The 144,179-nt window shown below is 44.0% G+C and overlaps 2 protein-coding genes and 1 long non-coding RNA gene across 4 annotated transcripts in view; all 3 read right to left on the bottom strand.

Annotated features, from left to right (window-relative positions):
• The window catches only part of Ppp4r2 (protein phosphatase 4 regulatory subunit 2), a 48,490-nt gene extending 4,758 nt beyond the window's left edge, over positions 1-43,732 (bottom strand). Inside the window, exons 1-7 of one of the 2 annotated variants that reach the window (XM_028872709.2) lie at positions 43,438-43,732; positions 42,462-42,543; positions 15,092-15,262; positions 4,437-4,530; positions 1,993-2,030; positions 616-690; positions 200-343 (exon numbers count right to left, since the gene is read on the bottom strand). In XM_028872709.2, the coding sequence (XP_028728542.1) occupies positions 200-343; positions 616-690; positions 1,993-2,030; positions 4,437-4,530; positions 15,092-15,262; positions 42,462-42,543; positions 43,438-43,471 (638 nt within the window). In that variant the 5' untranslated portion in view covers positions 43,472-43,732. Of the gene's footprint in view, positions 1-199; positions 344-615; positions 691-1,992; positions 2,031-4,436; positions 4,531-15,091; positions 15,263-42,461; positions 42,544-42,933; positions 42,952-43,437 lie in introns of those variants that run through there. The other variant, XM_037203947.1, reaches the window with a different exon arrangement.
• Positions 43,733-65,676: 21,944 nt separating this feature from the next.
• LOC119087645 lies at positions 65,677-70,179 on the bottom strand. The gene is made up of 2 exons (XR_005091144.1): positions 69,020-70,179; positions 65,677-66,196 (listed from the first exon to the last, which is right to left on the bottom strand). It is a non-coding gene; the product is annotated as an uncharacterized LOC119087645 (long non-coding RNA).
• A 1,585-nt stretch (positions 70,180-71,764) lies between these two features.
• Gxylt2 (glucoside xylosyltransferase 2) lies at positions 71,765-143,542 on the bottom strand. The gene is made up of 8 exons (XM_037204317.1): positions 143,458-143,542; positions 142,526-142,657; positions 127,910-128,124; positions 118,211-118,342; positions 87,378-87,629; positions 84,716-84,839; positions 78,239-78,411; positions 71,765-72,157 (listed from the first exon to the last, which is right to left on the bottom strand). The coding sequence occupies exons 1-8, from the start codon at positions 143,540-143,542 to the stop codon at positions 71,975-71,977; spliced, it is 1,296 nt and encodes a 431-aa protein (XP_037060212.1). The 3' UTR covers positions 71,765-71,974.
• Positions 143,543-144,179: the final 637 nt, after the last annotated feature.

Here is a 144,179-nt window from a genome sequence, read left to right as displayed (position 1 = left end):
TAACCAGTACAAAAGCAATTTTCTTCCTCAATTAGTTTTCATCTTTTACTGGTTGAATCTACCAAACCCAGAGATGGAACCCATAAATACAGAAAGGTCCATGTACCTTGTGAATAGAAAATAGTGCTAAAAGCCATTAACAGATGTTAAATTTCTATGCGCTTCTTTCTGTCTCTCTTTAAATATAAAACACACAAACCTGTGGACTTTTTCTTCACTTGGCTGTAGGTCTGACTCTTTGCTATCTGTGCTCTCAGGCAAACCATTTGTTGTCAAGGAGGCTGACAAAGAAAGCTTTGGTCGATTAAGTGGCCTGGGTGTTCCAGGCCCATTTATATTAGACCTATAATGAGATAAACCAATATCATTTTCTACTTTTAGGAAAAATTATATATTTATCACCCCTTTAAAGTACATATCACAAGTATTTGCACTAATTCTGGCTTTCAGATCCATGCCCTAATTAGCAAATGTAGCCCGGTATAACCTACAACATAGATCTTGTATCTTCCCCATAAAATGTCCCATTAAAAAAAAGTTAGCTTGCTAACTCAAACACCCTAGATGGTTAAAAAAAAACAAAAACAAAAACCCACATACACACAATATTCTTACCTGTCAGTATAGTTTGGTGAGTTTCCAGGAAACATAACACCATTCATTCGGTTTAAACTATTAGAACTGTTCTTCCTGTAATAAAAGAAAACACTTCAGCTGGGCATGGTAGCACATGACTTTAATCCCAACACTAGGAGGCAGAGGTAAGTAAAGCTCTGAGCTCAAGGTCAGCATGGACTACATAACAAGTTCCAGGTCAGCTAGGGCCACAGAGTAAGATCCTGTCTCAAAATAAAAAAATAAAATAATGCAATAAAGGAAGACACAAAGGAAGGGAGGGGTTACGAATGGCTCACTTCTTTAATTTTGATAATAACTGGGTGTAAGACTGGAGAAACAGTTCAACAGGCAAGAGTACAAGCTGCTTGCTCTTTCAGATGACTTGTGTTCTGTTCCCAGAATCCTCACAGTGACTCATAATCACCTATAACTCCAATTCCAGAAGAACTGATGCCTGCTTCTGAACTACATGGCATGCACAAGGTATACATACATTCAGGCAAAAACACTCAACACATAGGAAGCAAAATAAACACGTTAAAAAGAAGAATCTGGGTCTTTAAAAAAAAAAAACTAAACAAAAAGCTGGGGCTATCAAATTCAAACACAGATAATGGGAAATTAACATGCACACACAAGTATGGGGGCGGGTAAACAAACTATTAGTCAATGACACTTGCTTTTGAATCTCCTGGAATGTTCTCCAGGTAACTTCATCTTCATCAGAAAAGCAAAACATTTAATTCAAAAGGAAATCAATTTTGCATACTTTTATTTTTTGTTTTTCTACCAAGAAGCATCAAGGGATTATCTCAGTATCTGACTTAGCAAGACAAAGTCATGAACTCTAAAAACAAAATTGTCTAAGAAATAAATGGCAATTAAGATTAAGCCAATGGATCTTAGGCCTCTTGTCCCCAACCTTCACACACTCCTGGGCACTCAAGTCTCTCTGTGAGTGTGCGTGCAATTTCCAGGACATCCACCCACAACAAAGAATTATGCAGGTGGCCTAATTGCTAATGGCGCCATGGCTGAACACATGCCTGGAACCAAGTCCTTAATTTGGCATAGGAATCCTGACAACTAACAATACCTGTCCATCATGGAGAATACCATGAAGTATCTTATTCCAAACCTAACAGCCACCTCTAGAAAATCATCTAGGTGGCCAGAAGTGTAGTAAATGATCAGTCTCTTTAGTACAAATCTCTCTACTGGAAACACTTGAGCAGTATTTTGGCAACATTCCACCTCAGGGACCAGGTGGTAGATTTCACATGTACTGAAGTATATTTAGTTACATATAAAATAAATGCACACTACACATTTTAATGCACATTTTAAAATAATTAGAAAAATCTCTATACTTACTCTGAAGAAGGACACACACAGCTAACAACCATCACATTCTGAAATAACAAAAGTAGTGACTCAATGAGTGAAAGCAAAGCACAGTAACAGTTGAACAACTTGTCTGAAACTCTCAAATTAAGCCTCCATCTAGTCTAACTAAAAGCAACTGGTTACAAACAAAAACAACAACAAAAACCAGGAAACTATGAGCAGCAAGAAGGACTTCAAGGGGCTGGAGAGATGGCTCAGAGGTTAAGAGCATCGGCTGCTCTTCCAGAGGCCCTGAGTTCAATTCCCAGCAACCACATGGTGGCTCACAACCATCTAGGATGAGATCTGGTGCCCTCTTCTGGCATGAAGGCATACATGCTGGGACACTGCATACATAATAAATAAATAAATACATTAAAAAAAATTTCTAAAAAAAAATGACTTCAAGAGGTCTCACTGCACACTCACGGCTTGCTTTACCATTTACCTTGCATGCCCTGTGTCTCTTGAGTTCAAGGCGGCAGAACCCTCCACCACACAGGTCTCAGGATCAGGCCTGGGAGACAGGTACTCTGATGGGCTGAGCCACCTCACAGGGCCTGATCCCTACTTCCACTCCCACCCCTTTTAAAGCCTTAGCTGGCCTGGAATTCACTATGTAGACCAGGCTGGCCAAGAACTCAAGAGATGGACTTGTCTCTGACTCCCAGATGCTGGATTAAAGGCTTGTACTACCACACAAGGCTGAAGTATTTTCTTTTCTTATAATTTCAATCAGATAAATGGCATTATGACTCCTGGAAACTCACCAAGCTATACTATGAGCATGTTGGGTCATTTTTTAATTTCTTCTTACTAGGTTTTTTTTTAAAGCATACTTTGGAACTCAGACAATGTGCAGTGTATGTAAAAGTACAGGCCATTTTATTTTCCATCTTCCTGTGCATGCACAAGCACATGCATGCACTTACACATGGAGGCCCCAACGGTCTTCCACCTCATTCAACGAGACAGGATCTCTCAATTAAACCTAGAGCTCGATAGTCAGCTTGCTCTGTGGATCCCTGTCAAAGCTGGGATTCATTACAAGCAGGCCAGCACATCCACCAGCACTTATGTTGGATCTAGGGACCCAAACTCTGGTCCTCACACTGGTGTGGCGCCCCCCACAAATGTGATGCCTTTGGGAGCCAAATCCCCAGTCTCTCTTCTAAAACTATCTTGAAATTTAAGTATTTAGTACAAGAGTGATGAATTTCCTTATCTATAAAGCAATACTCAAACGCCCTCCTTTGGAAATTATCCCAGCAGAGTATTTTAAGGTCCCCTCACATCCCTATCACCTAGATGATGTTTAAATCCTTGGCTCACACACTGTAAAACACGGCAGCATGGAGGTGGCAAAGGTACCACTGATATCCTATCTGTTCATCAAAAGCATCCCAGACACAATTACTAAAGGTCCCCAAGTTGAAGTACCGATGAACCCTGCAGCATATTCTGCTCTTCAGAATCTCATTCAATAGGCAACAGAAAGGATTAACAAAATGTATGAGTCTGATAACCCAAGAACTACCGGAAATCCCAAAGTTAATGGGCTGAGATTCCCGTTCCCAGAGTAAAAGAAATGATTTTTTTGAAACAAAAAATTCTAATGTCAACTATGTTTTAGGATCAACTACCAGATGAGAATTAGTCATCTGTCCAAATTCAGTTGATCCAATTACTCCATCCAGTGATTTAATGTTTTGATCATTCAAACACTTTGACATCTTTGTGTTATTTCCATCATCATCATCATCATCATCATCATCATCATCATCGTAGCAGTACCCTGCCACTCATAATGTGAACTAGATCTTTCTACTCAATATATCACTAAAATGCTTTTACACACAAGTTTCTAAGGTTGTGTGCCTCTGAATTCCAGAATTCAAAATTCCACAATGACATTTATAACATACTGCTAACACTTACGTCTTTCTGGTGGGCTTTTTTGTTTGTTTGTTTGTTTGTTTGTTTGTTTTAATGCTTAACAAAGCAAACGTTTATAAAATATAAAACAAAACAAGCCAGGTAGTGGTGATACACACCTTTAATTCCAACACTTGGGAGGCAGGGGCACATCTCTAGGTTTGAAGCCAGCCTGGACTACAGAGTTGAGTTCCAGGTCAGCCAGGGCTACATACAGAGAAACCCTGTCTCAAAAAAGAAACCTCCCCCCACCAAAAAAAAAAAAAACCCAATAAATTAAATAAAACTGAATAAGCAGCTTTCCTCAAACTTAAAATAATGGTTGCCTCGGACCTCTTGGGCCTTCTTTCTGCCTCTGCTTATGAATTTCTCTCAGAAACATAGAATGCAATTTAGAAAGCAAAATAACTCAGTAGACAGTCTACGAAACAACTCATGCCATTGTCTTTTCTGGAACCTACTAGGTTTCACTTTACTTTGTGTGATAGAATACATACCTTTTCTACTCCTCGGAGAAACTTGTCTGTTCCTGTATAATTTCTTCTTGGATCTGTTAGCAATTCACATAGTCGCTGAATAGTAAAAGGGATACTGCAAAGGAATAATTGTATAGTTTGAGTCCTCAGTGTAAGAAACTAGGAGCGGTGCTCCACAATGAGCTTTATGGAGTCCTGTGCTGTGTCAAGCCAAAAAAGGAATGTAGGAGCCACTGAGCAATATAAAAGAACACTGAGAACCATGTCAAAACCCATGCTGGAGAAAATGTAGTGCAGTGTTCTACATGCTGACTGCTCAATTTCAACTTTACCAGAGAGGTAACAAATAATAACTGTCAGTTTATTTACAAACAGAATGTTTTCTCAAGCATTCTTTTGCACCCAAACATTTTACTGAACATCATAAACGACTTTGTTACTGGATAGAGAATAATCACAGCAAATAAAAAAGACAATAATCATTTTACAAAGAGTTTTGAGAAAACCAGAAAGATGGCTCAGCAGTTTAGAGTACTGGTTCCTCTCCAGAGGACTCAGGTTTGATTCCTAGGACCCACATAACATAGCAGCTCACAATTTCTGTAACTCTAATCGCAGGGGAATCTGACATCATCCCAGGAACCAGGCACACAGGGGGTACATAAAGACATAAATGTAAGCAAAACAATCATTCTTATAAAGTAAATAAATTTTAAAAAAGGATTTGACTCAAAAAATTATTAGCAACCATCAGAATTACAGCTAAGTGTCATGTTGTAAGTACTAGATGTGACAAACACTGAGAAAATGTACATCTTTGGATTTCAGTGTTTTCCATTAACATCTACTTGTGTGGTTTATGAAGAGAACTGCAAAGCCTCAGATTCACATACAATATTCATTCACAAGGTCTTCATTTTCACACAATAGTCTACCCTACAGCAATGCAGCTAGTGTGTACCATTTTTGCTGTACCACACACATTTGACAGAAATCACATGTTTCTCGCTGGATAAACTAAACTTATAGATCACTCCCCCCCCCTTTTTTTAAAGAGGCAAGGTCTTACTTCTGTAGACCAGGCTGACCTAGAACTCAGGTATCTGCCTGCTTCTGCCTGTCTAGTTCCAGAATTAAAGGCATGTGATACCACACTTGGTAAATCTCACATTCTTAGCACAAACACTATTTTTGCATTCTTATGCCAGTGTAAGATTTAGGAAATGTTCATAATAAAACAAATGTTTTCTGATTTAAATCCAAAGCTCTAAAAGTGACGAGTATTCTGCCAAAGAATGTAAAATAAAAAGGTGCAGCATTTACCTGACATATCCAGAAACAAAACCCACAAAACAATCAAAGTACAGCAAAGACACAACCTAAATAAAAAGCTAAGCAGACATCCTATTAGAAAACACCAAAATAATACTAATAGACATGTAGATCAATGGGGCAAAACACCCAAATGTGTTCATACAATTACAGTCATCCCCTAGTTGACAAAGATGCCCAAAAATACACAATAAAGAGAAAGACAGCATCTTCAATAAATGATCCCGGGAAACTGGATGCCCACGTATGAAAGAATGAAATTAGACCCATTATCTATTACCCTGCTCATAATTAGTTCCAAATGGACAATGACCTCAATGTGAAGCCTGAAATGCCAAAAGCACTAGAAGAAAACATAAGTAGTGTCTACAAGATATAGGTGTAGCTAAGGACTTTCACTCAGAATTCAGGCCAAGAATTGATAAATGGGACCAAACTAAAAAGCCTCTATACAGCAAATGAAACAATACAGTGAAGAGGAAGCCCAGATAGTGGGAGAGAATTTTTTTTTGTCAGCTATACATCTGATGGAGAATTAATATCCAGAACTATGAAAAGAAAACCCAACACAATAAAAACTTAAAGAATCAAGAAAACAACCCAATTTAAAATTGGGCCACTATCTGAATAGAGTTCACAAAAGAAATAAAAATATTTGTTAAATGTGTTCAATATCCTTAGCAAGAAGGGAAATGCAAATTCAAACAACTTTGAGTTTTCATCTCACCCCAGTCAGAATGGCTATGGTCAAGAAAACAACTAACAAATGCTGGCATAGGTGTGGGGAATGGGGAACCCTTACTCACTCAATGTTGGTGGGACTGCTAACTGGCGCAGCCTCTATGGAAATCAATGTGGAGAAATCTCAAAAAGCTAAAAGTAGATCTTTGTATGACTCAGCAACACCACTCTCCTTGGCTATGTCCAGAGGACTCAACATCAACATCCTACTCCACCAGTACTACATGTTGAAGCTCTGCTAACAACAGTGAGGAAATGGAAACCAACTGATGTCCCTCCACTGATTAATGGAATAACAAAAATGTGCTAAGTATACACAATGGCTGGGCATGGTGGTGCACGCCTTTAATCCCAGCGCTCGGGAGGCAGAGTCAGGCGGATCTTTATGAGTTCAAGGCCAGCCTGGTCTACATACAAAGTGAGTTCCGGAACAGCCAGAGCTGTTACACAGAGAAACCCTGTCTTGAAAAACCTTAAAAACAAACAAACAAAAACACCAACCACTACACACAATGGAATGCTCTTGGGCTGTAAAGAAAAAAGTGAAATCATGACCTTTGAAGATAAATAGAACTAGAAAATACAACAATACTGAATGAGTTAATGTAATTCAGACAGAGAAAGGCAAATTTCACATGTTATCTCTTATTTATGGACATGAGTGTATAAACTGGAATAACCATAGAAACCCAGAGAGCAGAAGGGGACCACAGAGTGTGGTGAAAAGGAGCTCTAAAGGGGCACAGGAGGACACAGGTGCTGTGAAGGAGGAAATGGAAAGAGTGGAAGTGGGTGGGACAACATGACTAACGGGAGAGGAGAGGAAAGGCTATACAGAAGGAGTTAACACTAAGAATGCTCGAAAGAGACAAAATCATTGTTTACTTACAATTACATGTAATCATATAAATATATGTGTATACATACACACAGTTTAAATGCAGTAACAGAGTGATAATGTTCTCCAAGCACAAAAAACCCTCATTTGAGTTGTTCAGGCATCAATATAAGATATTGCCCTTGGAAGGTAAGACACTTTATTGCTGGAGCTATCACACAAACTCCAGACACAAGACTTGGAAGAATAGGATAGAACTGACCTGGAAGCCGCCTTCTTCCTGAGGACTAGCAGTATCCAAAAGTGCTATGCAAACTGCCAAGGGAGGGCAGCAGTCAGTGGTCCTACCTAGCTGTAAATCCTGCAAACCACAATAACTGGCCCAGCAAGTAATCTCCAATGGCTGAATAATGGTACTTTTACCTTGGGACTAACCAACAGCTGTGTAACTGGACTGAAGGCTGGCTAAATAGGAAGGAATTCATGCTTGTTACTATAAACCTAGTCAATTACTCATAGCTGATCCAAAGTTATGGACCCTTGATGAGAACCTTCTATTGCCATGTTCCTAAACCAGCATAATTTCTAAATGCACTCTAAGTATTTATCTTTATATTCACAAGTAAATGTAGCTCACCCCTCATCAAAGAAGTTTCTTTTTTACAGCAGATGGAAACCATTACAGAAACCCACAAATATTCAAATCACAAAAATCCACAACTGACACATCTTCAGTACAACCCTTATACCTAAGGCTCAAGAACATTGCAAAGAGGGGGTGGAAAGATTTCATGAGCCAGAGAACCAAGATGCCTGCTGCTGAACAGTGTCTTCTAGACACAACAGGGAAGCTGTACCATTAAGTCCTAACAATACTGCTGTTCAAACAAGACCTGCATAATGACAACATCATTTATATGCCTACATGGGTGGGGAAATCACACAAGATCCTTCTCCCAGATGAAGAGCTATGGGTGAACAGGACATAGAGAGAAGGCCCCAGGGTTAAGAGCACTTATTGTTCTTGCAGAGGACCTGGGTTCTGGCCTTAAGGTAACTACTGTATGCATATGGTAAGCACACATACATAACACTATTTTATGTTACAGCAATAAATGGATGCAGAAAGAGAAAAATCAATCTCCAGGGATAAGCCCCCTGATAAATTAGCCCTAAACACAAATACAGAGAAACACTCAACTCAGTATGCTGTATATACTTATAAACACACGTAATTTAAAAGGTCATAAATTTGAGAGTGGGGCCACAGAATGAGGGGTGGAAATTATATACTTGCAGTACTTTTTATATATTCTTACAAAAAAAAAAAAAAAAAAAGATCCAAAGAGTCATTTACTTTTATGTGTAGCATGCAGTTTTAGAATGTCTTTCTTTTTCACTCAGTCTGACAAACTATTTAATGGAACCTAACTTAAATATCTATCATCAAAAACTGAAGAAAAGCTAGATGTGGTGGGTCACAACTTTAAAATCAGCTCTTGGGAGAAAGGCAGATGGATCTGTGAGTTCCAGAGCAGCCAGAGAAACGCAGTGAGACAACAGTAAGACGCTAGTGCATCCTTGCAAGGTACCAGAACCTTGACTGAGGGTAATGAGAGAATGAAGTTAACACAGACACATCAACACAGAAAGCTAGGGTGGGATGTCTAGGCTAAAGAAGCTATAGCGCCCAGAAAGCTTAGTATGTTTATTATTTACAGCTAACCTCAGGAGGAAGTCTCTGTAGGAGAGCCCATCTTCAGGACATAAACATCCAAGGGAGAAAGCTAAAGTGCACATTTTCTGCAGTCAACATTCCCCAGAGGAAGGCTCTGCCACTCCCATGGGTCATTATGTCAAACACACTCACAATTTTACTTGCTCCCTACATGATGCTGTCTCAAATAAAAGCTGAATAGGCTCCTACTGAATTATCTCACACAATTCAGAAACGGAAGTCTAATAACATTATCTTTACTTGAAGCACTATGTTATTTCTATACCAAGGCTTAGCAGTAAATGAACAATGAGCCTCTTTCAATATTGGCAAAAAGCCAAGGTTGTGAGTACATTAATGTTTGTCTCAGTCCACATCCCTAAATCAACCAACAGTATGTCAAAGCCTTTAACCAAGTTAATCATCTGAGTGCCCATAGTAATCTAAATTGTGATTTTATCATACCAACCCCTATCATCACAAGCCAAGGTGAGGGAATAATGTAAGGAGGAGTAAGTACCAGATTATACCAATTCTCAATTAATTATACTCTGAAAAGGAGAGAGAAGAAAATAAGCACATTTTAATGAATAGACTCAATGGGCTGCACTTGCTGCTCTTACAGAGGACCTGGGTTTGGTCCAGCACCCACATGATGGTTCACAACCACCACCTGGAACTCCAATTCCAAGGGATCAGACCCTCTTCAAATCTCCACAGACACCAGGTGAATATACATACATACATACATACATGCCGACTGGAGACTATGTGTAGTATAATGTAATCTTTAAAATATTAGTATTTATCCAGTTAACAAATGCTTACCCCAATAATTAACAAAAATGCAGACATTTTCTCAACCAATAAAGGAACAGAAAACCCAGGAACAATAAAGTTCACTGAGTAAAGAACAAAGTAACAAAAAGAAGAACCCATTCTTTCCGTCACATGAGAACAATCAGAGTTAACGACAAAGCAAACAGCAAACCTGTTTTAAATCTGTATGTAATCCAAAGGACAAAAACCAAATAAATGCTCTTTTACAAAAGTGCAAACTGGTGCCTCAAATGTTAACAGAAGAGATGCACATGTGCAGGACGGACACATATCACCCCCAGTGATAGTCTACAACACTCATAGATCAGTCAGTGCCTTGCTCAGCCATTATCAGAGGCTCTTCCTCCTGCAGCAGGGGACAACAAATCAGAGACCCACAGCCAGACTATATGCAGAGAGTGGGAGACTTTGGAACACTCAGCCCTAAATGGGATGTCTCTATTAAATTTCTCTCCTCAGGGCTCAGGGAACTCTGCAGAAGAAGAAACAGAAAGAGTATATGAGCCAGAGGGGATTAAGGTCTCTAAACACAGCCAGAGTGGTGCACATATGAACTTGGAGACTGTGGCAGCATGCACAGGGCCTGCACAGGCCTGCACAAGATACGGTCCCAGAGCTAAGAGAAGTGGACACACACCCTGATCACTAACCAAAAGCTACTTTTCTCCAGGAGAGTCTCAATGGAGAAACGAAGGGTAGGACCTTATGCCCAGCAGAAGGCATCTTTGGAAGTTGTCTCATATGTTGGATTGAGGGTTGTTGTTTTTTAATCTTATAGGTCCTTTGCATATATATTATGGTTCCTGGTTTTGTGTTTTCATGGGATTCCTGTGTGTCAACTTATGTGTGTCTGCATCTGTGTGTTTGTGCTTTTTCTTCTGTTTGTTTTGTCCTATTCCGATTTGTTTCTGTTTTATCTTATTTTACTATTATTCCTTAGATGTCTGTTTTCTTAGGACAGACCAAAGAGAGAAAGTGTAGATCAGGATGAGAAGCCATAATCAGAATATACTGTATTTAAAAAATTTATTTTCAATAAAAGAAAAAAATTAAAATAACGAAGTGAGTAAACGAAATTCAAAGAGCAAAAAATTACATACTCAAAATTTACTAAAATAATTTAAAAAATATTATAATCTGTGTCAAGATACTATGAAGCATTTAATTTATAGCTTTCAAAAACTAAAAGCATAAGCTGGGCGGTGGTGGCGCACGCCTTTAATCCCAGCACCCAGGAGGGAGAGACAGGTAGGATCTCTGTGAGTTTGAAGCCAGCCTGGTCTACAGAGTTCCAGGACAGCCAAGGCAGAGAAACCCTGTCTCGGGGAAGAAGAAAAAAAAAATGTATATATGTGTGTATACACACACACACAGGGGCTCATCTGAGACCCAAGGCAATCTCTTACTTGTAACCCTTGTAAAATCAAAAAGCAAATTACAAACAGAACAGGGCTGGATCGATGGCTCAGCAATTAAGAGCACTAGCTGCTGCTCTTGCAGAGGACCTGAATATGGTTTCCAGCATGAACATGGCAGCGCATGAACATCTGTATCTCCGTTCCTAGGGAATCTGATGAGGCCTTACCCTGGATTCCAAGGCCACCATGCATGCATGTGCTGCACAGACACACATGCGGACAAAATACCCATCCATACACACACACACACACACACACACACACACACACACACACAAAAAGCTTAAGAAAAACAAAAAGCCATTAATTAAAGGACTACTGACACATGAAAAATGCCATTTTATTTCACAAAAGTACAAACTGAAACCTCAAATGTAGAAAGAAGAGATGTACACAAAACTCCTAAAAACATGCACAGGCATATACACACCTACAGTAACTAGTTATTACACAGAGGCATAAATGAACATTTTGTGATAGGGCTAGGATGTAGCTGATTGGTAAAGTGCTGGTATAGAACTTGCAAAGGGTTCAATTTGAACCTCCAGCAACTCTAACTCTCTCTCTCTCTCTCTCTCTCTCTCTCTCTCTCTCTCTCTCTCTCTCTCTCACACACACACACACACACACACACACACACACACACACAGAGTGAGTGAGTGAGTGAGTGAGAGAGAGAGAGAGAGAGAGAGAGAGAGAGAGAGAGAGAGAGAAGCAACCTGTTAAAATGTGATATGCTCTTGCCTAGAGCTGCAACAAATCAACTAAAGATGGTCTGTACAATACGTACTACAAACAAGGATGGCTCACAGCACCACTCCCCAACTTCATTTACCAAAGCGGGGAAAAGGCAAAGAAAAAGCCTGCTCACAATCATAGAGGAAGGAATATTATGAGCTGTTTACATATGAGAAAACAGAACCACAAAAGACAGCATTTTTTCTTTCCTTTTTGGATTTTTAAAAAAGATTGTGTGTGTATGCACACTTGAGGTCACATGTTGGTGGAAGCCAGAAAGCTTTCAATCCTCTGGAGCTATTGTTACAGGTGGTTGTTAAAGAGCCTGACATGGGTGCTGGGAACCCAACTGTGACCGTCTGCCATGTCTTCAGCCCCTATTCTTTGGGTTTTGAGACTGATCTCATGATGTAGCACAGGCTGGTCTGCATGCTGTCTTAAATCAATCATCCTGCCTCAGACTAGAGTGCAAGGATGAAGTGTGTGATGAGCCACCACAACAGACTATAAATGTACTTACTAATTACTGAAATATCAAAGTTTTTCTAAAGTGAAAATACAACTAGCATGTAACACGACTCCAATACATCTATGGTGTTTGGGGATCTTTTAAAAAGAATAAAGATGTATCACTTTTAACAAAGACAACCTATTAAAAACGAAAGAAGTAAGCCGGGCGGCGGTGGTGGCGCACGCCTTTAATCCCAGCACTCAGGAGGCAGAGCCAGGCGGATCTCTGTGAGTTCGAGGCCAGCTGGGACTACCAAGTGAGTCCCAGGAAAGGCGCAAAGCTACACAGAGAAACCCTGTCTCGAAAAACCAAAAACAAACAAACAAACAAACAAACAAACGAAAGAAGTATACTAACTAGAAAGAAGACCCTCAGCTGATGGAACAGGGCTGGGGCGTTAGCTCAGTGGATCAAGTGTTTGCTCTGCCCCAGCACAAGCACCTGAATCTGAGTACCAGCACCCTTGTAAAAGCACACATCTGTATTTCAAATGCTGGGAGGTAGAAACAAGTGGATCCCTGGGGCTTTATCACTGGCTAGCCAGTCTAGCCAATTACCAGGCTCCAGGACCAGGGAGCAATGGAAGAAGACGGTATGACAGAATGAACCTGTGGTGGCCTCAGGAGCTGCACAGATGAGTACACACACAGGCATACACCACACACAAAATACTATTTAAAATTTTTAAAAAATCCAATGGAAAGCAAAAACGTATGATAAAAAAAAATTATCAAAACCTTTATTCAGAACTTTAAAACAAAGACTTTCTTGTTTCAACATATCTATATAATTACAGACCAAATATGCAGATATAAAATGAAAATTCATAATGTATCACTAGTTAAACTTAAATTCTGACTAATTAGAGTAAATAATCCAAACAGCCATTCTGAAAACTGGAATTAAAAACACTTTAAGAGCAATTATGTTTAAGTGTGCTTAGGCATTTAATGACTGTTCAAATCATCTAAAGTAGATGAATACATGTTTTAACAGGTTAAGAAATTATAAATATTTTAACTTTATCCAATAACCTACTTATCTGTTATCTACTCTAATAGAATTAAGAATATTTGCTCTTACTAATTTATAAATTAGCTCAATATTCAAAATGCAGTGGTATAATTCATTTTAACCCCATATATCTGTAATGTCTCTGTGTGTGCATGTGTACACGTACGTGTACTATATACAAATATTCTACAAAGGAAGTCTGTTTATGCTGTATACATCCAGCTCAAGAATAAATTTTATGCAACATATAACACACATAACACATAGCTTTTTCCCCATATGTGCTTTTAAAGAGCCCCAGATAAACTCATAATAAACAATGGTTAAATAACTAACGAGACAACAGGGTATCTCCAGGAAAAGTTTTAGTAATAGACCTAATGCCAAAGCATAAGCTTTTGATAGTGCAGGCAAATTCCTAAAATTAAAAAAATGGGAATAAGCAGCTGAGAATGGGGCTGGAGAGATGGCTCAGGTTAAGAGCAGCGTCTGTTCTTCCAGAGGGCTCACAACCACCTATGAGATCTGGTGCCCTCTTCTGGCATGCATGTATGCAGGCAGAACACTGTATACATAATAAATAAATAAATCTTAAAAAAAAAAAAAGCAGAGATTGGCAGTGCACACATTTAACATCAAAGGAACAAAGAGGCAGTGGATCTCTGTGAATTCAAGGCCAGCCAGTAAGACCCCGTCTCAAACCCCAGCTCCCCAAAAGAATCAGGTTATTTGTGGTCTAAAAACATACAATTAAAACCTCTTCACGTAACACCTCCCAATAAACAGGAATCTTATTAACAGAAACCCAATTCACTGTATTTCACACTGTTGCCACATGCTTCAAATTACTAGTGCCAAAGGCAATACTCAAAGAGTCAACTCCACAAATGCATCATTCCTTCAGTAAACATAAAGTTCTAAATTAGAACTTAATGACTAATAGGAAGCACAGCAACACTTTTAAAGTAATCACATTCACTTAGTGTTCCTGGTTTTCAATATTTTACAAAAGATTAAAAATGCTTATAGTTATTGACAGGAAGGGAGACTCACACTCTAAAATAAACCTCTTAAGTATAAATAAGTCTTCATCAAATATCAAAATAATACCAAATAAAGAAAAGAAACATTCAAATATTTCTTGATAAATGAATGTTGCTGCTATCTTGATAAATGCATGCATAAAAGTATGACTATCCCCGAAACTCATAAAATCGGTTCAAGTTTTTTTTCAATGAAAACTGTAAACATTTAAAATATTTATGAACCAAAATTTGGCAAACACAGCTAGGTGGTGGTGGTGCACATCTTTAATCCCAGCACTCAGGAGGCAGAGGCAGGTTGACCTCTGTGAGTTCAAGGCCAGCCTGGTCTACAAATAAAGACAACCAGAGCTCTTACACAGAGAAACCCCATGGAGGGTGCACCAAGCACTAGAGATACAATAGTCAATTATCAACCAGATATAGTAAAACTTAAAGAAATAACATCTAAAATTAAATCTTTAAAATATTATTATGTGCATACCCATTAAATCCAGTGACAATTTTCAGTATTCTTTCCTTCATTTCATCAAAGGGAATATATTCAACATTAGGATTGGGAGGACCTCTTGGTTCAGGAGCTGAAGTTCTGAAATCATCCATCACTTTCTCCAGTTTGAAAATAAAATAACCTTTAAATTGGGACCACTGAATCCTATAAAGAAAAAAGTCAGAAAACATTAACAATTACTCTTTCAATTACTTAACACAAATACAGACACTAAAGATGCTCATCATTTCCACAATAATGCTTATGTGGACTAGGAAAGTCTCTTACCATTAAAAGTACAGAATAAGTTATGTTTGGTGGCATATACCTTTAATTCCAGCACTCAGGAGACTGAGTGTTTTAGTTAGGGTTTATATTGCTGAGAAGAGACACAATGACCATGCCAACTCTTATAAAGAAAAACATTTAAGTGTAGTGGTTCACGTACAGTTCAGAGATTCAGTCTATTATCATCATGGAAGGAAACAAGGCAGCATGCAGGCAGAAGGAGACACTGTCTGAGACACTGTGTGTGGCTTGAGTATATATAAGGTCTCAAAGCCTGCCTCCAGTGACACACTTCCTCCAAGGCCATACCTCCTAAAGATGCCACTCCCTACGAGCTTATGGGGGGGAAATTACAAACTACCAAACTGAGGCAGAAGGATCTCTGTGAGTTTAAGGCCAGTCCTGTCTACAAAGTAAGTTCCAGGACGATCAGGAACCACACAGTGAGATCTTGTCCCCAAAAAAACAAACAACAAATAAATAAGTTCTTTTCCTCCCTCCCTTTTCAGTCACAGTTATTTGAGGTATTCAGGGTACTGGTCCCAGCCTATCTGACATAGCAAAAAAAGTACACATGCCTGGGCTAGAAGATGGCACAATGTTTAAGGCACACAGAGTTCAAGCATGAAGGCAAAACCTTGGATTCCCAGAATCAAGTACCAGGTGGGTATGGTAGCCTATGTATAATTCTAGCACTTAGAAGGTAAAGATGAGAATCCATGAAGATGACTGGCCAGATAGCCAAACTGTATCAGCAAGCCCTGGGTTCAACAAAAAACTTGACTCCAGTCAACAAATAAAGTGGAGAAAGAAATCATCAATTCCAACATCATCCTTTTACTACAAAAATGAAGAAACACATACACACAGGCATACAAACATGCACATATGCATAAGGAAAAATATACAAGTACCCCATTTATATTTTACCTCTATTCATTGCTGGGTAGTAATTTCCTCCAAGATAAAACGCTGACATTGACCAGCTCACTGCAACCCATCTTCCCCAAACTTATATAAGGAGTAAGAACTGCTGACATTTTTTTTTAAGTGGGTATTTTGTCTAAATGCTTTCTTGTGCACCCTCTGGGTGCCTGGTGCCCAAGGAGGCTACAAGAGTGTGTCAGATCTTCTGAAACTGCAGTTGCAGGCAGTTGTGAGTTGCCATATGAGTGCTGGGAATCAAAACCCAGGCCCTCTGAAAGAACAAGTGCTCTTAACCACTGAGCCATCTGACTCCCTCCCACCCCCACACACTCTTAAGCAAGCTAAATAGCCTAGAAGATGCTCAGACCAGCTACACTGCACTGCCTGGAAGATACATTCTCTGACCTGCTTAGCTGCTTACAAGTGGCTCAGTGTGTTCTGTATTTCCAGCTATTGTAACCTGCCAGGCATTCTGCGGTTGGCTTTTGATGGTAAAACTGCCTCAGTCACTTCTGCTCTTGTAGTTAACACTTCATCTATGCTTCAACTAACAGCAGTATTTGAACAGGAACGACTCCATACATAGGCTCATATATGTGAATGCTTGGTCATTAGGAATGGCACTACTTGACGGATTAGGAGGTGTGGCCTTGGTGTTGGAGGAAGTGTGTCACTGGGGGTGGGCTTCGGGGTTTCAAACTTTCAAGCCAGGCCCAGTGTCTCTCTCTTCCTGCTGCCTGTGGATCATGATACAGAACTCTCAGCTCCTTCTCCAGCACCCTGTCTGCCTGCATGCTGCCCCACTTCTTGCCATGCTGATAACTATCTAAACCTTTAAACCTGCAGTTTTCAACCTGTGGGTCACAACCCCTTGGGGGTGTCAAATGACACTTTCATAGGGGTAGCCTAAGACCATCAGAGAAATTAATTACATTACAATTCATAACAGGAGCAAAATTACAGTTATAAAATAGCCAAAATAATCTTATGGTTGGGGTCACTACAACATGAGGAGCACAGCATTAGGAAGGTTGTGGAACACTGCCTAAAATGTAAGCAAGCCCCAATAAAATTCTTTCCTTTTAAGAGTTGCTGTGGTCATGGTGTCTCTTCACAGCAACAGAACATTGACTGAAACCAGTAAATATAAACTGAGCCAGTGGTTCACCAAGTGACTTTGGTGATATCCTTACTTTAGTCTGACAATGGTTCCTGATCAAGGGTGAGTAGAGGTTTGTTCGTGTCTCCCCGGGAATAATACCAGACCTCTTAATCCTTTCTTCACATTTTACCATTAATATAAGAAAAAGTGTGAAGGTGATACCTGAACAAACAGTCTCAATTCTAGGAGATACAAAAGTTAGTTAGGGATGTCACCTATTTTTTTGTGCACAGTACTCTCATGTACGTTCACTAAACACAATTACAGAAAACAGAGTATTAATTTGCTATATATGACTGTCTAGCAGTCCTATAAACTAGGAGAGTAGTTTCCAATTGTGATTCAAGAGATCAGGCTTGAATCAGGAATCAGGCAACTTCACTGTGCTATTTATTGGCTCTATCTTCACTGTGCCAACAACCCTGAAAGCAATGCTAGATGGAAATGATGACCTAGCAGCAATCCAGCAGCAGCACCAAATCATACTAACAGTATTATCAGAAATTCAGTTTTGCTTTGTTCTGTGTTTCAAATCTGGGGCTGGAGATGTAACTCAGTTGGTAAAATGCTCACCTAGCATAGATGGTGTGCCCTGGGCTTGATCCCTAGCACGGTATAAATTGGGCATGCATAAATTTGCCATGGTGATATAAGACTGTATTCTCAGCAGTTGGGAGATCCAGACAGGAGGTCAGAAATTCAAGGTCAGCATGGGCTAACATGAGGTAAGCCCCTCCACCTTTTTCATTTTAACAATCCACAACATCAAGGTCAAGAGCAGTTAAAAGGTCTTGAGGAAGAGCAAGTAGTGTCACAGACTGTGGATCTGAGCTACTCAAGAGGCTAGCTACGGCTGAAGGACCTCTTGAACCCAGTTCCAGATCCACCTGTCTCAACATAAATTTTCTCAAGGAACAGAAAGATCCACCATCAACAAAATTAGTTTCAAAAGACTTTGTATTAAATAGAAAATTCATGATGGAGATTTTTGTGCTAATACACAAAACCTACAGGAGGATCAATGTAGGTTTAGAACTGTTGACAGGAGGGCTCTAGGACAAAGTAGGAATAAGCTGGACCTTAAAAGGATAAAGCCAATAGTACAAGAAAAAAAAAGTTAACAAAGGGAATTTCCCATACTCAGCAATGCTGGCATTGAGAACCACAAAATCCTGTCTTGTGGCAAGCTACCCTATGTGCTCTAAGTTTTCTGCAGCATGGCCAACCACTATCCATGTGTGCCAGGAAAAATGGCCACTCCTCAGAAGTAACAATCAACAAAAGTACCCCCCAGACATTGCTAAATGAACTGCCACCAGTTAAGAATCACTACAACCCTAATCCTTTCTGCTGAGAACTACAATAAAAAAAAAAAAAAAAAAAAAAGAGCCAGGCGGTGGTGGCGCACGCCTTTAATTCCAGCACTCGGGAGGCAGAGCCAGGAGGATCTTTGTGAGTTCCAGGCCAGCTTGGGCTACCAAGTGAGTTGCAGGAAAGGTGCAAAGCTACACAGAGAAACCCTGTCTTGAAAAGAGAGAGAGAGAGAGAGAGAGAGAGAGAGGGAGGGAGGGAGGGAGGGAGGGAGGGAGAGAGAGAGAGAGAGAGAGAGAGAGAGAGAGAGAGAGAGAGAGAGAGAGAGAGAGAGAGAGAAACTAGGAAACCCAGAACCTCAAACAGAAATCTCACAATGAGACATAAGGTTTACTTAAGAATACTCTAGCATTGTAACCTCTGGAATGGTAAACACTCAGGTTAGTCTTCTTGTTGGCTGTGCCCCTGACAACACCATAGGCTGTGTCACTATGAAATTGTAACCCCAAATAAATCCCTTCTCCTTTCAGCTGCTCCTGTCAGGATATTATCACAGTAACAACGAGGTCACCAAGACAAGCAGCACATGAAAAGCTATCTGTAGGTTGAACATAATAAATATTAAGGAACTCGAGAATGACTTGGTATCAGCAGGGCTCCTATATCCATACCCTGAAGACACCAAGGGAGGACTATCAGTTTGCAAATTCAAAGAACTCACAAGGGTAACTGAAAGTAGCACCTAAGAATTGACAAGACAGATCTGTATCAAAGCATGATAGAGAAAGTGCATAATCTTGGAACCAAAGAGAAAACCCTACAATATTTCATTGATGAAACACAGAGGACCTCAAGTCAGTGTCAGAAGAGCAATAGGAAGACACCTCAAAATCTGAAGAGATGAGGATTTTTCAACTATATGCCGAAACTATCCATCAAGTAGGACAGGCAACACATCTTCAAACAATAAAAGCAAAATTAACCAGTTTGCTGTCCAGCCTTACCTCACTCCATGAAATCAAATAAAACCAAGAAAGGATGGCATAGTGTCTAGAAAATGAAGATCACAAATAAATCAAAATTATAAAGAGGGAGATCTTTCATTCTAAGAATTGTCAACTTGGTTGTAAGATGTGAAGATTCCTATCTTTATAACATGGTAAAATTTAAAACCTACAGGTAATCAATTTGGAATAAACAAGAATGGTTCTTTCAGCTTTTATAGGGCAAAAGACATGGTCAGTAGACAAAAAGACAGTCTACAGAATGGGAAAAGATCTTCACCAAGCCCACATCTGACAGAGGACTGATCTCCAAAATATATAAAGAACTCAAGAAACTAGACATCAAAATACTGAACAACCCAATTTAAAAATGGGCTAAAGAGCTAAACAGAGAATCCTCAAAAGAAGAATCACAAATGGCTGAAAGACATTTAAGGAAATGTTCAACATCCTTAATCATCAGAGAAATGCAAATCAAAACGACTCTGAGATAACACCTTACACCTGTCAGAATGGCTATGATCAAAAACACTAATGACAGTCTATGTTGGAGAGGATGTGAAGCAAAGGGAACACTCCTCCACTGTTGGTGGGAGTGCAAACTTGTACAACCACTGTGGAAATCAGTATGGAGGTTTCTCAGAAAATTGGGAATTGATCTACCTCAAGACCCAGCCACACCACTCTTGGGCATATACCCAAGGAATGCTCAATCATACCACAAAGATACATGCTCAACTATGTTCACAGCAGCATTATCCGTAATAGCCAGAACTTGGAAACAACCTAGATGCCTGTCAACTGAAGAATGGATTAAGAAAATGTGGTACATATATATAATGGAGTACTACTCAGCAGTGAAAAACAATGACATGAAATTTGCAGAAAAATGGATGGAACTAGAAAATATCATCCTGAGTGAGGTAACCCAAACCCAGAAGGACAAACATGGTATGTACTCACTCATAAGTGGATACTAGATATAAAGCAAAGAACAATCGGACTGCAACCCACAGAACCAGGGAGGCTACATAGCTGGGTGGACCCTAGGATAACTGTGGATTATAATAAGCTTTGGTTTTACTCAATCACTGGGCAAGCTTCAGTGAAACATTTCACTATTAGGATAAGAATTTGTACTGTATCAAGCTGATAATAGAAAAAAAATTAAATTAAATTAAAAAAAAAGAATGGTTCTTTCTCAGCTAGCAAGAGGCTCAACAGAGAAGGAGCTTGCTGCCAAACCTGATGACCTGAGTTCAATCCCTGGATCCTACACTGTAGGAGAAACAAACTCTTGCAAATTGTCCTCTGACTTCCATGGGCACTGTTACACATACATCCATCACCCCCACAATTTAAATTTTAAAAATGCCCCTTCATCACTGGGCATGGAGGCCCTTGCCTATAATCCCAGCAGAGGGAGTCCTGTCTCAAACATCTATAATGGGGGCTAACTTGGGCCAGCCCTTCTGAAGGTCACAAAAGCCAAGGGATGATGCAGAAGCAGTCTGTGCACCTGACACTGTCTAAAAGTGGTCTAACCATGGCTCCTACTTGAATTCTGTTTGTATTTGTATCAGATAGTGGCATGTTTCACCTCAAGATTGAGGTGTTAAAACAAAGAGTGAGGAGATGTACTTGGCCTGTCTTGCAGGAATGAATATACTCTAAGGCAGTGGTTCTCAATCTGTGGGTCACAACCCCTTTGGGTGTCCAATGGCCCTTTCACAAAGGTCACCTTAGAGCATAGGAAAACACAGACATTTACCTTATGATTTGTAACAGTAGCAAAATTAGTTATGAAGTAGCAACAAACGTAATTTTGATTGGGGGTCACCACGACATGAGGAAGTGTATTAAAGGGTCACAGCACTGGCAAGGTTGAGAACCACTGTTCTAAGGAGACATATACACTCCCTTCTTTGGCTATCAGACTACTGACACTTGCTATTCTTGCAGAGGGCTGGCATTAAGTTTACAGCACTCACACTTCTGCTGACAATCATATGTAAATCCAGTTCCAGGAAATTTGATGTTTTCTTCTGACCTCCAAGGACCTCTTCTGACTCCAGAAGCACCAGGTATGCATGTGTGTGGGGTGTGTGTGTGTGTGTGTGTGTGTGTGTGTGTGTGTGTGTATGCAAAACACTCATACACATAAATGTTTAAAAATAACAGCAGAAAGAAATGTAAGAACTTAGGGATGTGGGTAACATCTTGGGATGGCATTAGTAAGAGGAAAATGTGTCAGTTAACAAAAATGTGTTGAGCTGAATATGTACTATCACATTAACAGGTAACTAACTTCAAGAAGTCTCTACCCTAGAAATACTTTCAGAGGCATTCTAAGTAATCTCTCTTATTAAAGAGAAGAAAATTCTCAGTATTACTTCCCAACTCATTTAAATTTCTTTAAAGACAAAGAAAATATGTCAATTGGCAAACTAGTATAGAAAATAAGGGAAAAAATGTTAATCACTTAGCTTTTTCAAAGTCTAGTGAGATCTATTATTACAGTACTTTGTGGTGGTATTGTGTTCCCCAAAATACTGTGTACCCTAATAAATTTATCTGGGGTCAGAGAAGCCACAAGATACTTAGGCTAGAAAATGTTGGCACTCATGCCTTTACTCCTAGCATTCCAGAGGCAGAAATCCATCTGAGATCTCTGTGAGTTCAAGGCCACATTGGATACAACCAAGCATGGTGACTCACGCCCTTAATCCCAGAAAGTGAGCCTTTAATCCCAGGGAGTGATGGTAGAAAGAAGAAAGGTATATAAGGTGTGAAGACCAGGAACTAGAAGCATTTGGCTGGTTAAGCTTTCAGGCTTTCTAGTAGCAGTTCAGCTGAGATTCATTCTGGATGAGGACTGAGAAGCTTCCAGTCTGAGGAAACAGGATCAGCTGAGGAACTGGCGAGGTGAGGTAGCTGTGGCTTGTTCTGCTTCTCTGATCTTCCAGCATTCACCCCAATACCTGGCTCCGGGTTTGATTTTATTAATAAGAACTTTTAAGAAGATTCCTGCTATATAGTACTTGGTAAGGGAAAAGCATACTGCCACATTCAATGACCTCACTTCCTATTTCTTTTCTAAAACTGAAGTTTAGGTAGGGAATGCCCAGCTATTTTCTTATATATACCTCCTATGAACAATCTATGTGCTCATGCTCACCCTACATACAATAATGGCAATCTTCCCTCTTATTCCCTACATGCACACCTTTCTGGTAGATTACCCCCACCCAGTGCTTTTCCCATCTTCATCATTTTTCTTTACTCCTCCTCCCCTAGTTCCTACTTCATTTCTTCACTGTCCTATTCAGTAAAATTCCTAGTGATATCTCCCAGTCAGGCTTTCAGCTCTATCACTAAAACTAATTTGTCCCTATCAAGATCAGTGACTTCCATGTTGCTGTATCCAGTGGTTAACTCTCACACTTCAACTTCCCTGCTCTCCTGGGAGCATTCTGCAAGGTTACCATTGTTCATTTTCAGCTGCCCAATGTGGCAACTCAAGAGCTCAACCTACCTGTTCTCTATGTAGAGCTAGTGGTTTCAACCAGTGTCACTTTTACACCTCTGTATGTCCACTGGGTCTAATTTCTTAAAATTCATCTGTTCAACCCCTCCCTAGTCTGTGAAAATGCTGCATACCCCCACTACTGTTTAAGTACAGGAGAAGAATATCAAAACAAAACACGAAATATGCATTACCATGTGATTGCAGAACAGGCCAAAGGGTCCAGCTAACTCCATGGAGCTCACACCAGCAGTATCAGCAAAACAAATTTAACACATGACTAAGGAAGTAAGTCATCAAGTATCACAAGCACATCTAACATGGGAATGGAGGTTTTGCAGAAGGCCTTAGAATGTCTTTAAAGATGGGTGCCCACAATGGAGGAACAAGAAGTCACTGTGACAAGGGAGCATTATCTACTAGAGAACTAAGGAATTAAGTAAGCAGGAAAACAGAAGGCCACAACTCAATCAGACATACGCTCACAGGCTCTCAAACTTCACAGGGCCTAATTCAACAGTGGAGGCACATGAGGATTTTCAATATGATGTTCAAAGAGAGTAAATAAAAATGTACTTCAGGAAACCATTTTTTTTAAAAATCCAAAGACAATGAGGATGGTATACAGATAATGTTCTCTGATGGAAAACCCCAAATTGTCTGAGAATCTTATTTCCCCTACTGCAAGTCTCATTTCCTCAAATTTACAGTAGTTTCCCGAGAATTTTCCTAGTACTCCTAAAGTATGCTAGATTTCCCAAGAGCAAAGCTATGGTTTATCCCTCTCTTGCACAAAAATCCTGAAGTAACCATTTCTCATCTTTCTCCATTTAAAAATTCCACATCAGAGCTATAGTTTCTGACCCCCACATCAACCAGGAGCCTTGTATTTCCTGACTTCCTTTGATCACTGTAGACCCCACCTCCCCATCTCCTTCAGCTCCTTGTACAACCAGTAAAAAGTGCTGATCCCTTCCTAGGCACTTGACCTAATTTACTTCCTAAAACACTTTGTAATTCTGTTAAAGCATCAGATACCTTGATGCTAAGACATATATCATGAGAAATGACCTTTCTTAGTCCAGCTTAGTGGCATACATCTTTAGTCTCAGTGCTTGGAAGACTGAGAGAGAGGGGCAGGCAGATCTCTGTGAGTTCCAGAATAGCCAGAGCTACATAGTGAAACCTTGTCTACAAAGGGGATGAGAGGGAGAATAATACATTTCTTTTTTTTTTTTTTTGGAGGCAACATCCTTGTCATGGAAACATTAAGGTGTAGTGGGTAGCTGTCTGAGCCATGCCCTGAAGCCCGCCCCTAGTGAGGCAGCTGTAGCTGTTATACCTGCTTATGACCTTGAGGTACAGGCCTCTGGGGATGTGGCAACCAGGGACCCTTAAGACCTGGGATGCTGGCCCTCTTCTTGGCTATCTTGTGGTTCTAGATGCTGAGATCTTGGACCAAGCCATTCAGCATGGGACATAGTTAAGCTTTCCCAGACCCTACAATAAATCTTCTGGGGTTTTGAGTTTACCCCCAAATAAATTCCTTTGATCATTAAATAGACTCTGTGGATTGATCCCATTATTAAGTACATAATACCAACTCAAAGATTTCTGCAGATTGAGGTACTAAATGTATCTGGATCCAAGGAGGAGCTGCTCTTCCTACTACAACAGAGCTGTAATTGCAGTCAACTACTGGAGTTTACTTAGTAACCAAGTAGACTGCACTGCTTGCTGGCTACAGTGTATGTACAAAGGAGCTGGCTCCCCAACTCATTTGCACTCACTACTCTTCTAGAAAGACTTAAATAGCGGGATGGACCTCCCCAACTGTTTCTATTTTCTTTCGGTGGGATGGTGCCTACCAGATCTCCCCACAAAAAATGGATTCATCCAAGTGGATCAGTCATACACTCTTCCTCAGAAATGTAAAGCAGAGAAGAAACAGGAGGGGAAAGCATTGATGCCTAACTAATGAGCCTTTTGGCAGTAGCCCAAGGAACAGCTCCACCAACTACAGTGGCTTAGTCTTCCACAGGTATCTTATCCTCCCACCCAAAGCCTGACAGGGTTGCTAACAACATCTTTCCCAAAAATGTATTGTTTTCTTCTCTTGTTTCCTTTTGGATTTAAGTGAATCAACATCAGTTATGCAAAAGACCTTATACTTAACTATACTTCCTAAAACCCAAATATCCTTTTAGAATATCTAGAATGCATATTTCAAACAGAAATGAGGTAAAGAAGTCTCTTCTGAATTTCTCATTATAATTTAAATTTTTATTTTGTATAGTTTAAATGTTAGAGAGAGCACTAGTACATTAACTCAAGCCTTTGAGAACACTCCCAAAAGAGCCATTTAAACACCCACCCTAGCAGATTACCCAATACTTGAAGGCTCATCTCAGCACTCAGAGAATCTGGGCTTTAATATAGCACAATCTTCAACTAGTTACAAATTATGACGATTTTCCCCATAAATACTACTAATCTAAAACAGTACACACATTTTGAACATCCCTAAATAAAGATTTAAAAAATGCCTTAAAATCTGAAAAACTTAGCTTTCCTTTCAGGGCTCAAAGCTTCAGATGTCAGAGCATTTCGGGGTTTGGATTTTCAGATTAAGGAAGCTGAACTAGTGAAGTCCAGAAAACTTCTATTTTGGAAAAGGAATGTTAAACTATATATCAACTATCCATTAAAATGTAAAACTTTTTCACACTTAAGGCAATAATTTACCAAGAAAAAAAAAAAAAGCATAATTGAAGGCCAGGGAGATGGCTCAGCAGCAAAGGCACTCACCCTACAAGTCTTACAACCTGAGCTCAATCCCCAATACCTACATACATGGTGGAACCAACTCCTGCAAGCTGCCTTCTGTGAGGCACATGCACATGTGTGGCACACACGTGAGATGAAGTCCTGGGAGAATATGTATTGTTGACATAGGAATGGCCAGGGCAAGACTTTCTCCAAATCAGGCTCACAGAAATGTCAAAGCCTTTGGCCTTTGGCTAAAAGCAGTATATTCAGACTACTGAGATTAGCTAAACTGCCCTGCCCAGCCAGCAGGGCTTCAGTAGCATCCCCATCAGGGCGCTCCTCCCCACCTGATACCAGCTAGCCTTCAGGTATACTTGTCTGTGTGACTGTCCTAGTTCATTTGTCTAGTCACCCCAGTCACATTTCTAGGATCCAGCTCATGGCACACACAATAAATAAATATCCTTTAAGAGTGAATGTTCCTGGAGGTCTCCTGTTGCAAATCACCCTCTGGAGCGATGGAAGGATCTTTCTGCTAGCACTTGGAGGAGACCCAATCTGGTGTTGGTGTGGGCCCGGGGTTCTGTTTATGTCTTTCCTCGGGACAATGAGGTTCCTCTTTGCATTCCTGAGTGCTGTGTGCACCCTGTGGCTGTTGCTGAAACCCAACATGACAGAGACCTATTGGGCCTTAATGAAAAACTCTCCCCTTCTGATACCAATGGGGATTGAGCACCCAATATGGCCAGCTTTGGCAAGCATTAACGTAAGCCTAGGAACTGTAGCCATTCTTTTGAATTCTCCAGAAGGTCATGTATGGTAACTGCTTTTTCAAGTATGTTTGAGAAAGTGTCACCCAGACACCTTGGAGACTAAGGATAACCCTGAAGGTCACTGACCTCCATTTGTTAACAGTAGCATGCCAGCTAAGCCTTTTCATTTTCACAATCCTCTTCAAGCTGGTGTAGTACCTACTTTTCAGGAGTGGCTCTGTGCAACATTTATTGGCCTCCTGAAATTCATTTAGCCCCCCCTTTGAAGATACCTTAAAATTTATGAGCCTGAATGTAGCCATTATAAGACCATTAGTTATGCTCCTTATGAGCTGCCTGTTTTTTCTTTATGGTTCTTAGTTGTTCTTTTGCAGAGCTGCCAGCCTAAGTCATGCTGGGATCAAGAAAAATGGGCCTTGGCGGTTCGTGTGCCTGGAGTTGTATCCATGCAGAAGAGAATTTGACATTGCTGCTGCCGTTGTTGCTATTATAGCAGTGGCGGCCACCGCTGCTACTATTTCTGGGATTACCATTTCATAATTGCTTACTACAGCTAGCACAGTGAAGACCCTGGCAGCAAAAGTAGCTACCACAGTTAATCTTTCATTCTACTGGGCATGATAAATTTAATTCAATAGTTATATACATTTAGATTGGCTTTGAAAATTATAAATTTATAAACTCAAGTTCCATTTGCTTTTGGGATACCATCTTACAAGGACTCCAATTTGCAGTAAGGCTTGTTAAGGAAGGGAATGGCTCAGTTGCCTTTAGCCTACTGGCTATGGGTGGAATAGGACCTCTGTTGGTTTTTTCTGTGTCAAACACACAGATTGCAAGCCCAGTGCCACTTTGAGATCTTTGGCAGCAGTTAACTCTGCAGCTCACACACGATTGAGTCTGTATGATAATAAATATTCAGAGACGGGTAATGCCTGGGGGCGCTTACCAAGCTAAGACAGAGCGCCTGTGTGGCCTGTGTCTCCATGATGGGTAAAGTGACCTGTTGACGTCCCATGCAAGACCCCGTTTTGGGTAACTGTTGCCTTGCTTGCTGACCTTGACCTTGACCTCCTCCCTATGCTAATTCCCTGCCAGGTTTCACCCTCCTGAATGCTTAAGGGAAGTTTCTTGTCTGTGTATCCTTTTTTCTTTTTGTTTTTGTTTTTGGAGACAGGGTTTCTCTGTGTAGCTTTGCACCTTTCCTGGAACTCACTTGGTAGCCCAGGCTGGCCTCGAACTCACAGAGATACACCTGGCTCTGCCTCCTGAGTGCTGTGCCCAGCTCTTGTCTGTATATCCTGCATAATGGGCGTTAACAGCTTAGATGCAAGATTGTAAAACATCCTAGCGAACTTCTGCCCTCCAGGGTTCTCCCATTGTGCTGTAAGCCTGTATTTAAGACCTCTTCCCTCCTTCAAACAGCATTCGGCATTATAAATGAATGAATGAATGAATGAATGAATGGAGTGAATGCTCGGGCTGGAGAGATGGTTCAGCGGTTAAGAGCACTGGCTGTTCTTCCAGAGGACCCGGGTTCAATTCCCAGCGCCCACATGGCAGCTCACAACTGTCTGACAGCTTGGTATGACAGTACTATGTCTAACTTTAAGATTCTATCCCCAAGAGGGGAGAGGAAGGGACAGAAAGGGAAACTGAAGTTCCAAAGGCTTCGTTTACACATTAAAATGCAGGGGAGGGGGCTGAAACGATGGTTCAGGTGTTAAGAGCACTTGCTGTGGCAGAGGAGAGTTCTGTTCCTCTGGTCTGTGCTGGCAACACACTGATGCATACATACTGAACCCCCCATACACAATAAAATGATTAAAATAAACCTTTGAAATGTGGGAACAAAGGGCTAGAGAGATGACTCAGAGGTTATGACCAAAGTCATGCAAAGGCTTTAACTCCCCCCTCAGAAAAACAATTCTACAAATCATAGAAAACAATCACTGTTTCCCACAATGACTGGCTGCTCTTCAAGAAGTCTTAAGTTCAATTTTCCAGCAACCACATGGTGGCTCACAACCTATAATTATCTATGAGATCTGGTGCCCCCTTTTGGCTTGCAGGCATACATGCAGGCAGAACATTGATAAATAAATCTTTTTAAAAAATTGACAAAAAATCATATATTTAGTTTTTTTTTATAATGTCTACCTAGCAAGGGCTGGAGGGATAGCTCAGCCGTTAAAGGCTAGGCTTACAACCAAAAATATGTCTACCTAGCAAAGAGAGTACAGAATTAAGCCATTAGGTTAAGTTTATAATTATGTCGAAATCTTAAAAATAATTCACATAAATATTCATAAAAGAATTCACATATTCATAAACACAAGAAAATTTTTTTATAAAGGTAAATAAAGCTGATTTCAATTTTACATGTTCCTGTTGTATGTCGTATGTTAAAAAAGCTAGTACAGACAACAAGACACTGAAACTTACTTTACTCACTGAGCATCTCATCTCCCCAGTCCTCTAAGGTACTTGGGTACTTTCAACACAAGCTTGAGGACCAACCTACCTGGTATTTGCAGTGACAAAGAGACCCTGCTTCAAGGTGGAGAAAAATATACAGCATAAGGATGTATGTGCCTGCATGCATACACACACCACACAAATACCCGTCCCTATATACATGAAAAGAACTACATCCTTTTAATTAGAAATGCATAGCAAAAAAAACCACATCATTTTTAAGTAAAAATGCAGTCATCTGCCCACCTCATTCTGGACCCAACTGGTCTTGGACTTATTTAAAGGACTACTTAAAGCATTTCTTAAAGAACTACATCTTTAGTCAGGCCCAGTGGCACATATCCACTATTCCAGTTGCTTGAGAGGCTGAGGCAGGAGAATAAAGGGGTACAAAGCATCTCACGTAAACAGAAAGACCAATTTATGAAAGTTTCTTCTAAGGCCTAATTTTCAAAATGTAGTATATCTGGGACAGTAAAATATTGATAAAGGTTATGAGCAAAAGAGTAAGTGAAATTTAATTCTTTACAAATACTACAAATGTTGTATACAGGCTGTCCAAATACCTAACTAGCCACACAGGATGTACTGAATAAATGCAGGGCCCTTCTCCTATCTTTAAACACAGCTGAAGGAACAGCAACAATGTTTCCACAACTCAACATACGCTTGCAAGAATGCCGTCTTCAACATTGCACAATGTGATAGTTTGAATTAATTGGCCTCCATAAGCTCATAAGGAGTGGCACTATCAGGAAAGTGTGGCTTTGCTGGAGGAAGTGTGTCACCGTGGGGGTAGGTCTCTTTTGCTCAAGCTTGGCTTAGTGTGACAGATCATTTCCTGTTGCCTGCAAGATGTAGCTAGCACCATGTCTGCCTACATGCCGCCAGGCTCCTCATCATTGACAATGGACTGAACCTCTGCCACCGTAATTAAATGTTTTCCTTTAAGAGTTGCTGTGGTCATAAGTATCTCTTCACAGCAATAAAAACCCTAAGACACACCCATATTTCAATTTAATGAGTAAACCCGAGATTCACTTATTGCACAAATCTGGCCAAGTATCAACTCAATTTGATCTTACAATATTCATAATTTGAAACCCTAAAACTTCAATGAAATGACTTATGGAGATGGTACCTTTCACAGGTAATTATGGCTACATGAGGTCATCTGCATAGAACCTTCATGATTAGGTTAGTGACTAGAGACAAGAGAAGCTGACATTCTCTCAAGTGTGATGAAATGTTGACAAGGCAGACAACAAAGTTTCCCACCAGAGGACCTTAATGATATCTGTTGTAGAAATTTAGCAGTCACTGTATCTGGGGCAAACATTAAGAGTGAATAGTTGTTTTCTACAAGTACACCTAAAGAATCATTGTGGAAAACACTGATGTTTTCTGTGATTTGTAGAATTGTTTTTCTGAGAGGGAGTTAAAGCCTTTGCATGACTGGTCACAAGATGATTCTGGCACACCTTAAGCTCTAGGAGTATTGTGTACTCCAAGAGGCACACAATAAAGGGCTAAAGTCATGTGGGCATGTGAATCTTTCCTTGAGAGACATAGAGATTAGATTAGGGACCTTGGTATGAAGAAATATTTTACTCCCCCCCCCCAAAAAAAACCAACTTTGTGTAATAATCAATAAATATGCCTTTGTCCAGGGGTTTAAAATTCAGTCCAGTTCAGTTCATCAGAGGCTTGGATCTTCCTGCTGCCACATAGGCCTTAAAATTCCATCTTGGAGTAACCTTTCTTCCACCAACCCACATAACAGAATACCCCAACAGATACCCTCATCTTAGACTTCTCAGTCTAAAAAAAAACTGGAAGAAAAGAGCTTCTCACTAAGCAGGCCAAGTGAAAATAGTTAAGTCTACTACTCTGAAGGACCAATGATACAAAATGCATGATCCCAGGTAGATTGACAGTGCATGTCTATAACCCCAGCATTTGAAAGACAGCAACAAAAGTATCACAAGTTCCAAGCCAGCCTGACAGAAACATAACAAGTATCAAGAATGCTAGGACTACAAAACAAGTCCTAGTCCCAAATAAATACATATATAAATAAAGCAAGCTAGATGTGGTTGCACAGGCCTATAATCCCAGTATCTGGAAGCTGAAGATAGACTACAAGTGCGAATAAGGGCAAAAAGTTCAAGCTCTTTCTGGTCTAAGAGAACCATGTCCAATAAAAATTCTAAAAAATATTAAGCAAGGCAGTGCATGTCTTTAACCACAGCAGCACATGTTAAACAGAAGTAAGAAGATCTCTGAGTTCCAGGCCAGCCAGAACTAGAGACCCTGACTCCAAAATACTATAAAACACAAAATAATATAAAACACACACACACCAAGACAGAGAGAGACAGATGATATGATCAGACAACCAAAGGAGCCTAGCTTGGCATGTGTGGTCAGATTTTCTGTGTCCCAGCCTGCCAGTGGTCAGACAAATCTCACCCACCAATCCCGCAAGTAAACACACAGAAGCTTATATTAATTAAAATTGCATGGCCATGGCTCAAGCCTTTTGCTGCTAGCTCTTATATCTTAAATTAGCCCATAACTATTAATCTATGTATCATCACATCTTCCGTGGCTTTACCTGCGTCCCATTACATGTTTCTCCTTGGGCAGTTGGCTGGCGTCTCATGACTCAGCCTTCCTCTTCCCAGAATTCTCCTTGTCTGCTTATCCCGCCTATACTTCCTGCCTGGCTACTGGCCCATCAGCTTTTTATTTATCAACCAATCAAAACAACACATTCACAGAATACAGAATATCCCACAGCAGGCATGAGATCTGTTTTTAACGTAATATTCATAATGCAGAATAGAACAGCAAAAAAGATTTTAAAAGGCAAGATCACCGTTTTCTTCGACAATCTAAGATCTAGGTGACAGCTAAACTGACCAAGAATAGACAGATTCTGGACATACAGAAACTGAAAAGTAAACAAGACAAACTTGCTGTGGGATGTTCTGTATGTCCTGTGGGAGCCCTTCTTGGGTTCCTTGTGGCGTTACCCAGCAGGTCCGTATAGAGGATGATTAGGACCATGGGCCTGAGTGCAGGTGTTTGAGATGGTCTGCACTTGGCTGTGCTGGGGGATGGTCTGTATGTCAAGTTGTTCTGATTGGTTAATAAATAAAACCTGATCGGCCGTGGCTAGGCAGGAAAGATAGGCGGGTCTAGCAGAGAGGAGAAATAAAAAGGGACAGGAAGGCAGAGGGAGCTGCTGCAGCCGCCGCAATGACCAGAGATGCTGCAGCCGCCGCCATGACCAGCAGCCTGTGAAGACGCCGATAAGCCACCAGCTATGTGGCGAGGTATAGATTTGTAGAAATGGATTAATTTAAGATAAAGGAACAGTTAGCAAGAAGCCTGCCACGGCCATACAGTTTGAAAGCAATATAAGTGTCTGTGTTTACTTGGTTGGGTCTGAGCGGCTGTGGGACTGGCGGGTAACAGAGAATTGTCCTGACTGTGGGCAAGGCAGGAAAAACTCTCAAGCTACACAAACTTATCCCCAAATACTTACACATACATAGTCAGGGGTCACATATGTTTTTCCTTTTGGGGGGGGGGGGAGGCAGGGGTTTGAGACAGGGTTTTTCTGTGTAGTTTTGGTGCCTGTCCTGGATCTCGCTCTACCTCCCGAGCACTGGGGCCACTGCCACCCGGCTCACTTATCTTCTAAAGTTAAGAGTATTGTCTTGGGTCTGGAGAAAGATCTAGACCTGGTGATGTGTACCTGTAATCCCACTGTTTGATAGCTGAAGACAGAGGATTCCTAGGGTTTGTAGTCAGCAACCTAACTTAATTGGTGAGTCCAGGGTCCCAGTGAGAACTTGTCTCAAAGTCAAGGTGGCCAAGTGTGATGGCACACACTTTTAATATCAGCACTCAGAAGATATCTATCTGTCTATTCTGAAGACCAACACCCGCCCCAACCCCTCCCCCTATCTGTACTAGCATGCACATAAAATTCGTTTTTTTTGTGTGTAAATAAAGGAAAAGCTTTTCCTTTTATCTTTTTTTTTTAAATATATAGAACTTTATTTTGGTTACTGAGATTTTTTAAGTACTTGGTTCACAGAATTCCTTTTATCTTTTAATCTAGCTCTCTGTGTGCCACACTAAAGGGCAAGTCAAGTTCTGCTCAACAGCTACAAAAGTGTGAGTAAAAAGAAACTATCAATTCATATATGAAACGTGGAAGTATCTATGGAAAAAGACATGAAATCATGAAAAATTCTGCATATAAAATATTCGGTCATACACTACATAGCTGTATTTTGGTCATCAACAGAGCACTAAGAGAATACAATGGAAACAAAAAACTTCTATTGCCTAATATGATGACACAGTCATGCCATCAAAATAATTTGCTTTAACAACACGAGATGGTCCTTGTGAATTTCCGAACAACCCATTGCACTGTGTATATTAGAACAGTGCAACTTACACGGTTACTACAATGCCTAATACTTGATAAGAACATGTGACTCGGCCGGGCAATGGTGGTACATGCCTTTAATCCCAGCACTGGGAGGCAGAGCCAGGCGGATCTCTGTGAGTTCAAGGAGAGGCACCAAAACTACACAGAGAAACCCTGTCTCGAAAAACAAACAAACAAAAACATGTGACTCACTGATCTACATACATTTTAGTGCTAGAGAATATCTAGCTAAAGCAAAGTTGACTGTGTAACAGCAAACTCCATGGTGCCAGCTGTAGCCTCTGACACCAAGAGAACCCACTCACTGACTGCAATTTGCTATGTTTGCAAGAGCAACTCCCAAAAAGGTTCTCAGAAAGTATCCCCACTAAGTGGTGCAGGCCTATTTAGAGAGTCTTTTGAACAGTCTTAAATGACAAACTGAAGTAACCCCATGAAGAAAAATGGAAAATTTTGTCAGCATACACTTTTTTTTTCCCCCTTCGAGAGACAGGGTTTCTCTGTGTAGTTTTGGTGCCTGTCCTGGATCTCACTCTGTAGACCAGGCTGGCCTCAAACTCAGAGATCCACCTGCATCTGCCTCTCACCTGGCCCCATTTTTAAATTTTTAAAAAAAAGATTATTTTATCAGTATAAGTGGTCTTTGTTTTGTTGATTTTGTTTGGGTTTGGTTTTTCCAGATAGGGTTTCTCTGTATGTAGCCCTGGCTGGCCTCGAACTCAGAGATCCATCTGCCTCTGCCTCCTGAATTCTGGGTTAAAGGCATGCATCGCCACTGCCTGGCAGTATGAGTGTTTGGTCTGCATGTATGCCTTGCACCATGTGCATGCAGTCAGTGCCCATAGAGGTCAGAAGAGGATGTCAGCTCCTCTGGAACTGGAGTTACATAGACAATTTGAGCCACTGGCTGCTGGGACACAAACACAAGTCCTCTGCAAAAGTGCTCTTAACCACTGAAGCATCTCTCCAGCCCCATCAACAATGTTTTTAAAGTTGCCAAACTTGGGTGGTGCCAGTGATTTCCTACAGTGACTAGGACAGCAAGTCCACAGACCACAGAAAATACAAGAAAGCCAAGCAACAAGGTAAGTTATGAATCTACTAAATGAACAGGGGCAAAGACTAAAAAATACCAAAATCTTTGAATGAAGACAGGAAAGACAACAGTAATATGAACTAGAACAGTCATGGAATCAAGTGTCAGTAAAATGTCTCATATCCCTCAAATTTCAAATACTTCTACAATATATGCCCTCTTCACATAATAAAGAAAAGGGCAGGTTTATGTACTACAAACTAAAATTGTTTGCAGGCCCTAACATGGCAACCATAGTTCTGGCAGGTCTTGCCCTTCCCCCATTCCCTCTTCCTATATTACATTCTTAAAGATAGCCACCAAGATCCATTCCCTTTGGAATCCACTCCCTTTTGCCACTTCCTCCTCCTGAGACTGACTACCAAGGTCCAGCTATCAAAAAGTCCAGCAATCAAAAGTCCCCTTTAACATGCCCAATCAAAATATACCACTGCATCCTCCCCCATTCTAACACAGACCTCCCCCTTTTTTTTCCTCTTAAAAATTACACCTGCAAGGTCATTTGCTACTGTTTTTCTGCCTGGGTCAGAAATCAGACACTTTGTCTTCCCTGCTTAATCAAGAATCTCCCTGTGAAAACAGGTGTTTGGGTATGGCTTGTGCCTAATCCAGGGTCAGAGAGGGAACACTATCAGGTTTGCAGTTCCCTTCAAAAATAACATCTCAATCTAATCAAATGTATGCCTCTGCAAAAACTTTACTTACCCATAGTGTTTTTAGCCTTTGAGGTCACCAGAAATATCAAAATGAGATGTTAAGAGCACACAGGTCACCTTTCTTAACTGCCTTTTACTAAGTGCCTCCAAGCAGTGTTCATGCATCACCATACACAACCTTTCTAACACCTCTCTCATCCACAAGGCTCAAACATCAGGAGAACAAGTGCTGTACCACAAAGAAAAGAGAGCTGTGCAGGTACATAAGGTCAGCTTCGTTAAACAACCACCACCTAAGTAATGATGATAATGGAAGCCCATACCCAAAAACCTAAGCTTTGAATTCTAATGGTGGTGTTAAATAAGATTGCTGCAGTGGAGAGGGAGGATGTCACACAAGCGAACACAGCACAAGCAGGGCCCAAAGGAATGAGTTCTAACGGGACCTGGGTACTGACCATGCCCAAGCATAACTGCATCTCTTACCATCTGTACACTCTTAAGCTTTTAAGTCTTGCCCCATTTTAATAAACAGAACATATACTTCACAGAGAACAGTCACAAAGACTAAAGCAGGGCATGCATGGGAAATACTTGATGTCTTACACAAAATATGTTCATGCAATCTGTCTCTCCTGTGCTTTGGTGGGAGACAGTTAACAACCCAAAGCAAAAATTCCCATGTAAGCCAGTTGTATGAACATCTGCAATTTCAGTACTAAGGAAACTAAAGCAGGAGGATCACAAGTCTAAGGGCAGCCTGAGCTACAAAGAAAGATTTTACCCCCCTCCAAAAAAAATTTTTTGCCAGGCGGAGGTGGTAGCATGTGTCTTTAGTCCGAGCACTGTAAAGGCGGGCGGCTCTCTGAGTTCAAGGCTAGCCGGGTCTACATAAGTTCCAGGACAGCCAGGGCTACACAAAGAAACCCTACCTAAAAACAAACAAAAAACCTCATACTGAAACCTATTTTGTATTAAGTAATATATGCTAATAAGAAAACCCTGTGGGGTGGGGAGGGGAGGCGGTTGGGAAGGCACCTACGGTGATAGTTCTGGAGCTAAGAGTGCTTAAGGGACCTAAGTCTCAATTCTCAGCTTCCACATAAAAAGCAGGGTGTGGCTTTGCACGCTTGTAACCCCAGCATTACAAGGTGGAGACAGAGATCCTAAAAGCTCCAATCAACCTGGCTTAGCCAAAAAGGTGAGCTTCCAATTCTGGCATCCACATATGTGTGCACAGGTGTGCTCCCAAAGCTCACACAAGTAACACAAAAGCAGTATGTACTTTACGGTTTATAGGTACAGACAATGAAGTTAACTTATAAAACTACAGTTCATACAACAGACCAAATCTCACATGCTACACTCTTAAAATTAACTGGGAAATCAACAGTAGTTAGACCTGAGAAAGGGAAACACAAAGCCTTTTAAAAACAAACAAACAAACCAAAAACTGGGGCTGTTAAGATGGCACACATGACCTGAGCTTGGTTCTGGGGCCACACGGTGGACGGAGATAAACTGACTCTTGCAAGGTATCCTCTGACTTCCACACTTGTACCCACAAATAATAAATGTGTTTCAAAAAAAAAAAAAAAGAGACTGAAAAATCAATATGCCCCAACATTAATTACTAATACATTAAGGGGGGGGGGGACCAAAATTCACAAAAGCAGGATACAGTGGACATTTTAGACACAAGTACTACATCAGACAAAACATTCCCCACCTTAAGAAAATTAAGGGGCCGGGCGGTGGTGGCGCACACCTTTAATCCCAGCCGGGGAGGCAGAGTTAGGTAGATCTGCCAGTTCGAGGCCAGCCTGGTCTACAGAGCGAGATCCGGGACAGGCACCAAAACTACACAGAGAAACTCTGTCTGGGAGGGAGAGAGGGAGGGAGGGAGGGAGGGAGGGAGGGAGGGAGGGAGGGAGGAAGGAAGGGAGAAAAGAAGGAAGGAAGGAAGTTATGGGGGAAAAAAAAGAAAAAAATTAAGGAAGGCCCAAACAGCCTCACAGTTTGTAATAATGTAATAATAGTGACTACCTTTAAGTTGTCTAACTTTCCTTCCTTCCTGAAGTGTCAAATATATAAACACAAAGGTCAGACAGGACTGCCAGCTGGAGCCAGCCAATTCCAGACTAATCTGGACAACAGCTAGACCACCTCCAACTGCCACCCCACCCCAATCCAAACCCACCTGGCCAGCTATTCTTCCTTTAGCACCAAGCAGTGTACTCAGTCTTTACATATTATTTTCATAGTTTGAGTATTATTAGTACCTTGTCTTAACCAGTTGTTGTGTAACAGTTTCCTCCATAATCAAAACATTCCATCCTGCAGGCTAGCTCCTAAGCAGAGGTAAACACCTTCAACTCCCTGAAGCTCCCAGATTCACTAGGCCCCTCCCTATCTTGTAAACAAACAAGAGTCACCTCTCAGAGGAAGAAAAGCTGAGCTTCACAGAAGACTCAGAGAGGAGCTGCCAGGGAGACTCTGAGGCCAGACCATTCCTGAAAGAAGAAACCAGCAGAGCTGCCTGGAGAAGGTGCAGACCACGGGAAACACCAGCAAAGGGCGCTCCAATCTGTTGTCCTGTCTGCAGGCTGCTGCTGTGCGGTGCTCCAGGTTCACCCGATTTCGTGAGCTGTCACCCATGCTGGGGTAGGCTTTGGTAACAGCTGTCTCTGAGTCACTTCTGGTCCTATAAATAATTCCTCAACCATATATATCCTTGTAAATAACCCCAATAAAACTCGTTAGTTCACCAAGTTCTGTACTTTGGTCTGTCGTGGGCTCCCCATCTGGGATGAGTAGACGAGTGTGTGTGTGTGTGTGTGTGTTCCCCAGGGAGTTTTGTCACACAGCACTGGTCTAGCAAGGATTTAAGTTTTTCTTTAAAAAAGGAAATCAGAAAGAATGGTATTGTTGGCTTTAGCTCATCTCTCAAAGCACTGTCAGACACACTAGAAAACAAAATAAAAAGCCCAACAAACCCCCAAAGGGTGAGGAGAAGCTGACCAGCTGTATATCACTGAGACCTACCTGATCAAGAGGAAATAAGAGTACAGAGGTCAAGGCGGTAAACTAAGGATCATCACAAAAACCAAACAAACAAAACAGAAAAAACAATCACCAGAAACCATGGCATCCCAACTTGAGAACAGCAGTTAAAAATGACATGCTCTTGGCCACCCTACCAGTGGGCAAAGGGAAGAGCTGAAGGGACCACTTTGTTGCTCACACTGAGCTCCTGAATGTGGCACAAAAGAGATCTTGTCTAGAAACCAACTCCACATGAGAAGACAGCTATGGTTACACAGCAAGATGAAATCTCAAAAAGGGTTGGTGGGTGAGCACTACAAATTGGGTACACCTTGTTTAAAAAGAGTAACATTCTTGGCTGGATGCTTCAAACAGTTAAGGGTACTTATTGCTCTTCCAGAGGACCTGGATTCATTTCCAAACACCACAAGGCAGCTCCCAACCATCTGTAACTTCACAGTCTTCTGATCCTGGTAGGCATGGCATTCACACAGTGCAGACACATATGCAGGCAAACACCCATACACATTTAAAACTAACATTCTTCTTTTGTGGAAGTAACATTGGCATTATCTCCACCTTTTCCAGTGTGTACTGACAGACCCATGAAACAATTTTGGGATATACTAATCCAATCATTCCATCTCCAGAACCAGAGATTGTTGTTGTTACGGAGAAAGCCCACTAAAAAGCTCCACAGTACTGGGCTGGAGCTGGAGCTCAGTGATGAAGTGCCTGCCTAGCACGTAGAAGAGTCTGGATGCAATCCCCAGCACCAGGAAAACAACGTGATCACTATTTGGTTCTGCAGTTACGACTCAGTGGCTGAGCAGGGGCTAACAGATGCAAGGCCCAGGTTCTACCCTGGGGAAGTGGAAAACAAGCAAGCAAGCAAAGGTCGTATCTAATCTGGAAGAAAATATTATCCAAACTTCACCAAATGCAATCAAGAATATAAAAGCACCAATCATTTTAATACAGAACATCTAATACACAACATCCAAACAATGTAGGAAGTAGAGGATTCAAAATCTGACTGATTGGCAGGCTACCTGGTATCCAGTAGGACAGGGTAAGACAGAACATTAAAGTTACCTTTTAGAATCTCTCAACTAGAGCAATATGCTTATCAAAAAGTTAAGGCAGTTTGTATTGACCAGACTGATAAGCATCACTGTCTAAGATAACCCTTCACCCCTCCTTCTATTTCTGAAACAGGGTTTCTTCTCTGCATAGCTTGGCTGTCCTGGAACTCACTCTGTAGACCAGGCTGGCCTTGAACTCAGAGATCTACCTTGCCTAAGCCTCTCAAACTCTGGTATTAAAGGCGTGTACCACCACCCAGCTAAAATAATTTTGTATGGAAAACAAAAAAACTTCAGGAAATAAAATGCTTTTCTTCTGATAAGAAACAGCTTAATCCAGTCAAGAGCTCAAGGAAGAGAGACAATGTAAGCAATGAATGATATTTCAGGGACTCATTTATTTTTGAAAGATGGCATCTAGTCATTTTTTAGGTTTTTCTATATAAGTGAAACTAGTGACTTGCATCCATTTTGGGTGTTATGCCTGCACATAAAAATGTGCACCACAATCGTGCACTGTGCCCTTGGAAGCCAGAAGAGGACATGAGATCTCCTGGAACTGGAGTTACAGAGTTCTGAGCCTACAAGTGGGTGTAAGAAATCAGATCTGGGTCCTCTGGAAGAGCAGCCAGTGATCTTAACCACAGAGCCATCTCTCCAGCCCAGTAAATGACTTTTTTCACTAGAGGATTCTCTTGTTTTTGGAGAAAGGGACTCACTGTAGCTTTGGCTGTCCTGGAACTCATTATGTAGACCAGGCTCATAGAGATCTACCTGCCTCTGCCTTTAACCCTCTGCTGGGATTAATGGCATGCACCACTATGTCTGGCAAGGATTCTATTCTTAAAATTGACATGCACAGAAATATTAGTCACATTAGGTTGATGGATATATTTTCATCTTCTTGTTTGTTTTAGTTTTGCTTTTGTTTTTTTCAAGACAGGGTTTCTCTCTGTAACAGCTCTAGATGTCCTGAAACTCGCTCTGTAGACAAGGATGGCCTCCCAAGTACTGGGACTAAAGGCCTGCACCACCATGTCCAGCTGTTTTAGTTTTTAAGACAGGGATTCTCTGTGTAGCCCTGACTGTCCTGGAACTCATTCTAGACCAGGCTGGCCTTGAACATGGAGATCCACCTGCCTCTCAAATCCTGGGATTAAAGGTGTGTGCCACCACCTTTCTTGCCTTGATGGGTATATTTTAATAAACTACTAAAGAGGTTCTGCTTATATAACTACTAAATTATGTACTACACTTAGATATATTTTCTTCCTAAAATATAGCTACTTATTAGAAAGCTAAACCACAGCCACAAACAAATCTTGTAAAAAATGAACACTTGTTAATAAAGATAGAGAGCATGTTGGGGCATGCATGCAATCCCAGCACTACATAGATGAAAGCAGAATGAACCTAAGTTCAAAGCCAGTGCAGGTACCTTAAAGAAACAGGAATTCAAATTTTTAAGGAAGCAGAGAATGTAGCTCAGTGGTGGAGCTCTTGTCTAGCACATGAGGTACTGGGTCCCAGCTCCGGTGACAACAGTAATAACAAAGTGACAACAATGAGGAAAGCTAGGGTAGCCGCTCACATCTGCAATCCCAGTACTTGGTGGCTGAGATAGGTCTGCTTAGAGTCTGAGGTCAGTCTGGGCTACCTAATAATTCAGAGCCATCTGAGCTAGAGCGTGATCCTATCTCAAAAAATTAAAACTGCCAGGCTTGGTTGCCCAAAACTCTAATCCCAGCACCTAGAAGGCAGAGCCAGTAAGGATCACTGAGTTCAAATCCAGCCAGGGCTACAGAATGAGATAATGACAGAGAAGATATATAATCACTTGCCGAATATTATACTCAAAACTAAGCAGAGAGCTCACCAACACTAAACTCTAAATAACCTTTCTCTGCCCCTACCCTACACGACTTAGTGTACAAAGACAGGTTGTCTCACACTAAGTCACTGAGCCAGAGTGTGAAAGAACTTGTACCACATGAATAAACCAGACTTTTCCTTTTGAAAAATACAGTATAGGTTCGGACTGGCAACATTTGGCAATGAGCCTAGTAAGATGTTGGCATATGTAATAAGTTAGCTAACCCAGAAAGTCAGGACAGTGACAACTTCACCATCTGGAATGCGTCAGATAATCTCTTAAGTCCTCAAGACAACAAATCCAAGTTAGACTTTAAACAACATGGATTAGTCTGACAACAAAAGGCTGGACACTGGGCAGTACCAAAAAATGTCAACAACAAATCCCTATCGGTATCAAAGTCACAAAACTGTGGGAAGAAACCTGTTTACAATGATGAAGAACCCATAATGAAACAATCTTTTCTGTGGTTCTTTCAAACTGGTAGGTTCTCCTTGTGCCAAAGCTGATATCCAGAAAACTTTGATAAATTCTAACAATTGTTATGCAACACACAGGAAGGTGTCTTGTCTTTACTGTGATCTTTAAGGCATCTCCATTTTTTTATTATTATATTTTTCTACTTATTTATTTTTGTGTATGAGTCCAAAGACAACTTTTGGGAGTCAGTTCTCTCCTTCCATTATGTGGGACTCCCTAGGTGGAATTTCCAGATGAAATTCACGTCCTCAGGCCTGGCAGCAAGCACCTTAACCAGCTGGGCGGTCTCACCCATCCCCAGGGTCTCCAATGTTGACAGACCTATTATATGAGTGTTCTGAAACCTCCTTTTTCCACTACCTAAACAACTGTGAAGACAGGTAGGCCTGTCACCATGAACCCATGCTTTCTACTTACATTGTTTCTCCAGTCTTGGCTACATGACAGAGAAACTGATCCAGGACCGGACAAACTTCCTTTTTCCCCCTCTTCTCAAAATCTAGATAAAGAAAAGAAAAGAACGTTTATCAGTATGTCGTCTACAAGCGAACTTTATTCAAAGTCTTGCTCTACATTAGAAAACAATTAAGAAAATCAGCCTCAGCTGGGCGTGGCGAGGCAGCGCGCACCTTTAATCCCAGCATTCAGGAGGCAGAGGAGGCAGGCGGATCTGAGTTCGAGGCCAGCCTGGTCTACAGAGTGAGATCCAGGACAGCCAAGGGTACACAGAGAAACCCTGTCCCGAAAAACACACGGGGGCGGGGTGGAGGGGGGGCACAGGAGAGAGAAGAGATCGGAGAGAGAGAAAATGACCCTCTCACCCAAGTACCCACAGCCACCCCGAGTTCCCACCTCCACGCCACGAGTTCTCCTACAGGGGGCACTGCACCTCACAAACCATCCTTCACGGTGTTTCCCAAGAGTTTCCCAAGGGGAGCCCCGGCGTCCGATCCAAGCCCCGGCCCCCGCCGGGTATACCTGAATGAACCCACCCCCAAGTCACCCTCCCCCCCCCCAAGCCGCCGAGCCCCAAATGCGGCTGGGTGTCCAGAGGGGGGTTGGTTCTCGGAACGCCGGGACCCCCGCGGTTCCAAGTTTGGGAAGCAGCGTTCTCGAGCCTGTTGCTCGCCAAGCCTCGGGGCCGGCGTGGTGAGGGCGAGCTGGGGGCTCCCCCAGGCCCAGAGGCCGCGGCCTCGACTTCGGCATCCGCCGCCGCCGCCGCCGCCGCACGACGAGGGCCGCGCCGGTGCCAGGCGCTCCCCTCCCCCCCCCACGCCCGCGGCCCACACAAAGCCCGGCGCGGCGGGGCGGGGAGGGGGGGGGTGGAGGCTGGCGAGGCGGCGCGGGCGGCCCCCGCCCGAGCGCGCGCGGCCGGCAGCGCGGCGACCCCCACCTTTCAGCGCCTCCTGCAGCCTCTCGACGTCCATGGCGCCGCGGAGTCCCTCGCCGCCGGCGCCTCCCTCGGCCGCCGTCCCGGGGGCCGCGGCGCCCGCCCCCGTCCCCCCCGACGCCCGCCCCCGCCCTCGCACACACTCCGCCACACGCCGGCGACCGGGGAGGGGGAGGGGGGAGTTCCCGGAGGGAGCCGGGGGGCGGGGGGGGGAAGCGAGAGACGGAGCGAGACCGACAAGAGCGAGCACCTCCCCGAGCCGCTACCACCAGCCCTCCAACATGGCGCCCGGCACGTCAGCGCGCGCACGCTCCCTCGCGCACCCGGCCTTTCCCCCACCCCCCCGCGTCCCCGCCTCCTTCCCCCGGCGGCCGTCCTCGCTCTCTCGCTCTCGCGCTCGCGCACTCCCACACGCCCAAGAGCGCGCCCGGCCCAGTGCGCGTGCGCCGCGGGGGCGCCCGGGCCCGAGGCGCGAGTTCGGAGCTCCCTGGCCGCCTGGTGGGCGGGGAAGTCGCGGCCGAGCCGACGGGAGGGTCGGGGCGGGGGATGGGTGGGTCCCTTCGCCTTCCTGAGCCTCGGTTTCCCCCACCGTGCACTGACGGCGCCGGTGCCGACCACTGTGGACTGTTGCAATGATCACTGGGACTCAGAGAATACATTTTCAAAAAAAAAAAAATTTTTTTTTTTTTTTTTTTTTTTTTTGGTGGAGTAGGGGGGTTGTTTGGTTTTTCAAGACAGGGTTTCTCTGTGTAGCCCTGGCTGTCCTGGAAATCACTCTGTAGACCAGACTGGCCTCCAACTCAGAGATCCAGCTACCTCTGCCTCCCGAGTGCTAGGATTAAAGGTGTGGGCCACCACCGCCCGGCTTCGATGTATTTTGTTTTTATTTCTGAGGATCTTACCTGTCCCACACTGGAAGAAGACCTTGTGCTAGTCTGCTTCTGACTTCACCTCCCATTGCTGGGAAGATGGAGGTGTACCACCATTCCTGATTTTATGAGTGCTGGGATACAGACCCAGGGCTTGGCAAGCATTTTACCAACTGAGGCACATTCAGCCCAGTACGCTTTTTCTTCTTTAAATATCTACTTCTATTATGTATGTGCTGGAAAGGGGGTGTGGCACAGCATGTGTGTGGAGGTCAGAGGTCACCTTTGAGAGTTGGTTCTCTCCTTACCCCTTGTGGATTCTGTGGGTGAAACACATCCCCCTCAGGCGTCCTGGTAAACACCTTTACCTGCTGAGGCATCTCCCGGGCCCTTGTGCATTTTCAAAATAAAACAGACTTACTGTTGCCTGCCTGGACCGAACTTTGATATTTGCTGAGAACTACAACCGAGTGGACCAAAAGCCTGAAAATCTAGACGCTGGATTTTTATCTCATCTCTTCGCCCTGTGTGACCTTGGGCTAGTGACCTAAACTCAAGAACTTCCCAAAGCCTCAGTGTGTAGGTCAACAGCCCAGAGCCCCGCACATGCTGGGTAAGGCTCCACCGCTGAGTTAAGTCCTCAGCCCTAGAAGGCTCACCTTAAGGTCGGGAAGACGGTTCAGCAGGGAAAGGCACTTGCTGCCCAGCTAGGGCCTGAGTTCTCTCTAGGGAGCTTCATAGGATGGAAGGAGAAAACTGACTTCCACAAGTTATCCCCTGATCCTTACACATGCCCACTCGTACAAACACGCAATGTAAAAAAAAAAAAAAAAAAAAAAAAAAAAAAAAAATAGTTTAAGCAAAGAATGAAAAATGGCGGCTATGAAGCAATGATCACATTGGCTACAATTCTGAAATGTTCAGGCAGCTGCTGCTTCACTGTCATGGGCCTCCGTTCTTACAAGGAAGGAGAGGGCAGGAATCCGGGAGGGAGGGGTCTTCAGCCCAGAAAAGTGGAGACAAAGTATGTCAAGACAGTTCCTGGAACTCAGAACCTAACACATCTGGCTCTTTCCAGCATGAGCCGCTTTTACTGCCGGCCTTTTTAAAAGGTAGCGCCAGCAGGATAGCTCTTCAGTGAAGAGTGCTTGGAGCCAGAGTTTGATCCATGGTGCCCATGCGGCAGAAAGAAAAGGCTGACTCCCTTTGGTTGTCCTCTGACTTCCATTATATACGTGTGCAAGTGCTTGCACACACACACACACACACACACACACACAAAGTAAAAGTAAATTTAAAAAATAAAGTAATAAAAGCTATTGCTTATTTCATTTTCTTTTCCCAGGGCCCACTTGCTACGTTGTCAGCAAAGAAGGGGAGAAGCCTGTTGCTTGACTTGTCTGAGACAGAATCTGAACACAGCCATTACAAAGTTGACCTTAAATGAGCTTGGCTCTGACTCTAGCCCTAGGCTGTAGGTGCAAGCAAAATACTCCCATGCCCAAAGTACTTCTGTCAATTTTGCTGACAAGTTGTCTGCGTCTTTAGGCCGCCGCTGATCAGAGTACACGTTCAATCACAGGAAGGTTTGGGGGGAGGACAAGGTCATGAAACCATCGGCCATCACTGCCGTGTGCTGGGTCCCTCCAGCTCTGAATGGACCTACTAACTCCACAACGAAGTTTAACCTCTCCTTTCTGCTACCCTATCTACCATAGGGCCCAGTTTCTTACGTCAGAGCAATCTGTGCTGCGCAATCCAGCTGCCGCTAGCCAGGTGCAGATATTTAATCCAAGGAGTAAGACTCAGTGAGATGTAAAGATCAGTTCCTGGACTCTTCGGTGAAGACCAGTTCCTCAGGAACCAGCCCCGTTTCAAGTGTTCAGAAGCGAGCGTGGCCGGTAGCCCTTGATTCCCACTGTTGCAGGGTTACAGGGAGTGAGTTCTACTGGAACCTTCCCCTGGAGAACCAGCCAGTCACTCCTGTCACGGGATCTGTCCCTGGCTCTGCGCTCAGCGTGGGTCAAAGTGACCAGTTTTTATGGCTCTTCAGAATCCATTTAGCTCTTTCTTTTTCCGTGTGTGCTGGGGATGGAATCCAAGGCCTCTCACATGCTAAGCAAGTGCTGTGCCGCTGAGCCCCACCCCTCTACTTACCCACCTGCCCCCCATTCCTTCTCCTCCTCCTCTCTCCCTCCCTCCTTCCTCCTTTCTTCCTTTTCCTCCTTCCCTCTCCTGTCCTGATCTTCTCTCTCCAGTCTTCCTCTACCTCCTTTTTCTCTCTCCCCTTCTCTTCCTCTCTCTCCACTTCCTCCCCTCTTCCCTTTTCTCTCCTCCTCTCCCTTCCCATCTCTTGTCCACCTTATTTCTCTCCTTCCTCCTTTCTCTCTCCACCTTTTCCCTTTTCCCCTCTTCCCACTTCTCTCCTCCTCCTCCCTCTTTTTCTCTCCCTTCTTCCCTCCCTCACATGCCCTGTTCTCTCCCCTTCTCCCTTTGCTCCCCCAACACACAAAATTTCTCTCTGTAGGCCAGGCTAGCCTGGAACTGGCCGCGTAGCCCATACTGACTCCTCCCTCACCACCCTCTGCCTTCTTGGGTTTCCTGAGTGTTGAGATTATAGGCATTGACCGCCATGCCTAGCCACCATGGCCCACCTCTCCAGCATTCTCCTTTGGGGGTTTCTGTTTAAAAGCTCCTCCCAGGCCAGGCAGTGGTGGCGCACACCTTTAATCCCAGCACTCGGGAGACAGAGCCAGGCGGATCTCTGTGAGTTCAAGGCCAGCCTGGGCTACCAAGTGAGTTCCAGGAAAGGCACAAAAGCTACACAGAGAAACCCTGTCTCAAAAAACAAAAAAAAAAAAAAAAAAAGAAAGAAAGAAAGGAAGGAAGGAAGGAAGAGAGAGAGAGAGAGAGAGAGAGAGAGAGAGAGAGAGAGAGAGAGAGAGAGAAAGAAAGAAAGAAAGAAAGAAAGAAAGAAAGAAAGAAAGAAAAAAGAAAAGCTTCTCCCTTGAGTTCACTGTGTGAACTTCCTCACATATTTCTGGTCTCAGGTTAAACTCCACCTCCCCCGTTCCCTTAGGCTGGCATTGCCGTGTGTACTTCTGTTGTGTGATATTTTGTTTGCGTTCAGACACAAAGCTTGCCTGGAGATCAGAGAGAGTGGAGCTAGTTACTAGTTAACCATAGAGGAGTGGAGGTCTGTACAGAGAGGAGACAGGAAGTGACAAGGTGGGGCAGAGATAGGATCTCAACCCTTTTGGATAGAGGATCAGGAGAGGTAGGAAGTCGCTGGTAGCTGCTTGTCTGCTTATCTTTCTGGTTTTATATCAATATCTGACTCCTGATTTTTATTGATAAGATTAATTAGATTTACACTTCACACTTCTTTCTGTCTTGTACTTTATCTGATATTTTCAGGCTTGCAGAGTAGAGGCAAAAGAGGAGCCTGAGGACTGTTTCTTTGGTTCGTTTTCTACTTCCTCCTGGAATTCTTGACTGGCCAGCGTCCTACTAAACCCTGATAATTCCCTGGGAGGGAAGCAGGACCAAGACATGGCTGCCAGCCACAGAACTCCCCATGATTCTTGGGGCTCCTGCCTATGTAAGATCTCTCCCTATATTGAATCATTGTGCATGGTGGAGGGCGATGGCTGGATCATAGATTACCCCAGGTCTTCTGCCTTGGGGGCTGGATGGCAGAAGTCAGCTGCCATTCACGAGAACACTGGCTAGCCCAGTGGCAAGAGCCTGATGGAGAAAGGCAGAGGAGAGCTTAGATTGGGCACTCTTTCTGTGAGTGCAGCCCCAGCTGATGCTAGCATTGCATTAAAGGCTGGAGCAACTAGAATAGCCCATAGGGAGAGGTTCCCGATTGCTGATGAAAGGAGCAATGAACAGTGGTTATTGTTGTTCGAATCTTAGATGGTCTTTTAATAAAAAAAAAACCCAGAGCCAGATATCAGGGTGAAAGCTGAAAGATCAGAGAAGCAGAAGAGCCAGCCACTAGTTCTTACCTCTACGAAATCCTCAGCCTAAAGAAAGTGAGTTCCTGTTTACTCATGCTTTATATACCTTTCTCTGCCCTGCCATATTACTTCCTGGGATTGAAGGCATGTGTGCTTCCCAAGCAAAGGCATGAGATCTCAAGTGTTGGTATTAAAGCTGTGTGTTACCACTGTCTGGCTCTGTTTCTCTCCTATCCTGAATCAATCTCATGTAGCCTAGTGCGGCCTTGAACTCAGAAATCCAGATGGGTCTCTGCCACCCGAGTGATAGGATTAAAGGTGTGTGCCACCACTACCTGACCTCTGTGTCTAATCTAATGGCTGGTTCTGTCCTCTGATCCTCAGGTTAAGTTTATTAGGGTACACAATATATCACCACAGGTTATAATGGTTCCACTTCTGAAATTTCAGGATTTTTTTATTTTATTTTTTTGAGACAGGGTTTCTATGTGGAGTCCTGACTGTTCTGAAACTCACTTTGTAGACAAGGCTGACCTTGAGTTCAGAGACCCACCTGCCTCTGCCTCCCAAGTTCTGGGATTAAAGGAGTGTGCCAATAGAAAACTAATGCAAATAAAAGTTAAATAGTAACAAAAATTACTAAATTTTTAGGTTTGTTTGTTTGTTTTGTTTTTTTGATAGGATCTCACTATGTGGTAACCAGCTAGACCTGACTGAACTGGAACTCACTTTACAGATCATGCTGGCATCAGATTCACAGAGATCCACCTGCTCGATCTCCGGAGTGCTGGGATTAAAGGCTAACTTCATGCCAATTTCACACTCCCAGGGGAGAAGTTCACAGGGTTCTGGCAAGGATCAGCAGGGCCAGCCACATGGAGCTCAGGAATGACAGCTGGTGTGTACTAGTTAGTGCCTTCGCTTTCTCCTCACTGTGATCACATGCCTGACAGAAACAGGGATTTATTTAACTCACTGCTTAGGAGGGCTTCGTCCCTCATGATGGGGAAGGCATGGTAGAGCCACCCAGTGCATGGTGGTGGGAGGTGGGTTAAGCATTGTCCACATCACAGCAGACAAGGAAGCAGAGAGAACATGGCATGAACCAGGAACATGCTTCAAAGTCCAAGCCCTGTAACTCCTTCCTCCAGCTCCCAATACACACACCACACACTTCCTAAAGGTACCACAGTGTGCCTAAGCATTGCCATCTGCTGGGGACCAAGCATTATGAACTGAGCCAGTAGGGGACATTTCAGACTTAAACCAAAACAGAGAAGGCTTTTGAACCACTGCAAAGATGGACTGACAGGCTGTCGCCCTGCTGTGCTGTCCGTACACAGAGGGAAGAGCCAGAGCATGGAAAAGACAGACAGTAGGTAGCAGAAGAGACAGAAAGAAAGGGAAGAGAGAAAACACCCAGGGGGGCTTCAGAAAACGTGTAGGAGGATCTTTTTATAACCCCACGGGGAATTATGTGGGTCTGGCTGCCCTCCTGAGCTGAGTGTGTGGAAAGACAAAGAGACTGGGGGCGGGGGGAGGCGGATATAGAAAAACCAGCATCCAGTCTCCACAGGATGGAGACCAGCAGACAGGCCTGGGTTGAAATATCACTGTATCACTGCTCAGCAAACAAAGCAACCAACGGAAAGAAAAATGCAGAATGGGAGAACATACCTGTGAACTATTCCTCCAAAAGGGGGTTAATATTCAGAATATATAAGGAACTGACAAAATTCAGTAACAACAAACTAGTTTTAAAACGAGCATTATAGGGGATGGGGAGATGGTTCAGTGGGTAAAAAAATACTTGTTCCTCTTGCAAAGCACCTAGGTTCAGTTCCCCGCACCTACATGGCAGATCACAACTGTCTGGAACTCCAGTTTTTAACACCTTCTGGCCTCTTTGGGCACCCATAGGCATGTGATATATACATAGAAGCCACTGTATACACACATACACATAAATAAAAATAAAATTTTTAAACGAGAACTAGACCTAAATGTAAATTTTTATGTGTATATGTATATTTGTGTATGTGTGTTCGGGTCACAAGTATGCATAGTTGGTGTTTTTTTTTTTTTCTCTTTGGGGGCCCACCACCCAGCTCCCAAATAAATACAAAGAGACTTATTCTTACTTATGAATGCCCAGCCTTAGCTTGGCTTGTTTCTAGATAGTTTTTCTAACTTAAACTATCCTGTTTCTCTTTAACTATGTTTTGCCTATGGGCTTTTTACCTTTCTTTGTTCTATCTATCTTTCTTTTCTTCTTACTCTGTGGCTGGGTAGCTAGTCCCTAGCATCCTCCTCTCCTCCTTTTCTCACTCCTTGCTTCTTTGCTTCTATTTATTCTCTCTGCATGCCAGCCCCGCCTATCCTTTCTCTGCCCAGTTACTGGCTGTCCACCTCTTTATTAGACCAATCAGGTGCCTTAGGCAGGCAAAGTAACACAGCTTTACAGAGTTAAACAAATGCAATATCAAAGAATGTAACACATCTTTGCATCATTAATATTCCACAACATGTATGTACATGCATTTGGAACTCATATCATGTAAGCCAACCTAAAGAAACCCCTTTTATGACATGTCATTCTATCTGCTATATAACAGGAGATGTCAGTGTGCACTTCACAATGGGTTATTTATACATAATGACATCAGGTGTATATTTTACAATCCTAGAAAAAGGTGGAGCATTCCTGTAATTCCAGCATTTGGGAAGCAGAAGCATGAGGATCTCTGTGAGGTCAAGGCCAGCCTGGTCTACATAGTGAAAGCTCCAGGACAGCCAGGACTGTCTCAATGATAGATAGATAGATAGATAAATAGATAGATAGATAGATGATAGATAGATAGATATAGATAGATAGATAGATAGATGATAGATATATAGATAGATGATAGATATATAGATAGATATAGATAGATGATAGATAGATAGATATAGATAGATGATAGATAGATATAGATAGATGATAGATAGATAGATGATAGATAGATTAGATGATAGTAGATAGATGATAGATAGATAGATGATAGATAGATAGATAGATAGATAGATAGATAGATAGATAGATAGATAGATAGATAGATAGATAAGGTGGGCCTGTAGGGAGTTCATCAGGAGGGCTCCCGCACTTGCCTGACTCCCTCAGACTCCAGCCCTCTTCCGCAGGCGATCCTGATCAGTGGTGGTGCATGCACTCCCAGCACTGCAGAGGCAGAGGAAGTCCAGCCTGGTCTATAGAATGAGTTCCAGGACAGCCAAGGCTACACAGAGAAACTCTGTCTCAAAAAAAAAAAAAGATAGATAGATAGATAGATAGATAGATAGATAGATAGATAGACAGATGGATACAAATGCTAGAAAAAGGAATTAGAATCTTTGCCATAAAGAAATGAAAAACATTGCCAGGCAGTAGTGACACATACACCTTTAATTCCAGCACTCAGGAGGTAGAGGCAGGCAGCTCTCTAAGTACAAGGACAGCCTGGCCTATAGAGTGAGTTCCAGAACAGCCAGGGATACACAGAGAAATTTTGTCTTGAAAAACAAAAGGAAGGAAGGAAGGAAGGAAGGAAGGAAGGAAGGAAGGAAGAAGGAAAGAGAGAGAGAGAGAGAGAGAGAGAGAGAGAGAGAGAGAAATGATGTTTTGAAAATTGATAAGCTTATCTTGATTTAACTATACAAAAGCCAGGTGTGGTGGCCACAGGCCTTTACCCCAGCATTTGGAAAGTAGAGGCTGATAATCTCTGAGTTCAAGGCCAGCCTGGTCTAATAGTGAGTTCCTAGGCAGCCAGATCTAAATAAAGAGACCTTGTCTCAAAAAAATTTAAAATAAATAAATAAATAAAATAAATGACATGATGCATAGGTTATACTCATAAATGTATACAATTTTATATCTTTATGTTTCTGTTAAAAATAAATTTAAATTAAAATGCACTGTATAAAGCCTTGGCAGCTCTGCGATTCCTGTAGCATTTATTTATGCCTTTGAGTCTTCACTTGTAAATCACAAAGGGTGATAGATAGAACTGAGGTGGACAAAAGAGACTGGCTACAATGTTCTCAACCGTGAGAAGGCTGCTTCCCAAACCCACCGGGTTTCCTGCCATTCCCCCAGACTCTCAAACGTGGACAGGCTTTCAGTGAAAAGACAGGTAACTTAGTTCTTAAAGACCCCAGGTTGTGTTCTGTGGTGTCAAGGCCACCATGGTCATTGCTGCTGGTGACATGCAGTTTGCAAGCACACTGAGAACACACAGAACAAAACAAAAGAGGAGGTTGCTGGGAGAGCACAGTGTCCTATGAGATCAGGATTTCCCCTTTACCTGCCCACCATTCGTAGGCCCCATCCCTCTCCCTCATCCTTCTTTTTGCCTCTTTATTTTTCTCTCTTGCATCACCCTTAAAAGTACACACCTTCTTGCATCACAGCTTAAAAGTACACACCTCCATTCTAATTGGCTTGCTAAGGACGATGGAATGGTGTGGTTCAGTTACAGTCAAAGCATCTGATGAGGTGACTCGGGCCACATGTCCATACCTCTATACCCAGGAACCAGGGTCTTGTATATGTCTGGCTGTTGCTGGCCATTGAGGCAGAGAGGCCAGGTAATAGAAGTTCTCAGAGAAGGGGGGAGGTAGAATTTGGCTGGACTTTGAGCACATCTGCCGAGTGTGTTTCTGCCTGGAACGTCTGAGAAGAGCTGGCCTGCCTTAATGTGGGTGGGCCTCTTCTAGTCAGGCAAGGGCCTCAATACAACACAGCCTTCCTCTTCCCCAAAATGAGAGTAAACCTTTCCTCTCTGATTGATCTGCCAGGCATCTGGCTTGTCAAGTCACCCTGTAGATCTTAGGACTGGCAGTGTCCGTAATCATATGAGCCACGGCACTGAAAATCCTTAGAATTCTCAACCTTTCTCCTCCATCTCCTTCTCAGCCTCTCTCCCTTTCACGGCCACTTTCCTCTTTGTTGTTGTGAGCGTGTATACACCACACTATCAGGCACACACGTGTCATGTATAATCATACTGCTGGGGAGGTGGACAGGAAGATCTTTGGGGCTCACTGGAATCACTGGGTTCAGGCTCGGTGAAATACTGTGTCTCAAAAAAAAAAAAAAAGTGCCTCTCTGTCCCATATACACAGACACACATGCACTATTTTTGTTTCTTTGAAAAACCTCAGACATATACATGTAAACATACAGAGGCACATGCTCTATCAGTAATTGAATATGATAAAATTGAATGCTGTGGTTTAGATAAAGCTCTGAAATCTGACATCTGGGTTTAACTTCCTGATTGTGTGAATTCGGGTAAATCATTAATGTCTAAAATGCCTGTGTCTTCAACTGTGACCTGAAGCCCACAGAGGTGACTTAACCAGTTAAGCCTGTGGTTTCTCTCCGTGACTGTGACCTGGTGTTCTTATTTAGGCTGACTGAATTTGTGATTTCTGTGATTTTGCTGCCTTTGTCTTTTGAATAACTTCAAATGCAAAGAGTTACCGCACTAATGCGAAAACTTTCTCTGAGCTGCTTAAGGCCAAGGGGCTTGAGGTGGCACAGGCTCCCAAAACCTTAGTGTAAATTCCTATCACAAGGATAACCAGGTTACTATTCATTTTATCAAGAAATGAGCACTGATATGATACCTCCATCCGACACAGAGTCCTTTAAAAGAATGGACCTAGTTCAGCGTCATTCGGAAGAGCCTGGCAGGAATGCCATGAAGGTTGGCTTTTCTTTCCACCCTCTTACATGGTAAAACGTCACGTGTGTCCCATCACTGGTGATACTTTAATCGTGTCATCAAGAGAATGTACCATATTTCTCCTATGTACCTTCCTTCTCTCATGCCCGGGAATTGTATTTGTTTTCTGTAAACTCCAGTGACAATTCAGTGAGAACTCAGTTGCTTAAACTGATATAACTGTAGCCTTCTGCAGAGCCGGGGGCTGGGGGTGGAAGTGGGGGGAGTCTGAAGTCAAAGTGCCGTGGACCTGACTCCTCTGAAAGCTCTCGGGCCACTTTCAGTCTCTGTCCCCCACGCCCATCTTGTCTCATGTAGCCCAGGCTGGCCTCAAACTCGTGTATGAGAGGATGACCTGGAACTTCTGATTATTCTGACTCCACCCCCACAGTGCTGAGCTGAAGCTGTGGGAGCGCACCACACTCCCTGGTTTACAGTGTGCCGGGGACTGAACCCAGGGTTTCACGTCACCAACTGAGCTTCTTCTGACTCTTTTGGATAGTTCTGTGTAGCCCAAGCTGGCCTCGAACTTTATATGTAGCCCAGGATAACCCTGACCCCCTGATCCCCACCTGGCTTGGCAACCTTCACCCTTACTCTTTAAAAGGAAAATTGAAAATTAGTGCATGCTTGTGTGTGTGTGTGTGTGTGTGTGTGTGTGTGTGTAAGGGTGGCATACAAATACCACTAAACACCTTGGTGGTCAGAGCACAGCTTGCAGGCATCAGTTCTCTCTCTCTACCATTTGAGCCCTGGAGATCAATCTCAGGTCGTCGGGCTTAGCAGCAAGTGCCTTTACCAGCCCCACTAGCCTTAAAAGAGCACTAGTTGGGGGCTGGGGATATGGTCAGTTACTAAAACTGAACTGCTGTGGTAACGGAAGTGGTGAGTGAGGTGTGAGAGAAAAGAGGAGAAGGTGCAGCTAGGCCTGTGAAGCCATGCTCAAGAATTTTCAACCCTCGTGGGACATAAAATGAAATGTTGGTTTATTTAGTGGTTTGTTTTTTTTGGTTGGTGTGTGTGCGTGTGTGTGTGTGTGTGTGTGTTGTGAATGAGTGCCTGTACCCATGCATGCACATGCAGAGGCCAGAGAAAAGCATGGAGTGTCTTCTTTTTCTGCCTACTGACTTGAGATGGGGTTTCTCAGTGAGACTGTGTGCTCAGGAGATACACCCCTCCTCACCTCAGTGCTGGGGTTACAGCCATATGCAACCAAGTCTGGCTTCTGGCCTGAGTGCTGGGGAATTTGATCTTGGGTCCTTCCAGTTGCGGAGCCAGGGCTCTCACCCACTGAGCTGGCCCCAGCCCCTGCAGTGGGATGGGCTTTTGTTCTGACGGGGGGTGGGGTGGGGGGGTGGGGGGGTGGTTAGTGGGCTTGGTTGGTTGGTTGGTTGGTTGGTTGAGATAAGATCTTGCCATGTAACATGGCTGGCCTGGAACTCACTCTGTAAACCAGGCTGGCCTTGAACTCATTGAGATCTGCTTACCTTCGCCTCTTGAGTGCTGGGATCAAAAGGCATGGGGCACCATGTCTGGTGACAGTGGAATATTTTATACCTCCAAATGACAGACATTTATGTTTGTCAAAATCCCGTGTTCTTGTCATATCTTCTGGACTCTCAAGAGAATGCTCATCTTTTAGAGATATCCAGGTCCTGATACTTCCTCAAACATTCTAAAATCTGCCATTGGTAACACACTACTAGACTGATCATTCTCAATTTGTGGAGAGGATTAGAATTGCTTGGGGGAAGCTTGAGGAGAGGGGACATTCTGGATCCTAACTCCCAAGAGTCAAACGGCCTTGAGTAGGAGGGAGGATTGTTGATTTCAGCAAGTGTCTAAGTCGGTCATTCCCGAGTTACCTGAAGGGCTTGTTCAAACACAGAATGTGGGCATGAGTTGTAGTTCAGAGACAGAGTGCTTCAGCATGCCTGAGGCTGTAGTCTTGACCTCCAGTACCACTAAAGCCGAAACCCGCACCACTCAAAGCAGGCTGTGGAGGTCCACTCACAGGTTCTAGATTCAGTTAAGTCTGTGGCAGGATCCAAGGATAGCCATTGCTATCAAGTCCAAAAAACACACTGTAGGAACTATGGTCCAAGGGGGAATACTATTAAATGTGGCTCCCGAGACCACACTTGGAGAAACATAATGCATACCTTTAATCCCAGCACTCAGGAGGCAGAGGCACATGGATCTCTGTGAGTTCAAGGTCAGCCTGACCTGCATAGTCAGTTCCAGGGGTACATAGTGAAATGCTGTCTGTCTAAAATAATAATAATAATAACAGTAATAATAATAATAAAAATCAAAGGTGTTACTCATGGCAGATAATAAGACAAAGATGCTGTGTGATGTTCTGTATGCTGTGAATGTGTGTTGCTCTGATTAGTTGATAAATAAAATACTGATTGGCCAGTAGCCAGGCAGGAAGTATAGGTGGGATAAACAGACAAGGAAAATTCTGGGAACAGGAAGGCTGAGTCAGGAGATGCCAGCCTGCTGTCTAGGGAGCAGCATGTAATGGCACACAGGTAAAGCCAGGGAACACATGGCAACATATAGATTAACAGAAATAGGCTGAGTTTAAATGTAAGAGCTAGTCAGTGGTAGGCCTGAGCTAATGGCCAAGCAGTTTTAATTAATATAAGCTTCCGAGTGAGTGATCATTTTTTTTAAGTGGGTGCGGGGTCCGTGGGTCTGGGCAGGACCTGAGGAAAACTTTTAGCTACACAAAGATTTGAGTTTATTCCCTGGGGGCCAAGACTGCAGAACTGTGGGTCGAAGAATTAGAGGTAAGACAGGAAAGCAAGGAAGCCAATAGAGCACACACTATCAAAGACATTCCCATTATTGGCTCTTTGAACTTCTTCTACTGGGGGATTCTGGAATCAAATTGTGGAGCAGACAATTCTGTTACCCACCTGATAAGAGTTAGCCAGGGTACAGACACACCCACTCTGGTCAGTCTATTTAGAAGCCTATTCCAGGAAATGTTCATTTTCTAGCACCTTCTGCATGCCATTAAGCAAGCAGAGCAGATGTGGTGGCAGAGGGTAGGCTGCAGGCAGTCAGGGCTGGGAAGAGGAATGAGAAGTGCTTTGCATGGCATTCATGTGTGTGTGGAGAACAAGACAGAAAGCCCAAAGGTAGCTGTACATGCAGAAACTGAGTCAGAGGGCAACTTTAGAGAGGTTCAGTCCCAATGTACAACAAACCAACCACTTTAATTCTTTGGTTTGTTTGGCTGGCTGGTTGGTTGATTGGTTGGTTGATTGATTGGTTGGTTGGTTGGTTAGTTTTTCAAGACAGGGTTTGTCTGTATAGACTTGGCTGTCCTGAAACTCACTCTGTAGACCAGGCTGGCCTTGAACTCAGAGATTCACCAACCTCTGCTTCTCAGAGTGCTGGGATTAAAGGTGTGTGCCACCACCACCTGGCCAATCCTTTGTTTTTTTTTTTTTAACTTCTATTTTTGTTTTATGTGAATGGGTAATATGCCTGTACATATGTCAATGTATTCAGAAGAAGGTGTTGGACCTCTTAGGCCTGCCTGGAGTTACAAATGGTTGTGAGCTGTCATGTGGGTGCTGGGAATCAAACAATGGTCCTCTGGAAGAATGGCCAGCCATCATTCTTAACCAATGAGCCATCTCTCCAGCCCTCTTAATTAAAATTTGACATCAAATATTTTCCTATTTGAACACATCTTGGTTTTGTTAACTATTGTCTATATTACCATCCATGTGCCAGCAATAGCAAACTGTCAGAGGACCTTTTTTTTTTTTAAAGATTTATTTATTTATTATGTATACAGCATGTATGATTGCTGGCCAGAAGAGGGCACCAGATCTCATTACAGATGGTTATGAGCCACATGTGATTGCTGGGAATTGAACTCAGGACCTCTGGAAGAACAGTCAGTGCTCTTAACCTCGGAGCCATCTCTCCAGGCCCAGAGGACTTGTTTTAATCACTGGGCAGGTTTCAAACAGTTGGTGTACCCCAAATGGTATAATTTCTTAATTTTTTTGTTTTAAGTCTGTCTGTATCCTTGACATAATTCCTAATAATAAGTTGACTGAAAAATCTTGTTTCTAAGCCAATGAGATGGCTGATCGTATAAGAACACTTGCTGCCAACCCTGATTACCTAAGTTTGATCCCTGGGACCCACATGGTGGAAGGAAAAAACAGATTCCTACAAGTTGACCTCTGATCTCCACATGTGTACTATAATACATGCATGTGTGTGTGTGTGGGTGTGTTACACACAGATAAAAATAAATTAATTTGAAGAAGAATCCAATTTTCCAGTATGACATATATACTTGTCATTTAACACAACATGGCAATCCTAGAGAAGGGGATGTTATTGTTTTGTTAAGTCCTACGTGTTCACTAACAACAGGAGTTCTCCCAAGTTCCTTTACAGTCACACTTTACATGTCATAAGTGACATACACACTACAGAAGTGAAGAAGATACATTTACACTCATGACACTGCCTAAAATTATAGGGGACTACTAAACTACTCCTGTCTAACAGGCAGGGTTTATGACTCGATACCTGCAATTGTCTATTTGGTTAGATAACTGGATTATTTCTGGGGAAGGCTTTAGGTGGCCCGTGGTTGTTCACCATTCAGGGAAAGTGAATTTTTTAATTATTTAAAGACAAACACTAGGAGAATAATTTTCTTGATGTATTGGCCCAGCTTGGCAATGTCATTTTTTTCATCTGGACACGGAGACAATGTGTTTCTGCAGATAGAAAGATGCTCTTGAAATGACATGAAAATTTTATGGCTGGAATCCTAGAAGGATGTCCAACGGATTTCAATAAAATATTCATGACAAAAAAAGCACTGTGAAAGAGATACATTTCCCTTGGTATCATTTGAGCCTTTGAGTACACACAGATTTTTTTTTTTTGGGCGGGAGGCAGGTACCTTTTTACTTACATGAGCCAATCCATGTTCACATTTTGTCTCTTTGTCTCTCTGTCTCTCTCTCACACCTCCACACTAAATGAGCTATGTTCGCTATCGTTTGCTATTTAAATAGTTAATGATGAAATAAATTGGTACCAGGAATAGGGTGGTTTCCAGACAAATGCTCTCCCCACAGCCATACAGAACAGACTGTTCAAAGACTGAGGATTTAAGCAGAAAACAACTTAAAATGGTCTCAGCCTCATCTTCTTATGGGTAAATAAATCCCTGAGAAACAGCTCAATAAACTTTCAGCGAATAGGACTTCCCACCTCTGCACCAACCTTTACAGGAAAAGTAGTTTTTAAGGGTAACCAAAATCAGAGTTCTGAAGCTTTGCTGATAGGACTGGATCCCAGACGAGCATGTAGCCAAATCATTTATTTGTTCATCAACTGTGATGAACAGTGTGTTCATCATCCAAGTCCAGGACAGAGAACAGGATAGCAAGGGTTGTTCCTTTGAGGAACAGTGTCTCCTGGGGAAGACAGTCACAAGTGTGACACAAGTATGGTATTGTTACTGTTTCTTTTTCTACTGTTATCTTTCTTTTTCTTTTTCTTTTTTTTTGAGACCAGGCTTCAGAGACCAAAGTATCCTAGAACTCACAGACATCCACCTGCCTCTGCCTCCTGAGTGCTGGGATTAAAGGCATGTGCTGCTGTGCCTGGTTTACTGCGCTATTTCACTAGACAGACATGACAGGGTGCAGGGTGACACATAAAAATGAGTATACAAGAAGGCCTTGCCATCCTTGGGGATCACAGGAAGCTTTCAAAAAGGAATGATGCCTTTGTAAGATCTGAAGAGTAGTAGACATTTATCAGGTGAAAGGAAAAGGGAGGCAGAGGGGATGCTAGAGAGGCTCAAAGTCTCTGTGATGGGTAGAGCTTGGAGAGAAGAATGGAAATTAGTGAAGAAGTCCGGGAAGGAAGTCAGGAGGAGGCCGGCGGTGGATCACAAAGAGACGTCCTGGGACAGTTTCAAATCCTCAGAATGAGACCTTGGGAAGGCATGCCAGGCTTGTTCCACGGTCTGGACTTCCATCTCCTTCCTAACTGTATAAACCCATAAAGGAAACACACACGCTTAAAAACATTCATTTATTCAATATGCAAGAAGAACAATATAGGTATTGTTGTGGTCCTACCTGCCTGGAACCACACACCTTTGCTTTCACTCTCTAAATATTTTTGCTAAATATTATCTAAATATTCACCACCTAAAATGAGCTTAGAGACTCTTTCATGAAATCTCAGATGGAAAAAAGTGAGATGTACATAAGTCAACATCCCATCCCATGCTATGTAAGTCAAAGGCCTTGGCAGATCAGCCTTTGTTTGGATTTGGGTTGGTACAATTCAACTGGGGTTATTGTATCACAAGTTCCTACCTCAGTAGACAGGTCCCTGGTAGCAGTGTCAGCTAGTGTTTGCATATAAACTGAGTGTTTATCATGTGTCAAGTATTTAATGTACATTTCTTCAGTTATTCCTCAAAACATTACAGAAGAGGAGAGGTATATAAACGGACATTTCCTGTCCTGACCACATGGTCACAAATAACCAACTCAGAGGCTGACTATGAATTACAAATGCTCAGCCAATAGCTAAGGCTTGTTACTAGCTAACACTTACACTTAAATTAATTCATAGTTCTATTTATGCTTTGCCATGTGGCTTATGGGTTGTTACCTCATTTTTTACACATCCTGCTTGCCTGGGGCTGGCTTCCATCTCCTCCGACTCTCCTAACTCTGCCCTTCTTTCTCCTATTATTCTCTCTGTGTCAGGCTGTCTCACTTAGTCGCTTCTTGCTCTGCTATTGGCCAATCAGTTTTTTTTTTATTAACAATGAGTATAATCCATAGCGTTCCCCCTTTTGTCTAATTAAAAAGGAAAGTTTCAACCTTAATATAGTAAAACTATATACAAAAAAGTTATTAAGTAAGAATTACAGTAGCAATATCCAATCTATTTACATTTGGCAAAATTAGACAAAATAATTATCTATCTCATCTTGGCGAGTCTTAAGTTTTGTACCAAATGTCCTACTTGTTCTTTGTATAACCAAATTCTACTACCTACAGGAAGTAACCCAAAGTATACTCAAAGAAGTGAGATTTGGCAGATGGACTTGTTTCATTTTGCAGAGTCTGGAAAATCAAAATATGTACACCATACCATAGATGCATATTCAGGATTTCAATGGGAAACTGCTTTGAGTTCTGACAAGGCTGATTTTATCACACATTTGTTAGAAGTTATGGCCATGGTGGGGATACCTGTACAAATTAAGACTGACAATGCTCCAGCATATGTTTCTAGTAAAATGAAACAGTTTTTTATATATTACAACATAGAGCATATTACAGATATACCACACAATCCTACAGGGCAAGAAGTTATAGAAAGTTCTAATTGAACTCTAAAAGATATGCTTAATAAGCAGAAGGGGGTAATAAAGACCCCCCAGAGATAGATTGCACAATGCTCTATTAACTTTAAATTTTCTAAATGCTAATGAGAAAGGAATGACAGCTATGGAGAGACACTGGATAATAGGGAAAAAAACTGAATTAAACCAGCCTATACACCTTAAAGATGTGTTGACCTCAGAATGGAAACCAGAGTATGTGTTACATTGGGGAAGAGGTTTTGCTTTTGTTTCCACAGCAGAAGAAATGCTATGGATATCATCAAAATTGATAAAAACTAGATTCAAACAAGAGAGACCTCTTGATTATAAGAGGTGATAGTTCATCAAACAATGTGACCATTCAATTTAAACTAACTTATAAGACTAACAAATGCTTTTCATTTGTTATAATGAATTTCCAAAAGGGAAGCTCCTAAAAGTTAGGGATGGGGCAGGGTTTTGTTATTGTATTTCCAGGAGAATGAAGGCATCCAACTAAGGAATCTGAAGCCACTGAACAAATGAGACATCTGAAGAAAAAGGATGAATCATCCAGAGAAAATGTCCCAAGAAAAAGAGTAAATTGGCCTATTAGTATACCACATTTCCAATAGGATAAAATTTCACACATCTTCCCAAGTGTTTGTTTCTGCTGTTCTCTACAGACATATAATGCAAATAGCCTTTTTGCAGTCCCAGTTCAATTAAAAATTAAAGCTGGCTTTGGAGTTGGAGCACGACTCTCGCCTTCTCTAAACCCAGCATGCGTGTTAAAAGGAAAATCCAAAATCTCTGTCTCATGTCAGAAGAAAGAGCCATCTGATATAGGACAGAATAAAACCAAAAAATTAAAGGACTATTCTATTGCAAGTAATCTCAATTCTTTGGTTCTATTTTGATTCTTTAAACTTTTTTAAAGTATGGGTTTTATATCAAAATTTATAAGATTTATATACATATATATTTTTTAATTTTTGTCATGATATTAGTGGTCATATAGAGTACTAACTAATTCTAGAAAAAGGCTTCGTCTAGCTTCCTGTACATGATTTCAGGTTTGAGTCTCTTTTAGGTAACTAGGAATTAAGTTTTTGTACTCTGGATGTACATAACAAATTACGATATTTTAACCTCTTCAAAATATGCTACATATGACATTTAAAATATTTAAGTTTTCTGCAGTGAACCATGATCATGTCTAACAGCAACCTTTGAAATCTGCAAAAGGAAGATGGGGCCCCACAATGAAGATTCCACCTGGATTGTGGTAACGTCACTAAACTGACAAATACCACCCAAAGATCAACTTTGGACTACAAACTGCTCAGTACAATTTCAAGGTGGCTGAGATGGTTCAGCCTCACAGACTACTCTAGCTAGGACTTGAGAAAAGCCCTGCAGTTTCCCATTACACAGAGACTGGACAACAAATGATATAGCTAGCTCTCCCAGGACTTGACAGCTATCCCAATTTTTTTTCAAGGTCCCCTAAAGATGTTGTCCCCCACAGACAACAGGAAGTAATTTTAATAGCATGGCACCCACATTCCCAAGAAGTGAAGTGGGCAGTTTTTGATTGTTCAATGAGTTATGGACATTTGTCATTGTTTAGAGGGGTTGGTTACAAGTTGTTATTGGTAATAGTCAGGAAAAAAGCTGAACAAAGGGGATTAGATTTAGGAATCTTGTTCTGAAAAGAAAAATGGGGGATATAGAAATGATACAATAAAAGGGTAGGTTATTGAATCTACTTTTAAACCAAAAAAGTAACTACTCATCTTAAATATTTTACATTGGTATGGATTTTGTATACTGATACAAATTTGAGGTTATTTTTGTTATACTAATATATGTTACTACTCTTAAGATGTTTTTGTATATTGATACAAATTTAATGTTATTTTTGTTAGAACCTCCTGTATCTACATTTCTACTCTTGTTTAAGATATTGCACCTATGTAGCTTATTTAACAATGTGATGTAAAATTTTAGTCCTTGAAAGTTATTATTACAAACTATTTAGAATAATAAAGAAATGCAGGTCAGTAGTTAGTCACTTATTACTATCAAACTTGTAGTCATGTTAGGTATGTTTTCAAAGTCAAATAGATATATTTTAGATAGACAGGTAGTCTTCAAACACTTCAGAGATTTACAGAATATGGCATTTAAGATTTTTAGTGACATAAGGTTTTTTATGACAATGAGGCACGTCTGCTCCTGGAAGCACCAAGAAGATGATGGGCATCAGAGAAACTCCATATGGAGTTTACTTTCTTCGTGGCAAAAGTTAGCCATGGGGCAAGAAACTGCCCTTGCCTCAACTGCTGACAGTATGTTGTCCAAACTGGACACAATAAGGACACAAAAGAAAGTGACTGTTGGACTTTGCCAAGACAAGGCAGGGAAGTCCTTCAAAAATCCTGCTTCACAGAAAAGTCTGTCAGATATCCTATGCCTGTAGTCCAAAGATGGATGTCCCAATTTGCAGGGGAACCTTGGGTGACTGTCCAGTCAGCCATCTGTTTCTGTCATTTCTTAGTTTTGGAAATTGTTTGAAATGCACTTCCTATTTACTTAAGTAATATTATATCCTTCTTGGGTCTCTGATGGAGTTGAAGACTAGATAGTTATAGTTATAGGTTTCCTTGTTACAAAATTCAGAAAAGAAACTCACAAAACAGGTGTAAAGTGTATAAGGTTGAGAGACATAAGATAGTTTTGGGTTGATAATACAAGTTAGGATAGAAAGTGAATTAGCTACAACATTTTGGACTCACCAAGATAGGATAGATAATGGACTACTTTGTATGAATTTGTCAAATGCAAATCAACTAGACATTGTTAATGTAATTCTTGCCTTATATATTTTATATAGTTATTTTACTTATTGTAAATAGTTTTACTGTGTTAATTAAAACCTTTGCTTTTTATTTAGACAAATGAGGTGAAATGTTGTATAATGTTTTGATTGTGTTCTGACAAATAAAGCTTGCTTGGAGTCAGAGGGCAGTGCTAGCCACTAGCTGACCATAGAGGTTTGGAGGACTGTAGCAAGAGGAGACAGGAAGTGGTAAGGCAGGGCTGAGAGAGGATCTTGGCCCTTTTGTACTGAGGAATTGAAGAGGTAGGAAGCAACTGTTGGTTGCTCCCTGTTCTCTGATCTTTCAGCTTCTTACCCCAACATTTGATTCCCTATTTTTTTATTTTTAAGATTAATTAGAATAACACTTCAGAGAGGTACCTCTTATTCCCTTAACACAAAGAGGCTGGTAAGGTGTAGAGAGTTATGTTCTATCAGACACTGGTGGCACTAGGATTTAAATTTAATTTTGAGGGTTGTGGAAATGGCTCTCTGTTAAGGGCACAAGGGCTGGAGAAATGGCTCAGAGGTTAAGAGCACTGACTGTCCTCCCAGAGGTCCTGAGTTCAATTCCCAGCAACCACTTGGTGGCTCACAACCATCTGTAATGAGATCTGGTGCCCTCTTCTGGCTGGCAGTCATACATGTTGTATATATAATAAATAAATAAATAAATCTTTAAAAAGAAAAAGAAAAAAAGAGCACATACTGCTCTTGCAGAGGAATAAGTTTGGTTCCCAATAACCACATTGGGCGGCTCATAACAATCTGATGCCATCTTCTGGCCTCCTGAGGCACTGTACTCATGTGCACATACCCACAAATATACATACATACACATAATTAAACTTGTTTGGTTTGATTTTGTTCTGAAACAGGGCATCTCTGTATAGCCTGGCTGTCCTGGAACTCACTCTATAGACCAGGCTGGCCTTGACCTCAGAGGTCTGCTTGCCTCTGCCTCCCAAGTGCTGGAATCAAAGGTGTGAACCACCACAGAGGTGGTGCCTTGTCTACAGAGGTAGTTACAGGATAGCCAGGACTACACAGAGATACCCTGTCTGGGATAGGAGTGGGGAACACTTAAAATTTAGTCAAATATGAGGAAAAAATTCAGTAGATGAACTGAACACCTTATGCTGATTCTAAAAAGAGATAATAGGAAAAATGTTTCTATCAGCTCAAAACCTTTGAAGCATTTCAGTTATTTCTGTATGTGCTGTAGCCAAACAAGTTAAGCCCAGTTTTGCTAAACACAACAAAGGATTACTGAGAGCTTATTTTCACATTCGTCCAACTTTGTTCATTCTTCCTTGGGCAGAGAGGACTACTGAAAAAAACAAATTAACTTATGATGATGCTATTATAAGCAAGGTAAAATTTTTTAATGATTTTCAAAAAATAAACTATTCTACTTATTAAATACTCTTTACTAGTTACACATACTTAAGATACACTTTTAGGCTTAAAATCCTATAAAGGAAAACATACATACATAATTCAAAAGTAATACAAATGAAACATATTTAAAGCTTCTAGTTTTAAAGAAGGTGAAATGAGAGATGACATTTCATCTTGGTACTGGTCTCCCATTCTACTCATTATTATAATTCTTTGTCTTTGGATTATTCTTTTTTTAATGCATTTCTTTGCAAACAAAAATTACAACAACAAAAACATCCATGTTTTCTGATAAAAACAAAAACAAAAACAAATGCATTCAGGGACTCCTTAGGAGCTCTGAACAATGGACACGCCTTTTCATTGACAATACAGACACATCAGTTCAGTGAAGAAAAAACTGCACCTGGTCCTCACATGCTCACACACGCGGTGACACACACCAGTTTTATGTTGAAGACTCGGAGAATATTTCCAGTTTTGACCTGTGAGAAACAAAAACCAGAACAAAGCTCTCTCTTTCGCCTGAGAAATCTTGGAGTTAAATGGCAGCAAGGTGCCGGGCGGCAGAGGCAGGCGGATCTCTGTGAGTTCGAGGCCAGCCTGGACTACCAAGTGAGTTTGAGTTCCAGGAAAGGCGCAAAGCTACACAAGAGAAACCCTGTCTCGAAAAACCAAAAAAAAAAAAAAAAATGGCAGCAAGGCTATTGTGAAATGACCTAAGGGTTAACCAGGCAGAATTCTTCAACTTACGGCTACAGCAGACGTTGGCGTCGCTTTGAACAGGCATGTGATGTGTGTGCAGGGGTTAACCTTTGTAAATGTCTGCAAGGGTCCCATCATAGAAGAGTGCATCTAAGAGCTCTCTTCTGTCTACACAGGGGTCCCCAAGTTCTTTCTCTTGGTCCACTAAAGCCCAGGTTCCTGTAGTACCCAGACATTTATATCATAGGCAGAGAGGGGAAGGCAAATATGAAAAAAATAGCAAAAAACAATGACGTAAGAAGAGTTGCTCCTCTCTGTTAAATGGCACTAGTACACTAACAGTGAATTTCTGAATTTCGTCATGAAATGATGTCCACTTTGGCTCATCAAACTTATGGCATTTATCCTTTATGAGTAAATGCCAAATAATTTACTATAGTTCTACATTTGGTCACAGGTGTCCTGTTTGCAGGGCATGTTGTAATGATTTTTAACTTCCTGAGTCACTATTTTATGATCAATCACAGTAACTTTTTGTTTGAGACAGAGCACTGTGTGTGTGTGTGTGTGTGTGTGTGTGTGTGTGTGTGTTTGCGCGCATTTGGTTTTGTTTTTGAGAAAGGGTCTCACTACGTAGCTCCAGCTGGTCTGGAACTCACTCTGAAGAGCAGACTGGCCTTGAACTTACAGAGATTCACCTGCCTCTGTCTCCCGAGTGCTTGGATTAAAAGCATCTGTCATGCTTCAGTGTTTTTAAATTTTTAAAAATTGTATGTATGGGTATTTTGTCTGCATGTATGTCTGTGAATCACATGCATGCCTGGTATCCTAAGAAGCCATAGGAGGGTATTCCATTCCCCTGGAACTGAAATGACAAATGTTTGTAGACCACCACGTAGGTGCTAGAAATTAAACCCAGGTCCTCTGGAAAGAAGAAATGTCAGTGCTCTTAACCACAGACCCATCTCTCCAGTCCCCTGTCTGTCTCCCCTTGATTTTTTTTTTTTTTTTCTGAAAAAGGCCTGGATGACCTGGTACTCACCATGTAGCCCTGGCTGGCCTCTAACTCACAGCCATCTTCCTAAACACTGGGGTTACAGATGTGAGCCACCATGCCCAAAGCTAGCACTGTGAATTGTGTTTTGATTATGCACGGTTTGGTTTGTCGGTTTCCTTTTGCTTAGGGACACTACAAATGTATTCGTAGAAATATTGGCCAGCCTCTGGGAGAGCGTAAGTGCCCACTTCGGAAGCAGACAGTGAAAGTGCAGACGGCTCACAGAGGAGCGCTGAATATGAGATCCAAATGTCACAAAAAGCTGAAACTTAGAGCGCTGTGCCCCAAACGCTAATGCAACTGTCAAAGCTGAGGAGGTACTCAAGCTGATTTTGTAGACAGGACTTGCTCAAGTATTAGAAATTTCATGTAGGTCACAATTCCTCAGATTTACATTGGAAATACACAGCAAGAAATAGTGTCAGCCTCTCTACTAACCCTGCCATTGAAATCTCACTTGCGATATGGCCATAAAAGCATGGCCATTGCCTGCTATTAGAAACTGCTCTGACATTCTCCACAGAACTTCATAGCTACTACATCTGTGAAGCAGATTTAAAAAAAAAAAAAAAAAAAAAGGAAATGAGGAAAGAGAGAAGGCAGATGTGGTGGTGGTTTGATTGAGAATACCCCCCATAGGCTCATATGTTCTCATGCTTAGTCCTCAGGTGATGGAAGGTGTGTCCTTGTTGGAGCAGGTGTGTCCCTGGGAGTGGGCCCACACGAGGGCCAATCTCTCTTTCTGCCTGCTGCCGGAGGATCAGGATGTGAAGCTCTCAGCTACTGCTCCAGCCTCATGCCTGTCTGCTTCCCGACATGATGATAATGGACTAATTCTCTAAATGTCATCAAGTCCCCAGTGAAATGCTTTCTGAGGCCGGGCGGTGGTGGCGCACGCCTTTAATCCCAGCACTCGGGAGGCAGAGCCAGGCGGATCTCTGCGAGTTCGAGGCCAGCCTGGGCTACCAAGTGAGTTCCAGGAAAGGTAGCAAAGCTACACAGAGAAACCCTGTCTCGAAAAACCAAAAAAAAAAAAAAAAGAAATGCTTTCTGAGAGCTGACTTGGTCAAGGTGTCTCTTCACAGCAATACATCTGTGACTAAAGACAGAAGGGAAGGGGAAGAGGGGGGAGAGAAAAAGAAGGGCAGACCTGGAGGAGAAGCAGCCTTAGCTGCTTCCAGTATGGATTCAGTGTGGTCTAGGGAGCTGAAAGGCAGCCTGTAACTTCCTCCCACAGACCACATGTTTTCGAAGTTCATTGAATAAACACGAGTTGCTCTTGGGAGTTCAAAGGTGTTTGCCGGGAAATACCAAAGGCAGAGAAAACCCAACCTCATAGTAATACCTTAGTATAGAAAATAATTACCATTTTGAGGTAAAAAGAGTTGGAAGAGAAATTTTTTTCTTAAATTCTCCACTAAACACCTAAAATATTTTTTAGAACACAGCATGGGAATGCCATGGTGGGGGAAAATCACATTAGGTTTCAAAGTGTCATGTGATCACACTTGGTCCTTCAAGGATGTTTTAAAATTCTCTCACTGACCTTCACTGGCAACAGTGTTATGGATTCAGTTGGCATCAAACTGATAGCATCGTGAGCAGACCCGGCTTTCAGAAAACCGAAGGCGTTGTTGTATTTTGTATTTGAAGGCTTCTCTGAAGACTGGATGGAAGGTCTTTAGATCTGGTGACCAATGAATGGAAAATCTAAATAGAGCTCCTGGGTTCACTGGATGTTTGGAACAGACAGAAAGGAGACCGGAATGGAAGTCAGTGTTTTCTGTGTACATTCTGGCTCCGTCACGGAAACCTAGTTTGTGGGTATTTACTGCACACCCCACGTGCCCACAGCCAGAAAGACCGGAAATAAGAGGCCATGTCTGCTTGTGAGGACACAAAACAATAGTAAAAATGAGAGTAACACATCACTGGGTTGTTTCCCTAACAACAGCAGGCTGTAGGCTAGAGGAGAGAATGGCCGCCCCTTAGCATTTCAGCTTTTCCTGAGTGACTAACCTCTATAACTGCGTCACACCCCGACTGCCTTTGCAGTGCCCAAGTGTTCTGCTGTCTCCTCAGGGCGACACAATTCTGCTGCCACAGGGCCTGTGATAACCTGCTGGGCTCTGATACGCGGGCTACCACATTACACTAATAAAAATAACATGTATTGTTTTCTATGTAGGGTGAAGAGAACTCAGGATGTTTATTTTCAATTTTTTTCTTCCCTAGAAAATAGAATTCATCTTACACAAACACGTGTTTTATAGAAATGTACTTATATCAAGTATGTTCCTTTCTCTGTGTTAGACTTTCCTCTTTTAGTTCGTGGAGATGTACAGGCCCCTCCTAGTTCCCTGGGCTGCAGGAAGACATCAAAAAGGCCATTTATGCAAAAGTCATTTGAGATAAATAAAGTATTATGCAAAACATCCCTATGCTGATACCAACCTTAAGAGCAACTAGGGATTAATTCGGATCCCTCATGGGGATAGAATAAGAACTTCCTCTGCTGTAGCTAGGTGATGGGATTGCAAGGCTCCTAAGCTAAGAACTGGCTAACCACAGTGAAAAAGAAAAAAAAGGCAGAGACCCGAGGATGGTAGGAATTTGAATTCTCTTGCCGATGAAATTATCTGAAATATTTTCTCTGAGCAAATTAAATCTGAAACGGGAGCTGGGTGTGGTGGTACACACCTGTAAATCCAGTACTTACTTGGAAGTGGAGGCAGGCAGGTTGTGAAATCCTGTCTTTAGAAATACAAAACAGAACAAAACCAAACAAGGCCTGGGGAGATGGCTTAAGAGCATTTGCTGCTCCTACAGAAGACCCAAGCTCAGTGCCCAGCACCTAGGTCAGGAAGCTCACCACCTGCAATTCAAGCTCAAGGGGATTTAAGTCCCTCCCCTTCTGGTGCCCACAGGCACCTGCACTTACATGCCTGTACAGAGACACAGACAGAGACAGAGACAGAGACACAAAGTTAAAAATACAACGAAAACAAAAACAATGAAAGCCAAACAAACATCTGAAGCCGTCCTTGGCTTTCTACCACTGCCCAGAAGTCCAGGCAAGTGCTCTCGTCCGTGGAGAAACACAGAATACTGCTCTTCGCTAAAGAGATCCCCTGGGCTTTCTCAGAAGCTTCTGTTGCATAGACATTTCTCACGATTGCGCCCTCCTCGGAGCTCAGCAATCCTTCTGAGATGCACTCCCAGACACATGCTTCATCTTGAAATGCTGCCCAATTAGCTGGTCTGAAAGCCTCTTCCAGACACGGCAGTGCGGTAATTATCTCGTCTGGCTTTTCAGCCTCCCACATGAAATCTTAGCACAGAGGCTGCTCCTTAGCGAGGTCACGCGTTTTAAACAGGTTACAATGGAAATACAGAAGTCAGGGAAGTTTTAACGAGTCTGTAAGGAAATACATTAAAAACGGTGACAACCTTTTCAAGCGGTTAGTGGGATTATGTCTAATCTAATCTTGATTGCATTTCGTTGACCTTTATTCTCTCCAGGTTTGTCTCACAACACATATTATCTTTTAATTTCTGAAAGTTATCATTTTATTTTATGTATGAGAGTGTTCTGCCTGCATGTATATCTGTGCATATTATTTATGTGCCTAGTGCCTGTGGAGAATAAAAGAGGGCATTGGATGCCCTGGAACTGGAGTTATAGATGGTTGTGAGCCATTATGTGGGTGCTGGAAATGAAATGCAGGTTCTCTGGAAAAGCAGTCAGTGCTCTTAACTGTTGAGCCATCTCTCCAGCTCCTATAGTTATTTTAGTTTATTTTTATTTTTATGTGCATTGGTGTTTTGCCTACAAGTATACCTGAGTGAGGGTGTCAGATCCCCTGGAACTGGAGTTATAGTTGTGAGCTGCCGTGTGGGTGCTGGGAATTAAACTGGGATCCTCCAGGAGAGCAGCCATGCTCTTAACTGCTGAGCCATCTCTCCAGCCCCCTACTGTTATATTTAATATTACATTTCTTTATTTGCAGGTGTGAGTGTGGGTACACATGAGGGTCAGAGAATAACTCCCATCTAGGGAATTGAACCCAGGTCATCAGGCATGGTGACAGATGCTTTTACCACTGAGCCATCCTGCCAGCCCCAATATGTATTCCTTTTTAATAGGGTAAGAGAGCAAGTTGCAAAGGAAGAATCTCTAGAATACCAGATAATTATGATCCTGCATAATCCAGCAGGGTCTCATATATGGAGGCTAGGAAAAGTTCCCTTTCTTAACCCACTGAGACAGTGTTAAATTCATGATAAGAACTTAAAAAAAGATAAATACAATTTTAATAGAAAATAAAGAAAAGCATATTCCCTTTTAGGGATAACTAACTCAGCATAATGTAACCAGGCATTTGAAACTCAACATTTACAGAGCACCATTAAATATTCACACACACACAAATATCCAGGCAGCATAAGGATCCATGTCCTTAGTCACAGATACCAGGCTGACTCAAAGCAGGGTGGACACTCAGCTCATGGAGTTGGGGCCCACATGGATGATGACGTGCTTCTCATAAGCCCTTCTCATTGTTTTCTCAATCTGCTTCAGAAACACCTGGGGGATCCGTCCACACAGCGTGTGCACTGTCTCCAAAAACTTCAGCTGGAGAGGGTAGTACATGGATTGAAAAAGATTGTCTTGAAAGGGAAACTGAAAGACGATAAGAAAGAAAGAAAAAGCTTGTTATTCAAGTGCTGGTTCAAACACAAATCACTCGTACTGAAACCCATGACAGTATAAAGTGACAGAGTTCTGACTCAGTGGTACAGCCCCACAGAATCATTTAACTCTCTGGCCCCTCATTGTTTTCTCTCTCTTTCTTTGAAGTAGGGCCTCCTATAGCTGAGAATGAGCTTGAACTTGGAATCCTTCCGCCTCCATCTCTGGTGTGTTAGGATTATAGCATATACCACAATGCCCAGTTTTCTTGTACTTAGAAAGCAAGCCAAAAAAGATGATTTGCTTATTTCCTAAGGCTCTTCAAGTCTGAAAACAATGTCTATTTCTAAGGGGTAGACAGTATATACACACACATACACACATACACACACACACATACACACATATACACACACATACACACATATACACACACACATATATATACACATACATACTCATATATGTATATATCACCGAGTAGAATACAAGACTAAAGCTGAGAGTCATTTTGAAAGTTACTACAGCAAAACACTGAATTCATTTGTTTTCAAAAGATGTATTTATTTTTATTTTATGTGTATGCATATATGTATTGTACTATGTGCATGCATAATACCCACAGAGGTCGGAAGAGGGTACTGGATACCATGGAACTAGAATTATGCCACTATGTGGGTGCTTGGATTTGAACCTGGGTCCTCTGCAAGAGCAGCAAGTGCCGTTAACCTATGAGCCATCTCTCAGCTCTTTTTTTTTTTTTTTTTTTTTTTTTTTTTAATATTTTTGCCATTCAAGAAATTTAGTCGGGAGATGGTGGCGCACGCCTTTAATCCCAGCACTCGGGAGGCAGAGCCAGGCGGATCTCTGTGAGTTTGAGGCCAGCCTGGGCTACCAAGTGAGTTCCAGGAAAGGCACAAAGCTACACAGAGAAACCCTGTCTTGAAAAACCAAAAAGAAAAAAAGAAAGAAGGAAGGAAGGAAGGAAGGAAGGAAGGAAGGAAGGAAGGAAGGAAGAAACTTAATGGCATGTCTATGGTGGCTACAGAAGGCCAACAGTTCAGTGACTGCAAGTTAAATATATTGGCAATGAACTTCCTTTTGATATTGTAGGCACCAGGCTGGGGATGTGGCTCACTGGTAGAGCACTTGCTTAGCACTCTAGAGTCCTGAGTTTGAACCAGAGCGTTGGGGGGAAAGGAATTAAGAGGCCAATTGTCGGTGATAATTTTGAGTTTTTAAGTTCATTCAGTATTGGACATTTGCAGATCTGTCTTGTTTACTGTCTCTTATTTTCCCATGGGAAATACGAATGAGCAGTATTTTCCAAAATAAACCTTTCAAGCTACTTAGAAACGAGCGTGTGCCACGCTTTATCACCATCCTGTTGAAAGAGAAAGGCAGATGAAGTCAGAGTTGAACTCTTGGCCAGTGAGGAGAAAAGAGGAAGGAACAGAAATGTTAAAGGGCAGGACACTCTAGCCCCAGAGCAGAGTGGATGGCTATCTGCTGCCCTAGAACACACCTCCCAGTCTTCCAAGGTCATCAGAGACATGGCCTCAGCACGTGGATCAGCAAGGTGACAAGGTAACTCGAGAATGAGCCACGTCAACTCAGACTTGGGACACCACTGCTTTCTCTCAGAGCCCTCCAGCCAGTCAACCAGATGTCCCGCGGATTCTATCACCACAGCCCCTTCTCCCTACCCTTCCACTAGCTCACCCCTCACCTGTATGGCTGCTCTCAGCCTCACAAACAGCCCTGCTGCCTCCCTCTTGCTAGTCTGCAACTAGTTGACATAAGGCGCCATAAATGACAGCTATCACTTTCCTGCCCAGACTTCCCGCTGCAGGCCAACTCTTGCTTCAGAAGCTCCAGGTGGTCTGGAGCCCTGCTGCATCTCCGTCCCTTCCATTATCTCTCCGTGGTGGTTGAGACGACTATCTTGACGTGCTCTGGGCACACCGACTTCATTCCCATCTTGGAGAGTTTCCTGCTTATGTCTTCTGGTTGGCAGGATCTTCCCCATGAATGCCTCCATCTGACTGAGTTTCAGGCTGGCATGGGCCTTCCCTGGAAAGCCGGCTGCTGAAACAGCCCTCTGTGGCCAGTTCTCTGCACCCACCACCCTGTTCCTCTGAGAATGCCTTTCACTTCTGACAGGGGCTTTCTTTCTGGCTTTCTCTGCCAGAACAGAGATTCTTGACCACAGGGCTTAGTCTATATTGCTAGCTTCCAAATTCTGGGCAACTGGAATTATTCCTACATAAGCTAGGCCTTGTAGAGGACTGTTGAAAGAATTACTGAAGAATATCTGCCTGATGACATTTTGGAGGGTCATGATGGGATCTGTTATAGCGTCCATCACACAAACACATAGACACAGGGTTAGGCTGTGTGCATGTGAGAAAGAGAGCAAGCTAGGGAAAGACACAGATGTGAAATGTCTGCCATTAAAACGTTTACAAACTGAATACAACTGTCAGGTGTGTGACTAAAGTTTAAAGGCCTTCATTTTGTTAATCCTCACAAGTGTCTCATTAGGACGCTTCATTTATTTAAAAGTATTTATTAATGCATTTTAAGTGTCGTGTGTGTGTATGTGTGTGTGTGTGCGCGCGCGCGCGCGTGTGTGTGTGTGTGTGTGTGTGTGTGCTGTGTGTGTGTGTGTGCTGTGTGTGTGTGTGTGTGTGCTGTGTGTGTGTGTGTGCTGTGTGTGTGTGTGTGTGTGCTGTGTGTGTGTGTGTGTGCGTGCCCACAGAGGCCAGAAGAGATTGTTGGACCCCCTGGAGCTGGAGTCACAGGCGGTCGTGAGCCATCTGACATGGGTGCTAGGAACAGAACTTGAGTCTTGTGGAAGAGCAGACACTCTTAACCTCGGAGCCATTTCTCCGGCCCTCAGAAGGTGACATTATTATCTTCATTTTATGACGAGGAACTCAACTGAGGCTCAGTAAGGTAAGAGCAGTTAATGACTTAAACAGACAGTGATAGAAATGGGGTGTGAGCCCAGGTCTGCCCAGGTGGAAAACCAGCTCTGATCCTTTACCGTATGATGAGACCACCACAGCCCAGGAGGAAACGGTGGGCATAGGGGAATCCAGCTTTACAATGGAGTGTCTTACTCCCAGGCTGATCCGGAGTTAGTGACTGTCCTGATGGAAATGCCTGAATGAAAACCGTCTTTGGAGGTTAAACTGCAGAACTCCACGGAGTGATTGTGCAGAACTGTTTAAGAAGCAAAGTCATTTGGCTGCCTTTCTGATCCCCGGTGAGAACGCACCAGATGAGTCATAACTCAGCCACAATTGCTCAATTCCAAAGCAGGGCCAGACAATACGGGAAATCGGAGTGGGCTCCAGGGAGCCCACACGGCTGCACGCTTTCTTGACTTCTGTCCGTGCCGCGGGTGGGTTTCCCCTGAGGCAGTGTTTGAGTAACCAAGTGTGAGCATGTCACCGAGTGCACAACAGATTGTGTAATTTAATCACTTGCCCCTTGAAAACCAAACAGCAGGAAACAGGAGAGGAGGTGCTCACTCAGATGCTTGTTAAGTGAGCCCCTATGGGGAGGGCAACGCTGGGATTTCCAAACTGGAATTTTTTTTTAGCAAAATGCTCATCTTCATACACACACATGGAGATGTTTTACAGCCGGGGGATGGCTCAGTGGGTCACAAAGATGCGTTACAAGCAGGGACTCAGTGGGCAAAGTGTCTGCCACAAAGTGTGACATCCTATGTCTGGATCCCCAGAACCCACGAAAAGCCTGGGATGGTGGTGTGTATCTGTAATCCCTGTGCTCTTATGGTAGGATGGGAGATAGAGATGGCGGAATCCCCAGAATCAGGACCAGCACAGGAAGCAGCAAAGCACAAAGAGAGCCTGCCTGCAGAGGGCAGGAGGCGAAGAAAAACCTCTGAAGTTATTCTCCAACCTCCCCACACAGCTGTGGCATGCGCATGTCTGCACGCCAGCACTAGGTTCCCAGATTACCAAGAAGAAATGAAAATAATACTTAAGGAAGTCCATGTCGGGGGACTGGCAAACAGTTCTTGTCAGGGGAGGGCTAGATGGCAAACACTTTCGGCGTTGTGGCCCCACAGTCGTAACTAATAACCTCTGCTGTTGGAGTGTGCCAATGCAGCCAGTGAGAGCACATGAATGAGCAGGGCACTACGTTCTCCCACGGCTTGATTTATGAATGCTGAAACACAAATCTCCTACGGATTCTTCACGTTGGAAGTGTTGGCTGGTCCCTGCTCTGTGTCTTGGAGGGACAGCTTAAGGAGGGCACTCCTTGCAAGGGCCTGCCCTTGGCTTCCTACTCGCAATCTCAAGGTAAAAGGCAATGGGCGACACAGAACTCCCCAGGCTCACAGAATCCTGAGCCGCTCTTTAACACGTGTTCATCCCTCTCTTCAGGGAAGAAAGAGTGGGCTCAAACTGTGTGAGGTTCCACTCACTCCATGCCAACATTGTACAAATTATCATCCCTTATCCATGGGGGATACATTCCCACATACGTGGTGGATGCCTGCGACCATGATGAGTACTGGACCCTATAGACTGGATACTCTGTGGCTACTGCATTACTAGTAGGTGGGTAACACATGCAGTGTGGATACAGGCACAAAGAGATGATTCACATTCCTGCACGGCAGAGCAGGATAGCATCCAATTTCATCATGTTCCTGGGAACAGCCCACAATTCCCAACTTACGAAGCATGTAATCCTGGAATTTTCCGTGTAATATTTTTGGATCATGGTCAGATGTGGTGACTGAAACCATGCAAAGTAAAACCATGGGGCAGGGGCTCTATCTACCATGTGATCTTTGAGACCAACCACCGACAGCTATAGGGCTTTCCTGGAAGGCCCTGTGGGAGGGGCTGTTCTTTCAGGGTCAGCTTCCCAGGAGGAGTCTTTAAGGGCAAGGACTCAGGCCTTTTGCACTGGGCAGCCATCCTCACATGCAGATCTGCATGCCTAGCCTGGATGCTCACTTCTGAAGGCCTCCCTGTTGGGGTACCTTGGCTGAGGTACTTTCCTCTACTTGGCTTCAGAACCTTCTGTTCCTAACCTCCTCAAGTTCTCCATTCCTAGCTCATGGTCCATAAGGTGCAGGAGTGTCTTCCTGAGGTCCTCTTGGCTATGAGAAGACTCCTACCATCTAGGCTATAGCCACACACCCCTCACATATCCCCTTTGGGGGTAAAAAGGGCAGGCACCTCTTTTTGCTGGCACTGCTAAGTCAATAAAGACTTGGTGGACTGGGGATGACTCAGTTGGCAAAGTGCTTGCTATACAAGCTTAAAGACGTGAGTTCGATCCCCAGCACCCACGTAAAAACTGTGTGTGTAGGTGTACACCTGTGATCTCAGGACTGGGGAGGTGCAGACAGAAGATCTCTGGGGTTACTGGGCAAACCAGTGAGCTCTAGGTTATGTCTCAAAATATGAAGTAGAAGGGCTGGAAAAACGGCTCAATAGCTAAGGGCACTGGGAACATGGGCTCGATTCCCAGCACCTACACAGTGTCTCACCACCTTCCGTAACTCCAGTTCCAGGAGATCCAAAACCCTCTTCTGTCCTCCAAGGGCGCCAGTCCCACATGGGGTGCATCTTTGCAGTCAAAACACCATACACATAAAATAAAAATAATTAAAAAAAAATAAGGTGGGAAATAATCGAGAAAACATCCAGTGTCAACCTCTGGTTTCCATACGCACACTCATCCACACATACACGTGCAACAGACACAAACGTACACACACATACACAAAGAAAAAAAAAAGGAGCAATTGCTGCTTTCAGTGTGGCAACTTCTAATTGTCCAGCGTGAGACAGGATTGCTTAAGAGCTTGGAGCTGGTAACCAGGCAACGTGCTTGAACTAAATAAAACAATCTCGTGTCTGTGACTTTCTCTTTATCCTGAACTCTTACTCCATAGGGCGGCAAAAGGCACAGGAGTTCTGAGAGTATTTTTTAGCCTTCAAAGGCCCCACGCACCACAGCACTTGAAGCCCTGCACGCTGGGAAGCACGTGTCTGCTTTGAAGAGCACACTTACATCCCGGATTGCTTCGTAAAGGGCTCGGAAAGTGGGCTGCTTATCGTCATGGTAGACGCCGCGGTTGCCGTGCAGAACAGACACACCTTCCCGCTCCGCCTCCTTGCAGTTGCTTCCGTACATGCAGTGATCGGGGCGGTAGTTCCACTGGCAGGGGAACACGTAGAGACACTCTAGGGGCAGAGGGAGAGACAGCTGCAGTCAGTGCCAGCTGTCACCTCTATGTCCGGTGCTTAAAACTTAACGTTTGTAAACCACACCCTGTGCACAATTTCAAGGTTTAGGAGTGTGGTTATGAGTCCCAGGCCAAATAAATATACCACATGTGCTGAAATGCTGAGATTAATGATGCAAGGGGCACCCATTAATGATGATATGGGAAGGCAGAACAATATCTAAAATAAGGAGTTCAACATCAATAGCCTAGTGTCCCAGCTTGCTCCTCTGTTGCTGTGACAAACACCAGGACCAAAATCAACTTGGAGAGGAAAGGGTTTACTTCATATCAACTTCCCGGTAACAGTTTGTCACTGAGGGAAGTCAGAGCAGGAGCTCAAGGCAGGAACCTGGCGGCAGGCACAGAAGCCATGGAGGAGTGCTGCTTACTGGCTTGCTCCCAATGACTTGCCTCGTCTGCGTTCCTCTGTAACGCTGGACCACTTGCGTTATATAGGTGGCATCACCCATAGAGGGCAGGGCCTTCCCACATCAATCATTAATCTAGCTGCAATTAACTGTCAAAACACATGAGCCTAGAGGGAGCATTTTATGTTCAAGCCACAACACTGATGAACACCAGCACACAGTACTACACCTGTGATCAGTATTTACAACAACCGTTCCTAGACTTGCAGGATCATTCTTTACCATTCTGTGGGGCACAGATCTCTTTGAGAATCTAATGGAAAACTACAATTGGGGGGAGAGCACAGACCTAAAAGAACATTTGTTTATAAGTTCAGGGTGTTACAGGTCTCCTAAACACCAGCCACGTACCCCAGCTGCCAAACCTCAAATACAAAATGGAACTCAGGAAGAAATTCAATTCAAAACTTGACAGAATTTCTTGGGGTGAAAAACGCCAAATATTGTACATGTAATCATAGGAAGGATCTGTCCCCCGTGTCATTGAAGGACAGTGGTGTCCTGTTTTGACAATTCCATTTAAGTGCAGGCTTTAGTCAGGATGCAATTTGGACAGAAACAGAAGCTTCTTGGAAGAACACTCCAGGAAGAAAATGGTTTGATCATGCTAATTTTTAAGAAATCAGAATGTGTTTTAGAAGAAGATAAGTCACCTTGGTTTTGTTGGAGGGAAGATTTCTTCAATAGGGAAGGGTGGCCAAGGAGGAGCGGTGGTAAATACGCTGGTCTGAAATAGTCAAGGCAGAACTCTGTGCTGGGTTGCAAAGAACCAAGTCGCTCGTAAAATCGGAGGCGAGACTGAATTGGAGCCAGAAGTGGCGCAGCTCCCAGGGTCTGGGGTGGCGACTCACTGAAGCCAGCTCACAGCCCTGCTGCCTGGGTGAACCAGCCATGGCTTCTGCTCTTGGGGTTGCAGGATTTGGAAACTAGGGAACGGATGGTCTGACTGGTTTAGCCAGGAATCACTGGAGGGCGGGGCTCTTTCTTGAACACAGTAGATGGGGAAAAGCGCTATGCCGTCAGTCCCGCAACAGAGGCACTGTCACCCAAAGAGAGGGCGGTCAACATAGGAAGGTCAAAATATCAGATCTGGTCTGGGGGATGGCTCAGTTGGCAAAGTGCTTGCTGTATGAGTCTGAGGGCCTGATTCGATGCCCAGAACTCATGTAAAAATAGCCAGGCCGGGTAGTATCTTTTCACTTTGAAGCAGAGAAAGCAGATCCTTGCAGCTCACTGGCCAGCCAGCCTAGCTTACAAGGCAAGTTCCAGGCCAATGTGATCCTGTCCCCCAAACAAGGTGTAGACTGCCTGTGAAGCAACACCCATGACTGTCCTCTGGCCCCTACACATGCCACACGTGTACCCTCGGACATGTGCACCTCCCTATGTACACCCCCACACACCCACACGCAGCCTCCAAATACTTAGATGTGTCTTTTTATTTACAGGTTAGCTTTGTAAATTTGAACTGTCCATCTTATGAACGGGAGGAGGAGGAAGAAAAGGGCTAGGCAAGCCTCACTGAGAGGGCTGAAGACAGGCTACACAATGGACTCTGTCCAAAAACAAATATAAAATCTTTTTAAAAAATGAAAATTCAAGACTCCCTTTCTTGAAGCCCTTAGTCTTTGCTATTTTTTTCTCTCTCAAAGTTATATGAAAAAGGTCATTAACTGGTTCTCTATGGGTGATATCCCTTAATGACAGATACCGTCAAGAGTACACACAGTGCCAGGGCTCCCTTGCAGCTCTGATGGTTCATATCCAGATGGTGCTGAAGATTACAGAATGGTTGGTGCCTGATCGTTTTAACCTCACAGAAAGCTGAGCTTGCCACTCAATTACAACCATCTATCAACAGAACGGGGACTTTCGCACCAGACAACTGTGTTTGGTTGATGTGGTGGTGTACACCTGTAATCCTAGCACTCAGGAGGCGGAGACAGGACTGTGAACTCACAGCCAGTCTATGTAGGGAGATGCGTATTTTCTCTGTGTGTGTGAGCATGTGTGTGCATGCACATGCTGAATGAATGGAGGAGTGAATGAATGGATGAGTGAATGAATGGATGGGTGAATGAATGGATGGGTGAATGAATGGATGGGTGAATGAATGGATGGGTGAATGAATGAGTGAGTGATGAATGAGTGAGTGAACTTTATGCCCTCCTATACTACAAGTATCTCTGTCATGTCTCTTGCTGTATGCTTCTTTCTGTCCCTTGCTCTGATTTTGTTTCTATTCCATTTACGTCACTCTGTTTTCTTGATTCTACACATTCAACCAACTCACACTTCTGAGGCCTTGTACTGAAAAAACAAAACCAAAAGCATAAACCAGGCCTTTCTTACAGGGACTCTACAATATTCATTCTTGTCTCTTGTGCTTTACATAAATCAGGACTCATGAGCTTCCTGGTTCACCAGTGTCCAGAACAGCCCCTAATGTGAAGTAATGGAGTCGATTACCCTCACAGCACAACACTCAGTACTTCCTGAGGCTCGGTGTTTTGTTGTAGTGTTCATTCAATGTAGCCAAACAACCAAGGCTGGGGCTCTGGGGTCCTGGAAAGGATGTGAATAAGGACCTGTGTCCTCTGGAGAGCCTCCTGACTCCCTAGTATCACACACTCAACGCCTGGTCTAGCTATGTACATCCCATGAGCAGGCTGGTTCTTCTCTCCCCCTTAGAGAACTATATATACTTCTGCTCTGGTGGGATGCTCAGCCTGCTCTGGTGGGATGCTCTGCAGGCTCTGGTGGGATGCTCTGCCTGCTCTGGTGGGATGCTCTGCCTGCTCTGGTGGGATGCTCTGCCTGCTCTGGTGGGATGTTCTGCGGGCTCTGGTGGGATGCTCTGCCTGCTCTGGTGGGATGCTCTGCCTGCTCTGGTGGGATGCTCTGCAGGCTCTGGTGGGATGCTCTGCCTGCTCTGGTGGGATGCTCTGCCTGCTCTGGTGGGATGCTCTGCCTGCTCTGGTGGGATGCTCTGCCTGCTCTGGTGGGATGCTCTGCAGGCTCTGGTGGGATGCTCTGCGGGCTCTGGTGGGATGTTCTGCCTTGTCATCCGCACCCAACCCACTTCCCTTTCTTTGCAGTGTTTTCTGGAAAATCGCCCAAAGTGGCAGCAGACCTATGTGGTGAGTGTAGAACACTTCCCTCCTCTGACCTCTTGCCAACAGATTCAGGTTGGTCTCCACAGCTGGGCCATTTCTCTCCCAATTGAATTAGGAACTATTAGAAAACCATCATTAGCCATGGCGGGGGTGGGAGTGGTGGGGGTGGTGGGAGGTGGTGGTGCACGCCTTTAATCCCAGCATTGGGAGGGGGGGGGGAAGCAGGCGAATCTCTGTGAGTTCGAGGCTAGCCAGGTCTATAGAGCAAGTTCCAGAATAGTCGGGGATAGGAGACCTTGTTCCTAGACACACACACACACACACACAAATAAACAAAAAACCAAAAAGAAAAAGAAAAGCACCCTTATTTGCTGTGGTCTCTTATGGTTGAATTGACTGACAATTAGGCTGAGCTGGGCAAACAGAGAATTCTGTCAGAGACACTGGAATCTCCTAAGTAAGCAGATAAGATAACAGAGACCAGGAGGACTCTGAAGACTGAAGAAATCACTGCAGTCCAAAGACACCCCCAGAAAGCCTGGCATCACCTGACCCACGTGGCCAGCTCTGCCGTTTGGAGCTGCTCTGAGGGGAATTCTGATGCCTGAGATGGGAGCTCATTCATCCCAAACACATCCCTTAGGGTTTGGTCAGGTTTGCTTTTTCTATTAAAGTCTGCCCATGACTCAAACTCACCTGTCTGGATATGAGCTCAGGGGCTGAGGGGAGGGCTCAGCTGGTAAAGTGCTTGCCTTGAAAGCATGAAGACCTGAGTTCGATTCCCAGCACCCATATAAAAGCCGGCATACACCTGTAATTGTGGTGCTGGGGAAACAGAGACAGGGGGAGGATCCTTCAAGTTTGACAGCCAGCCAGTCTAGCCAAAAGGGCAAGCTACAGGCTCAATAAAAGATCCTGTCTCAAAAAAGTTAGATGGAGTGTGGCTGAGGAAGACACCCAAAATCAACCTCTGGCTTCCACACACATGCACCCACACACATGTATCCATATACACGAATACACACACACACACACACACACACACACACACACACACACACACACACACACACACACTGTGAGTTCAGCCTTTCATCCTAGAAGGAGCCACCTTTCTCCACATCCCAAGAAATGTCCTGTGGGACCAGCTACCTGCACAGTCCCCAGGGGCTTCAGTCACCTCCACGTGAGTTGGTCTATAACCTAGCCATGCAATTCCACACCCACACTCATTTTATGATCTAATTATGGCAGAAGTTTACAACAGTTTTTACCTGATGGCTTTTAAACACATCTCAGTAAGCAGGTTACTGGCTACAGGAAACTCTCCTCACAGTAACACTGCAGCCCTGCGCTGCCTGTTGTATGTGCGTGGCTTCATCCATAGCAACCCAATAAGCCACAACAATAAACGTATTTATCTCCTAGGTTGCTGCCAGTATCACCAACCCCTTCTTTACAATGCTAAAGGTAAACCAATCTTTTAAAATATATCATTGACTCTAGGTTGTAGAAAGTCCACACGCAAAATAAATGAATGAAAATTGTATACGCAGTGGCTATCCTTAGAGGTTCATTAGAGAGAGCTAATGTTTAATACAGTGCCAGGGTGAAGTGTAAAATGGGATCAAGCAGCCGCACAAAGAACAGCGAGTGAGTTCACCTTACACTGACCTGAAACCTGAGCTCCTGGTTGCTTACGAGGCTCAGGTCAGAACCAGGATGTAGGACAACCCCATAAGCATGTCATGGTACCTTTGGCTCAGTGGGCCTCAGAAGGAGGCACCCAGGTCATCACACCCAGCTGGGTGCAGCCCCCACTAAAGGCGAGGCACTGGAGTTAAAGCACGAAACTGTGTCTAGTATTGTTTACTCACTGATCCTGTCTTAGTGAGGTAGAGGCAGGAGGATCTCTGTGAGTTCAAGTTCCAGGACCGGCAACCGTACACAGAGAAATCCTGCCTCAAAAACAAAACAAAACAAACAAACAAACAAAAAAACCCAGCAACTCAGGGCAGAAAGGGTTCACTTCATCTTACACTTCCCACATAAATCATTAATCAAGAAAATGCTCCACAGAGTTGCCTACAGGCCAATCCCAGGGAGTCAGCTCCTCAACTGAAGTTCCAAAAGGAAAACCCAGAGGATTCTAGCTTGTGTCAAGTTAACAAAAACAAACAAACCAACCACCCAGGACACCCTCCCCCCACTCCCCCCCTCTGCCAGGCCACCAAGCTCACAACGTCGACAGACAAAATTTTCTTTTGCTCTAGATAACAAAACAAAACCCTGGGGGAATCCGAGATCTTATTCTAGGCCCTCTGCACTCTAGACAGGTGACTTAATTTTAAAGTTCAAGAACCACCTCCCCTATACTAGCACTTGTTCCGCTGTGAGGGGCTTGTGCTCATCTGGAAATCTCGTCATCTGATTTTGTGTCTTGTGTCATTTTGCACTGCGCTTCTTGGAAGAATGGTGTGGCGAGACTGAAGAGACACTCTCTGAAACCGGAGTGTAGCGTTGGAGGCGTCAACACTGGGCCTTTTGTGTTAGTGGCTGAGGAGCTGCCTCCGCAGATACCCAGGGGGCAGACAGAGGAACACAGCCTCTCTGTATACCATGTAGGTCCATCAATAGCAGCCCGGGCCTGGAATGTTCCCTATGAAGTGAGGTGGGCGGGCTCCCTACACAGTGGCATTCTCAACAGAGCACTTACCTGGGTTGAAATAGAAGATAATATTTAGTAAGTCCTGGTCTCCCCACGTGATGGCATTCTTATACTTCTGGTAGAGCGGGAGGAGCATGTCCTCCCAAGCCAGGCCTGCTGGAATCAGGCTGTTCTGGAAGAGAGGAAACCGTGAGGGCAGCTACGGCAAAGCAAGTGTGCCTTGTCCAATAAAAACGGGGACCGCTTTCCTTTCCTCCTAGACACAGAGCAAATGCAGGTGTGGTCTGGCTACCCTGGGCACAGAACCAAGCAAAGCAAGGCTGTGGGTAGAGGTCTGGGGGTGTACCTACACGTGCAGAGTGGACCAGCAAGTGAAGAGGACCCTTTGGTTTTCTTTTCCTTTTTTTAAAAAATTATTTGTTTATTATTTAAGTGTGTGTGTGTGTGTGTGTGTGTGTGTGTGTGTGTGTGTGTTATGTGTGTGCAAACATGTGCCATGCGGTACATGTAGAGGTCAGGGGACAACTTTGTGTAGTTGGTTTTCTCTTTCTACCTTTATACAGGCTCTGGAGATGGAACGCAAGGCATCAGGCTTGTATCGCCAGGCGGAATCCCCTTTACCTGCTGAGCCTTTCATCAGCCTTTTCTTTTCGTTTTTGAGGTGTGTGAGAATGCTCGTTTGTGTGTGTGGATGCAAGCACACGTGTGTCATAGCACACGTATGGGGATGAGATGACAGCCTTCTGGGATCTGGCCCTGCCTTTTCCACCTTGTCTGAGACAGGACCTCTTTGCTGCTTATGCTGGCCCATGACTTGCAGCATGGCTCCCGTCTGGGCCCTTAGTGTGCTGGGCTGCAGGCAACGGTGCTAGTGTGTCAGCTTTTGCACATGCACCAGGCATCAGGTGTGCACCACACTCATTTTCACCCCCTGAGCCCTCTCTCTGGTTCACGCCTATGATTTCTAATCAGAAAGCCGTGCTGAAATGATCCCTCCTTCTTAGCTTTGTTTCCTTTTTAAAAATTATCTTAGAAGCATTTCCTGTCTGTGAAGAAACAAAACACAGATCACAGAGTCAAGGCATTTCCGGGAAAAACTGCTTTCTTCCCTTACCTTTTCCCTTCATGTAATTAATTAATTTTGGGACAAGGTCTTGCACTATATCCCAGGTTGGCCTTCAACTTGGGGCCCCTGCATTCACCTTCCAAATGCTGTGATTAAACGTGTGTGCCACCATACCTGGCTCCTGTCCTTGTTTCCAAATAATTAGTTACTTTTAAACTGGAAGTAACACACCCACAGACTAAGTATTCAACCAGTACATTCAGATAAAAAATTAAAAAGTATAAATATTTCTTCTGCTGCTCTCTAGAGATTCTGTTCCCACTTTTCACAGAAGCATCTACAATGAACAATTAAAGGTCTCTTAGGCAGTCTTCTGGAAATTTCTAAGGCATACAAGTAAACACACTATAGTATGAGAATTTTTTTCTTCCTTGATTTTTTTGGAAATTGTGTTATTGATAATAATATACAGATTAGCCTGTTCTTTTTTTAAATGTATTTATGTGTGTGGATGTTTTGTGTGCATGTATGTCTGTGTACCACATGTGTGCCTGGTGCCCATGGAGGCCAGAAGGGGACATGGATCCTCTGGAACTGGAGTTTCAGATGGTTGTGAGCTGCCACGTGAGTGCTCAAATTGAACCCTGGTCCTCTAACTACTGAGCCCCTAGCCTATTCTTTTTATTTTCTATTGTTTTGGCATGCTGTGGACTGAAGCCTTGTACAGACTACATGCCAGCTGTGACGAATCTACTCTCCTTCTTTTAGTGTGTACATGTATGTGCTTGTTCATGTGTGTGCTGGTCAAAAGTGTGTGTAGATAAGTGTGAGCGTGTGTACAAGTGCTTGTGGAGGCCAGAGAACCTCACATGTTGTTTCTCAGAGAACATCCACTTGTTTTATGAGAAGGGATCTCTCTCAGTGGCTTAGAATTTACCACACAGCTGGCCAGTGATCCCCAGAAATCTGCCTGCCTCTGCTGCCCACAGTACTGGGATGATAAGCCACATCTGGCTTTATTTATTTATTACATGGGTTCTGTGGATTTAACACAGGTCCACAGGCTTGCAAGGCAAGCATTTTACCAACTGAGCTATCTTTCAGCCTCCTCTTCTTCTTAACATGAGGTGGATGGATGGGAATTGTCATCTAAAGATGTTAATTTCCATTCCTTTTATTAGTAGAAAAGACACCCTGATCAGCCATGCATAGATATCTGTGTACTCACAGAAACACACCTTTAGAGACATTCCAAGAGATTGGTCATGGGCTTTGAAGCCTTGGATAAGCTGAGTTTGGACACTATATAATTCAGAAACATCACATAGTATTTCTGAATTGAGACTATGAAGCTTCACACATTTCAGATATTTTCCTCCCCACCCACAGGCCAGATCAGCACAGCCACACCCCCAGCACATCCCTACTGGAAAGACTAACTCCCGGTCTTTGCTTATTTGGTTCATTTTTCAAGACAGGGTTGCCTGTGTGTGAGTCCTGGAACTCACTCTGCAGACCAGGCTGGCCTTGAACTCAAGAGATCCGCCTGCCTCTGCCTCCCGAGTGCTGGGATCAAGGGTGTGAGCCACCACAGCCCAGCTTCTAACTCCTGTCTTTAGAGGGGATTTTCAAGCTCTTCCTTACCTTGAACTGGGTACTTCTTATGCGAGTCAAGTTCATGAGCATGACCCCTGAATTAACCCCTGTAGAGCCGTAGAAAGGGTGGCGGGCAAAGCGGCTGTACCAGCCGATCTTGGGGATTTCGTGCTCTGGGGCCATGGCGGCCAGCTGGGTGGAGTTAAACTGCCTCAGAAGCTTCCAGATATCATCCACAGGCCTCAGAAAGAGGACGTCAGTGTCCACATAGAGGAGCGAGTCCACATCCTTTAAGATCACCTTTGTTTACAAGGGGCAGGGGAAGAAAGGGACAAAACAAAACGGTCAGAAACAACGGAAATGCCTCCACAGGAAAACAAAAACAAAACGCCACCGATACTTGCCCACCAGTGGTGGATTCTACACTAGGTACCATTTATTAGCTCCAGTCCTCTCTTCTCCTTTCACCTGACAGAAGTGTCAGCCAAGAAGTGAAGACTTAACCACAGACAGACCTGGCTCTAGACTGGCCCAACCCTGGTCTGGTTTATATGGGCTAGACTTTCAAAGAGATCGCACTGGAACCATCAACTGAACACTGGTGCTCTTTTTTGTTTATTCTTTCCTCCCACAAGAAACACACTTGTCTTGCCCTCTTAGTTCCTTGTTGGAATGGTCAGGTATTGACAATTTGTTGTGGACAATCTCCAGGCCTTCCCCAAGCTCTGGGGTGAGGGCTCTGTCCTAGGAGATGGCTCCATATCTAAGATGGTATTTTCAGCCAATGTTTGGACTTGGGAATAGAAAAAGCATGTCATTGGCTGGCTTCGTTTGCAGATCAGGGCCTAGCAAAGTTCTCCTGTAGAGGGCCAGACAGCACATACTTCAGACTCCGTTGTAGTCAGCTGGCCCTGCATCAGTATCCTCTCAGCAACACTGACAACTTAGAAATGAACAAGGGTGGTTGTGATCCAAACATCATGCAGCATTTTGTATCATGGTTGGAGGTCATAGACTATTTCTTGCTTTCAGTTCTAAAAACCCATGAGATTCTATTTCCCACCAGGCTTGCTACACATCTTTCGAGCTAGCCTTCCCAGGTGAAGTAGTGTTCCCTGCACCACCTACCCCAGCCTCCAGGGCTAGGCCCTGGAGCGTAAGACTTTAAAGCCTGAGTTAGCAATAATGCCATTTGCCTCATTTTGTCTTTGTTCTCGAAACTTAAAAACAATTTGGCAAGGAAAGATTTCACTCTTTCTGAGTCCTGGCTGTAACCGTACATGTTATGAACTAAATGTGTGTGAGTCGGTGTCCAAATCCACAAGGCGAAGCCCTGATGCCAAGAGTGACAGCATTTGGAGATATGGCTTTGGGAGACCACTGGATTTAACTGACGGCATAAGGACCCATCTTAACGGCACCCGTGCCCTTTTGACAGCTGGCCCCAGACGCTGCCCTCTTCTCACTGCCCCATTAGGACACGGTGAGAAGGTGGCTGTGACGCACGCCACGGAGAGGACCTTGGCCCGAACCCTGCCCGGCTGGCATCCATGTCTCAGACTTTTCCAATCAGAACTGTGGGAACACACGTTTCTGTTGTTTAAGGCATCCAGTCAGCCGTGTCTTGTTGTGGGGAGCTGAGCAGACTAAGACAGTACTCATTTGGATCCCCAGAATTTAACAGTGTGAGCACGGGTACCATACAATCCGGCTTCACCGGGATTTCAGCCTGGCGTTATATCCACACCTACCGTGTTAGCCTCAGGCCCTTTTTTTCCTCATCCATTAGAGGAACAGCTTTTATAAATCAGTATATGGAATTAAAAATAACAGTTATCTACCATTTAAAAAAACTGTCCTTTCTGTTGGTCTTTTCTGTGTCAAACACACAGATTGCAAGTCCAGCGCCACTTTGAGATCTTTGGCAACAGTTAACTCTGCAGCTCACACACGATTGAGCCTGTATGATAATGAGTATTCAGAGATGGGTAATTCCTGGGGGGCGCTCACCAACCTAAGACAGAGCGCCTGTGTGGCCTGGGCAGGTATCTCTATGACAGGTAAGGTGACCTGCTGACATTTCATGCAACCTAAGTCAGAAGCTCATTTATTAGTAAAAGGGGGACCTGTACGGCCCTGACCTTGCTGACCTTGACCTTGATATCCTCTCTATGCTAATTCCCTCCTGGGTTTCACCCTCTTGAATGCTTAAGGGAAGTTCCTTGTCTATGTATCCTGCATAATGGGCATTAACAGCTTAGATGTAAAATTGTAAAACATCTGTAGCTAACTTCTGCCCTCCAGGGTTCTCCCATTGTCCTGTAAAGCCTGTATTTAAGACCTCCTCCCTCCTTCAATAAACGGCATTCGGCATTAAAAAAAAAAAAAAAAAAAAAAAAAAAAAAAAAGACTTCCTCCCTCCTTCAATAAAAGGCATTCGGCATAAAAAAAAAAAAAGCCAAGTTACAACACAGTAACCAGACTTCATGGGAGAATCCATGACAGCCAGCCAGACCTCCTCCAAGAATATAGAAAGCATTCAACATTATATAAAACCCTGTAACAACGCAGGGTTTTTTTCTTTTGTTCTTTCTCTGTTGTAGAATATTATTTTAAGGTATGTTACTTCTGTTTGTATTGCATTTGTTTAACTCTGTGAAGCTATGATACTGTGTCTGTCTAAAACACCTGATGGTCCAATAAAGAACTGAGTGGACCATCTGAACAACTCAAAGAAAAAAAAGAAAAAAAAAACTGTCCTGCTGACCATCTGAACAACTCAAAGATCCTGATTTCATTCAGAATTATGATGAATTCTGCAACTGAGCTCATAAACCATTTTTTAACATCTACCACACAGCTAGGAATGATGGTAAACACCTTTAATCCCAGTACTCTGGAGGCAGAGCCAGGAGGATCTCTGTGAATTCAAGGCCAGCCTGGTCTACAAAGCTAGTTCCAGGATAGCCTGGGCTACAGAGAAACCATGTCTCAAAACAAACAAACAAAAAACTACCACACATCATCCTTATTTTTTCTATTTCCTATAGAAAGGTAAAACCTGTCACAGGTTGACACTAGTCATCAGACATCATTCAGAAATTTCCAATCCTAGTGTACTGTGAAGAAGGGGTAAATCTCCACAAAAATATTAAGAAACATGTTATGATACATATTGTACATTATATGTAATTAGGACCATGTGATGATGAATTTCTAAATGGTCTTATTAAATAAATAACACGGAGCCAGATATAGGGGTTAAAGCCTGAGAGATCACAGGAATGGGAACAGCCACAAGCTAACCCTACCTCACAGATACCTCAGCTTCCAAATGTGAGATACTTCCTGTCTACCCACACCTATATGCCTTGCTGTTCTGCCATCTGATTTGCTCTCTCTGTCCAGCGACATCACTTCCTCTTCCTGCCCAGCTGTCTGTACAGACCTCCATGGTTAACTAGTTTTAGAATTTAAGGCATGTGCCACCACACCTGGCTCTGTTTCCAGTGTGGCCTTGAACTCACAGAGATCCAGACAAATCCCTGTCTGCCAAGTGATAGGATTAAAGGCGTGTGTTAACATTGTATGACTTTTGTGTTTACTTATAATGGCTGGCTTTTTCCTCTGATCTCCAGGCAAGCTTTATTTATTAATGCACAAATAAAATATCACCACAGCCATGTTGTCTCACGCATCCCCAAACCTTCCCAGGGGCTTCATGGGCTGCTCATCTAGTTTTGCTTGGGAAGGAAGCCAGCACACAACTACTCCAAATGTGAAGAACTATTCAGCTGAAAACAAGACCCAGGGGAGTTATTTGCTTGCCCTTTGCCTAGAAACAGGGCAGAGACCCTTCTAATCTTCCCCCACTAGTTTCTACCCAAAGAGAGGAGGTACATCCTCTTTCACAGTTCTCCTCTGTTGTTTGTTTTTGTTCTTTGGGGGGGGGGGCACCACCCAGCTCCCAAATAAGTACACACAGAGACATAGTCTTACTTATGAATGCCCGACCTTAGGTTGGCTTATTTCTTGCCAGCTTTTCTTAACTTAAATTATCCCTTCTGTGGGCTCTTCCCATTCTCTTACTTCTGTAAATTTTTGTTTTGTTTTGTTTTGGTTTTTGGTTTTTTGAGACAGGGTTTCTTTGTATAGCTTTGTGCCTTTCTTGGAACTCACAGAGATCTGCCTGGCTGTGCCTCCCGAGTGCACACATGCCAACACCACCTGGCACTTCTGTAAATCTAACTCTTACTCTGTGGCCTGTTGTGTAGCTGGGTGGCTGGCCCCTGGATTCTTCCTTCTTCTCTGGCTACTTCTTTCATCATACCTTCATCTCTTCTCCTCCCCCAGATTTTTCCTTCTGTATATTCTTTCTCCTGCCTTGCTATTGACCATTCAGTTCTTTATTAGACCATCAGGTGTTTTAGACAGGCACAGTAACACAGCTTAACAGAGTTAAACAAATACAACATAAACAAAAGTAACACACCTTAAAATAATATTTGCCAACACTCATCAGCTCAGAAACTGAGAATCTGTGGACTTTTCTCAACGAGCCTTTTCCAACACTGCCCTTCCCAGAATGTCTCTGGAAGCCTGCAGCTGCTTTTCTCTGTCTTGTCAATACTTTGAAATTTATTATTCTCAAAGGGCTGGCAGGATTGCTCAGTGGGTAGAGGTATTTAGTGGAAGCCTGATGACCTGAGTTCAATCCTGGAGACCCATACAGTGGAAGAAGAAGACCAGGGCCTGCAAGTTGTCCTCTGATCTCCACATTTGAGTCATAACATGTGTACCTGTACACACACACACACACACACACACACACACACACACACACACACACTTGAATCAAATAAATGCATAGTGTGGTGGTTTGAGTAAGAATAGCCCTCATAGACTCAAATATTTGATACTTAGTCATCAGGGAGTGGCACTACTCGAAAGGATTAGAAGGATTAGGAGGATTAGAAAGTGTGGCCTTGTTGGAGGAAGCATGGACTTTGAGGGGGTGGACTTTGAGGTTTCAAAAGCTCATGCCAAGGCTAGTCTCTTTCTGTCTGAGGATCAGGATGTAGCTCTCAGCTACTTCTCCAGCACCATGCCTGCCATATCTGCTGCCATGCTCCTAACCATGAGGGTAATGGACTAAACCTCTGAAACTGTAAGCAGGCCTCCAATTAAAAGCTTTCTTTTATAAGAGTTGCCTTGGTCATGGTGTCTCTTCAATAGAACAATGACTAAGACAAATAATGTCATGGAATTTATGGTTCTCAGTTAGGTAATAAATAAGTCAGGCTCCTGCCCTGGTAACCTGTGTGTTCTCCCATGTGATGTATGTGTCATGTGCTGATAAACATCCTTCTCTTATGAATCTCTCGTTTCAGGACTCTGACTCAACTACAAACTTAAGAGGACTGAGAAGGAAAATTATATTTTCTCTCCCTCACAGTGAAGGAAAGCTGAAATGCAAAAAAAAAGTATTCTAAGTTCATGTGTCAAATAACGATTCTTGGGGTGGGACAAATACAGCTAGAATAAGATAAAGTTGTTTGCCAGAAGTATTCAAGGGAACACGATACTGAATTGTGTTTTTTTTTCTTTTTTTAACTAATTTAAAACCTTTGAATTAGAGAAGGTGTTACAGAGCAAAACCTGATTAAGGTATACTCTACCAATGCGTTAATTAGCTATGGGTCTTGTAGAAATCTAGTAGCAAATTGTGGTTTGCTGACTAGACTACTTTCATTGTTTTCCCTGGTCTTTAATCATTGTTATATTAATACTTTCTGTAATATAAAGTGCAGTTATCAGCCCTCACCAACAAAAAAGGAAGAAAGAAAGATGGAGGGAGGGCCAGGAAAGGAAAGGCTAAAGCAGAGAGGGGGTGTTACACCGTGAAGGAGGGAAAGCTGATACGCTGACTCAGAATTCACAGGAATAGAGTTCTTCTCTATTTGATTGTGGATTTAGTTTCTGACATAAGATCTCACTACACAGGCCACGACAGCCTCCAACTTGAGATCCTCTGGCCTCTGCCTCCCAAGTGTACCACCATGCTCAGTCAGAATGAAATAGGGGTAATATTTTTTATTTACGTAACATCTTACTATTTCATATATTTATTTACTGTTATAGACAAAACTACATTTCATTTGTTTGCTTTTGGTTTTAGTAGAAATTCTAACAGTTAATAGCATTTCTCTCTTTTTTAAAAAAAGATCTTTTAAAAAAATACTGTAGATGAACAGTCTTATTAAATAAGAAACACACAGCCAATTGCAGAGTTAAAAGCCCAAGAAGTCAGAACAATAGCTAAGAGCTAAAAACCCTTTCTTACCCTTCACTGCTGCTGCTGTCCTTCCCCTCAGCAAAGAGACCTACTTCCTGTGTGTCTGTCCTTTTATTGACTTTCTGTTCTGCCTTCTTTGGTTGTAAACCCAACCACATGATCTCCTCGTCACTGCCCATCTGCACAGACCTCCAGGTCTTCTATGGTTGGTATTGAGATTAAAGGCGTGTGTCTCCATGCTGGCTGTATCCTTGAACACACAGAGATCCGCCTAGCTCTGCCTCCCAAGTGCTGAGATTAAGGGCGTGTGCTACTACTGCCCAGCTTCTGCTATGGCTTGCTATTAGCTCTGACCCCCAGGCAACTTTATTTATTAACATACAAATAGAATCACATTTCAGTACAAATAGTATATCACCATAAATTACCTTTTGTTTATCTATTTAGCTGAGGACTGGGAGAGGAAGCAGTCAAAGGACAGCTTGCTGAGGTCAATTCTCTCCTTCAACCATGTGGATTCTGAGGATTGAACCAGGTCGTCAGGCTTAGCAGCAACTAAGGAGTGCCCCTACCAGTGCACATAACCAGCCCTTTCTTTTCCTTCCTAACAGTGACTATTTATTTGGTTCAAAAATATGGTTTGATTCTGAAGACATATTTTAAGGGTTAGAACTAAGTGACAAAGAGGAAAAATAAATTTAAGAATGGAGTTAAAAGTGTTCTGATTGGATTTGGTTTTATGCTTAATAACTCATGTTAAAAATCTCCTCCCTTAAATCACAGTGTTTTGAGGTATTGGGACCTGAACAGATGATTCGGTCACCAGCGGAGATTTGAGCATTTCCTGAGAGCAGATGATGAATGACAAGGCAAGTCCATCCTTTGCCCCTTCCCTCTTCATGCTCTCTGGACGTTTCCAGTTCTGCCGGACTGTGACATAGCCCTCACCTCCACCGGAAGCTGAGCAGACATCAATGCTAGGCTCTTGCCCTTCTTTGCCTCTAGATTTGTAAGCCAAAATAAACCTCTGTTTTGTGTGGTTTAGGTTTTTTGGTGTTGGGGGCCTCCTGTATATTAGTAGGCAAGTGCTGGGGATGTCTTTCTGTAAGCTGTGAATGTGTTGCTCTGATTGGCCAGTAGCCAGTATAGTATAGGTGGGATAAGCAGAGAGGAGAATGCTGGGAAGTGGAAAGCTGAGTCAGGAGACGCTGCCAGCCACTGCCACCATGAGAAGCAAGATGTAAAGTACCAGTAAGCCACAAGCCACATGGCAACTTACAGATTAATAAAAATGGGTTAACTTAAGATATAAGAACAGATAGCAAGAAGCCTGCCACGGCCATACAGTTTATAAGTAATGTAAGTCTCTGTGTGTTTACTTGGGGGACACGAGTGGGAGAGATTTGTCCCGACTGCCGGCAGGCCGGAACACAGGAAAACTTCAGCTACACTGACCCACATTTCCAGTCCCAAACTTCTGTTCTTTTTAAGTTCCCCACTCAGTGCCATTCTGTTATAGCAACAGAAAATGTACCATAACAGTTGAACATAATCTAAAAGTGACAAATTAAGGCCATGTGGGTCAAACTCAGCCCAAAGCTTTATTATTTTTAACAATTTTGGCATCAAGGAACTTTTAAAAAAATGAATTATTTGCCAAGTTTTTAAAAAATTTTATCATTATTTTATGTATATGAGTGTTTTGACTGAATGTATGTAGGTATACCACACGTGTGCCTGATGCCTGTGGAGGCCAGAGAACAATAGATCCCCTGGAACTGTAGCTACAGATGGTTGTGAACCGCCATGTATGTCCTGGGAATCGAATCTGGGCCCTTTGGAAAAGCATCAAGTACTCTTAACCACTGGGGCATCTCTCTAGCCCCACTTGCCCAGTTTAAAAAAAAACTATTTTAAGCCAGGCATGGTGGCACACAACTTTAATTCTAGCACTGGTAGAAAGACTAATCTCTGTGACTTTGAGGCTAGCCTGGTCTACATAGGGAGTTCCGGGTCAGTCAGCCTCACGTAGTGAGGCCCTGTCTCAGATTCTTTAAAAAATTTACAGCTATTTATTTATTTATTTATTTATTTACTATTATTATTACTGTTGCTATTTGGTGGTGGTGGCAGCAGCAGTAGCAACAGTAGTAGTAGTTATGTGTGCATGTGTGTGTGTGGGGGGGGGTGCACTCATGCCACAGCACATATGTGGAAGTCAGAAGACTGTTTTCAGGAGTTCATTCTTTCACTGTGTGGGTCCCAGGATGGAATTCAGATGGTCAGGCCTAGTGGCAGATGCATTTGACTACCATTGAGACATCTTGCCAACACTGCTCACAGTTCATTAAAAATGAAGAGCTCATGAAAACATCCGGATGTCTACCTTCCTGTAGAGCAAAGTGCGGTGTTCTTGGTTACAGACACCCGCAGTGTCTCTGTTAGTTCAATGGAGTAAACATTTATGGAAGTTCCCCTAGGTGCCAGGCATGGCCCAGCCGGACAAATATCGCTGCCTATAGGAGGCAGCAAGATAAAACCAATGATTATATAGTGTGCAAACTGGTGGGAAACACACAGGGGAGTTGATAGTGTTTGTTTAAGACAGGATTGTTGTTTGAATCTTAGATCATCTTTTAATAAAAAAACCCCAAAACCCAGAGCCAGATATCAGAGTGAAAGCTGAAAGTTCAGCAGAGAAGTAGAACAGCCAGCCACTAGTTCTTATCTCTACGAAATCCTCTGCCTAAAGAGAGCCAGTTCCTATTTCCTCACGCCTTATATACCTTTCTCTGCCCTGCCATCTTACTTCCTGGGATGAAAGGCCTGTGTGCTTCCCAAGCAAAGGCATGAGATGTCATGTGCTGGGATTAAAGGTGTTTAATCCTCAGTCAAGTTTATTAGGGTACACAATATATCACCACACAGGGTTTTACCATGTAGCCTAAGTTGGTCCAGAACTCACAATATTCCAGCCTCTGCCTCCAGAGTTCTGGGGTAATATGTGTGTACCACTCCACTTGGGGTGGGAGCTTGTGACCTAAAACTGCACGGTGAGGAACAGGTTCACTTTGGGCACATGAGAACAGGACAGTATGTCTGGCACACTAATAACAAGACACCACATGGCTGCACACAGTAACAATGGGAAGAGCCCAAGATGAAGAGAGAGGTCGCAGGGCTGGCTGTTCAGGGCTGACTACACTCTGGTTTGGACTCTGTGTGAGATGGCAGCCACTGGAAGGCTTTTCTCTGAGGGGCTCCATCACTCTGTGGGATCATCTGCTGAGACCCGACTGTCGGGGAACACAGAGGAGCAGCGAGGTTGATGAGATGAGGGCTGAGAGTTGACTCTGGTGACAACCCAGGAGTGAGCAGTGGCCCAACCCTAAATGCCGTCTGAAGACAGAACCCGTGGGGATGACAGATGGACTGAATGTGAGAAGTCAAAGTCACGGATAACTCCAGGGATTTGTACTCAAGCAATGGAAAACCATGTTAACTGAGAGTGATGATCTATATCACCCCGTGGCTCCTCAGAGTTTGCAGGTGCCAAAGTCTAGCTCCATCCTTCCTCCTCCTCTTCCTCCCATCTCACACTACCTAGCAGTGGCTGGCCTGGAACTCACTATGTATTAGGCTGGGTTTGAACTCACACAGATCCTCCTGTGACATGGGACACCATTTCTGTCGCAGTGACAAAAACACCCTGACCGAAACAACTTAACCAAGAAATTGGTTTCTTCTGGCTTACAGTTTGTCCATCCTGGCGGGGAAGTCACAGTTGTGGGAGCTCAAGGCAGGGAGTCGCACTGCACACACAAAAAGCAAACAGAAATAAAGTGCTCGGCTCATTTTCTCCTTCCACCGGCCAAGATCCCAGCCCGAGGGAAGGATACCTCTGGTTTTTCCATGTCAATTAACAATCAAGGTAACATTACAAAGGTATGCCCAGAGACTTATCTCCTAGGTCATTCTAGATTCTGTTAAATTGACAGCAGTAACCCTCACGTTCCTCATGAACCCTCTCAAGGGAAGGGACACAGGTGGTGAGCATTTGACTTCAATGGGCGGCACCCAGGTTAAGCTGAGCATGGAGATTTCCAGTATGCTCTCTGATGGGTCGATTAAAGGGCACCTCTCAGTGCAATGAGTTATGGTTCACATCCGTGCCCATGGCACATTCAGACAGGCGCCAACCACAGAAAGCATTTTATATCATCAGAGTCAAGAAGAGAAGAGACAAGGTTTCAGGGCCTTTCTGATATCACAACGCACAGGTTGTCTTGACTGGGAACTGGCACCAAGCCTGCTCCCTGTTAACGTATAAAAACAAAATACAAAATGAATGTAATAATATTCATCTCTGTGGGCCCGCAATTCTGCTGGTATTATTTTAAAGAGGATCATTGCTGGTTATGTTATAATGGGAAGAGTAATATTTACCAAAAGTACATAGAGGTTCCCATTGTGATTGCTTTATGGAAATTAATGAATACTAGATGAGAGGTTTATTATTTCTTTTCTTAAGCGAAGGAGGGTGTCACGCAAAGGCTATCTGTCCCCAATGCTGCTTGGCCCACCACCCATTGCCCCAACTTGGGCGGCTGCTACCAGTGACCTAGCTCAGAAAAATGTGCTAAGGGTGCAGGAGAGATCGCTCAGCAGGCAAAAGCACTTCTTGCTCTTCCAAAGAACCCGAGTTCAGTTCCCAGCACTCAAGGGGGGTGGTTCACAACCACCTGTGGTAACTCCAGCTTCAGGGGATCAGGTGACCTTTCTGGCCTTGTGGGTACCTGCACACATGTGGCATCACCCACACAGACACTCCTACACATGTAAATAAATCTTTAAAAAAGGAAAAGCAAGAGAAAGAAATATGTACAGTGTACAGTGGAGCCTAGTCACAGACAGCCTGGTTATTGGGAACTCACTGGCTCTCTTTCAGGTTCATCTTGCTCCAGCTGTGGACTGATTTTCACAATACAAGTGGGTACAAATGTTAGTGTGTGTGTGTGTGTGTGTGTGTGTGTGTGTGTGTTAAAAACCTGACTAGTGGGCTGGGTGGTGATGGCACATGCCTTTAATCCCAGCACTCGGGAGGCAGAGCCAGGCAGATCTCTGTGAGTTCAAGGCCAGCCTGGTCTGCAGAGCAAGAGCCAGGACAGGCACCAAAACTACACAGAGAAACTCTGTCTCGAAAAACCAAAAAGAAAAAAAAAAAAAAAAAAAAAAGACTAGCTTATTTCAAAACAGCTGGATCAGTCCCTGTCTCTTCCTCTCCACTTCCTGCCTAACACCAAGGCACTACGATGGTCCCCCAGGAATCTGTGACATTCTCCATACCTGTCTCCATCTAACCCACTCCTCACAGATAGGCATGGGGACTTTTAGCTTGCATGTGATTTCATGTTGACCCAGGAGGGGATTTCCAATTGTTGTATTTAATTACTAAGTCTTTGGAAGTTACCAGATCTTTTTCCATCCGCTTCTCATTTAATTCCCCTGTAGTCAGGGAACACTCTGCCTGACTTCAATTTACCAAGACTTGTTTTATGGCCTAGCAGATGGTCTATCTCTGCAAATGTTCCCTGTAGGTTTGTAACACATGTTTGCTCAGCAGTTGATGGGTGGGGTGTTCCGCAAGTTCTGTAGCCATCCCTGGGGTCACTCGGTCGATAGTATTGCCACGGTCTTCTTCATCCACACTGATGATAACCATGTGTGCTCCGTGGAGCATCAGCTCCAGACACAAAGAGACTGGGAGTAGCATGATGGACTATGATTTCACCCATGACACTAGGTCTGTTAGCATACTTTTGTCCCTTCCCTTGGTTGGAGCAGGAGCCCCAGCAGGACGCTGTGACTACTGTAGTAGAATACTATTTGAAGGTCTGTTACTTTTGTTTATGTGCATTTGTTTAACTCTGTGAAGCTGTGTTACTGTGCCTGTCTAAAACACCTGATGATGGTCTAATAAAGAACTGAATGGCCAATAGCAAGGCAGGAGAAGGGATAGGCAGGGCTGGCAGACAGAGAGTATATACAGAAGGAGTTAATTGCAGAGAAAAGGAGCAGCAGTCAGAAAAGGAGGAGGACCCAGGGGCCAGCCACCCAGCTACACAGCAAACCACAGAGTAAGAGTAAGATTTACAGAAGTAAGAGAACGGGAAAAGCCCAGAGGCAAAAGGTAGTAGACATAAGTTAAGGAAAGCTGGCTAGAAACTAAGCCAAGCTAAGGCTGGGCATTCATAATTACAACTAAGCCTCTGTGTATGATGTATTCTGGAGCAGGATGGCAGGCCCCTCAAAAAAAGAGCAACAACAACAATGTACGATGAACAATTTCGCAGCAATCTTTGTTAAGGGCCACTGTCTTAATTCGCTTCCTATAGTTGTGATGAAGATAGTGACCAAAAGCAATCTAGGGAGGAAAGGATTTATTTGGCTTACACTTCCAAGTAATGGTCTTTTATCAAGAGAAGCCAGGGCCACAAGCAAAAACCCGAGGCAGGAACTGAAGCCGAGGCCATGGAGGAACGTTGCTCACTGGCCTGCTCCTTCCGGATCGCACACTTTGCTTTCTTACACACTCAGGACCACCTGCCCAGGGTGGCATGGCCCACAGGAGGCTGAGCCTGGTGCCAGGCAGAACTGTGCACACCGGCCTCAGGGCTCCAGCTCTGCTTCAGCCCTTCTCAGAAAGCCCTTCCAGAGGCTCCCTCTTCTTTCCCTCCATGCACCCTTCATCACACCCCATGACTTCCTTCCTCCTCCTACCCCTCATCAACAGTGGCCTTTTCTTAAATTGCTTCCTCCCTCCATTAGACCAGCAGCCCCTGGGAGCCAGCATGGAGACGAGCCTCAAGTCCAAGGCTCGGGGGCAATGTTCCTGCTAAACTGTCTCAGAGCCACTACAACTTGAAATCATTGAAAATGCAAATGAAAACTTCATCATTGCCTTTTATAAATTCATTTTATTTTAATTGTTTTACATACAAATTCATTTTATTTGTTATATAAAACAAAATGAATTTATATAATATGGGTATTTTGCATATATAGAGATATAGATATATAAAAAAAGTAAAATAAAATACCTATATAAATGGGTATTTTGCCTGTACGTAGACACCACTGTGTGTCTGGTGCCTGTGGAGGTCAGAGAAGGGCATTGGATCCACTGGAACTGAAGTTAGAGATGGTTGTGAGCTGCCATGCTGTGCTGGGGGTCAAATCTGAGTCCTCTGGAAGAGCAAACAGTGTTCTTAATGGCTGAGCCATCTCTCCAGCCCTGCTTGAATCTATTTTTATTTACTTATTTATTTAATTTGGTGTTTGTATGTGCACACATGTACCACAGCACACATGTGAAGGTCAGAGGACAACTTGCAGGAGTTGGTTCTTTCTTTCCACCATGTGGCTCCCAGAGATCAAACTCAGGTCATCAGGCCTGGCAGCAAGTGTCTGTACTCACTGAACCATCTTGTGGGCCTCAATTTTATTTCAAACTCGCTTCAAGACTGATTATAGAACAGAGACAGGCTCAGCAATAGGAACTGTACAAGACTTGGAGTCTCGAACGAAAGCTAATACGCCTACCATACAGAATATTGTTCCTTTGCTGCAGGGGCCTGTGCATCAACCACTAGCCTCTGCTGATAGACAGCCACGTCTCTAGGAACACCACTGTTTTCCCTTGTCTCTTCATTTTAAATGATTCTGTTTTTTTTTTAAATGCTTTTTTGTTGGTTTGTTTTTTATTTGGGTTTAGTTTTGTTTTTGAGGCAGGGTCTCACTATGTAGCCCCACATGTATAAAGATCTACCTGCTTCTGCCTCCCAAGTCCTGGGCTGAAAGGTGTGTGCTAGCACAGCCAGCCATTTTGAAGGTTTTGTTGGCATACATGATTACTAATACATAATACTGAGTTTCACCATGACATTTCATATATGTACATAACGTATTCCGATCTTTTCACCCTTTACCTCTTCTGTCCACCCCTTCCCACTCCTGCTGAGCCCGTCCTCTTTCCAACCTAGTCCCTTCTACTTTAGTGACTTTGTTTACGACCTAAGGAACCTCACTAGGGTGCTTTACAGGAGCATGGGTGAGGGCTGGTTTACAGGAGCATGGACGCCTTAACATTGTCTACACTTCTGGAAACATGTCTTTCCTTCCCCCATCAACCATTAAAGGGTGTAAAGCCTCATGGGGAGGGGGAATGGGACTCCACGAGAGGTCCAACCTGTGCAGGTTATCACACTGCTGTGAATTCAAGGGTACAACAGCAACATCATACCCGGAAGCCAATGCTCCCCACCTCTCCCAACCCTTCCTCTTGCCTACATCCTTTCCACGTCTCACCCCCACTTTTTTCCCCAACTAAAATATAGTTTCTTTATACAAATGTCATCTGAGGAGCTATTCTAAGATCATCCTTGATGTCCATAATGACAGCAGGTCTCCGTCCTATTCCTGCTTGGGAACACCAGTCCTTCCTGGAGCATACACATCTTTAGGTCAAATGTCTTGCCCAAGCTGACACAAACCATCCTCGCCAAGACAGGCCCAGGAGCAGGCACAGTCAGCCTCAGCTAACCTACCTCCTTTCAGTCCAGGCTTTTCCCAGGTGAAAGACTCCAGGGAAAGTGTCCCAAACCCTCTGCCTGTGTCATTTCCCAAAAGGATCACAGGCTGCAGTTGAGCTATATGGATGACCTGGGTAGTTACAGAGACAACAGTTACTGAGCAAAGTCTGGAAGCTGAGTACATGCGGCTATTCGCACTGATGACTGGCAACCTCGGGCTGTCATAGATGCTTAAAAAGGCAAGAGCCCCACAGTTCAGCACATAAAATAACATGCTCTAACTAAATAATGAAACTAATTATAACCATTTATATGGCAGATGCTACTCAATCAACTATCCCATAAAAATGGGGAATGAATATAGACAGCTTTATTAAGTTTTAGTCATCTAAAATCACATTTGCTTTATGTCTTGTGCTTAATACGGAGATCTGACAGATCCAACACCTTTGAGGAGCACTGGTTAATGAATCTGATTCCAGGCCTCCAGTGTGGGAGTCTGGTGTTTTAGTGATTAAATGAAGTTATACAGATCAGGAGGAGGACCTGCCACACGATGGTGACATGTGCCAGTCTTGGCCACTTGGACAAGGTAGAGACTGTCAATATTTTCCAGTACACTTATTCTTTTCCCCTAAGTATTTGGAGAAGATTCTTTAAAACCACGGAAGTATCTCACTTTGATAAAATTTCCAGTCCTCATTTTAGCACTCACAGGTTAGACCCTTCCTCCAGTAATTATAAGTAGGGTGTTCAAAGATGATCTCTCACTCCAACTCCCGCTCCCACTCTCTCATTCCCTGTAGCCCAGGCTAGCCTTGTGACCCTCTTACCTCTTCTTCCCAAGTGCTAGTGTCACAGCATTCACTACTATGCTCTCATATGTCTCTCCCCTCGTTCTTTCTACATGTACTCATTGGAATTCTCCTGTAAGGAAGAATTGTTACTTTCTGTGTTCATTTACCCGCTCCATTATTTCTTTTTATCAGCATGGAGACTATTTCACTGGAAGGGGGGCTGTCATATAGTATAGGTGGTCCCTGACTTAACAACAGTTTGACTTTATGACTGCATGGAAGCATTGCACCTTGGGTAAAAACCCTACTTTCCTATTTGTCTTTGGATCTTTCAAGCTGCAGAGCCTTCCTCTCTGGTGGTACTTGGTGGCAGCAGCAAGCATAGTCCCCAGTCTGGGAAACACAGTGTCAGGTGTCTCAGGTGAGGTAAGAGCACCTGCATCTTCTAATATTTTCAGTGAACCCACTGAAGTGAATCCCACGTAAGGCAGTAGGGCACTGTTCGTTCACTCTGTGTCCAAGTGTTCCAACTCTGGTCAGCTGAGCTCTTTCCCATTAGCTCCTGTGTCCTCTCAGTAAGAGACCCCTTTAAAACTGGTGTGTGTGTGTGTGTGTGTGTGTGTGTGTGTGTGTGTGTGTGTGTATGATGGTGAATGCATGTTTTTGTATGTGTGTGTGTGTGCCATGTGGAGGTCAGAGTTCAACTTTCAGGAGTCTGTTCTCTTTCCAGTGAGGGTTCCAGGGATTAAACTCCAATCATCAGTTCGGTGGCTTGAATGAGAATGGTCCCCAAAGCTCATATATTTGATGTTTGCTTCCCAGTTGGTGGACAATTTGGGAAGAAGTTGGAGGTGTGTCACCAGGGTGGGGTCTGAGGCTTCCCTCTCTCGGCCTCCAACTTGCAGATCAGGATGTAGCTCTCAGTTACTGCTCCAGCCCTGTGCCTGCTGCCGTACTTCCTGCCGTGGTGGTCCTGGACTCACCCTCTCAAACTGGAAGCACGCTCAATGAAATGCTTTCCTTTATAAGTCACCTTGGTCATCGTGTGGCTTCAAGACACTACGACAGTGGCTAAGACAATCGGCTTGCACAGCACGCCCTTTGCGCCGCTGAGCCTCCTCTCCAGGAACCCACTGTGTTTTCCGAGGCATGGTCTCTCACTTGGTCTGGAACTGCTCCTTCAGGTAGGCTGTCTGCCTAGGAGCCCCAGAGATCTTCTTGACTTTGGTCCACACACACTGATTTCTTATGTGGTCCTTATGCTTTACACAGGCTAAGCCATCTATCTACCCAGCCCTCTTTCTATTTGAAAAAAAAAAAATTTTTTTTTAAATCCTTATTTTCTGGTACCACATTGACACTCCAGACTCATCTTGTGTTTTCTCCCTTTTTTCTCTCTCTATTTCTTTCTTTCTTTCTTTCTTTCTTTCTTTCTTTCTTTCTTTCTTTCTTTCTTTCTTTCTTTCTTTCTTTCTTTTCTTTTCCCCTGGGACAGGGTTTCTCTGTGTAGAGTTGGCTGTCCTGGATCTCGCTGTATAGACCAGGCTGGCCTCGAACTGATAGAGATCCTCCTGTCTCTGCCTCCCCAGTGCTGGGGTTAAAGGTGTACACTACCACCACTACTCCATCTATGTTTCCTTACCCTAAGCTCTGGAATTAGTCTGCTGTGGGATGTCCTTCTGTATGCTGTGAATATAGGTTGCTCCCACTGGTTAATAAATAAGCTTCCCCAAGGAGCCCTATTGGAGGACAGTACTCAGAAGCTCAAATCTGAGTGTGAGGTATATCCATTCCCACCACTTCTGACCTCTCAGTCAACAGAACTATATGGACATGTACCAACCAAGGGATACATATCTAAAATAGTTCTTTTATATATATACACATACATAAAATGCACACACATACACATATTCCCAGTCTGGGATTATATTCAGCTAGGCTGGTTTCACATGTGCATGTGTATAATATGTGCCTATATAAATTTATGTGCACCATGTATGTGCAGGTGCCAGAGGGCATCAGATCCCCTGGAACAGGAGTTACAGGCAGTTTAAGGGTGCAGGGCTGAGTTCTGAGAAACTAGGTATGATCTCTGTAAATGATATTGGAAGTAGGACAGTAGTGGCCACACATTGCCACCAAGTGACAGTATGAGGCAGGACATGAACACCCACGGAGGGAAGGACAGGACAGAGCAGTTTGGCTGTAGCAGGAAACTATCTGTCTGGAAAATGCTGACTGTTCCCAGGAGAATTTGCTCGGGTTGTATTAGGACTTGCTCATACAAGGCAACAGATGACCCTAAGCCATCTGATGAGAAAGGCATGCAGGAGGGAGGGGTACGGGTGCAAGGAAGATGGCAAACAGGCCAGCACAATAACTCTTTTACCTGCTATCACTGCCACATTTATGTTTTGTGTTAATGCAAATATATCCAGACCCAAGCAGGCATGGTGGTGCACGCTTGTTATCCCAGCACTTGGGAGGCAGAGGCAGGGGGACCTCTGTGAGTTCTAGGCTAGCTTTCTCTACATAGTGACTTCCAGGACAGCCAGAGCTATGTAGGGAGGCTGTCTCAAACAACAAAACAAGAAATATCCAGACCCAGAGCACTGGTCTCAAAATGCCTGCAAGTTTAGGATGATTCTGGTGCATCTGAATGTCCTTGCACACATGAACAGAGGATCTGCACGTGTTATTGCTGCAAGCCGCAGGAAAATGTAATGGAACCCAGCTACTATCACAAAAGCTACTACTTGGAAAAGTCAAGGACTTTTCCAAACGTCAAGCCATGGCTTAAGAAGTCTTGGTGATATTTTAGCTTTTGTATATATATTAGCTGGTTCCTAAAATGATTTTCTTGTGTGCTTCCAAGAACAACTAACAGTGTATTTATCTAAAATAACTATCAAGCATCCAAGGTCAACCGATCTCCTGAACTAAGGTAACACCCTTGTGGAGACCGCATCTGAAATAAAGATTTCTTGTGCAATCTGAGACCCTCCTTTTCTATTACTAACATTATAGACTCCTAACTTCTTACCTAACTACTTCTAGAAATGTAGACTGAGCACATAGTTCCCCTTCTTGATACACTAACTGATCGATAGCTCTCAATTGACCTCCTCCTTTAACTACTCCATTCTCAGGTTATAAAAAAAGGTCACTGCCTGAGGAAAATTCTTACCTGCCTTTATGACCCTGCAGGAATTTAAGCCTGGTGACCTGGCTGGAGGGGGAGGATTGCTATGGCTTGGGTTTGTTTATACCTGAACACCTCAGAGACTTGAGGGGATTTAGAGGTATAAGGAGACAGAGAGGAAGACAGGAGTGAAGAACTTGAGGACAGGATAGAAGATGAGGAAGAGCCAGATGGGAAAGGACTAGATGGGTAAGAACAAGATGAGAAGGACCTAGATGAGGCAGAACTAAGATGAGAAAATTGATATAGAACTTAGAGGGGACAGCAGATAAAGGTAGAGACATTATCAGGCAAGAAAGGAACTAGGCTTGAGTACAGAACTATAGCTGTGTAGATAGGATTCTATCCCAGAGGAATAAAGTAGACGGACAAAGAGCTTGGTGTACTGAGATTCTTTTCCAAAAAATTGTTCTAACCGTTCATGGTTTCTCTTCTGAGCCCCTGGGAAGAACATTATTAAGGCTGGTCCTATAATAATATACAAGATATTATGAAAAGGAAAACAACCTAAATTCTTTTTTTTTTGTTTTATTTTTTAAATTTTATGTGTATGGATGTTTTCCTACATGTACATCTATACACCATGTGCATGCCTGGTACCCATGGAAACCAGAAGAGGACTTCAGAGCCCATGGAACTGGAGTTACAGACATTGTAAGCTGCAATTTGGGTGCTGGGAACTGAACGCAGGTCCTTTGGAAGAGCAACAAGTGCTCTAAGCTACTGAGCCATCTCCCCAGTCCTCAACAACCTACTTTCTTTCTTTCTTTCTTTCTTTCTTTCTTTCTTTCTTTCTTTCTTTCTTTCTTTCTTTCTTTCTTTCTTTTTTTTTTTTTTTTGGTTTTTCGAGACAAGGTTTCTCCATGTAGTTTTGGTGACTGTCCTGAATCTCGCTTTGTAGACCAGGCTGGCCTTGAACTCACAGAGATCCGCCTGCCTCTGCCTCCTGAGTGCTGGGACTAAAGGCGTGCACGACCACCATTGCCCAACGATAACCTACATTGTTAATACACAATTCCATGCCTCATGTTATAAAACTGTACAAACAACTCAGCAGTTGACAGCGTAAGAAGTAGACTTTGAGCTAAACATGATTGTATGTGCTTATAACTCCGGGTTTAGGGACGATCTCAAGTTCATTCAGGGTCATTCTGAGTGACATAGCAAATTCAAGGCCAGCCTGAGCTACACAGCGAGACCCTGCTTCAAAACCCAAGGGCTAAGGATGAGGATGCAATCAGAGGTAAAGAATTTGCCCAGAACACAGGTTCTGGGTTTAATCTTTGATCCCAGCACTGCCAACAGCGACACTACTACAGCTAGCAATGTGTTCCCTGCCAGCACTTACCCTGCCACACCACCATTCCACAGCCCGCAGCCCACAGCCCACAGCCCGCAGCCCCGCAGCCCACAGCCCGCAGCCCCGCAGCCAACAGCCCACAGCCCCGCAGCCCCACAGCCCCGCAGCCAGGCAGCCCACAGCCACACCACCATTCCACAGCCCACAGCCCACAGCCCACAGCCCCGCAGCCCCGCAGCCTCGCAGCCCCGCAGCCAACAGCCCACAGCCCCGCAGCCCCGCAGCCCCGCAGCCCCGCAGCCCACAGCCCCGCAGCCCGCAGCCCACAGCCCCGCAGCCCACAGCCCCGCAGCCCCGCAGCCCCACAGCCCACAGCCCCGCAGCCCCACAGCCCCGCAGCCCACAGCCCCGCAGCCCACAGCCCCGCAGCCCACAGCCCCGCAGCCAACAGCCCGCAGCCCCGCAGCCCACAGCCCCGCAGCCCACAGCCCTGCAGCCCACAGCCCCGCAGCCAACAGCCCGCAGCCCCGCAGCCCACAGCCCCTCTGTCCACAGCCCCGCAGCCCACAGCCCCGCAGCCCCGCAGCCCCTCTGCTCTCTGCATGATGAACCAACATAATCGTTCAGTGTAGACACGATATTGTCTCCGCGTCTGCCCACAGGTGGCATGGCCGGGAAGGCAGGTCTCAACTCAATATGGCCTCTTCAGAGACCACCATTTTCATTTCTCTCAAAATTCTTCCTTTCTCCAATTTTTTTTTTTTTTTTTTTTTTTCTGTTTTTGTTTTTTGGAGACAGGGTCTCTCTGTGTAGCTTTGGAGCCTGTCTTGTAACTCGCTCTGTAGCCCAGGCTGTACCTAAATGCACAGAGATCTGCCTGCCTCTGCCTCCTGAGTGCTGGGATTAAAGGCGCACACCCAGCCTTTCTCCAGTTTTTTAATGACTACTTGAAACTAACTCACGCTGTAATGAGTGAATGAATTAGTTAATTTTGAGACCGCGTCCATTATGTAGCTTCAACTATCCTAGAATTCACTATGTAGACCAGGTCAGCCTTGAACTCACAAGTGATGAGCTTGTGTCTACCTCCTGAGTACTAGATTAAAGGTCAGGCACATGGAGATTCAGTAAGTATTGTTGAATGAATGACAACTGTGTACATAAACGTGTGTGTGTGTGTGTGTGTGTGTGTGTGTGTGTGTATACACATACACATAAATATACCTACATATATACATACTTATGGATGTTTTAAATAACAATGAAATCAAAGTTTCCATTTCTCTGATTTGACTTTCAGGTATTTTTCCTTCATTTTATATGTGCAGAGAGTAAAGAACTTTCTGTTTGAAGCTGTGTATGCCTAATCACTCCTTTTAGAGTTGTTGAAAGAATTTAAGTGGAGAGAGTAATATGGGAGCATTAGTTCCATATAATCCGTTCCAGCTTAAAACATAAATACATATTGGAAATTGTCACAAAAACATGCAGTGGTGTGTATATGTGTGTGGTCAAATATAACCCAGCCCTTGGGTTTGTTTTGTTTTGTCTTCCCCATAAAGGGTTTTATTATGTAGCTCAGGCTGGCTTTTAATTTGCTAGGTAGCTCAGAACAGTCCCAGATGAACTTATGACCCTGCCTCCACCTCCCCAGGGCTGGGACTATGTGTGTGTAGAGGCTGAGAGGGCAGCACTGAGCGTCCTCCTCTACCGCTCTCCATCCTGTTTTGGAGACAGTCTCTCACTGAGCCTGGAGCTTACCAGCAGGTCAGTGAACCCCTGGGATCTGCCAGTTTCTGCCCTCCCAGCAGCAGTGAGGGAGTTGGGGACCCAAAGTCAAGTCTTCATGCTTGTGCCCACCTTACCCACTGAGCCATCTCCCAGCCCCAATAAACGTTTGTTCTTGGCTCAATAGTGTTCCATCATTTAACTGTTTTGATTTGAGATTTTAAGGTTGTTCATTAAATGATTAGCCTAAAATGGGGTGGTAAAAGTAAACCATAAATGAAGTTTTTATTGTTACTACTACTGTGCCCCTTGTGGAATTACAAATAGCTACACATTCATTCCCAAGGTATGTTGAAGGACAGGCTGCTAGCCATTTTGCAGGGGTTTTCACTAGTGAAGTGGGATCTTCTGATGTGGTCATCTTGGCAGACAAGATTCAGACCACCTCTGCACCAGGCAACTCTAGGACAGCTTTGTTCGGGACGGGCTCCCTAAAACCCTGCCTCATCGAACTTTTGCTTGGTCTTTGATTTCATCATCTCAGCTGTTTTGGCCAACTGTTGGGTCTGCAGCCCATTTTCCACACAGCTTTCGTAACTGGAGGGATCAGGTTTCTCTGGCATGTTCTGTGATAATGGCTTTCTCAGATCTTCCATCTGTTCCCACGTTCCCAGTTGCTTCTGCCCCTTATCAGGTGTTGCTATTCTAGCCAGCAACTTACCCTTTCCTTACTGGTATCCCACTGGCCACGGCAACTGCGGTTTAAAGCTGAATGTCTTGGGCAGATGGTGACTCCCCAGAGCACCGGCTCTCTGCCCAAGTTGCTGAAAAGCTAAGAACTGGGTCACAAGGAGCTGCAGGTCTGGAGTAGAATCAAACTGAGTTTTAAAGGCTTCCCTCTCTGTCAACTTGAGAACCAAATCCAGCCAATATTTCTGGGTTAAAGGTTGGGGACTTTATTAAGTGTTTTATCTTTAAATCCTCTGCCAGCATTTGAAGATATTGTTAAAGTTTCCCCAAGCATTTTCTAGAACAAGGTGTAGCCCAGGTGGGCCAGAAGCTAGGAGTCTTCCCACTTCCTTCCCCCAAATTCTGGGATTTCTGTGTGCCACTACACCCAACTCTGAAGGTTTTGAAATAAGACTATTCATCCATATGTCTTTCTGCCCATCATGCATCCATCTACCCACCTACCCATCTCCACCCAACCCACCCCTCCATCTCTCCAAATAGTATTAGGAACTGTTTCCTGTTAACATGCATACGTATTACTCTAGAAAACCAAAGATCTCAACACTGACCTTATATATCCACGAGGCAAACAACAACCAAACAGCAACAAAACAAAAACCAAGTGAACTGCACACAGCCTGGCTCTGAGGGTCTTAGGTTGGGGAAAGCGGGGAAGGGCAGTCAGAGACACAGCAGCCCACCTGGTGAGCTGAGCAGTGAGAAACTCTCACACTGAATTCCTGCAACCAATGCAAAGCTCAGGGGAGTCACCCAAAGGGGCCGTCCTGGAACACTTTGGGAATGCTTCCTACAAATGCAGGAGGAAATGCCTCAGGGAGCAGAGCAAAATAAAGATGCTATAGGAGAAGTTGGGCTCCTATGTAGAACCTCAAATAGAAATGATTAAAATTGCCAGAACAGCCATGTTCTTATTTGCAAAGAGGATATAAATGGGCTCATGCCACAAAGAATTAATGATAGCATCAACCTAAAGGTCCTGCGAGACCTGGTATGTGCAGTGAACAGTGGCTCTTTAGTCACCTACCACCATACATCCCTCTTCGTTGGTATGTCCAAAGATTATTATGTCTTCCGCCTCTTCCTCTTCCTCCTTCTCCTTCTTTTCTTCTTCCTTCTCCTCCTCCTCCCCTCCTCCTCCTTTTTGTGTGTGTATAATAAGCATGATCGCCTGAGTTCAAATCCCCAGGACCAAGGGGAAAAGGTGGGTATGCTATGCATGCAATTGGATAGAAAGATCCCTGGGGCTTATTAGCCACCAGCTCGGCTCCTGGTCAGTGAAAGATGAGAGTTATAGAGCAGGATACCCAATGTCCTTCTCTGTGTGTGTTCTCCACACACATGCATCAGCATGCACACCTGCACACCTGCACATTCACACACACACACACACACACACACACACACACACACACAAAGGCTCTGTACTATGTATGTCTGTGGGCAAACACACCACAGCATATAGAAATCAGAGAACAGCTTATGGGAGTCAGTTCTCCCTTCTGCTATAGGGGTTGATCTCAGGCCTTTGGGCTCAGGAACAAGCACCTGTACTTGCCCGCCATTTTGCCATTTTCTTTGTATTTTTAAATTCTCTTGTGCCATTCCAGCTCCTTTATGGTTGTTTTTGTGGCATATCTTCTTCTGTCCTTTAAGATCTATCCTTCCTGTCTATTTAAACTTCCTGCAGATAACACATGAGTAGACCATATTTATCAACTAAGGACAACTTGTAAGAATTGATTCTCTCCATATATCATGTGAATCCCAGGAACTAAATTCAGGTCACGAGGCTTGGTGGCAAGTAAGCCATCTCACTGGCTCCATCTCTGCCTTTTGATTTTATTCTTTTCTCCATTTACATTTAGTGTTATGTGTATAAGGAATTTATGCAAACCATTTTGCTTTTCATTTTTCAAAAATAATTTAGTCATTTTTATTTTGCGTGCATTGATTTTTGCCTGAATGTATGTCTGAGTGAGGGTGTCAGGTCTTGGAATTACAGCCTGCCATGTGGGTGCTGGGAACTGAACCCAGGTCCTCTGGAAGAGCAGTCAGTGCTCTTAACTGCTGAGCTATCTATCTCTCCAGCTCCCTCTTTTCATTTTTTTTTATATTGAGAATTTTCCAATATAGAATGTTAATTTTTTTTTTCAATATTTTTAGAGTTTAATGGGACACAAATTGCCCCACAATCTGATTCACTGAGGTTTTGAGGCCAAGAGTGTTAAGCTCATCCGGACACTAACAGGGTACTATTTAGTTATTATTGGAGGGGTACTTCTGTTTGCATATGGAGGTTCTAGAGCAACTCTGAGGTGTCAGTTCTCTCCTTCCATCTGTGGGGTTCCAAGAATCAGACTCAGGTTGCCAGACTTTGTCAGCAGACACTTACATACATCTCCCCTTACCTAAGAAAGCTGCTGGGGCTGAAGAGATGGCTCAGTGGTTAAGAGCACTGGCTGTTCTTCTAGAGGTCCTGAGTTCAATTCCCAGCAACCACATGGTGGCTCACAACCATCTGTAATCAGATCTGGTGCCCTCTTCTGGCCTGCAGGTGTATATGCAGACAGAACACTATAAATAAATAAATCTTGGAAAAAAAAAAGAAAAAAGAAAGAAAGCTGCTGTTTTTGTTGCTTGTGGAATTTAGCTTCTTTAAGACAATAACTGTAGATGTAAGAGATGCTGATGGCTTGGCCCCTCCCTTTGTTCTTGAGAAACTTGAACTGAGTTTCCATCACAGTGGGCTGGAAGGGGAGGGGAGAAGTGTGTCATGCAGTCTTCTTATCAAGTTTTATTAAACAACTATTTACCCCCAGATAATTTAGACAGTTATCTAGAAAACAACATCCACCAGTTCTGCTTGCTTCACTGGGATGCAATTTCCCAGAGTTCCCCATTCCACCATTTTGGATGTCACTGCCTTGGAGATATATATATATATATATATTGACATGGGGTCTCTTTACATAGCCCTGGCTGTCCTGGAATTTTCTATGTAAACCAGGCTGGCCTTGGACTCACAGAAATCCACCTGCCTCTGCCTCCCAAGTGTTGAGTGGCAAGTTCTTTAGATGCTGCCGTTATTAAGCTTGTAGAATTAGGAATGCAGGGGTCTTGAGCAATCTTTAGGCTCACCAAATGAGGCTTGCAAAGACCTAGAGACAACAGATGAGTCCTGATGACATCGTGTGAGCCCCTGGATCTACCTATGCTTAGAATTAGCCCTTTCATCTGGCCTTCTCTGGTGAACCAATCAAGTAATTTCTTCTTTGTTTAGCAAAAGTAATAGCTTTTTTTTTTTTTATGGCTGTGATAAAATACCGTGATCAAAAGCAACTTATGGAAGAAGGAGTTGATTTTGGCTTATAGTTCCAGAGAGATAAGAGTCTATCCATGGCAGGGACACATTGCAGCAAGAAGCAGCCATGGCAGCAGGAGCAGGAAGCTGAGAGCTCACTTCCTCGATCAAAGCAGAAAGCAGAATGAACAGGAAGTAGGGAAAGATTAGAAAGACTCAAAACCCGCCCCCAGTGACATACTTCCTCCAGCAAGGCCCTACCACTTAACCCTCCCTAAATAGTGCCACCAAGTGTTCAAATATATAAGCCAATGTAGGGGGGACACTTCTCACTCAAACTATTACAGCAGAGCTAGGTATCTCCCACATGTAACCAAGAGTTAGAATTAATATTCTGACTGTCAAATCTTTAGTAGTATGCAAATAAATGATAATACTGTAGAAAGTTTCTTCATGGTTTGTTCACATTTCACATGACCATTTTGCTAGTGAGGCTCATGTCAGAGCTTCTGTGACCTCTGGTTGCTTGGTAAGATTGCAAACATCACCCAAGGTGAATCCAATGTCCCTCTTAGTGAGGGCATTTAATATATTCTTACACATTTGTCAATGTGTGTTCATAGCCATAGGACTGGTTCCCAGGGTGTCTCAATGTTAATTGCTAATGCTGAGGTGTGACATCAAGAATAACAGAGGTCTGACCATAAGTTTAAAAAGTTCAAACAAATCTAATAAGACACCCTTTCCCATTAGCCTACAACTAACTCATTAGAATGCCCGTAACCACATAGATTCCTACATATTGGAACCAGTTACAGGCCCTTTAGCAAGCTATAAATGGAAAATGGAAATGTGATATGCCCTCCAATGTGATATAGAAAACACAGGTAATGTAAGACTTGTGTTTATTTGGAATATTTTTAAAATGAGGCAAGTTACTGGGTGGTTTGGAGGCAGACTGCGCTCAGGATAAATTGCAGACAGGTCTGAGAGCAATTTCATCCTAACTCCTGCCATGAATGCAGATGCTTGCGGCAAGCAATGGCAGTATGAACTGAAGTTCCCTGCAAAACCCACATCTGTGCTAAAGATTCTGCAGACCGAGGGAGTGATTAGAGCCTCTAGTTGTGGAGAGTTGGAACACTGTATCAGAGTCATTATCTTGGGTCACCATGAACACCCTTAATTGCTATTCATCACCCACCTCTGTATCTGGCCTAACATCCCTTTGAATATCAGGTAAAATCTTTGGCATGCTTAACTCGTCTATAACTAGCTTCCAAGAATCCAAAGCAAAGAATATTACCAGGTAGCATCTGAAACCCATCACAGAGACTTCCCTGCTGTATGTACTGTAACCTGTCACCTGTCCGCTTGATGTTCCCGCCTTGCTCTAGGGCTGCATTTTGTTATGTGACTATAAAAAGTTGTTTAACTGCTTCCACCCCATTCAGAGCATCCTGAGTTCAGGGGGCATCATCACAAATAGTTCGCTCAGGATAAACTATCTCTTATTCCCTTTGGAGTAAGAGCTGCATTTTGCCTTGATACGGCACCACCAGTAAAGACATCAGATGTTGTTGTAACTAGGACCATATCAACTAAAACTCAGTGAAATCCTTTCTCCCTGCATAAAATTTGAATAGCATGTTCCTACCACACTAGGTACTAGTTGCCAATCAAGTTTCTGAACAGCTTGCCCTTCAGTTACCTCTGCTCTATCCTAAATACTACTAGGAGAGAGAGAGAGAGAGAGAGAGAGAGAGAGAGAGAGAGAGAGAGAGAGAGAGAGAGAGAGAGAGAGAGAGAGAGAGAGAGAGAGAGAGAGAAATATACACTATTTAAAAAAGGTCTCTACTGAGTGTCTTGGGGGAGATGCCAACTGTATTAGTTATGTTTCTCGTGGTTGTGACTAAACACCCAATGAAAGAAACTGAAAGAAGGAAGGGTTAGTTTTGGCTCACAGTTTGAGGAGATGCAGTCCATGGTGGTGAGAAAGCCATGGCAGCAAGAAGCTCAAAACAAAGGGTCATACCACATCTACAGTCAGGAAGCAGAGAACAGGCAGAATGTGGAGCCAGGCTGAAAACCCACCAGGTCCACCCCCTGTCCTCACTGCCTCTAGCACAGATCCACCCACTAGCTCCATGACCTTCGAAAATAGCATGTTCAGCCGGAGACCAAGAGTCTAAACACGTAAGACTATGGGGGCCATTTCATCCAAACCGAGGCACTGATGGTGTTGAAGATGGCTAACTACAGTTCTCCCCTAGTGAGACATCTGCTAGGATGCTTGCATTACAGGGTCCATTTTCCATGTGCAGCCTTAGCAGATTCACTTCATAGAGGGGGCTTACGTGGGAAATATGATTTTGACTTTCAAACTACCCCGAAGATCCATATAGCTCAACAATGCTCCCCAAAGCCATGCTCATAATCTGCCATTATGCTGTAGGACTTGGGAGAAGTTAAATGTCCTGTCAACCACAATCTCTCTTTATTATTTTTAAGAAGGGCTGCCTTCCATTACTAGAAGCAGATAAGCAACACTAACACCCATTTGTCATTCAAAACAGACAGCTCACTTAGCTGGAGTGAATCATACTCATCCTGTAGAGAGCTTGGTTTTTGTTGTTATTTTAATAGGGTCATAAAATCACAATTCAAGGGCAGGGAAAATTCAAATGTGTTTCCATTGAGTTGCTCAAATCTTGGATAGGTTTGGGAGACAATTTCCTAACAGTATCTTTGGCTTCCTAATACACCCTTTTACCTTAAATAGAGACATCATTTCTCACCTCAAATGGTAATTGCTGTGCATATCACCATTCTAGAGATTTTAGCTCCACTTTTAAGCAGTCATTCCTTACCCAGGTTTTCATACAAATAACTCATCTCACAAGATGTAGACAGGTCTGCATGTGGTAGAAACATGTCATTTAATTAAATGGTACCTGAGGCTGTTGAGGTGGCTTAGTACTTGAAAGTGTAGACTGCTCTGTGGAGGACCTGAGCTCAGTTCCCAGCACCCATGTCAGGTGGCTCCCTGCTGCCTGTCACTCCAGCTCCCGGGGATCCAATGTCCTCTCCTAGCCTCTGTGGGCACTTGCAAACATGTGGTATATACATACACAAATTAAAAAAATACATTTTTTAAAAGATTTATTTATTTATTATGTATACAGTGTTCTGTTTGTATGTATGTCTGCACACCAGAAGAGGGCACCAGATCTCATTATAGATGGTTGTGAGCCACCATGTGGTTGCTGGGAATTGAACTTGGGACCTCTGGAAGAACAGTCAGTGCTTTTAACCTCTGAGCCATCTCTCCAGCCCCCCAAAAATAATTTTTTTAAAAATAAAATAAGTGGCAATCCTAGGCAGCAGACTAGTAGTAGCCATCCATCCAAGCCATGCCCTTCTCACTGATTTCTATGTTGGAAATGCTAAATTCACCATTTAGAGTTTCCAAACCAACAGATGGGGAAGCACACCCACCTTGGACCGCCCTAGACACTTCAACATCAAACACCATGCCACTTCTTTACCCAATTGTTGGTCCTGAGGTTTTCCTCCTCTCTATACAATCTCACCATCCATTTCTTAGATTGAGCTATATGAGAAATGTGTGGTCTGAATGATTAGATATTGACAATTTTAATTGAATCACCCCAAACCTGGCTGAAATCCTTTTTACCTTTCCCAACCTCCCATTTCAACTCCAACAAGAGCTGGGAAATCCATTTGTCAAGTGGGTCTCAAATCCATCACAAATGTTTGTCCTCATCAAAACACAAACCAGGCCATCCAGTTTCCATACTCGATCATGCAATGGTTTCCCACTGCCTTTAAACAGAGAGCAGACATCTGTGTCATGGGACTTTCAGAGCCTGCAGTTCCAGCCCTGCTGGTATCTTCGACCCCATCTCTCTCTCTGTTCTAGTTCCATGGACCTTTATTTTGGGAAACATGCCTCTTCCCAGATCAGGGCCTCTGCACACACTAGTGTTGCCTGGACATGCTCTCGCTCTCGCTCTCTCTCGATCTCTGGACTCCTAAATCTTTGTCATCCAGTAACCTTACTTCATTTTCGTCTTGCCACAAATGGTCTCTAAGATCTCCTCCAGGATACATTGGGATTGTATATGACATATATCCATGGCGCTTTTTCTCTGCCTTGGTTCCAGTTAGACTTAAGGTCTAGGGAGCAAGACCATGGTCAATGTCTATGAAAGGCATGGCTCCCTCAGATACTAAGGCTGTAATTCAGAGCTCAATTCCCTCCCAGTTCAATGCCTCAGTCTTGATGTATTCAAGGCCTTTCATATTCCCTCTATTGCTTTTTCTTCTTCCTCCCTCCTCCTCTTTTCTGTGGTACCAGGAATGGAACCCTGCCAGGGCCTAGTGCATGGTAGGCAAATGCTCTCACTGAGCTATAGCCCCAGCCTACACTAAAGATTTTTTTAAAAAACATAACAAAAATATTCAGTTAAAAAATTCAAAACTGAAAGGCTAAACCAGACTCTGAACCCTTTATGAATTTCTGGGCACATCTAGCAGTGGTTATTGTTGTTTGAGAAATGCCAACAGAAGCTAACACTGACCAAGTTCTACGAGCCATGCACAAGGAGGAAACTGAGGCTGAGGTTCACAAGCTAGTAAATAGTGAAGCCACAGTCCCACAGTCCCTTGTTTAAGGCATGCTTTGGTTGCTCTCAGACCCAAAATCTTGAGGGAAGAGCCTTCTAGATCCTCTGTCTGCAGACAGCAGGCTGAGAGTATCAACGCTAGAACTGAGGGGGGCACTTTTATTCCCCTGCAGTAAGGGTCTCTAACACACCTCAGGTGATTTCACTGTTTTCAAGTGGAAGTCTTCCCCAAGCTGCATCTTGTTAACAACAGGGTTCCTACCGGAAGGAAGAGTCTCTGGGCAGCACAGGGCTTGAATAATTTCTTCCATTCCTGAGGGTTTCCAACAGAAAATGTGATGGGGTAGATTCTGTGCTCAAACTTCTTGGTGTATGAGTCGGGCCACTGGCGCAACTGCAAAACACAGGGAGACAGAAGGGTTAGGGTCAGACATCGGCTACACGGAGACCTTCTGAGAGGACTCTGGCTGGCACAATGGAAATCATCCAGGTAATTCACATAGCGAGTCTAGCTCCACCACTGCTCCTACTGGTCACTAAGTGAAAAACTATTTTCCTATAACATCGCTAGGGTTGAAAATGAATACTGTTTGCTGTTGTCAGGGGAACTGGGAGACTGGTCCACAAACAGATGTGGATAAAATGCCAAGAGGGCAATTCAGAACAATTCAGAAGCTGGTTAACAAGATCCCAAAGACAGAAGTACAAAGGCGCTCATCACAATGGAGTTTGTGGTAATAAAACCTGGAGAGAATCTAAATGTTGATTTAAAAGGAACTGGGAAAATAAAAATTATGATAGACTTATACAATGGAATAATGTAGAATAAAGAAGATCTGTATGTTTTGATGTGATATATGCAAAAACTATTATGTGGTCCAGTGCAGTGGTGCATGCCTGTAATCCAAGAATTAGAGAGATTGAGGTAAGAGGAACACAAGTTTGAGGCTAGCCTGGGCTATGTGAGATCCAGTCTCAAAAAAATTCTAATACAGCTCCATCTAATAGCAAAAATACATGCATCTTTATTTCAAGATTTACTTTTACGTGAATGTTTTGCCTGCAAGTATGTATGCACACTGCATGTATGTGTACCCTGTGTGTGCCTATTGCCTGCCGAGACCAGATGAGGGCATTGGATCCCCTGGAACTGGAGTGACAGTGTGAGCCACCCAACGTGGGTGTTGGGAGCTGAACCTAAGTCCTCTGCAAAAGCAGAAAGAGCTCTTAACTCTTAACCCCCATGTGCATGTCTTTTATACACGGAGAAAAAAATCTAACAGACAGCATCCTATTATTAAAAGTGGGCACCTTTACAGGTGGTGCTTATGGGTCTCATTTCCTGTTGATATTTCTATATTCTTCAGAACTTTCATAATGAATATGTTTCTTTCTTCGCATATGTTAATTTTCTTAAGATGTATTCATTTTATGTATGTCTTAGCGAGTGTTCTATTGCTGTGAAGAGACACCATGACCTCAGCAACTCTTATAAAGGAAAAAACTTAATTGGGCTGGCTTAGGGTTTCAGAGGTGTAGCTCATTATCTTCAAGCAGACACGGTGCTGGAAAAGGATCTGAGAGTCCTACATCTTGATCGGCAGGCAGCAGAAGCAACTGTATAGCAGAGGCTACACTGGGCACAGCCTGACACTTCCTCCAACAAGGTCACGCCCACTCCAACAAAGCCACACCTCCCAATAGTACTGCTCCCTATGGGGGCCATTTTCTTTCAAGCTACCACAATGTGTATGTATGTGTGGTTTTCCTGCACATACTTATGCTGGGAACTGAACCACATGCATGCTTGGTGACTGGAGAAGGCAGAAGAGGTCATCATTCCCCTGGAACCAGAGTTACAGATGACTGTGTGTGCAATGTGAATGAGAACTGGATTCGACTCTTAACTGCTGAACCATCTCTTCAGCCTCTGAATCTGTTAATTTTAAGGAAAAATTTCAAAATAGATCTTTTTTTTCTTTTTGTTTGTTTCTTTCTTTCTTTTTTCTTTTCTTTTCTTTTCTTTCTTTTTTTTTTTTGGTTTTTCAAGACAGGGTTTCTGTTTAGTTCTGGCTGTCCCCCTCCCACCCCCTCCCCTTACCTCCAGCCCATCCCCCATTCCCACCTCGTCCAGGGCAAAGCCTCCCCCGAGGACTGCAATCAACCTGGTAGACTCAGTACAGGCAGGTTCAGTCCCTTCCTCCCAGACTGAGCCAAGTGTCCCTGCATAAGCTCCAGGTTTCAAACAGCCAACTCATGCGATGAGCACAGGACCCAGTCCCACTGCCTAGTTGCCTTCCAAACTGATCAAGCCAATCAACTGTCTCACCCATTCAGAGGGCCTGATCCAGCTGGGGGCCCCTCAGCCTTTGGTTCATAGTTCATGTGTTTCCATTCATTTGGCTATTTTTTTTTCAATAATTGAGTAAAACCAAAATCTATTATAAGCTACAGTCGTCCTAGAGACCTCCATGCTGTATATATAGCCTCCATGGTTCTATGGGTTGTGGTCTGATTATTCTTTATTTTATATCTAGAATCCACTTATGAGTAAGTACATACCATGACTGTCTTTCTGGGTTTGGGTTACCTCACTCAGGATGATTTTTTTTCTAGTTCTATCCATTTGCCTGCAAATTTCATGCTTTCATTGTTTTTCTCTGCTGAGTAGTACTCCATTGTGTATATATACCACATTTTTTTTCATCCATTCTTCTGTTGATGGGCATCTAGGTTGTTTCCAGGTTCTGGCTACTACAAATAGTGCTGCTATGAACATAGCTGAGCATGTATCTTTATGGTATGAATCAGCATTCCTTGGGTATATGCCCAAGAGTGGGATGGCTGGGTCTTGAGGTAGTTTGATTCCTAATTTTCTGAGAAACCTCCATACTGATTTCCACAGTGGTTCTACAAGTTTGCACTCCCACCAACAGTGGAGGAGTGTTCCCTTTGCTCCACATCCTCTCCAACATTGACTGTCATTGGTGTTTTTGATCGTAGCCATTCTGACAGGTGTAAGGTGGTATCTCAGAGTCATTTTGATTTGCATTTCTCTGATGATTAAGGATGTTGAGCATTTCTTTAAATGTCTTTCAGTCATTTGTGTTTCTTGTTTTGTGAATTCTCTGTTTAGCTCTTTAACCCATTTTTTAATTGGACTGTTCAGTATTTTGATGTCTAGTTTCTTGAGTTCTTTATATACTGTGGAGATCAGTCCTCTGTCAGATGTGGGGTTGGTGAAGATCTTTTCCCATTCTGTTGGCTGTCTTTTTGTCTTATTGACTGTGTCTTTTGCCCTGAGCACTACTGTGGGGGTTGGGTCTTTTTAATTTGTGATTCACAAATCTATTGGCTATTTATTTAAAATGTACACATCATTTTTATAAACATAAACTTTTAGAAATATTGGGAGTACTTGACAATTTCTGAGTGACAGCTGACAGTATCTTACATTTGATTAATGATGGGCATTGACCCATCTGAACCCACACCAGCATTAATACCACAATCAAGTTCACTGGCTCAGGGGAACTGCCACCCCCATAAACACACAGTGCAGCAGTACCGACCACTTAGCAAGCACAGGCACACATGCCGGGCACACACTGAGCCCTAACTCAGCCCTCCAAGAATGTGGGGATCCCCTTTATCAGTATCTAATCTCTCTTTCCCAATCCATGCCTTCAGTGAGAGCAGCCTCAGTCCATGGACATTTGTTACAGTGCACATTTAAATCTATTTCTACCAAGTTCAAAGCTACACTTGGACTTTTTTGCTTTCATTCCCATTTTCAGTCTTTTTTTAAAAATGATTTTCTTTCTTTCCCATCTCCATATTCTGTATACCATGTCCTTTTTTTAGTGCTTCTCTTCAAAATGTTATCATCCATACAAAGTCAGATGCTAATTGTCATCATACTCCTGACTTACAGGAGACTCATGGAATGTTTAACTATGGTTCAGGTGATATATTTCTGTCTGATTTTTAACATTCACTCTACAACTTAGGTAGTACTCATTTAATCACCCATCTTTCACTGTGCCTACATCTGGTCTTTCCTCATGATCTCACCTTTCTTCTGGGATCACTTGACTCCATCTGATAGCACATCCTATAAAAATCTCCTTTAATGAAGATCTTTGGCTGTTAATTCTTTTGCTCTCTGTATGTAGTTTAACCAGGAAAGAATACCCAAGCTGACATACCCTCTGCATTTTGAAGGTATTATCTCATTGTGTATTAGCTAGTATTTCTGTTGAGGAGTTAACTGGTATAATTATTGCTTCTCATAGAATAATTAACTGGGATCTGTGGGAGCTTGAATGAGAATGTCCCCTACAGACTCAGATGTTTGAATGCTTGGTCCCCAGTTAGCAGCACTGTTTGGGAAGGTTTAGGAGGTGCAGCCTTGCTGGAGGAGATATGTTACTAGGCTTTGAAGTTTTAAAGCCACATGCCGGTCCATTTTTGCTTGTGGCTTAAGAGGTAAGTCCTCAGCATTCTGCTCCAGCCTGTGCTGCCATGCTTTCTTGCCATGATGGATGGACTCTGACCCACCCTGGAACCACAAATCCAAACCAACCCTTCCTTCTAATAAGTTGCCTTGGCCATGGTGTTGTATCACAGAAATGGCAAAGTAGTGAATAAAGAAGTAATGAGGCTTCGTCAGCTCCGATATACCAGGTTTCTTCTACCTAAGCAACTGAGACCCACTTAATTCAAACAGCTACATCCCAGGCTAATTAGAACAGAATGAGTCTCAGCTGAACTGTTGCTCAAAAGCCTAAAAGCTTAACCAGGCTCTAGTTCCTGGTCCTCATGCCTTATATACCTTTCTGCTTTCTGCCCTGACTTCCTGGGATTAAAGGCGTGAGTCATCACAACTGGCTGTTTCTAGTATGGCTTTAAACTCACAGAGATCTGGATGGATCTTTGTCTCCAGAAGGCTAGGATTAAAGGTGTGAGTGTCACCATTTTCTGGCCTCTATGTCTAGTGGCTGTTCTGTTCTCTGACCCCAGAAAAATTTACTAGGGTACACAATATTTTGGGGAACAAAATATCACCACACATACCTCTGCGAGTCAGTTCTTCCTTTCCAACAGCAGTTTCAGGGGTGGAACTCAGGTCATCAGGCCTAGGTTCTTTTCTGTTTGGCTCGTTTTCCCCCTCAAAGTGCAGCCATTCTTGTCTTCTTGTCCCCTGTGTATGTGTGTGTGTGTGTGTGTGTGTGTGTAGGCAGTCTCTTCTGTGCGTGTGTACAGTCTCTTCTGTTGTTGCTGACACCCCCCCCCCCTATATTCCAGGCTGCCTGGCTTGTGAGCTTCTGGGTGATTCTGTCTTTGCTGCCATCTCCCAGTAGGAGTTCTGGGCTAACAAATGTGATTTACCTGGAGCTTTTTACTTGCATTCCTGGGATCAAACCCGGGGTCATCAGGTTTGCTCAGCAAGTGCTTTAACAAGCAAGAGCCATCTCCCCAGCCCCAGGATATCTTTTTAAAGCAACTTCTGGGGCCTTTTGTTCTTTTTTTTTCTTAAAGAGAGGCTGCATGTAATACAACTTTTTTTTTTTTTTTTTTTTTTTTTTTTTTAAAGAAGAGGAACATTCTAAATATAGAAGACCTAACCCCTGGTGCAGCTGCCCAAGGCATGGCCATGGTGGCTGACTTTTTTTTAAATTTCATCCTGAGGCCCAGGAAGTTACCACAGAAAACTCTAAACACTCCTACAATGCTCAGTGCCGGGGGAGAGCAGAGGGAAGGGTGACACTGCCCACCTGCCCCCAACCTAGCCTCAGCCAGCTGCTGTAACAAAATGTCCAGTGGATAGCACACATTCCGGAGAATCTTCTTCGCAGAGTGAAAGAATAAATCTATAATCAGACTGGCCCACCATGACACTCTACATTACATACTCAGAAGAACGGTTTGTCCTGAAATATGGATGACAAAAATGGAAACAGAGAGACGTTCTATAACCTACAGATAGTCCCAGGTTTTAAATCTAAACTGTCACCATAATTACTGCATAGACAAGAAGTGATGCCATGTGTTCTGCTCGGCAGTTAATACCCGTGTTGGCCAGCTTTACTGCACTGCAATGAAATACCTGGGGCAATCGACTTAAAAAGAGGAAAGGTTCCTGGCAGGGTGGTGCACACCTTCAATTCTTGCACTTGAAAGGCGGAGGCAGGTAGACCTCTGTGAGTAGCAGGCCAGCCAGGGCTATGCAGTTAGACTCTGTCTCAACCAAACCAAACTAAACCAACACCATAACAGGCAAAATGAAGGAAAACCTTAGTTTGGCCCATAGTTCCAGGCCCTGGTTGGCTGATCCAGTTGCTGTGGGGCTCGTGACAAGGAAGCAGATCACAACAGCAATGTGTACATGAGATGGCTCAGTGGTAAGAATTCTGACTGTGTTTCCAAAGGACCCAGGTTCAATTCCCAGCACCCACATGTAACTCCAGTTCTAGGGGAGCTGATACCTTTTTCTGGCCTCTGTGGGCATTGCATGCATGTAGCACACAGGCATACATGCAGGCAAATAACACTACACTTAAAATTAAATAAACCTTTCTTTAAGAGAGAAAACAGAGCCGGGCGGTGGTGGCGCATGCCTTTAATCCCAGCACTCGGGAGGCAGAGCCAGGCGGATCTCTGTGAGTTTGAGGCCAACCTGGTCTACAGAGCGAGTTCTAGGAAAGGCGTCAAAGCTACACAGAGAAATCCTGTCTTGAAAAACCAACAAAATAAAAAAGAGAGAGAAAACAGAAGTGAGCTGAGGCCCTAATAGACACTTCCAAGCACTGAGGACCACAGACTTAACTTTCCTGAGGGTCTACACTGAGTGAAGCTTGAGAAAAGAGACCTGAAAGCCTGCTCCCTGCAGTGATGTACTTCCTCCAACAAGACCACACTTATGACGACAACAAGGCTACACCCCCTAAAAGTGCCACTCCCTTTGGGGGCCATTTTCTTTCAGACCACCACAACTACTGGCAAGAAGACTTTATACCTTATCACGTGAAAATCTCCATGGACTGCTTAGACACAGCAGAGGGCTTCACCCAGAGTCGGTAACCCAAGAGAGACAGTGAAATGCCTTTTACAGTCTTCTCTCAGGGATGGTCCTTTCCACTCCACCTGATGCTACTGGCACACAGATCTCCCCTAGGCCAGTACAGGAGGAATGTATCTGAGGACATGAACACTCTGGAAGGTACAGTTGGCCATACAGATATGGTCATACACATCTCCCTTCCCCCCACAAAATGTCTAGCCTAATGTGCAGCCCCATGCTCAGCATCCAGCATGCAGATGTCAGATGGACTAATGTTGACCCATGGCCAGTTTTCCTCCTTTCTTGTGCATGAACATTTCTGAGGCCCCTGCAGTTGGATGGCCTGTGGCTGCTTCTGGACAGTTGAAGAGATCTCTGTCAGTGTCACAGAAGGAGCAAAAGGCGTAGTCCTGATGTTCCAGTCGTCTCCTTCCTGAAGCAGCATCCCGGGAGCCCTGACTGGTCGACAATGCTCCAGCAGGTGTAGCTATGTAAATGAACACGGTCACTGAGCTCCTGATCCAGAGCCAAGGTCATACGGACCAGTTAGTCCCCTTGGGAGAGAAGCAGCTGGCATGCAAAGTCTTGAGCGCCACAGGAGCCATCACTCCAGATGACTTGACCTATCCTGAACATCATCTTTCTAACAATAGCCTGCTAGCCCCAAGTTTCAGATGGGGAAGAGAATACCTTCAAAGGCCAAAAGACTAGCCCAAGACCCTGGAACAGGTAAAGAGCAAAACAAGTTCTGAATGTGAGTCCTTTGTCTACTGGTTCAGGAAGCTGTATGAATTGTGGTAAATGCCACAGAGACGTGAAGCAGTTGAGTTTAACCTGACATTTAGTGAGCAAACTGATAGAACTCTCAGAGTCTTGGTTTTCTCAGTCTGCTACACTTGGAGCTTCCACCCAACAAGTTCATGTGTCAGGAGCCCGGTCCTCAGTGTGACAATGTTTAAAGGAAGTATCTTAGGTCACTGCAGCAGGTCCCAAAAGGATCCAGGTAGTTCTTGGAAGGCTCTTGAGCTCATTCCTACAAGACTGTTGTTATAAAAGATCAAATCTCACCACACCCTGGCTTCTCTCTGGATTCCTGTCTGGCAATGTGATGTCTTTTTTCTACACATGTTCTGCTGTGGTAGGGCACCATCTGCTCCACCTCATCAGTCTCAAGATCCTCACAACAACTAAGATGCCACTGGGACCATACCCTTGAACCTCCAGAGCTGTGAGTTAAATGAACTTTTCTTTAGAATGTTACCTAGCCTCAGGTATTTCATTACAGTAATTAAAAAAAAAAAAACTAAATTAGGGTTACTTTCTGTAGAGAGTTGTGAGGATTAATGAGAAGAAATCGCAAATCATCAGCTGACATGACTACCATGATCTTTATACTGTCACTGTCCTTTCCCTTACAGCGCTGCTTAAGAGCAGCTAACTGGAGTGTTCCTGGCTTTTCATCCCCTTGTCCCTTGAGGGATTCCACGAGGCATTGTTCCAATCGACTCCAAAGCTCTGAAACTACACGTTCCTGGCTCCTCTTGGTGGCATCTGGAGGCGACTGTTCCCTTCAGAAACATAACACATTCTCTAGTCTTCTGTTGTTAGTCTTTCTCTGCCCAATACATTGTTCTTGGCATTCCTCACAGCTCCGCCAGCCTGATGACAGGACGCAGCACTGTTGACTCAGTCAGCAGAAACAAAACAAAGCAGGTTCCCTCTCTGCCAGAATCCAAGACCTCGGTACAAGATAAAACATCCAAGGCAAACAAAGCTTGGCCTGCCGCGGTCGGGCAGGACCTCCACTGAGGGAACTGGTCTTTCTGTAGCTCTTCTGGATGGGTCGAAACTCAGAAAAGGAAGAGCCAAGTAAACGGAGACCCAGCTGCATCACAAAATCCCCACGGTTGCCAAAAAGGAGGTGAGGGTGGCAGAGCACTGGCCCAGATCGAGAGTGACATGGCCTCACGCAGAGAATCCAGAAGAGCACTGCCCTGATCTCTCTCTCTCTCTCTCTCTCTCTCTCTCTCTCTCTCTCTCTCTCTCTCTCTGTGTGTGTGTGTGTGTGTGTGTGTGTGTGTGTGTGTATGAACAAGCATGTGTGTCTACATACAGAAACAGACCTCTGGGTGAAAAGGAGAACATCTCCACCAAATCATTAACTCTGACATCTCTTACATGAGACTGGAGAGTAGTAGGACTCTGCCTTTTATCCTCTACATAATTTGGATTTTTTTCATTGAACCTGCTACTTGTTATTTAAAATTCCCTCATCAATATTTAAAAATAAGCTATTTGCCCCAGCAAGGTGGACAGTTCTAATAGCCCAGCACAGACTGAGCGCCACGTCATATGTTCACATGCTCCCAGTATGTCTAAGAGGAGGAAATGACTGGCCCAATTTTAAGAATTCTTGTGTGTGTTGGTGTGTGTGTGTGATTTGGGCACACACTCATGCCAGGGAATACATATGGAGGTTGATGGACAACCTTGGGTGCTGGTCCTCACCCTGCATCCTGTTTGAGGCAGGGTCTGTTGTTTGCAGCCGCACAAGCCAGGTTAGCCGGCCCACGAGCATCTGTAGATTCTCCTGTCTCTACTTCCCATCTCACCCTACGAGTGCTGGGTTTCCAGACACAGGCTACGGTGGGCTATGGAGACCCAAACTGAGGTTCCTCACGCTTGCTCAGCAAGAGTTTAGAAACTGAGCCCTCTCTCCAGCCCACCTCTGAACCACACGAACGAAAGCAAAGGCGCCCTCCTCCGAGCCAAGGATCCAAGGTCCTCCCACTGAGCACGCAGCCAGCCCCAGCTGTGATCTGCACTGTCAGCTCCTCCAGGGTGGTCCTAAGGGCCCTCCCGTAAACACTGTGCCGCAGCAGTTGACCCTGCTTTCACCTGTTTATCAAACTCGGGCTTCAGAGCATCTTCCGTGAAGATGTGAAAACACATCTTCCTGTGGCTGAAGAGCACGGCTGACTTGAGCATGACCAGCGTCTCCTCCAACCGGTTGCCACAGGCCACCACAGCCAGGTGAATCCAGAGCTCGGGCGGCACCGAGTGCAAGCTCCTCACTTCCCCGGGCCTCCTAGAAAGAAGAAAAACAAGCTGAACTTAAAAAAAAAAAACCCACGGAATGGTTGGAACATTTCAAAACATGAACAGGCACAATCTGTTATATTTTATAAAGTGATAAGCATTTTGACAATCCCTGCTTGTAGGAAAAATACCATTTATTCCCATATTTATCCTGGCCATCATGAGATGAGTCACTGTTTGGATGGCTGTAGGTGTCTGGGACTTTTTCTGCCAGCGCTCAGCTGTCTAGTGCCTGCTGGCTGCCTACAGGGCTGTGTTTGGAAATATCATTCCCAAACTCCGACAGCTGACTGGGGGCTGTGGGGGTTCCCACTAGGACAGGGCCATGGAAATTAGATTTGATGCAACTTGAACAGGAGAAGGGTGAGTTGTGGCTTTCCCATGTGAACCTCGAAACATGATACTCCCGTCATCTGGAGGTTTTTAGGTTGCGGCGGAATGCGTGACTGTTGGATGGGAGGAAGACCATGCCATCGCAAGCGGTGAGGGAAAGGAACAGCCTACATGTCCCCACGCTCACTGTGTCCCAGGGCAGTCTTGAAGGAACAGGTGTTAATCCTAACTGTCTGGCCAAGGAGGGGGTGAGGTGGTGGGTACAAGACTCCTAATAAGAAGCAGGAAGGGGGGAGGCGGGCAAACCTGCGAACATCAAGGTATCCAATACTGTCTGAACAGCTGGGAGGAGAAATGGGATCCAAGAGTCTAGGATCATCATCCAGCTATTTCCTAGGAATAAAGATTGGTCCCAGCCAGGGAGATGAAGCCAAGCCTCAAAAGCTCCACTGAGAAACATTTGCAGGCAAGCTGGAAGAGGTTAGGCTGAAAAAGGTGCCCTGAGACAAATGAAAGCAATTTACTCGCACAAAAAGACTTGGAGAGCAGGGGAACTTGGATGTCAAATGCCACCTTCCTTCCAAAAACCTTCCAGTTCAATCTGCAGGCTGCCCCACCCCCACGCCCCACCCCTCTGGCGAACTCCCAGGCTCGTTCCAGATTGCTTTCACCAAGAGGGAAGTTGAAGTTGTGGGCGGAGCATCCTGGACCGTGTCCCAGTTTGATTACTTAAGAGCAAGCTTGGCAGAAGCATGGCCTGGTGGCTCAGCCCAGGCTAGATGCAGCCGGTTCTTGGATTTCACTAACTTCGGGAGTCACGAGGAAAGATGGTGTCTTTGTGGATCGGTCACTTCTCTTCATTCCCCCTATTCTATTCTCTTCAGATGTGGCCACTGACTTCTCTCCCCTAGCACCGTGACAGCCCTCCAGGAGTTCTGTCCATCTCAGCTTTACCTTTAGTCCCCAAACTAAAGTGCAGTCTCCACTGGTGCAGGGGAGGGGGGGGAGGTGGCGGGGGTGGGGGGAGTTCCAAGATGTCAGTCTCGCTAGTTTTCCAATCAGAATCGTGTGAGGCTTGCCTACCTTGAAGATCAAGCACAAACTGCCAATTAGGAATCCTAACCACATCTCAACGGCCACCAATGCAGCCTACCTGAATGGATGGTCACTCAGTCACTCTTCTGTTTCCATTCATGGTTTTATTTCAGTCCATGCAGTGTATTTCTAGGTGGACTGGTTGGTTTTGTTGTGTCCACTTGACACAAGCTAGTCATCAGAGAGGAAGGAGCCTCAGCTGAGGAAATGCCTCCATGAGATCCAGATGTGAGACATTTTCTCAATTAATGATCAATGGGGGGAGAGTACAGCCCATGGTGGGTGGGACCATCCCTGGGCTGGTGGTCCTGGGTTCTGTAAGAAAGCAGCTGAGCAAGCCACGGGGAGCAAGCTAGTAAGCAGCACCCCTCCATGACCTCTGCATCAGCTCCTGACTCTGGGATCCTGCCCTGTTTGAGTTCCTGTCCTGACTTCCTTCAGCGATGAACAGCAATGCTGAAGTGTGAGCCAAATAAACCCTTCCCTCCCCAACTTGCTTTTGGGTCCTGGTGTTTTGTCGTAGCAACAGAAACCCTAAGACACTAGAACTTGACACGTGAGCATTCATTCAATTCACTCATTCTTACTTTCTCTCCAAAACGTTCTTCTCTCTTTGATCTTTACTAACCACCGCCCATTCCTTTATGGACGAATCTTTACTAGAAGGCCTATTACATGTGAGAGAACATTCTAGAATAGAGGTGAACAAAGCAAAGATGCAGGAGTTATCTCCTGCAGAGGACAAGGGAAGAAGAGAAAGGACATTGAAAAGGGGGCAGGGCCCAGTTTGTGACATGCTTGCCCTGAAAGCATGAGGACCTTGATTGGATCCCCAGAACCCATGTAAAAAACAAAAGCCAGGCAGTGATGCCCCCTTGTAATCCCAGCACTGGTGGTCCCTGGGGCTCAACAGCAGCCAGCCCGGCCCATTTGTTGAGTTCCAGATGAGCAAGAAACAGTCTTGGGGGAAAAAGTTGGATGGAGCCTGAGCAACAACACCCACGCTTGTCTTCTGGCCTCCACGCGCACACACACACACACGTCTCATACACACATGAACACACCCTGGGGGAGGGACAACCCCTAAGTATTTTGCAGAAAAAGTCAAAAAGTTGGGGCTGGAGAGATGGAATTCTCCCAGCACCCCCATGGCAGCTCACAACTGTCTGCAACTCCAAGATCTGACCCCTCACACAGACATACATGCAGGCAAAACACCAACGCACTTATAATAAAAATAATGTTTTTAAAAAGTGAAAAGGGTTATGACAGACAATGGGAAAGGGTTGCCGACAGGGTGGGAGCCCATCAGTGCTGGGTGGCTCTGCAGTGTGAGACCTGGCAAATGAGACAGGCCTCCCTGACAAGAAATTCATCAGTGGCTTCGGCGCGTGAATGCAGAGCATCTCTAGGGAACTGTGGCAGAGGAAAAACTAAATCAGGATGAGCCTGGAAACTACAAGGACCCCGCCCCTCGGGACCCCCATGCCTGCTGGTCTTCCTATCTATACTTCATGGAGGTGTCAGGCCCACTATTAAAACCAATTCCCCATTAGCTAACTTATGTGGATGGGAGGAAAAGCCACGTGAACAACACTAAGATGATGAGCTAAACATAATTAAGGCACCAGCTACAGGGCCCATAACTCTGGGGCCTCTGAGGTGTTTCTTTCAGCAGAAGTTTCTTGTAGCCACATCCAAGGACCTCAGTTTGCATCCCTGGAACCACATGGTGCAAGGAGTGAACCAACTCCTAAACTCCTGCAAGCTGCCCTCTTATCACCACGTATGTGTCAGGATGCACACATATGCACACACACTCATGAACACTCATGTGCACACACACACACACACACACACACACACACACACACACACAATTATCAAAAATGCAATGAGACCCAATTTGAACAGCTGGCTAAAATATGCCATGTATTTGGGAACATGAGTGTGTTACAGAGGTAATGATAAGTGGGGCTGGAATATAGTGCGCTGGTAAGGCACCTGCCTAGTGTGCAAGAGACCATCCATTCCATCCTCAGAGCTGAAATATGAACACCTTCCCCCCTCCTAAACAGAAGGAGTCCACCATGCCCATCTACACACATGGACAGTGAGTCTGAGCCTCGATGAGCTGGGACATAGAAACTTAAATGAAGGATTTAAATTTTTGTTGACTAGGAAAGATGATAAGATAAACAAAAGGATGTCCCTGATGAGCTCCCTGGTGAATGGGAGCAGGAAACAGACAGCTCTGTGGGGTACCCAACAGTGGACATTGGCTCAAACTCCAGAGATAATTGGCAAGTTAGCAGGCATGAAGATGGGCACACACCCTGTCCTTCCACGCGGATTCCTACATGAAAAACCTGCAGAAACTCTTGCATGTTTGCACAATCCCTTGCAAGAGCATGCAGAACAGTTCTGTTTTTAAAAAAATAAACTAATGACCATGCAAAGAAAAAAATCACCAACATATTTGCCATGGTGAGAGTGTGGAATACCATATTGCCAGGAAAAAGAATAAACCGGACCGGTGTGCTCCAACATCAGGTCTAAGAGGAAATGAGGAAGTTCGGAAGGACTGCAGTAGGTAACCACATTCAGATTTCCACACAAGACAGAGTGCTGTCGTAGCAGAACGCCACCTATTCCGGGGACGTGAAATGAGTTCTGGAGGTTAAAGCCCCAGAGCTACTAGTGTCCATTTTCACAAAAGATCCTCATTCTCTCATGTTCTTGGTCCCATTGAAACCTTTCAGTGTCTAAACACTGCAATGTTAGCATCCAAGAGAAAAGCCATGATCATGTGTAGGCTGATCACCACCATCAGTGTGGTACCATTTTGTTTATCTGGTTTTGTTTTAAAAATAAACCATTTTACCCTTAAATAAAAGAAAGAGTGTATCTTATTTGCAGATATATATATGGAATAAAAGTACATTATACCAACAAGAATGAAGGTAATCTAATACAGGATGGTAGTTATTTCTGGAGGCTGACTAAAAGTTGTGTTTCTTTTCTTCCACAGATGAATTTATTTCTATTTATGTTAATGTGTGTGTGTATGTGTGTGTACATGCCAGCAAAGGCCAGAACAAAGTGTTGATCCTCTGGAGTTGGGGTTGCAGGCAGTTGTGAGTCACCTGATGTGGGTGTCATGAACTGAACTCTGGTCCTCTGCAAGAGCAGCATACCCACACTCTCAAAGCTGGAGCCATCTCTCCAATCCTGAAAGTTGCAATTCTTAAGTTGAGTGTTGAGTGTATGGAAATTCATTTCATTATCTGCATTTGTGTGTGTGCCTTCCAAATTGATGGACAAATACTTTTTCCACCAAGTGTGTAGAGCAGGGGTGTACTCAGTGGTAGAGTACTTGGCTGCATGCTGAGGCTCTGGCTTTCACCCCCCCACACACACACCCACAGCACTAAATCCAAAAGAAGGGAAGAAGGGAAGGCAAACTCCCACTTCCCAAGGCAGAGCAAACCACCCCTTCCCTCCTCGGGAGGCTCCAGTGTTTTGGCCTGTGCAGTGCAGAAAACAAGGACCAGGCATGCATAATTCATGGTATCTGGTAACAGGTAATGAAAAGCCACTTCTGGTGCCAGGTCCAGCGCCAGTGGTCGGGATTTAACGAGACCTTCGCTGGCCCCCCTGCTCCCTCTCACATTACATTACAAACCTCAGGCTCTGGATCCTGGGCAGCCCTGGTGTCCTGTCACATGAATAATGAAGCATGGGGGTGCTGCGATGGTGTGTCTTTCACCAGCCCCTACCTACAGCACACCCAGCACCTCTCAAATGTCCCCCCAGTCTGCAAGGATCTGAGGAGCTCTGTCCAGGAAACTGGAACTTCTTAACCCTCAGGGCTCTGGGCTTGGCCAGATGCAGGGTGGTAACTAGGCTCTGGCTTGTTTTATAAAAAGCAACTGAAGTAGACATTTGCTGTTTGGAATTTATGTGGTAGGTAGGTGGGTGTCTGCACAGAGGTGCATCTTTTGCAGGTACATGGGCACACGTGTGAGTGGTGTGTATGGAGGGCAGGGGACATCTTCAATGCTGTTCCTTTGAGACAGGAGTGATCACTAGCCTGGGACTCACCTATTAGGCTGGGCTGACTGGCCAAGAGCTCAAGGATCTGCCTCCCTGGGCTGAAGTTACAAGTGGATTGCATCGCCATGGCTGTCCTGGGGTTTGAACCCAGGTCCTCCTGCTTCTAAGGCAAGCACTTTACCAGCCGAGCTATGTCTCCAGCCAGTGTTTGTTTGTTTTTTGAGTCGAGGTCTTGTTGCACAGGCTGGCCCAGAGCTCATTATGTAGCTAAGACTAGTCTTGAACTCCTGATCATCTGATGCCCAATTGCTGGGACTGCAGACATGGCTACCGCACTCTGCTTCCATTCATCCTCTGAAATACCCACTGAGTCACCTTTCCTGGTCACCCTCTCCCACAGCTCTGACCCACACCTCCCATCATGCCTCTGGCTGTAACTGGAAGAAATCGCCTATACCACAGACAGTAGGAGACTGGCAAGCATACTCATCTGCTGTTTGTTATCAGGCAAACACACACACACACACACACACACACACACACACACACACACACACACAGATTCTAATGCCACAGTCTTATGGAACTCACGGAGGCTGCTTGCCAACACACATGCATCACACAAAACCATCCCACCCACGGTTCAGCCCTCAGCCAGGCCAGGATGATTTCAATGACATTTTTACCTTTGTCCATATGCTGCCTACCTCAACTCTTGCCTTGACGAAATCAAAGATGTCTTGGGAGGGCACCACTTTCTCACGGTGCGGGTCCTACCCAGGAGAGGAAGCAGGACGCTCCTGGCTCCTCATGGCCATCGCCAGACACAGGCATGTGCCTGCATCCAGTGGGTGAAGGACACTGAGAAGCGCTCCCGCATTTCCCCTCTCCTCTTGGGATCACTCATCTACTTCCGGGTCACTCCTCACCCAGTGGAGCTTAGTTCCAGATCACAGTGTTTCTGCCCAGCCAGGTGCCCAACATCAGTGTTGGGGACTCAGCCCCGACTCAGTAGGAGCCTCCAGTCTCCTGACCCTCCAGCTCTGTGCCCTCCACATACTCATCTTTATCTTCTTCTCCCTGAGACATTCAGCAATAATTCTGTTCTCCAGCCTGGAATGTCTTTCCTAGCACTTTGCCTGGCTGCCTTCTTCATGGGAGAAAGGCCAGGAGTGTTGGCATTTTTCTTTTCTATCATGGATCTGTCTTCTCTCAAGTTTACCAAAGCTGATGATTACATATTTCATTCTGATTTATACCACATATTCAACATTATATATTACAGAAGACAGTATAAATAAACAAACATTTATCCTTAGGAGAATGATGAAAATAGTGTACCTTTGAAGCCGAAAACCATAAAACACAGTATATTAAAATACTTGAGCTGGCAAGAGGGTTCAAGTCTGATGACCTAAATTTGATCCCTGGGACCCACACAGTAGAAGGAAAAATGGACTCCTTCAAGTTATTTCCTGACTTTCACACATACACCATGATGTACATGCACTGTCCCAAATAAGTAATTAAAATATTAAAAATTATATAAAACATTAAAGTTGTCAGATGAAAACTTCTTGCATTTTTTATTTGCATTTTTCATGTTGTAATCAGGTCTTTATTCAATTGAATACATACTTTTTTCTTTTTTACAGCTGCTTGATAGCATGCCTCTGTCTCTCTCTCTCTCTCTCTCTCTCTCTCTCTCTCTCTCTCTCTCTCTCTCTCTGTGTGTGTGTGTGTTTATACATACACACTTGAGACAGGGTCTTACTTTGTAGCCCTGTCTGGCCTGGAACTTACTATGCAGACCAGGTGTGTGTGTGTGTGTGTGTGTGTGTGTGTGTGTGTGTGTGTTTATACATACACACCTGAGACAGGGTCTTACTTTGTAGCCCTGTCTGGCCTGGAACTTACTATGCAGACCAGGCTAGCCTCACACTCACAAAGATCCACCTGCCTCTGGCACCTAAGAGCTTGGATTAGAGCATGTGGCACCACACCCAGCACGCATATAATTTTAATTGCTATTTTTATTTGATTCTTTCATTTTTCTTGTCATTTTTTAAGCCTGCATAACCATTGTTTTTAATGGCTATCTACTATTCCACGCAAGGAAACACCATCACCTATAATCATTTTTATCATTGGTTCTTTCTAATTCTTCGATTAGTTCAAACGCTTGCAGCAAGCCGCTGTAGCCAGTGGCCTTTTCTTCTTCTGCACTATTTCTTTAGACTGTGTTCTTAGAAATGGAAGTGCTGGTTTATATGGACCATCCTATTAGTCTTAGTGTTGCTAGCTTCTCAAACCTATCCAAGGCCTTCTTGGGAAAATAAAACAAACAGGACTGAGCCACCTTGAGCCATTTGTGAAATGGGATCATGGAGCTGATGGCTTACGTAACTGCTTCCCAGTTCACTGGGGGTGAAGGATGGTGCTGTGCCAAGTCACCATGGCACAGGCTTCCCATTCCCAGCCCTTTTCTAGCAATGTCAATGACAAAGTCTCAGTCTTGTGCTGATACGCCTTGAATGCTATTCTAATATTGCTTACTCCCCCTTCAGTAGACAGAAGAACCTCAGCAGAACCTCAGGAGGGAAGAGGACCAGGCCGAAAACCAACAACAGCAGTTTGTTCTCTGTCAATCATCACCTACCTGTATGATTACAATCATTCCTGGTACTGGCATGGGGGAATTTTTTTTTTCCAGACAGGTTTCTCTGTGTAGCCCTGGCTGTCCTGGAACTCACTCTGTAGACCAGGCTGGCCTCAAACTCACAGTAATCCCTGACTCTGCCTCCCATGCCACCAATGTCCAGCATTGTGGGGTATTTTGAAAGAGAGAGACAGAGACAGACAGACAGGCAGGCAGGCAGGCAGGCAGAGAGACAGAGAGAGAGAGAAAGACAAATCCAGGAGGCTGAGGCAGGAGCATCATGAGTCTGAGGCCAGCCTTGGTGGTACAGTGAGTTCAAATCAATCTGGACTACACAGAAACCCTGTCTCTAAATATGGTTCCGTGGTACATTGTTAATCTGACTTGTGCAGAGTGTTGGATTTGATCCCCAGCAGCACAGAAATAAATAAAGGCACTTAAGAGAACTGGAGCCCTCCAGCACAGCTGGTGGCATTAGAAACTATGATAGGCACACTGGGAAACTGGCAGTTCCTGAAAATGCTAAATATGGAGTGCACCACCCGACTCAGCAATTTCACTCAGAGCTATGTACATTGAAAACATGTCAGCCGGGTGGTGGTGGTGGTGGTGGTGGTGGTGGTGGTGGTGGCGGCGGCGGCGGCGGCGGCAGCAGCAGCACACGCCTTTAATCCCAGCACTCGGGAGGCAGAGCCAGGCGGATCTCTGTGAGTTCGAGACCAGCCTGAACTACCAAGTGAGTCCTAGGAAAGGTGCAAAGCTACACAGAGAAACCCTGTCTCGAAAAACCAAAAAAAGTACATTTCTAAAAAAAAAAAATTAAAAAAAAAAAAAGAAAACATGTCTACACAAAACCCGTACACAAATGTCCATACCAGCAATAAGCATGATCCCCAAGCCTACCCTAAATATTCTTCAAGAGATGGATGCTTAAGTAAAATGTGGTGAGCTACACAACGAAATATTATTTTGCAATAAAAAGGAATGAGTACTGATACGTGCTAGAACATGTGTGGAAACAGAAAACAGCCAACTGTGAGGATAACAGTGGATACAGTTTCCTTCAGGGTGATGAATATGTTCTTTAATTAAACAGGGGTAGCGGTTGCACAATTTTATAAATACACTAAAAGTCATGACAATTTATCTGTGTCTAAAAGTACCGGGATTAAACTGTAGCACTGCTGTTATTAATACACAGATGCACTCAAATTTATCACATAGATTTTTGTAGAAAAAAAACTTAAAGCCGGCCATGGCGGTGCAGCAATAACATTTGCGGCATGAGTGAGCCTGGAAATCGCTGCCCCCATTGTCCAGGCTCCAGCCTCCCCACACTCACCTGAAAAATGATCCGTAGAACCCCAGAGGCAGCTCAGGAGGGAGCGGAGGCACAAGCGGCCCCTTAATCGCTTCAAAGTCTCAAGTGTGTGACTTAATTAAACTTCCATTTCTGGAGTGTATAAATAATGGAAAACGGCATTTATGTGTAGTGCTGTTTACTCTGCAGCCTATTACTAAGAGACACACTGAATTATTAAAGCGGGTAATTGGTTCTGCTCGGCCCCTCTTCCCTGATGTCACGTCTCTTACCAGAGTTCCCCTTAACTGACAAGCAGAATTAACTCAGGCAAGCCTGATGCTGTGATACGGCCAGGGGAGGCAGCAAGCAAGATCACACTTCTTTAACAGACAACCCCAGACTGCCAGCAAGGAGCCTTCCTCGGGGAAGGAACCGCAGAAGTGCCCTGCAGAAGACAACGGCTAAGACGCTGATTCCGCTCACCATAGGCAAGAGGGCTTGAGAAGTGTTTCTCTATTGCAATGCTTCGCCGAACCCATTTGGCTATCTGAATGTAAGAGAAGGATGTGAAGGAGCCAGGAGGGCGGGTGAAGAAATGGACACACACACACACACACACACACACACACACACACAAAGCCCCTGGAAAGGCAATCAGCTGATGTGGAATTCTATCCAAATCACGTGTGGGCAGTGACAGTCACAAATGTTCTTTGAAAAACCACACAAATTTTAGTTGTGTATGTGTACATGTGTGTGTGTGAACACACATACATCCGTGTGCATGTATGTGGAAAGGCCAAAGGACTACCTCATAATGTCATTCTTCCTTAGGAGCCATCTTGTTCTTTGAAGTAGGGTCTCTCACTGGAACACGGAGCTTGCCAATTCAGCTAGGCTGGCCAGCGAACGAACCCCAGGGATCTACCTGTCTCTCCCTCCCCAAAGCTGGGATTTCAAGTGTGTGTTTTTCACATGGCGGCTGGGGATAGACCTTGGGTTTTCTTCCTTATGCAGCTAGGACTTTACTGATGGAGCTGTCTCCTCAGCCCTAATCCACACGTTTTAGAAACGTGAATGAACACAAAACACTCGCTGAAGCTGTGATCGGGTCTTTCACTTGGAAGGCAGACACAACACCGAGAACTTTACTTACACTTAAATCACTTTTAATGACCCGTGGTTTGGAGTCAAATCAAGTACCATTAATCTTTCAAGACAGCCAAGCTGACAGCTTGCCTTGGAGTCGTGGTATAATATGAATAATGTCAAAGGCATGCCAAAAACCTGCTGGGTAGTGGGGGGGGGCTTAATAAAATTATTTGATAAACGCATTAATTATGAACAGTTCATTTTAAATTTGGTTCGTGGTATCCGAAACATGGCTGAGTTCCTAAACAAAGTCTAGGGCTGATGCAGAGTAGGTGTCTCATGTCTGAAGTGAGTAGCCATGGCTGTGTGGGGATGTGTGTGCTTTCTGACATTTCTGCACACACATACACATGCTGTGTGATTAGTGAGTGTCACAGGAAGGAACCAGACCAAGGGAACACACTTAGGAGGCCAGGCTCCTCTTCACACTTCTTGGTGGTTTAACCCAACAGAAATCATTCTCTCCTGCTGACGAGAGATATAATCAAGGTATGGGTGGGGCCAAGCTTCCTCCAAAGGGCAAGGGAAGACTCCTCCCCAGGCTCTCTCTAGCTTCCGGGTCCCAGCAATGCTCAGAGTTCCTGATGGTGTAGCCATGACACTCCAGCTGACACTGTGCCTGGTACATTGCCCCATATAGCTCTTTGGTCTTAAGTCTCTTCCCTCCCTCAATTCTTCTTCTCCCTTTTAATTTTATTTTAATTAATTTGTTTATTGCCTTTTGAGATAGACTTGCAATGTAGCCCAGGCTGTCTCCAAACCTGTAATCCTCCTGTCTCAGCTTCCTGGGTGTTGGGATTACAGGCATGTAGCAGTGCACCCAGCCTATGCATGTCACTTGTCCTTTCTTCTTCTTGTAAAGATGCCAACTCTCAGACTTAGGCCTCCCCCAAGTCTAAGGTCTTCTTGAGATCCTTAGCTGGCTGAATCTGTAAAGACCTTTCTAAACAGTGAACTAACGCTCTGCGGGTCCAGGTGGCGGAGGCCATGCTTCGGATCATTGTGCTAAGCCTGCTACACAAGTGAGTTGGAAGGAGCCCTCTGTGACTGAAAAAGCTTCCATCAGGGCTCCTGGGGTAGGCTGGACTCCAGTCCGGGACTCACGGCATTCTCGGGTGCCCCTGTGTGGGGCATGATTCCCACAACACACCTAACCAATGATCTGCCATCACTTAACGTCTTTCACTTTTGTGTTTCTTTCTTTCTTTTTTTTTTTTCTAATTTTTATAATTTTTTCAAAATTCTGTGCTGGCGCCTTGACTGACACTCACTTCTCACTTCATTTCTTTTTTTTTTTTCTTTTTTCTTTTTTTTGCCTTGGGATTGTTTCTGACACAGGACATTCGATCTCTCCACTCTCTCTTCTTTTCAAAGTAGGATGCTGTTGGGATCCTTAAAATATGAACCAGCAGAGTGAGCTTGAAACAAATGGCCCTTGATGTGGAAGGGAGGAAAAGCAGAGGTCACGTAGAATCAGAAAATTTTATCTCAGCCCCTGAAAAAGAGTAAGAGTTCCCACCTCGAGAGGGAGGCGAAGGAGAAATGGCCTCTCCAGGGACTTCCCATCCTCCAAAGCCTCAGGTCAATGGCCAGATGTTCATATTTATGGCCATTTATAAACGTTTAGTTTGGGGGAGCCTTTTGTCCTTTTTTTTTTTTTTTTGGCAAATTATATAAGTAATTGTTGAGTAGTGATTTCCTCCAAGCTGAAACTTTCTATCATGGAGGGAGGCGATGAAGACCCAAAATGTAGGGGCTGGAGAGATGGCTCAGGGGTTCAGAGCACCAGCTGAGGACTAAGGTGTGGTTCCCAGCACTCACATGGCAGCTCACAACCACTGTAACTCCAGCCCCAAGAGATCTGACGCCCCCTTCCCCCTTCCAGCCTGTACAGGCACTATGCATGCACACATGCACAGACATACACGCAGGAAAAACACCCATACGCATTAAAAAACTTCACTTAAAAAACCCCACTAACCCCAGAAAGACAGTCAAGGTATGTACTCACTCATAAGTGGATTCTGGATATAAAATAAAGAACAATCAGACCACAACCCATAGAACCATAGAGGCTATATATATAGCATGGAGGTCCCTAGGACCACTGTGGCTTATAATAAGTTTCGGGTTTACTCAATTATTGAAAAAAAATAGCCAAATGAATGGAAATACATGAACTATGAACCAAAGGCTGAGGGGCCCCCAGCTGGATCAGGCCCTCTGAATAGGTGAGACAGTTGATTGGCTCGATCAGTTTGGGAGGCAACTAGGCAGTGGGACCAAGTCCTGTGCTCATTGCATGAGTTGGCTGTTTGAAACCTGGAGTTTATGCAGGTACACTTGGCTCAGTCTAGGAGGAAGGGACTGGACCTGCCTGGACTGAGTCTACCAGGTTGATCGCAGTCCTCGGGGAGAGGATTTGCCCTGGAGGAGGTGGGAATGGGGGGTGGGCTGGGGGTAAGGGAAGGGTGTGGGAGGGGGGGACAATAGGGGAACCCGTGGCTGATATGTAGAACTGAATGGTATTGTAAAAGAAAAAAGAAAAAAAAAAACCCACTAAGTATGTAAACAGTTCACTCTCAGGAAGTCCCTGAAACTTAGCAGATTCACAAGGTGCCTCCTCCTCCCCCAAGGTTACCGAGCAATCGGGACTGCTGAGAAGCAGGGGCTCTCCTACCTGTCAAGCTGCCTGCAAGCTGTGCAGTGAGTTCTGGAGTTCTAACTTTTGAGGGTTGTCACGATGCTGAAGTGGACGTTTAGTAATAGATCTGCCTTTGAGTCCCCCATGTCCCAAGGTGGACTTCAGGGGTATCCTTACTGTGTTCTACCATCATTCCCTATCTGGGGTGAGCAGACATTTGCTCACATCTCCCCAAAGAGTACCACATAACAGTAACACACATATCCATTACAGAAAGCTCTGGAAACAGACCAGCACTGGGGGAGAGCTCGTAATCAGCTTTGTAACCACTGTCAATATTTTGGTGTTTAAGAACTATATACAGGGCTGGACAGATGGCTCAAGGGTTAAGAGCACTGACTGCTCTTCCGGAGGACCTGGGTTCAATTCCCAGCACCCACATGGCAGCTCACAACTGTCTATAATTCCAATTCCAGGGGACCTGACACTCATGGCAAAACACCAATGCACATAAAATAAAAATAAATAATAAAATTTTTAAAAAGAACTATATACAATATGCGTGAGGATGTGAATAGACGCACATTTTTATTTATAACAAATTTTTAAACACATCGTGTGTGTGTATGTGTGTGTGTGTGTGTGTGTGTGTGTGTGTGTGTGTGTGTAGGCACATGTGTACCACAGCCCACGCATAGAGGTCAGAGGAAAAAGCACCTTTATCCCCTCATCTGTCTCACTGGTCCTACATTTTCTTTTAAGCTGGAAAGGGAGAGTTTTTATAACTGGCTTTATATAAGTTATACATTTCAATTAAAAGAAAAAGACAACACTGTATCAAAGAGATCTTTTCCAAAGGGATTCTCAATAGTGATAAAGGGTTCGGGTTTGGGATTTGTTCCCAAGAACAGCATGTGGTTTGCGGTTTTGCTCTTTGAGGCCCACAGGCATGGTACAATTTCTAGGTCTACCGTTTGGCTGTACTATCTAGAGCAAAAGCTTTCACCGTCTCCACCCTGGGACTTCCTATCTGTAATATGGACACACTGGTGATACTGGATGTCTGCTGGCCTTTGCCCTTCTCAGGAGTTTCAGGTAAGAGTACCTCAGTTATACTTTAGGGGAGCTGCTCTTTAGTTCTCAGTCCCCAAGGTTTGGACCAAAGCCTCATACCCTCACAGCTGCCGGCACAGGTGTGGCCATCAGGGGGTGCAGGTGCCTGGGACCCAAAGGCACAAGGCCAGATCTGCTGGTGTTGTGGCCGCGTCACGAGACCCCCAAGCAAGACCACCACGGATGCAATATCTGATGCAAAACACACAGGGGTTTATTACAAGCCCAGGCTTGGTCCTAGTCCAACACACTGGCTAGCCAGGTGAAGGAGGATGGCCCTGAGCTCTCAGGGTGAGGGGTTTTTAAAGGGGAAACCCGCAAACTGGGTGGTACAAGCCTTGGTGTCCTATGATTGGGTGAGGCTGTATAACCTTTGAATTCACTGGTTGGGGGTTACAGTTATCATTTTTGGGCAGGCCTGGACAAGTCCCAGGCTCTGTCCTTGAGCTGCCATTGGGGCTGGCTGGCCTAGCACGTTTACATTGACCCATGCACGTAGCTCTAAGTTGGCGAGGGGTCCCAGACAGTAAACAACTGGCTGAACCTTGAGTAGTCAGAGTACATGCAGAAAGGGAGCTACTGCAAGGACTATGTCTTTTGTTCTCGGCCCTTCCAGAAACTGCTTCCTTAAGTCTCAGGAAACTGAAATTGAGGCCTGATCTCTGAGAGAAGACTGAGCAGCCTGTTGTGGCATCTGTTTGGTCCTTTCACTGGCAAAGGTTCCACAGGGAGAAAGCACCTGAGAATGTCACTCACACTACGCTTGAGGACAGGGGTAAGATGGTCCTGATCACACCTGTAACTGGGCCCTTGTCTCCTTTGAAGTCTCAGGGCTGGGGTCAGCCATTTTCTGTCCCTGACGAAGTGATACTGTGGGTAGACTGGACACCTACTGCTTGCTAGGGGAGATGTTCTGGCCGACCCAGTGACAGGAGTGACCCGTCAGGTGACAGTGGAGATTAAATAAAGAGACCTCACAACACGCTTCGCACCTGTCATAGTTAGTGTCAGACGTCCACCCTGGGGAGAGGGAATCTCGACTGAGGAATCGGCTCTCTTGGACTGACCCACCGGCATGACTGTGGGGGCACTTTCTTGACTAACGATGAATGTAGGAGGGCCCAGTCGCTGCCCACTGTGGTGGGGGCCACCCCTGGGCCAGTGGCCTTGGGTTGTACAAGAGGGCAGGCCAAGCAAACTATGCCAGTCAGCCGCATTTCTCCTTGGCCTCTGCATGAGTTCCTCCCTCCAGGTTCCCACCTTGGCTGCCCTTGATGGTGGACTGTGGCCTGTAAACTAAATAATCCCTTTCCTCCCTTGCTTTGGTCAGTGTTTTATCAGGCAGGAGAAAGCTAACTAGAATAGTACCGTTCATGACTGGTGTCCTTTCTCTCTCTCTCTCTCTCTCTCTCTCTCTCTCTCTCTCACACACACACACACACACACACACACACACACACACACACTAGTGCCGGGATTACAGGCATATGCCAGAATACCTGGCTCAGTACTGTGCATAAAGTAATGATGAAGTAGTCATTATCATCATGGTTATAATTAAATATTATCTTTATCAGATATCCTTGTGTTTCTCTAAACATGTTGAATTCGTGCCCAAACCAGGCTGGGAGGCAGTTCAGCAAAAAGCATACAAGCTCTAAATGTTGCAAATCAAATTAAAGGGTGGGCAGACTTCGTAAAATTCTCAGACAAT

Source organism: Peromyscus leucopus, chromosome 3 (assembly GCF_004664715.2).
Source record: "Peromyscus leucopus breed LL Stock chromosome 3, UCI_PerLeu_2.1, whole genome shotgun sequence".
Lineage (NCBI taxonomy): Eukaryota > Metazoa > Chordata > Mammalia > Rodentia > Cricetidae > Peromyscus > Peromyscus leucopus.
The sequence above is the reverse complement of the archived record's forward strand: the minus strand, read 5'-3'. Positions and strand labels throughout refer to the sequence as shown.

What these genes read in the sequence shown, in the direction of transcription:
- Gxylt2 (XM_037204317.1), bottom strand. Translation starts at nt 143,542, where the DNA reads ATGCCGGTGGGTCAGTCCAAGAGAGCCGATTCCTCAGTCGAGATTCCC. An exon ending in TCTGACACTAACTATGACAG is followed by an intron (nt 142,658 to 143,457) that starts GTGCGAAGCGTG and finishes GTTTTGCATCAG; the next exon opens with ATATTGCATCCGTGGTGGTC. An exon ending in TAAGAAGTACCCAGTTCAAG is followed by an intron (nt 84,840 to 87,377) that starts GTAAGGAAGAGC and finishes CCTCTCTTCCAG; the next exon opens with AACAGCCTGATTCCAGCAGG.